This window comes from Mauremys reevesii, unplaced genomic scaffold, assembly GCF_016161935.1.
Source record: "Mauremys reevesii isolate NIE-2019 unplaced genomic scaffold, ASM1616193v1 Contig134, whole genome shotgun sequence".
Taxonomy (NCBI): Eukaryota; Metazoa; Chordata; order Testudines; family Geoemydidae; genus Mauremys; species Mauremys reevesii.
In genome coordinates, this window is record NW_024100754.1 from 30,880 (window position 1) to 149,178 (window position 118,299).

The 118,299-nt window shown below is 48.2% G+C and overlaps 2 protein-coding genes across 3 annotated transcripts; both read left to right on the top strand.

Moving 5' to 3' along the window:
- The first annotated feature begins 19,372 nt into the window (after positions 1–19,372).
- Positions 19,373–45,865, top strand: LOC120393002 (pleckstrin homology domain-containing family B member 2). 2 transcript variants are annotated; one of them, XM_039517648.1, is made up of 8 exons: positions 19,373–19,528; positions 30,758–30,805; positions 31,494–31,646; positions 33,678–33,783; positions 34,366–34,405; positions 37,915–38,004; positions 39,223–39,331; positions 41,163–45,865. In XM_039517648.1, exons 2-8 carry the CDS (start codon positions 30,769–30,771, stop codon positions 41,297–41,299), a joined length of 672 nt encoding a protein of 223 aa, XP_039373582.1. In that variant the 5' UTR covers positions 19,373–19,528; positions 30,758–30,768; the 3' UTR covers positions 41,300–45,865. The 2 variants fall into 2 exon arrangements, with proteins under 2 accessions (XP_039373582.1, XP_039373583.1); XM_039517649.1 differs by having other exon boundaries at positions 33,681–33,783.
- Positions 45,866–77,272: 31,407 nt separating this feature from the next.
- Positions 77,273–88,644, top strand: LOC120393000. Its single transcript, XM_039517646.1, has 3 exons — positions 77,273–77,619; positions 78,479–78,530; positions 79,715–88,644. The coding sequence occupies exons 1-3, from the start codon at positions 77,335–77,337 to the stop codon at positions 88,558–88,560; spliced, it is 9,183 nt and encodes a 3,060-aa protein (XP_039373580.1). The 5' UTR covers positions 77,273–77,334; the 3' UTR covers positions 88,561–88,644.
- The last annotated feature ends 29,655 nt before the right edge of the window (positions 88,645–118,299 follow it).

Here is a 118,299-nt window from a genome sequence, read left to right on the forward strand (position 1 = left end):
GGGGGCAGAACTGGGGATGGGGGAGGAGCTGGGGCAAGAGGCAAAGCTGGCCTGGAAGTGGAGAGGAAATGCGGGCAGAGCTGGGGTGGGGGCGGAGTGGAGCTACACATGGTGGCGGAACGGGGCTGGGTAGCGCTTCCTCCTTGTCCCCCATGTGAGGACTGGTCTGGGCCCCATTGTATGCCCTCCCAAATGTTCCTTTGCACCTCCCAAAGGGGGCTTGCCCCACAGTTTGGGAACCACTGAGCTAAACAGATTGAGTTCTTCAAAGTCTCTCATTGAAGCACTGACTTTTATTTTTCCTAGTGGGTGCTCCACCCCCGCTCTGCCTCGAGGCCCCATCCTCACTCTGCGTCTTCCCACCCCTGCTCCGGCCCCTCCCACAAGACCCCCACCTGCTGCTTGCTGCTCTCTGCCCTCCCCCGAGCACCTCCTGCCAGCCACCAAACAGCAGATCAGTGGCCCTGCCAAACAGCTGTGCCTGGTGGGTGCTGAGCACCTCCTATTTTTTTCCAGGAGTGCTTGAGCCCAGAAGAACCCACAGAGTCAGTGCCTATGCTCTCACTATAAGGCATTTTATCCAGCCCTCAAATCACCTGTGTGGCTTCTTTCTCTCTCCATTTTTTCAACATCCTTTTAAAAATGTGGATCCCAGAACTGTACTCCATCTCCCAGGATTAGTCTCACCAGTGCTGTGTACAGATGTAAAATAATTTCCTTAGTCCTGCTCATTATTCTGCTGTTTGCACATTGACAGATTGCATCAACCCTTTTGCCACAACATCATATTGAGAGCTCATGTTGAGTTGTTTGTCCACTATGACCCTTAAATCCTTTTCAGAGTCACGTCTTTCCAGAATATGGTGCCCCATTCTGGAGGTATGAGCTGCATCCTTCATTAGAATCATAGAACCATCGGGTTGGAAGGGACTGCAAGGGTAAACTAGTCTAACCCCCGGTAAGACGTTGGATTTGTTATGTCTAAACTATGCAAGACAAATGGCTATCCCACCGCCTTTTGAAAACATCCAGTGAAGCAACTTCCACAACCTACCTAGGTAGTTTGTTCCATTGTCCTACTGCTCTTACAGTTAGAAAGTTTTTTCTTAGATTTAATCTAAATCTGCTATGCTGTAGTTTGAACCCATTGCCTCTTGTCCTCCCGTCCGTGACAAGAGAGAACAACTTTTCTCCATCTTTTTTATGGCAGCCTTTCAAATATTGGAAGACTGCTATCATGTCCCCAGTAATCTCTTTTTCCAAACTAAACATACCCAGTGCCTGGAGCACCATGTGCCAGTGTGGACACCCTGGTCTATTGATGCGCTCTGATCAGCCTCCAGAAGTGTCCCACAATGCCTGTTCTAGCCACTCCGGTCATCACTTTGAACTCTACTGCCCTGCCCTCAGGTGACCAACCTTCACACCCATCCTTTAATTTCTCTGGGAATTTTGAAATTCCCCTTCCTGTGTGCTCAGCAAGGCGTGGAGTGCTCTCAGCGCATCTTTCCCGGTGACCATGCTTCCATGTGTCAGGTGATCCCCAGTATGGAGCAATGGTGAGGTGCTGGACCTCATCAGTGTTTGGGGGGAGGAAGCTGTCCAGTCCCAGCTGTGCTCCAGGAATAGGAATTACGATACCTACGGGCAGATATTAAAGGCCATGATGGAAAGGGGCCATGACCGGGATGCAGTGCAGTGCAGGGTTAAAGAGAAAGAGCTGCAGAATGCCTACCACAAAGTGCAGGAGGCAAACCACCATTCCAGTGCTGCGCCCATGACCTGCCGTTTCTACAAAGAACTAGACGTGATACTTGGGAGTGACCCCACCTCCACTACAAAGAGCACCATGGACATTTCAGAGGCTGTAGCACAGAAGTGGGCAAACTATGGCCGTGGGCCACATACGGCCTGCGGGACCCGCCTGCCCGGCCCCTGAGCTCCTGGCCCGGGCAGCCTCTTCTGCTGTTCTCCCTCCCCCGCAGCCTCAACTCACTCCACCGCCAGTGCAATTCTCTGGGCAGTGGGGCTGTGAGCTTCTGGGGCAGCGCAGCTGCAGAGCCCAGCCTGACCCGGTGCTCTGTGCTGCGCGGTGGGGTGGCTGGATCCAGCTGGGTGGTGCGGCTGTAATGCCGCCAGCCACTGATGCTCCAGGCAGCGCAGTAAGGGGGCAGGGAGCAGGGGCTGGATAGAGGGCCGGGAGTTCGGGTGGTGGTCTGGGGCCTGTGGTGTGTATGGGGTTGGGGCAGTCAGCGGGTGGGGAACAGGGGGGTTGAATGGAGGCAGAGGTCCCGGGGGGGCAGTCAGGAAGGAGGGGGTTGGATGGGGTGGCGGGGGAAGTCAGGGGTTCCAGGGGCGGTCAGGGGACAGGGAGAAGGGGTGGTTGGATGGGGCAGGGGTCACGAGGGGGCCATCAGGAATGAGAGGAGGGGTTGGATGGGGGTGGCAGGGGGGACGGTCAGGGGCAGGGGTTCCGGAGGCGGTCAGGAGACAGGGAGCGGGGTGTGTGTGGATGGGGCAGGAGTCCCAGGGGTCAGGGGCGGATAGCGGGTGGGGTGAGGGCCGGGCCATGACCCCTCCCTAACCAGCCCTCCATACAATTTCAGAATCCCAATGGGGTCCTCAGGCCAAAAAGTTTGCCTGCCCCTGCCGTAGCAGCACAGAGTTCAACAAAGCAGGAGGAGGAAAGCGGAAGCAAGGGTGCTGAGGAGGAGGGGAGCCCAGAGCCACAGGATGGCCCGGCATCCCTAGATGCATGCAGCCAGGAGCTGTTTTCAAGCCAGGAGGAAGGTAGCCAGTCACAGCGGACGGTGCTTGGGGAAGAACAAACAGCAGAGGAGGTGCCCGGTAAGCGGCTTTTATTTTGGGAAGGTAGTTGTTCGGCGTGGGCTCTTGGGGCAAGGAGGATTGCAGACAGAAGGGTTAGGGCTGCATGCATGCCTAGATGTGGAATAGGGCATTGATGTGCTCTCTCACATTGTGGTAATCAGCCTCAGTGATCTCTTCAAAGGTCTCATGCAGAAGCTGAGAAATCGGCTTGCACAGGTTCATTGGCAGTGCTATTGTGCTCTTTGTCCCAGTAAGGCTAACATGTCCGCACTATTGTGCCGTGAGGGCGGGGGAACCATTGCTGCACACAGGCAAGCAGCATAAGGGCCAGGGCAGAAGCCGCATTGTAGTAAAAGACCCTTCCTTGCTTCCCAGGTCACCCTCAGCAGCGAGATATCTTCCAGGATGAACTCATCCTGTGGAAAATGTGGGGACAGTGTTCAGTATAGGGGCCCCCTGCAGCTGTTGGCTCTCCCAAGGCACAGAACCAACTCTAGAGGACAGTACAGCCGTGAAACAATCAGTCCCCTTGCCCCGTGCTTACTCATCATTTTGGGGCTCGCTTTGGGACGGGCACTTTCTGCTATTGTGTACACTGTACTCGTCTTTAAGTATGGCCAAATCATTGCTCTGTCTAGTGTGAACAATGCTGCCACTGTTAAGTTGCATTTTGGCTTTACAGATGCAACCTTTAGATCCCAGCCGTCTTTGTTATCAATGGCCGAAAGACTGCAAAGAATCAGGAAGCGGCCGCGAAGAACCAAAGAGGACCAGTCATGCAGCAGCCCCTTACTGAAAATCAAAAAGGACAGGAGTGGCAGGAAACTGAAAGGAGGCTCTGCCAGCAGGATGCAGATCACCGGCACCAAAGCACAGAGTGGCTCATAAGCATTATGGAGCGCCAAGCGGACTCGAGACAGGCGCTCATAGCACTGCAGACGAAGCAGATCCGTGCCTGTTCCCCCCGCAGCCCTTGTCCCAAAACTCTTTCCCTTGTGCCCCCATGTCACCGCCAACCCACTTTCCCCAACATCCAGTTACTTATTGCCACCAGCTGCCACTAACAGCTGTAGCTTCACCACCCAGCCCTGCAAACTATGACCCTTACCCACTGCATTCAACCCCCATCACCATGCATTTTAGCCAGCCTGAAGTGTAGCACTCATTGTGCGGCACTCCAGACAGGAAGGCTGAATATGATAACGGGACATACGCAAATCTGTGATTGTCCCATTCCCCATCCCGCCCTCTTCCCTGCTCTCACACAGCACAGATGTGTCATGCCCTTTCTGTTTCCCCGGCAGTTGTGTTTCTTTTTAATTGTAATCCTTCTGCCCGTCTGAGTTGGCAGCAACATGGGCTGGGTTCAGTATTCAGGGGTTCCGTTTCAATAACACAATGCAAAACTGGCTCAAGCCCCCACCCAGTGACCTGGGACAATTACATACCACCCCAGAGGTGCCTCTAAGAGGCAATACTTCCCCTCTCGCAAGCACAGAGTCTGAGTGTAGCAAAATCCTTTTAATAAAGGAGGGAAACAATGCAGCATTATGTTGGGGAAATGCCACAAACAGGATTCATAACACAAACCATGAGCAAAAGACCCACTCCCCCAAGTAAGTTGGCAGTATCGTTTTCCCCTCAGGGTCTTAAGTCCAGCAACCCCAAAATCACCCAAAAGTCCAACAACCCAAAAGTCTCTGTTCCTGGTCAGTGCAGCCCCAGAGTTCAAAAGTTTATCTGCAGAGTTTTACCTCCCAGCCCGGGGGGTGGGGGGAAGGCACAGCAGTGTTAAGGGGCACCTTACATGGTCCGAGGCCGACTGCCCCGCCTCTCCATAGGGTTCTGCTGCAGCCTTCACCGTGACCCACTCTACCAGCCGCTCCGCTCCACCAGCCGTCCTGTGAGCTGTTCCAGCCGTTCTGTAAACTGCTCCACTCCGCCAGCCGCTCCGCTCCACCAGATGTCCCACAAGCCACTCCATTCATCCTGCAAACTGCTCTGCTCTGCCAGCTGTCCCACGAGCCGCTCCAGTCATCCCACAAACTGCTCTGCCAGCTGCTCAGCAACATATCTTCAGGCCCTCCCACAGCACTCACTGTTTTCAGCTTGTAGTAGGGGATCCTCAGTGCTGGTGCACCATTGGCCCAAAGTGAATTCAGCTCAGCAGCCTGTAACTAGACTCCTCATGGAATTAAAATTAGCTCTGATATTCCACAGTAGAGAGAGGAGGAGGTGCAATTGGTATTTCAGGCCCTCAAAGGGGGCCCATGCCATCAGGTACAAATACTTATCCCCAGCCTCTCTCAATTCACTGGGTTTTGGAACCCATGTCCCTTGTCTAGTGAGTGCTACTTAGTTGATGGCAAGTCCCTCTGTCATAAAACCGTCTAATTGTCCTTGATTCACACAATCAGGGTAACAACACTTTATTCTTCCTGCCCCAATGACAGAGAAACTGGGGATCCCACAGCAGCCAAAGTGACCATTTGGACTGCTGTGGGCTCATGCTAGGCGGGGTGAGTGTACCTATGCAAACAAGATCAGCCCCTGAAGTTCTTTCCCACAACTCACCACAATTCATCACCAGATGTCAGGGTAGAGCTCATCCTGACTCTGTTTACACAATAAATTAATTTTTTGGCTTTGAAAACATTCTTTGTTGCATTAAGTAAAAGATACCGTAGCCCAGGAAAGCAACAGGCACTGCAAGTCAGTGCATCATACGTAGCAAACACAGATACCTACTAGCACTGGAACCACAGCTCTTCACTCCCATGCAGGGCACCAAACATTACTGGTAGCTTTCAGCATCAAATTGCTCCCTCAAGGCATCCCTATCCTTACAGCCCCACGCTGGGCCCCACGCTGGGCCCTGGTCTCTGGATGTTCAAATTCAGCCTCCAGGTGTTGAACCTCCATGGTCCATGCCTGAGTGAAACTTTCACCCTTCCCTTCACAAATGTTATGGAGGGTACAACACGTGGATATAACTGTGGGGATGTTGTCATTGGCCAGGTCCAGCTTCCCATACAGATAGTGCCAGCGGCCCTTTAAATGGCTAAAAGCACACTCAACAGTCCTTCTGCACCGACTCAGCCTGTTGTTGAACTGCTCCTTGCTGCTGTCAAGGTTCCCTTTGTAGGGTTTCATGAGCCATGGCATTAAAGGGTAAGCGCGATCTCCAAGGATCACAATGGCCATTTCGACTTTCCCTACAGTGATCTTCTGGTATGTGAAGAAAGTTCCAGCTTGCAGCTTCCTGAACAGGCCTGTGTTCCGAAAGATGCATGTGTCATGCACCTTTCCGGACCAGCCTGCATTAATATCCATGAAACGCCCATGGTGATCCACAAGCGCCTGGAGAACCATAGAGAAATACCCCTTCTGATTTATGTACTTGGAGGCTAGGTGGAATATGCATCCCATCTATCACCCCTCTATAGTTAGGGAAACCCATTTGTGCAAAGCCAGCCACAGTGTCAAGCACGTTGCCCAGAGTCACGGTTTTTCTGAGCAGGATGAGATTAATGGCCCTGCAAACTTGCATCAACACGATTCCAACAGTCGATTTTCATACTCCAAACTGGTTAGCGACCGATCGGTAGCTGTCTGGAGTAGCCAGCTTCCAGATTGCAATAGCCACCCACTGGCTTCTCCACCGGCAAGGCAGCTCTCGATCTCGTGTCCTAGCACCGCAGGCTGGGGGCGAGCTCAGCACACAGTCCTATGAAAGTGCCTTTCCTCATCTGAAAGTTCTGCAGCCTCTGCTCATCATCCCAGACTTGCATGATGATGTGATCCCACCACTCAGTGCTTGTTTCCCAAGCCCAAAAGCGGCGTTCCACTGTGGTGAGCATGTCTGAATGCCACAAGCATTCTCGTGTCATATGCGTTATGCAAATTGATATCATCATTGGACTCCTCACTGTCACTTTGTAGCTTAAGGAGTAACTTGACTACAATTCGTGATGTGCTGGCGAGACCCATCAGCATATTCCTCACAAGTTCAGGATCCATTCCCACAGACCGAAAGGGAAGACAGAGTGTGCAGTACAAAAAACGTTGAAAGATGGTGCCAAATGTGGACGGAAGCACAGGGATTGCTGGGATGTAAAGTGATGCATTACGGGGCATTGGGACAGGACCAGAATGCCTCCCGCCCTGCCCCCCCTTCCCACAAGCTACAGCACCAGAATGGGAAGAGCTGCCCATAAGTGCCACAAATGTGGTCACACCACTGCGCTTGCAGATGACAGTGTGAACATACGCAGCTTTCCCTGCTGCGGTCTCTGAGGGCTGGTTTAACTCACAGTGCTCTACAGATGCAAGTGTAGCCATGGCCTTAGATACTCTGGTGATGCAGGTGGTATACGTGCCCAGAAGGGTGTACAAATGAATTGAAATGTGGGTTTCCTGAACAGAGATTCTTTACCTCTAAGTTGTTTAACCTGCTTTTGCTTTCACAGCGGTTGTCAGACTCCACTTTATAAAAGTAAAATCTGATTGAATATGGGCTGTGAATATTTTTGCCCAATGCTCTTGCCTAAGGCTCTGATTCAGCGAGGTGCTGGAGCATGTGACTAACTTTAAGCATGTGAGTAGTCCCAGTGAAGTCAATGCCTACAGTTATCGTACGATTCGTACTTTGCTGAATCAGGGCTGAAGTGGATGTTTATGGAATGGTATTCTAGCTGAGAACCAGGAGGTTCACCTTGAAATATTGAAACAGCTGGTAACAAAACCAAAGTGAAGCCACAATCATTAAAAGTTTCTGTACCCGTTTTTCTCGTTTGGATTGTTTTGAAAACAGCTTTCAGTCTTGGAACAAATTTATCAACCTGTTTACCGTAAGCAAAGGCACTTCAGCTGCTAACTGGGTTTGAGAGTTGGGCTGAATTAACCGTGTTGTGCCTTGTGTATTTAGATTATACATTCTTGGAGGCAAGGACTGTCTTGCTATGTGTATGTACAGCTACCTTGTACAATGGGCCTCTAGATGCTATTATAATAGGGCTTTTCATCTTTACTTTCTACTGGTTGGGATTATTGCCTTGCAAGTCAGGTAAAAAGCTTCAGTACTCAAAAGCCTTGATCATATAGGTAGTTATTAGTAAAAACAAACAAATCTGAACATATTGTCAGAATCAGTTCCCTATTTGAGAACTGCCTGGCTTGTGCTTGTTAATATTTGAATATATAAAGTACATACAATATAGATGTCTCTATCCTTTGGGGATTTGTCAATTACAGTTGGTATTGTCTGCAAGGTTTCTCACTGCATCCTGATAAAAAGGCTCTCTTCTAGCAGACAGTGCTGGCCCAGCTTACTAACATGTGGAAAGTATCAACAGTATTTTAAAACAAAAACTTTTCAAGTTCTAGGGTTTTTAGACAGAGATGGTAGCAAATTGCAAACACTTTCAGTCCTAAAAGATAAGCAGCTAGGATGGGTAATAGCTGCATTCTGTGGGCCTGATCCTGCTGTAACTCACCCTACTGTAAATCAAGAGTAACACTTGAAGTCAGTAGCTGGAGTACAATTGGTGCAAGTTAGAGCAGAATCTAGCCCTGTGAGAACAAATATAACATTGCTCTGCTTTTGGCCAGTGATGGCTTCAGAACTGTAAATGCAGGTAAAACTATCCAGTCATAAGGAGGGAAATGGAACTGTGTGTGGGACAAATAATCTTCTATTTGGGCTATTTGCAAATGGCCAGATTGTGTGAAACAGTCCGTGCTGTGGGGGAGGGGCATAATTTGTTCCTGGCCTGTTTCACCAGCAAACTCTAGCACCCTCTGTGTGCTAACTCAACTACTGTGGCTTGTGAGTGGGGTGGAGGGCAAAGAAAAGTGGAACTAAGGTTCTGTCCACTTGTTCCCTTCCCTCTTCACTTGCGCTTGGACATAATTTGGCAGGCAACACCCATTTACTTCCACATAGCTGCATCTAAGTCAAGGTAGTGCAAACCGGGGCCAAAGAGGGATTCTTGCCCCTGCTTATTTCCTTGCACAGGTGTGTAATCCAAGTTACAATCTAGCTCCAACTGGCTTGCAGGGCTGATGGCTCCATTAGAGAGGAACAAGTTCAGAATGTATATGTTTCAGTGTATGTTTTACACTATGTTCATTTCACATTTGTTTCTGGAAAGGAGCTCTCAGATTCCATTTTTGTTTAAAAAAAAAAATCCAAAACAGCTGGGGACAGTTTGTCTGAGCCTAACTGCCGAAAAAACAAAGCAAAACACTGGCATTTGCTAAGCTCTGCCCTTGGCCATAGCTCCTACTGCTTAATCAAAAGGACTGAAGAAGCTTCTGGGAGATGCAGATACTGGAGTTTGCTCTGATAAAAGGCAGAAGCAAAACAAAAACTCCCACTGTGATATGATGAATTTGCAACTAGCAGAATGGTTCACAGACAAAGGGCATCTTTGGAGGAGAGGTAAACAATGAAGAGGACAGGTCATAAGAACATAAGAACGGCCATACTCTGTTAGACCAAAGGTCCATCTAGCCCAGTATCCTGTCTTCCGACAGTGGCCAATGCCAGGTGCCCCAGAGGGAATGAACAGAACAGGTAATCCTCAAGTGATCGATCCCCTGTCGCCTATTCCCAGCTTCTGGCAAACAGGCTAGGGACGCCATCCTGGCTAGTAGCTATTGATGTCGATAAATTGGAGAGGGTTTGGAGAAGAGCCCAAGAATGATTAAAGGGTTAGAAAACATGCCTTACGGTTGGGACTGCAGATTTGTCACAATCAAAAATCATGATGCCATGGTAAATGTAGTAAAAGTCCTGGGTTACTACAGTACTGGGACTGCTCCTGGATTTCTGGTTAAAATATTCCAGCCTCCTCACCCTGCTAAGGGGGCCCCAACCAGCCACAGCAGCATTTTCCACCCAGCAACACCTGCACTCACCGCAGTCCGTGGCAGCTCCTGAGGCTGGGCCTGGAGCCCCACTCTGGGCATTCCAACCTAGAACGCGGGGTTGCAGGGCCACATAGGTTTGAACAGCCCCCTCCCCAGGTCTCCCCATCATGATGGGGGTGGGGGACAGATGGGCCAAACCTGAGTGGCACTATGACCTTGCACGCTAGGTCACACCACCACTCACTGAAGTTTGGCTCTGCTACTCCCCAATCATGACGGGGAGGCAGCAAACCTGGGCGACACTGCAAGGTGAGTACATGGGTGGGCTCACTCTCCAGCACCCTCCCCCCTACCCCTGGGCCTCCCCTTCACACTGGGCTGGTGACCCACCCTTTGAGAAAATCACAGACAGGAAAAAAGCCATGGCCAAACAGAAGAAACATGGTATCCTGGACTCTTTTCTCCCCCCGTGACAAACCTGCAGCCCTACTTATAGTGATAAACTCAAGGAGCTCAATCTATTTACCTTAGAGAAGAGAAGGTTGACGGGTGATTGGATCAGTCTATACACCCAAATATTTAATAATGGGCTCTTCAATGTAGCAGAGAAATGGCTGGAAGTTGAAATTAGACAAATTCAAACTGGAAAAAAGGTATAAAATTTCAGCCGTGGAACAATGGAAATTGTAACCATTGGAACAATTTACCAATAGTCATGATGGAATCTCTATCACTGGCAATTTTTAAATCAAGATTGGATGTTTTGTTCTAAAAGATCTGCTCAAGGAATTATTTTGGGGAAGTTCTATAGTCTGAGCTATCCAGGAGGTCAGATTAGACGATCCTGGTGGTGTCTTCTGGCCTTGGAATCTATGAAATATTTGGGCAAGATACTTGATATTTGGTTGGGGAGAAATATATACGGCCCAATCAAAAGCCCACTAGAGTCAACAGGAGTCCTCCATTGACTTCAGTGGGCTTTGGATTAGGACATATATATCTTTTCCCCAACCAAAGCATTAAGTATCTTGGCCAAATATTTTATAGATTCCTAAAGAAGTAAGAAGCCCAACTCCCATTGGCATTATCAAGCCAGTGCAAGCTGGGTCTCTAACTACCCTAGGTACTTGAGGAAAATCCCACACCCAGTGCTTGCTGTTCTTTACAAGACTACTTGAAACTGAAATTTCCTTCCCAATATTTTTGAGTAACCCTACAATAACAAACCAAAATGACAAGCATATATGACAGTCAGAACACAGATCAGTGGTTCATCATCATCCAAGCAGAGGCCTAGGAAGGAAGATAGACTGATGACAGGAAGTTTTACAGTGGCACAGTAGCACCACTATAGTTAAGATTACATCACAACTTCTGCTTAAGGTTGACCTTTCTAAAATCAATGTGCTTAGTCAGATTGCTTTGAAATTTGGTGTCGCAGGAGGCTGCAGGGTAGAGTTAGTCATCCAAATTTGGGTTAATCTGAAATAGGGGTTGCAGAGATATAAGCCCCCAAAAATAGCCATTCTCCAAAAAAGATTTTAAGTGGATTCTTTTGCACAGACCTAGAGATTTAATTATGGATGTGACGTGGGTCAAAATGATTTCAATCTGTTAAGTTTTACCCAAGGTCATGCATGGCACCCACTAAATATTTGGGGGACTCAAACTGAAAATATTTGTTTTCACAGTGTGCACATTCCAATGCAGAAAATGGGCTAGAGGATTTCTGTTCCCTCTATTTGATATGTTCTAAAACTTGACTCTTGAAAGTGTTCTTAAAATCTAAACAGTTACTCAGATTGCTTTAAAATTTGGTGTGCCTGGTGGGTAACAACATTAGCAATCCAGATTTGGGGACATTTGCCCAACGTGTTCCTGAGTTACAGCCTCTCCCCACCCCAACCAATTTCTTTCTGCTGCCTTACACTGTGGAACTGAGAAATACTAGTCAGGAGTGGATGAGTCATAGATGACAGACCTCACTGAGGGCTTGTCTACACTACCGGCAGGATCATCAGGCAGCGATTGATCCAGTGGGAGTTAATTTATCATGTCTAGTATAGATGCAATAAATCGACCACTGAACGCTCTCCCGTCAACTCCAGTACTCCACCAGAATGAGGTGCGCAAGCAGAGCTGACAGGAGAGCATCAGCTGTTGACTTACAGCAGTGAAGAGACCGCAGTAAGTAGAGCTAAGTACATCAACTTCAGCTATGCTATTCACGTAGCTGAAGTTGCAGATCTTAGACCCTGCACGGTAGTGTAGACAAGCCCTGAGACTGAGAGCTGTGAGCTCACCCTTAATTGACAGACTTAAAGATAAGTTAATCACAAGCCCCCACCTAAGACACAAGGAGTTTTGGACTGAGTGAATGGAGGTTGCTACAATTTGTGAATCCTGGGTGGCAATTTTATTTTGGGGGGAATGTAATCCAAGTATCTGGGGTACAAAATTAGATGTGTGAATGCTTCCTGGAGGAGAGGGGTCCTAAGAGGTGGGGGAATAGAGAGGAGTTTGGGGCTGCAATGAGGAGAGGGTGTTATGGAGAAGAGAGAATGGTTGTGGGGCTCAGATGGGGAGGCATGGAGGTTGGGGGAGTGGAGGGTGGGACCTAGGAAGGGAGATCTGAGGGTGAGTGGCAGGAGGACTGGTGGAGAATAGGGGCAGGGACAACTGATAGCCCCACAGTCTCCCCTTGCCTGTGTGTGCCCAGATCTAGGGGGCTCATGCCTCTCTCAAGGGGCCTGAGCATCCTTCTCTCTTCCCTCCTGTGAGCTGGGATACCGGAGGTCTTGCCCATCTAGGGGCATCTGAGCCCCTTTGTCTATCCTCCAATGCATGTGCCAGGATCTGGAGGCTGGCTGTGCCCACCTACAGGGGTTAGATCCCCCATCTCCCTCGTGTGCTGGGTTCTGTGGGAGGGTCTGAGGCCCATGCCCCTGTGTGAGCCAGGATCTGGGGAAGCCCTGCCCCTTCGGGCGGGAAGCTGAGAGAAGGCATACTTCATGCATATCACAGGCTCTAAAGCATTCAGGAGGGCAATGAGAACACCCACCAAGATGAACTGAGCAGTTCATAAGTCTCAGAATTATTGTTTCAGGTTGTCTCAAGACATCTCCCTGCTGTCCTACATACCACACAGTGGTGCCTTCGATCACACCCAGACTCTGTCAGTACTCCCCTCTCCTTTTACCAGGACAGCCCCCCCAGCCCTTCCAACTGGAGTGTAATCCTCACTCCTCCCCACAGGAGTCCCCCACTGCCTCTTTGCTCGGGAGCAGCCTCATGCTCCTTGGCCCTATCATGATTCCTCTGGGTCCAGCTCTGCAGCCCTGGGGATGTCAGCAGGTAAAAACTCCTCCACTGCTCCTCTGCCTTCAGCCCTTTCTGGCCCTCAGCTCCAGCTTAGAGAGAGCAGACATCTCCATCTACTGCTGCTGCCTTCTGCTCTCTGGCTTGGGGATATCAGCCAGCAACTCCTCTGGGAGCTCGTCTCCTGCCTTGTTCAGCCTTCCCCCACAAACACCTTCTGCTTTCTTCCAGGACTTCCTCAAGTTCCCCTGATCTCTGGCAGCTCTCACCTAACCCTGACTGAACCAGTCTACTCTAATTCACTAGGACATTCTCCCTGTCTCCCCTCCCACCAATGATCCTTTTCAGTTCCCAGATGCTACCCTGCCCTCGTAATTGGCTAAACTGGAGCACCTGTCCTGGCAGAGGGAGCTGGCCCTAGTTCATTTACAGGGGCCAGCTACCTTGTGATGCCTGCCAACAGATAACATTCTGCAATTAGCTTTTCTTATTATCTTACAAGCTGACATTACTAAGAGGGAAATAGCTCTGCTGGCTGTGACCTGCAGGAATGTCTGATAAGCATTTGGGCTCTCATGCCAGTTTGTTTTTAATTAACATAAAATAGTCGATGCTGGCAATGAAAGCTGGGCCTCTGGAAATGCTTCCTCTTTATCTCCTATCATCAGAGAGTTCAGTGCTATGTTGGGCAATCCTCACTGCCCGAAGGGCTGCATTGGCCTCTTGCCAGGAGCCCAAAGACTGCATTTCATTTGCATATAAATCTACATATAATTTCAGAACGAAATGTACAGGGTAATAATTTTATTTGTAGAGCAATATAAGGTGCCCAGAGTGCTCTATGAAATACAGAAGGAAAGGAAGGATAATGAGAGGAAGGATGGGTTTTGTAGTTAAAGGATGTGACTGAGCATCAGACTTCCTGGCTCTGCTACAGACTTCCTATGTGCTATTGGACAAGTCACTTAATCTCTTTGTCCCAGATTTTTAAAGGTATTTAGGCATTGTTCCACTCTGTGTTGCCAAGCCTAAGGGATTTAGATAGCTAAGTCCCATTTTGAAAAGTGACAGGCAGCTAGATTCCTAAATCCTATTGACTTTCCATAAAACTTAGGCTCCTAAATCACATTTGAAAATGTGAATTAGCCATCTAGTCACTTAGAATGCTGAGCAAAGCCGAGCACAAATACAATTCCCAGGGCCGGCTCCAGACCCCAGCGCGCCAAGCGCTGGGGCGCGTCCGCAGGAGGCGGCAGGCGGCTCGGTGGACCTCCCGCAGGCGTGCATGCGGAGGGTCCGCTGGTCCCGCGGCCGGTGGAGCATCCGCAGGCATGCCTGCGGGAGGTCCACCGGAGCCGCGGGACCAGCGGACCCTCCGCAAGCACGTCTGCAGGAGGTCCACCGGAGCCGCGGGACCGGTGACCGCCAGAGCGCCCCCCGCGGCGTGCCGCCCTGCTTGGGGCGGTGCAAATCCTAGAGCCGCCCCTGACAATTCCCCAGGTTTAAAATGGGGATAATACTCCCTTTGTCTGATCTGTTTAGAGTTTAGCTCTGCAGGGCAGAGACTATCTCTGATTTATTTATATATTGCCTAGCATGTTCCTTCTTGGGGCCTGATATTGCTACTAAAAGGAGTCTCAATGGGAAGACTGGCATTGCTGCGGTCTGACTTTACTTTTCAGCTGGCCACATACATGAGGGAATGCAAGTGACTGCTGTTATGTTTTCTTCAGTTTCACAATTAACATGGTCTATTTTGCAACTTTATGGGTCATATGCCAAAGATTTTATGCTGACTATATGTCAATTACCAAGGAAACTATAAGGAGGATCATAGAAGTTTTCCACGGGGGAATAAGAAGTCGTTTCAGGCAGTCTAGGAAGGGACTCTCTCTTATGCCTGTGTTTCAGTTTTCTGTTTTAGGATATTTTGTATACATCTTCCTTTGAGATTTTAAATACATTTGACCTTTTCCCTATTCCTAGTGGAGACCACTTTATGTAAGATTACAGTAACATTTTACAAAAAGAGGGTAGTAGAGCGTGATACCACATTTTGAAGCATGAGTTTCAATAGCATAAGAAGGATCCAGGGAGACTTTGAAAGGACCTGGGAAATTTAAACACTTAAAAGGGTAAACTGGTGGCAAAAACTTATCATGTATTGAAGACATAAACCACACTGCACTGTATAGGCAGCTGATTGGTTAGGAAATACAGGTCATGCTGTTCACCTCCAAAAGAGGTTTTTACAACTAGCAGCCCTCCTATGTAGCTTTGGATATCTGCCACTTAGACATTTAGAAATCTAATTGCTTCATGAAATTTGAACTGGAGCAGAGTGGGGTATTTTAAGCCCATCAGATCTAGCTGAACTTTGGTCTCAGCTTCTTCGGATTCAGCTGAAAATGGACGTATAAATATTTTTTCAGTTCTTTTGAAAGTTTCTAAGCTATTGATTAAAGGGTGCACCTGCTTCCATCCACAACTGAATATTAAGTTCCTGAAAATATCTTGTCAGCTGGTGAGGGTAAGAAATTTGCTTCAGATGTTGAGAGTAGAGCTTTCCATAAAGCGATAGGACTGTATGAGTTAGCTACAGAATTAACTGTACACAAATTCCCTTCACCAGCTGCATCCAAAACTCCCAGAACTACTCTCAAACAAAAGTCCTCTCTGTTCCTTTCCTGTCTGTTCTCACCATTATTCTTCCCCTCCCAACACATAGTGAAGCCCAGGATAGCCTCAGAGGTAGATTAAGATTTATTGGGGTCCTTGGCACAAAGAATATTTGGTCCCCCCATATTTCCCTTGCCATAGGGCCACACCCCCTGCTCCTGCTCTTCCCCCTGATGCCCCACCCCCTGGCCAGGCTGAAGCCAGAGCCGGGCCATAATAAGCTGTCCAGGAAGACTGGGCCTCTATGGGGAGCCCCAGACCATCCACCTGACCTGGGCAACAGGGCCCCAGGGAAAGAGGATGAGGAGGGGGCAGGGTCTTGGGGAGAAGGAGGAGGAACAGGAGGCGGGGCCACAGTTCTGGCACTGATGGCCCCCTGACTTCTCCACAGGTTCTGGTGAACCTGCAGGGGCTCCCAAATTGGCCAGGACCCATGTGTTAATCTACCATTGGACAGTTTTCACCCAAGGGGACTGTATCATAGGTTTCAGAAATAATTTCTATTTATAATTGTGATTAGATTCAGGGAGAGAAGAAGAAAAGGGGGAAGTCCAGGGGATTTCATGACAGATGAAGAAAGACTATGGCTGAGGGAAACATTGCTTCTTTATGCTCAACTCTTACAAAAGAAAAAAATATTCTTTTGCACTTTAAATAAACAGCTCTTTACAAGTGTCTGAAGTCTGCTAAAATATGCAGGATCCCTTGCTTGACCTACCACTGTGAGGATGTGTGTGCTGTTTCTTTAAATCTGTAGCTGGATGGGGCAGGAAAAGGTTCTAATGAAAAGCTCTACAGTGAAATAGAGATATAGCTTTTGGATAACGTTGTTTTCCTCATTTGAACAAGGAACTCTATTAAATGTTTCTGACTAGAAATAAGACATAGATTAACAGTGAGGATAATTAACCATTGGAGAAATTTACCGAGGGATGTGGTGAATTTGCCATTTCTTGAAGTCTTTAAATCAAGATTGGATGTCTTTCTACAAGAAATGCACTGAGTCAACCAGAATTTATGGGTTTGATGCAGGAATCATGTGTGAAATTCTGGGGCCTTTGTTGTGCAGGAGTTCAGACTAGAGAGTCACTTCTGGCCTTAAAATTCTATGAATCTATAAGACAAATCTTAGAAGAAAGTGGCTTTCTGTCATTCTTTACCATGGTCACATGATGTGGTGTCAGAAATTGTCCCATTTTTAACCATCATAAATAAGAGGGAAAGAAAATGCTAAACTCCAGGGCATTGGTCTCAGACCCTCCAAGACATACAGTTTGATAGAGCCATGAAAGGGAGTGCTTCGTTGCTTCTGAACTACAGCACAGCTTAACAGAAAGTAATGAAGTGCCTGTCAACTAACTGACGTATGGAACTGGGAACGGAGTTTAGAAAATATTTGCCTTGGCTGAGGAAGGAGATAAGAATATTTATGACATTGTTCTTGAAAAGCCTACGAGTATTTCATTCCATACAGAAATCTAATATCAGAACATCCAGGCTTTACCAAATGGAGCAGCAGCCTCCTTGCTATCTAGGTTGTGGTGGAGGTAGGCCTGCTGCACTAATGTCCCCTACGAACCCCTCTTGTCCAGGAAAGGGCTTGCTCTTTCTCTCCAGAACTGCCGGCAGGAGTGCACACTTAGCTCTGCACAGGTGAGCTGCTTTCCCACAGGGGAACCAATGGTAAGGGGGAGGCTACCTGGGAAAGGAGGGCATGACTTGAGCTGTTGGGGAGGAACCTTTAAATTGTGTTTGCCCCCATCAGCAGCTAAGGGTGCTCTCTGCTCCCCTGGCCCAGAAACTTTACTTGCTTGGTTCCAACGGCTGCCTCCCCAAAATCAGGCAGGTGGGTACACAGGAGATAAATGGGTGTGAGATCAGCTCTGCCATGAGCCTCCTACCATCTGAAGAGGAATGGGGACCACAGCGGATAGGGGAGTAGCATGCTGACTCACTGCGCTGTGCCCTGTCCCAGGCGTGTTCCCAACATAGAGGTTCTGTAGTTTAGTTTTAATGGCAGATTAACTATTAAGCAGGTGATGCCAGCCTGCTGTGACCTTCTTGAAACTCATCTACCTTTCTTTCAATCCCTGATTGCTTACTCCCACCCTCAGGCTTTCTGTTTGTAACTCTTTCTGTTTCCACTAGTTGTACTTACCAGTATACTGAAATTCCCTGGGGCAGTGCCTTGTCTAAGCTGTTGGGCAAAGTGCAGTGCACATTTCTATACTGCATCAAGAATAAGGAAACTCCTTTCTTTACTCCCATCTCTGATTTAATCCCATGTCCTGCAAACCTCATTCATCCTCTGGAAGTTGCTGAGGTTCCTTCTGTTAGTGTGAGGACAATGTATGATTGCTGTGATTTACAGTTTCAGGTCCTTAAATTGGGAGATGACTCTAGTGGGGATAGGTTCTGACCTCCCACCACCCCTGAGCTTCAACCCTGCTGCTCTGGTGGCTTATAAATAGACTTGGCAGAATGCAATTTTTATTTTTTTTATAACTTTGATCTGTAATATCAATTGTTTATTTGTAAGCTTTTTTATATATAATTTTTAATTTTCACAGTTGTGGGAAATTATGGGGGGAGGTCAGATAATTTTTTTATGATAGTAGAACTTGAGATTCAAAGAGTTCAAGCTTTAAAGCGGCTAAAACAAACAGAGAGAAGGTGGGTGAGGTAATATCTTTGTTTGGGCCACCTTTGATTGATGGAAGACAGAAGCTTTTGAGCTCCACAGACCAGGAGAAGAGCTCTGTGGGGTTTGAAAGCTTGTTTCTTTCACCAACAAAAGTTGGTCCAATTAAAAATATTACCTCACCCACCTTGTGGCTCTCCCCCATGAAATCTGTATAGTATAGGGTGAAAAGTACACAAAAGACCAGATTTCATGAGGGAGACCAGATTTCATGGTCTGTAATGTGATTTTCATGGCTGTGAATTTGGTAGGGCCTTAAGTATATGTTCAACACCTTTGTCAGGGAAGAGGCCACCACAAGTGTAACCTAAACCAAAGTATCTTGCTGAACCAGGGCATATGTATGTGCCTGGCTAGCTTTAATGAGACAACTCACATGTTTAAAAATAGGCACCTACTTGCACACTTTGGTGAATGGGGCCCAAATCCACACCCGAGATGCAGCTCAAAGTGCTCAGAGGAAGCCGGGATGGTGAGATTGAGTTACCTAGAACAGAGTTCATTGAAATGGGCAACTAAATAACGTTTTTTTTTAATGTAAAATGAACAGTATACGATAAATGAAGCAACTCCCTCTCTCTCTCCCTGTTCACTAGTGCAAGGATGGAAAAAAATAAAGCCACGCCCCACCATTCACACACTGGTTCGGAAAACTTGCAGCCACTTGCATCATGGTCTCAGGATATTAAACTGAAATCCAGGAGAATGGTAGGCTCCAAACACACCCCTGCAGTATTTCTGGTGCCTGCCTCCCGGGAAAGTGAGGGAGAAAAGTGCCCCCCCCCCCGTGCTTTTGTTTCAGTTGCGGGCAAAAGGAACCCTACAGCAGCATCCACCCAGCGCTCGCGCTCCCGACGATCCAACGGGCTGCCTGGCCCGTGGGCACGGGTGTGGTTACTAGCACGTGCACAGAAGCTGGCAGCGCCCGGGGCCTTCTGACCCCGCCCCTGGAAACTACAACTCCCAGCCGCCCCCGGAGCATGCGCAGTAGGATCAGATGAGCTCACGGATCACAGGACGGGCTGACGTCAGAGGGGCGATGATGAGCGCAGGAGCGCAGTGAGCGTCAGGAAGGAGCCCGGGGCGCCCTGCGCGGGGATTGCGCGTCAGTTCTGAGGGAAGCAGCAGGTGCGTGGGAGCGGGCCCCGGGGCGGGGGCTGGGCCAGTGCGGCGGGGGCTCTGCGGTCCTGCCTGGAGCCGGGGCCGGGGCGAGGCGGGCGCGACGAGCCGAGGTCGCTGAGACGCTGCCCGGGGGCAGGCGGTGTTTTGTAACCAGCCGCGGTTGAAGGCGCGTCTTGCGCCGCGCCGCTCCGGGCCCCCAGCTGGGCCACAGGGATCATCCCTAGCGACCCGACCCACCCGCAGCGCGGCTGGCAGGCTGCGTTCAGGTTTGCAGCTCCTGGGCGGCCGGTGCTCTGAGTGCCGGGGCTGGCCCCGGGGCAGAGCGCAGGAGAGGAAGCAGCTAGAGACCCAAGCCAGGAGACGCCAAGTGTCTGCTTGAACTAAGAGAGACAAGGCGGGGGAGGTCATAGCTTCTATTGGGCCAGCTTCTGTTGGGGAGAGACCCAAACTTTCAAGCCTCGCACAGCTCTTCTAAAGGTAGGGTGACCAGATGTACCAATTTTGTAGGGACAGTCCCAATTTTTGAGTCTTTTTCTTATATAGGCTCCTATTATCCCCCATCCCCTGTCCTGATGTTTCACATTTGCTGTCTGGTCACCCTATCTTCAGGTAGCTACCTTTGCCACACCTGAAGAGGAGCACTGTGTGGCTGGAAAGCTTGTGCCTCTGCCCAACAGAAGTTGACCCAATAAAATATATTATCTCCCCTGCCTTGTGTCGCTAATATTCTGGGACCCATGTGGCTACAACACCACTGTCTACTAAGTGCAGCCAACTCCTCCTTCCCCCAGAAGAGAGAGTTTTCCTCTCTCCCTTTAAATCTGAAAGAATCTCCCACTCCACTGAGGAAGCGTTAGGGTGGGTCTGGTAAGCAAACAGAATAGAAACTTCAATTGATGTTATGTGGCTTAACTGAAAAGAAGAGGCCTCTTGTCTCCAGCATGTTACCTATTAGGATAATATTCCTTGCCCATAATCTAAGCCCAGGTCTACACTAGCAGGGGGGTTGACCTAAAATACACAACTTCAGCTACGTGAATAGCGTAGCTGAAGTCAGTGTATCTTAGGTCGACTTACCTGGCTGTGAGGATGGCGGCGAGTCGACCGCTGCCGCTCCCCCGTCGACTCCGCTTCCACCTCTCGTGAGCTGGAGTGGAGTCGACGGGAAGCGTGATCAGAGATCAATTTTATCGCGTCTACACTAGACCTCCGATCCGGGTGAAGACTTGGCCTTAGTGTAGTGTTGTCACTGCCTTTTGGGGGAGAGAATCATGCCCTTTCTGCTGAGGTCATCCAAATAGGTCCTAGGGTCTGAGATGTCTGTAAAGTGTGGTATTGCCACCCATTAAAAAATCATGAGCCTTATTTAAAAAAAAACCAGCCTCCTGATTTTAAATTTGAGGATTTTTATTTGTTTTCTGGTTTCTGAGTCTTTCGGTTACACTTGCTTTATTTTTTCAAGCTTCTCCTCAACCATGAGGACTAGAAATTTCCCTTTTTAATGAAACCTGAGACTCTCATGCACTTTCTTGATTCCAGCACTGGGGCTTTAAGAAAATCACCAAATATTGTGAAACTTGTGATTAAACTGAGGGCATCAGGTAGAGCTGATTGAATATATTTTTCAGTTTGGTGGCCCAATGAAAACTTTTTTTTTGGTTTCAAACTGAAATTGAATTATCTGGTTTTTTTTTTCCTCACTGAAATAAAAAAAATGCAGACAATTTCATTCAGGTTTAGGTGTTTATAGCTTTGTATATAATTGGTGAGGTTAGGGAGTCCAGACATGTTTTTGGATGAATACAAAAGCGGTGCAGACTTTGAATGCTTTGTAAGCTTTATATTGTGGATAGACTGGGGAAAGCAGGGCAAGGCATAGTCCTAGTGTAGCCAGGATGGCAGAGGTATGAGTTGTTCAGTAGTGGAAAGTTATAAGCCATTTCTGGTAACAGTAGAGAAACACAGCCACGTAATACAAGCAAGAATGCATAATGGAGGGGGCGGATTGGACAGGGAAGTAACTGGGATATTATTTCTCTGAGTCATTTGCATCTGAGCTCTGACTTGTGAGTCTCTAGCAGTTTTGAATTGGATGACTTTTGCCCTTTCTAATCTTAGCCTAGATCCTGAAAGTGGCTTTGCGTGGAGCATGTTTACTTCAGCAAGCTTGAGTCTGCCAACATGTAGCCAGTTGCAGGATTGGGAAGTTTAAAAGGCAAAGTATTCCCACTTGTTTCAATGGACATAGCTGGTGTTTGAATTTGGCACTATAACTCTTATTCGGTGAGGTGGGGTAGAAGGGGGAAGGCGTGTGTGTATGGGGGGACGACGACACAAGTTTAGGGAGGAGAACGCTGCTGTTAAGCCTGAAACCCCCCACCTCAAGATAGGGTAGGGACTGGCTTGTGAACTATCCGGACTCAGTGCTAGCGTAATTCCAAAACTGTTCTTTTTGTAACTAGGTCTTTCTGGGCCTGATTTTCAGACCAGCCTCGCTCTGGTCGCCCTTCATTATATTGTTTTAATTCTCCATCCTCAGTCATTCACAGGAACACTTAACACTACTGAGATGTGTATGTATCTAATGGGTGGGAACAATTGGGTATCTGGGACCTGATCCTGCAGTTAGGTCTGAATTGGCAGACCCCTGCCCAAACTCCCACTGCGATCCAGCTGCAGAATTGGGACCATTGCCATCTTAATTCTATTAATTGTCCCTGTAATTTTTCTTTGCCCTCCCAAAAGCAGATGCAAGTAGGGAACGCAGGTTTTAAAAATCTGCTCCTGGGAATAGTACAAATCTTACAAAAAAGACTATTGGATATTCTGGATTATATTTACATTTTCTGGAAAGAAAGCTGTCATATGCAAACAGGAGGAGGAAGAATGCTGCTAATCTTCACAGTGTGGGACAGCCATAGCTCTTTTCAGTTCTGCTGCTGTTAATTCATGTCCAGTGTCTGCAGAGCACCATTGCGTTATTGCCTTTAGATTTCAGTGATTGATTCATTTATCACAGGTGTCAAGAAAACGTCCCAATTTGTTCTAAATCCTGTGTTCATGTAGTAGTTGCACTTTTATTAAGCATTAACTTAAGGCAAATACTACTCCATTATAACTGATCCTATCAAGCTAGCTTTTACAATTTTGGAAATATCTTTAAATTTACTGTTGACTGAATGCATAAATTGTATTTCTTCTCAAAACTTAATATTTCCATACAAGAGGTCCAGGGCAGAACATCTGTTTGGTTGTAGTGGTACTCCCATCTATGTGCTGACAGTAATACATTCTACCTTCCTGTGTGATTTTTATCCTTGTATACACTGGTAGTAAGTGTCATGCACTTAATTTAATTAAGTTTAGTTTATTTTAATTTACTGCAGCACATAACTTGTCATACATGAGATAACATTTTCTATTTAAACAATATTTTGCATGTAATCACCATCATCAGTTGCTGTCCAACCATTGGATTTGGTTTTTTTTCATGGTGATATATCAACAGTTTTTTGTATGATACACTTTTGGACATTCTACAGGGCTTAACTTTTTTTTTAAAAAGCAGTCCTCCACTAAACTTTATATGTAGCTTTTAATTGTTCAGAAGAAAAGGTTTCTTGGTCTCTCCTTTAAAAAAAACAAACAAAAAAAACCCAAACAGTTGATGGAAGAAACATGTCTGCGCTTTACCATGGGGAGTAACGCTATCTTATTCTAACAGTATGGGCATGTTTCTAAGGTAGCAACGACTGTCTCATTGCCTGACACTACACTTACGACGACTGAAGTCAGTGGGATTTCATGAGAGTTCACTTGTTGGAACTCCAGTTGACTTTAATAACTACTGAGGGCACTCAGTACCACACAGGATTGTCCCTTATGTGCAGATTGGTATTTCAATAGTAAATGTTTCACATGCAGGAGAAAATTGTGTCTGTGCGTGTGTTTTTTTTCTTTTTTAAAGCTTAAATACAATTAGAGCTTTTAAAGCTCTAGAAAGGAAGGGTTGTCCATGGGTAGGGTGCTAGCATGGAACTTTCTGTGAGACTTTGTGCAAGACACTTAGGTCCAAATCATTAAAGGTATTTAGGCTCCTATCTTCCATTGAAATTAGTGGAAGTTAGGAGACTGAATATTTTTAAGGATCTGGGCCTTAGTCTCTCTGTGCCTCAGTTCCCCCATCTGGAAAATGGGAATAATAGCACTGCCGTACCTCATGGGTGTCATGAGGGTGTACATTAAAGATCATCAGGTGCACAGATGCTACAGTAATTGGGGTATTTTTTAGAACTATTTTAGGTAGGAGGAAGGAAGTTGTTGGTTCTTCCTCTTTTTAGAAAATGAAGTGATTAGCATGACCAGATAAGCTATAGAACTCTATGCAGCAATAAAGTGTAAATATGGAGAGCATCTAGTAGCACTTGATCTTGTGTTTTCTGAGTGCTGTAAACTACGGTCACCTCTAGATCAGAGGTTCTCAAACTGTGGTCTGCGAGCTCCATTCAGGTGGTCAGCGGATAGTTTCCTCTAAGGTGCGCACCTGGGCAACCACACACAAGAGAGTAGAGGACCACCCACCTAATTAGTGGCTTGGGTTCACTAATTACGTGCCTGGACCTGGAGAAGACGCACATGTAAGGTGAGGTGGTGGCCTTGGGAGGGGAATAAGGAGGGGAGGGAGTAGTTGGGTGAGAAGAGGGAGGGTGGGGGGAATTTGGGATGTGCAGGGCTGCGGCGGCCAGAGAAAGAGGTGTCTTTCTCCAGCTCCAGGGCTCCGGCTGCCAGGGAGAGATGGCCCTCCTTCCCAGCCTCAGCTCTGTGGCGGCTGTGGTGGGGGAGAGACCTTCCCCCCGCCCCCCCTTCCCTGCCCCAGTTTGGAGGCTGCTGCGGCAGGGTGGGAGAGGGCATATCCATCACATTAGAAAGGTAAGACTACAGATATTAAAATATGAGTTGTGCTTTTATTTGTAGAACAAAAAAGTAATTTTTTTATATAGTGTTTTTATCCAAAGAGTTTTACAATAGTTAGCTAACGGTACAAACAACATTTTGAAAGATCGCTAAGTGGTCCACTGAGACCCTCAGCAATTTTCAAGTGCTCCGTGGGGGGGGGGGGAAAGGTTGAGAACCACTGATCTCAATTTCATGTTAACGTGATCAGTTACAATTTGTCACTTTAAATGGGGGAGGGGGAGAATATATAAAGAGACCCACTAATACAAAACACATCCAAAGGGTAATAAAATAGAAGGGCTCTAACATATATGCCAACAACTGCTAATTTTCCAGTATTAGGAATTAGCTGGGAAAGAGTTTCTGTGTACAATGCTAGCAGTTGATATCTTGCTGGAAAAGAGGTGCATTTGTGATGCTGATGGCATAGCTAACGTGTATTGGGACATATTGATACTGTTGTTACAATTGTGAGAATTTAAGCTGTGATCCTGCAAAGTCTTAAGTGCATGATTGATTATCTTCACATACACTTAGTCCAGTTGAAAGCAGTGCATAAAAAACAGCAATTGTAAAAGTGTATGAAGGTTTGGAGCCTTGGTGTGTAATTCAAGTATGTTTTCTGGCATTAAGCTAGCATTAAAGCAGGATATGAGCTGGTTTAAGGCAGGTTATGATCTTACAAAGGGTTCTAATCAATGAACTAGCAAGATGGCTTAAATGCGAGCTGTAATTAAAAGCGTTATTTTTAAATACACATCATAGTTTAATGCCTGTCTAGAAGCTGATCTCACCATCCCAAACTTCCAGAATTTTGACTGTCTACAGTGGGAGCAGTTTTCTTTATTAATAGTCCTGGGAATACAATAATTAGACTGGGCTATCATTTGCCAGCAGTTTGCCTTTCTCCATAGTCTTTGATCATGTTGTAATACGGTAATTAGCCACTTGATGTTAAAGAATACAAAACTGCAGTTAATAAGACACATTTCAGAATATCTCTATACACCCCTAGCAGAGCTACTAAGAAATACAAGAGTATGTTCAAGCACCTCTTGTAATGCAGTGCGTCATACTTTTTTTTCCCCTCGTTTTAAAAACTGGGCTCTCACCTAGGAGGAATTTCGCCAACTGTCTGTCATATGTAGCAGTGTTTCTCAACCTTTTTGATACCAGGGTCCCTCTTGCTGACTTCCTAAATTGTGTCAGGGAGATCTCAGGGACTGGCAACGGTCCACACACCGGTCCTTCAGAAACACTGATGTATATAGTAAAACCTTAAATGACTCCAATTTGTCTTATGTTGTAACCCAGCCTGATCGTGTGATGTTCCTTTATGCATGTTTAATGTCTGAAACTGCTCTAGTATGTTCTGTTGGCTTTCCTGCCTGGATAACAGAATATCTGGAATCCTGCAGGTAAGCTGTGCCAGCCTCCTGTAGACCGAATTGTGACAGGCATGGAGCTGCTCTGTAATAATTATGAATATTCTGCATTGACTTGGTTATTGGACATTTACTGAATGATTATATTGATTTAGTGATTTAAGGGGGCTGTATGGAAAAACCAAGCAGGAAGGGAAAGAATGGCTCAAGATAAGCTACTTCTCAGGAGACACTCGAGAGTTAAGGCACAATGCCCAGATAGGAAAAGGCCTGCACACACTAGAGATAAAAAAGGGTTCTGGACAGTTTAAAAGAGGACACTCTCTCAAGGGGGCAGAAGTTCTTTGAGGGAACCAGGGACACAGAGATAGGAGTGTCTGAAGTGAGGCCTGCTTAGGTTACCAACTGGGGGTGGTAAGCCTTTAGGTAAGAGATGCAGTGGTGGTGTAGCTGTGTCACTCTGAGGATATTGGAGAGACAAGGTGGGTGAGCTGATATCTTTTATTGGACCAGCGTGTGTTGGTGAGAGAGACAAGCTTTCAAGTTTACATAGAGCTCTTCTTCAGGTAAGAGACATTCTTGTAGACTTGGTTGGTTTAAAATTCTTTTTCTATAAATGCTTTTTTCTGCTGTTAGAATAAACAGTTTAAGAAGGGTTTCTGGTCACTGTATATGCTTGTGGTCACAGACTGCTGAAGAGATCAAGGTGGGTGCAGTAGCAGTTGCTCAAACTCAGTTGGACCTGCTGCTAGGATCAGAACAGTTGATACACAGGATACTGTAGCCTGGGGCCTGGTCTGAGAGTGGCAGAGTTACACCTGGGGATAAGTAAAGGCATGAGGCCTGACACTTGAGGATGTGCACTTAGAGATCAGAAAAGGGGCAGAGGAGCAGATTTCATGCTTATGGGGCTAAGAATATTTTAGAATCTTGTTGTAAGAACTGGGTAGTAAAGCATTACCTAAGTGCTCACTAGGACTTCCATTTTAAACCTTTTTTTTGGTATATGTGGTAAGGCTTATAATTTTATATTATTAATGGATCTGAGCTAAAACTGAAGAAAGAGTCTCTGCTTGAGAGAACTTTTCCCTTCTAAATTCAGAGAGTACGGGGAAGGGCAGCTGATACTGGAGCTATTTTTGCACTTTTTTTTGCATCTGTAATTACAAATTATAATGACAGGACTTTGGTAGCAGTTCCAATTTCCCCGCCTCTAAAAGGGGATAGTTACCATAATTTACAAGGGTATTGAGTCTCCTTTGTAAAGCTCTTTTAGATCCTCAGCTGGAAAGGGGTAGAGAACAGCAAACTTGTTGAAGTATGCCAAATCAGTGAGACCTTTAATGGACATTTTTTGTGTACTTTTGTAACAAGCAAATGTTGAGTAGTAGGTTCAAAGGGGTCTGAATCTCTTTTAAACTCCTGTCTTTCATAGTCTTACTTTACAAGTTTAAAAAATTGCACCTGAAGGATTGACCTTGTTGCAAGTTAAAAAACAACACTTTTGTTCTAGCTGCTCTGTCTGAATCACAGCCAGGTGAGTAAAACCCAACCCTTTAAAAATAAATAAGTCAAAACATCTGTGTGTTATAAAACAAAATCCCCCCTCCCTACACTTCCTTTTGAGGTTTGTTCAATTTATCATGCATCCAAATCCAGAATGTAGCAGCCCAGCAGCTGAGTATAATGTGCGATAGAACTTGGCTTAGTGTAGTGTCCTTTATGTGCAGTATCAAGCATTTTATAGTGTCACTTGAAAGCTAAAGAGAAATAAGAACTTTTTCATTTTAAATAGGTGCAAGTTCAGGAACAACAGTGCCTCTGGGAGGGAGATGGAGACAGTTTTGATATGGGACAACACAGGTCATAAAGGAGAACTCTTCCCCTTCCCATTAACATTACACTATGTCCTTTCTGTCCTGGTGAGCTTTTCTGTAGGGTGGATAGCTGGGGCAGGCATTCAGCAAGGACTGAAAGAAGGGCATGGCTGGAAGTTCTGACTGGATGGGGAAGTTAGGGTGGTGATGTAGCGTATGAGTTTTGAGAAGTAGAATAGAGGAAGTTCATAGAGTGGCATGAAAACCAGGGGAACAGTTACGAAATTGATTCGTGTTGGGGAATGAAGACATCATTCTCAGTCACCTGCTGACTCTCACCTCTCCTAGTGGCAAGTAGCAGTTTTAGTTGGGAATGTGTTGCTTTTGTCAGTTCAAGTGAAACTCAGAACTGGTCTTTAATATCGAGAACATAAGAATGGCCATACTGGGTCAGACTAGTAGTCCATCTAGCCCAGAATCCTGTCTCCAGAAAGTGGCTGGTGCTAGATGCTTCAGAGGGAATGAACAGAACAGGACAACTATCAAGTGATCCTTCCCCCTCTCATCCACTCCCAGCTTGTGGCAGTCAGAGGCTTAGGGACACCCAGAGCATGGGGTTGTGTCTCTGGTCATCTTGACTAATAACCATTGGTAGAGGTATCCTCTATGAATTTATCTAATTCTTAATTGAAACCAGTTATTCTTCTGGCCTTCACAACATCCCCTGGCAACAAGTTCTACAGGTCGACACTCCATTGTGTGAAGAAATACAGTAACTCCTCACTTTAAGTCATCCCAGCTAACATTGTTTTGTTGCTGATCAATTAGGGAACATGCTCATTTAAAGTTGTGCAATGCTCCACTCTTACGTTGTTTGGCTGCCTGCTTTCTCCACAGCTGGCAGCCTCCCTATGCCCCCCTCCCCAGCGCCTCCTGCCTGCCAGCAGGCCCTGCGGATCAGCGCATTTCCCCCTTCTCCCCCATCTCCTGCCCGTGGCAATCAGCTGGCTTGCGGCGTTTTGGGGGCAGGAGGGAGGGGGGAGGAGCGAGGACTTGGCGCGCAGGCTCCCCCTCCCTCCCCGGCCTCCCGAATGCTGCAAGCCAGCTGATTGCCCCGGGCAGGAGGGAGGAGCGAGGACTTGGCATGCGCCTCCCCCACCCCCATTCCCTGCCATCTGCCCACGGCAATCAGCTGGCTTGCGGCATTTAGAGGGGAGGGAAGGGAGGGGAGAGGAGCGAGGATGCAGTGTGGGAAGTAAAGTGGGAGGAGGTGGCGGGGAAGGGAAGAGGCAGGTCAAGGATGGGGGCTTGGGGGAGTGGGTGGGCTGAGGGTGGAGCCCTCCCTGGTGCTTGCAGAGTAGGGGAAGCTGCTGCTGCTGCGCAATGTGCTTCTCCTAGCCTACAGCACCTTCAGCCTCCTTGCCTGCCTCATCTCCAGTGCCAGTGGGCTGTGCCTGTGTAGGGTAAGGCGGGGGCACCTCCCAACTATAGTACAGTACCTGTATTAAATTGCTTGTTTAAAATGTATATAATGCCTTTTGTCTGGCAAAAATTTTTTTTCCCTGGAACCTAACCCCCCTATTTACGTTAATTCTTATGGGGAAATTGGATTCGCTTAACACTGTTTCACTTAAAGTCGCATTTTTCAGGAATATAAATACAACATTAAGTGAGGATTTACTGTACTTCCTTTTTTTGTTTTAAACCTGCTGTCTGTTAATCTCATTGGGCGATCCTTGTGTTATATGAAAGGATAAATAACGCTTCTTTATTCACTTTCTCCACAAAATTCATGGTTTTGTAGGCCTCTAACAGATCCACCCTCAGTCTCTTTTCTAAGATGAACAGTCCCAGTTTTTTAATCTTTCCTCGTATGGAAACTGTTCCAGAACCTTAATATCTTTAGTCGCCTTTCTCTATGCTTTTTCCAATTTGAATGTATTTCTTTTTTGAGATGGGGCAACCAGAACTTCTCGCAATATTCAAGGTTTGGGTGTACTGTGGCTTTATGGGTGTACAGTGGCAATATATTTTGTATCTTATTCTCTTTCCCTTTCCTAATAGTTCCTAGCATTGTTTTAACTTTTTTGACTGTTGCTGCACATTGAGCGGATGTGAGAGACCTATCCATGATGTGTCCAAGATCTTTCTTGAGTAATAACAGCTAACGTAGACCATCATTTTGTGTGTGTAGCTGGAATTACGTTTTTCAATTAGCATTATTTTGCACTTATTGAATTTCGTCTGCCTTTCTCTTGCCCAGTCTCCCAGTTTTGTGAGACCCCTTTGTAATTCTTCAGAGTCAGCTGTGGACTTAACTATCTTGAGTTATTTCTTATTGTCTGCAAACTTTGCTACCTGACTATTTACCCCTTTTCCCATATCATTTATAAATATATTGAAAAGCACTGGTCCCAGTACAGATCTTTGGGGAGTCCCACTGTTTACTTCTGTCCACTGTGAAAACTGACCATTTATTCCTACCCTTTGTTTTCTATCTGTTAACCAGTTACTGGTCTGTGCAAGGATTTTCCCTCCTATCCCATGACCGCTTACTTATCCGATCACTCGTATACACATACTTGTTGAGCCCCTCAAAGAAATCTAATAGATTATGAGGCATGATTTCCCAGCCATGTGGACTCTTCTCCAACATATTGTGTTCATCTGTATGTCTGATAACATGACTTAGTAAAGAACAGAAATAGGTCACTACTAGTGAAAGTACCTCCTAACATCATAGGATGTTTTTCATTGCATTCACTAATAGTGTAAAAGTTTGTGGAATATTAACTGATCTTTACTGGGTATCTTCGCAGCTGCCAAAAGATGATCTGGAGAGTCTTCCTGTAACCCTTGCAGATCACTCTTAAATGGGTCAGACTATCCCAGCCATGTAGTTTTTCAACGGGCATGCATTTGAGGAAGGAGACACTCTCGTGCACACATCAGCTAGATGCACCAAGGTGTTACAGCTAGCCAGGATGCCTACAGATTCCTCTCCCTGATTGATTGTTGCAATGTATTGAAAATTATGGTTGTCTTTTTTTCCCTTTTTTCTTCTTTTCTCACCCTAGAGTAAACGGAGATGGCATTTGTGAAGAGTGGATGGCTGCTTCGGCAAAGTGAGTGATGGGCTTTTTACCTATTTTCCCCAACAGACAGTTTGGCTGTGTGTATCGGTTTCTCTTATAGACCATCAGTGGGGGAAAATATATTTCTCTGTGTCCCATTTAAACAGTTCTACAAGGATGTTCTCAAGGATATTGGACCAAAAGAAATGGTCTGTTTTGATAGCATCACCATCTGACCTTTTGGATTACAATAATGGGAACATAGGCATTTCTATAGCGGAGCACGCCTGGTTTGGTAGTCGTCTTCTGTAAGTAATGCTTTGTGGAAAAAAATAAAAACCTAACCAAATGGATTATTATAAGTGGAGCTTGGAAAATTTACTGGACAACTACCAGCCTTTGCTTATTCACTTGGTCCCATGTAGTACTTGGTCACTAGCATGCTAGAATCCTGAAGCATTAAGTTGTTAGCTTAAAAAAACAACCTTGCAATTATAACACTAATCGTTAAATAAGAAATAACACATAAGGCCTAGCTATCATGTGCATTATTTGTTGTACACTGTTTGTCCCTTTGTTTTGAAGTTGAGCTTTCCTGATGCACAATGAATTAGCAATTAGCTGTTGGACCCTCAGAATACCTTGTTCCAAGGGTCAAATTGGAAAGCTGCTTTGGCCATATTAGACGCGAGCTTTTTCCAGTCAATGCCCCCAGAAGTGACTTTCTCCATTCTTTTAGGCACTATTTTACGTCGTTGGAAGAAGAATTGGTTTGACCTATGGTCTGATGGCCATTTGCTATTCTATGACGATCAGCAGCGGCATGACATAGAGGATAAAGTCCACATGCGAGTGCACTGCATCAACATCAGAGTGGGAAATGAATGCCGAGGTAGAACATGTGCTTTTTGATTTTTAAAATTTCTTTCCTGATTCCATACCTGTAAACGAATAAAGGGAATGGCTTCTCACGGCATTGTATCATGTGGTAGATCATCTTGACATTTGCCACAATTCACGTATAAAACACTACTCGAGTGATGATGAACTTGTGGTATATGACACTGATTCTGCTGGCGTATACTCTAAGTAAAGGGCTGCACTATAGCAGAAGCAGCAAAGAATCCTGTGGCACCTTATAGACTAACAGACGTTTTGGAGCATGAGCTTTCGTGGGTGAATACCCACTTCGTCGGATGCATCTGACTAAGTGGGTATTCACCCATGAAAGCTCATGCTCCAATATGTCTGTTAGTCTATAAGGTGCCACAGGATTCTTTGCTGCTTTTACAGATCCAGACTAACACGGCTACCCCTCTGATACTTGACTATAGCAGAAGTGAATTGGGGATATGGATAGCAGACTGCTGATGCACCTGATGTCATGCGCTTCTGATGGACATTGTGGAGTTGGCACTGTCCAGAGGCTTGGGAGGAGAAAAGAGAAGTAGAGGGATGGCCCCATCCAAGTACTAGCAAGCTCATTTCTAGCACCCCCCACTTTTTTTGAGACTTGTTCACTTGATACTTGATTGACCAGAAGGACACCAGCGGTAGAGTGTATTTATTTGGTAAAGAAACACCCTTTCAGTTGGCACAATCCAGCAAGAAATACACACACAGCAGTGACAGGTAATGTTCAGGCTGGTGCTCTCCACGGTGTCCTGGGGAGGCTGCAGCTCCTTTTGTTCTGCATTCTGTCCTGCCATTGTGTTCAATGTGCAGCCAGCACACAGGGAACAAGGCTGGCCTTTGCTTATGCAGAGCCCTGTGCATGGGGTCTTATCCAGCTGTCTCCTTGCCTGTAAATGGGATTATAGCGCCCTGACTAGTGATTTGGAATGTGGACTCCTGGCTGACTCAGCTCCTTTGTGGCTGTATTAGGCAATACAGGGCTAAGACCTCCAGTTGAGAAGGATCAGGTTGATTAGCAATCCACTCCCATGAATATGTTTCCCCAGATTTTAGCATGACCTTCCCTGGTAGGCAGCAAGGCTGGCATGTCTTTCTTGTTGAGGAGAGGATATACTCACTGAACTAGTGTGCTCTTAGCACATCATTACTCTCTAACACTGGTGTTCTGCTTGGTCTAGTAACAGGTAAGTGATTCTTCATCATTGCAGCTTTTTAAATTCAAGATGTGTGTTTGTTTTAAAACTGGTTGAGGCTTCAAGTTGCAAATGGCTTCATGGTCTGAAAAACTGTTGCATCTCTCCTAAAGCACAAAATTGCTGGAGTCTCCTGAGCTGATGCCATATGTGCAGGCAGCTTCTGATTTCAGGTAGGAGAGAGCTTGAAGAAGTTTAATCTGTGTTTGCCTGTATTTTATTTCTTTTACCCACTTGGACAAGATGGATTTGTGCATGCAGTTTTGTCTCTAACAGAACCTTTAGCCTAACATTTTATATACAGTAACAACGAAATCCAAGCTGGTAGGCCGGAGTCCTTCCCTAAGAGGCTTTCGACTGACAGCCAGTCTAAGCTGTAGTAACTGTCTCCTGTCCTGATGGAGCCCCTACCCTAGGGATATGTCTACACTGTGATTGGCCTGGGTTAGCTGACTCGGGCTTGCAGGGCTCAGGCTGTGGAGCTATAAAATTGTGGTCTAGACATTTGGGCTTGGGCTCTGAGACCCCATGAGAGGGATCCCGGGTGCCAGCCTGGGCCCAAATGTCTACATCACAATTTTTTAGCCCCACAGTCCAAGTCAGTTGACCCAGGCCACCCGCAGCTATGCTGTTGGTCTTTTATCGCAGTGTATGTGTGCCGTAGGAGACCAAAACCTGTATAACTCAAGCTCATTGCTTTATTCAAACCTGACCAGAAGGACTGAGACAATGAGAATTAATTAGAATCTTCAAGAAGTTAAAGATTTTGTTTTCCAAAATATTAAATGGAAATCTTTTGCTTTCTTTTTCTGGAGTAGATTTCCAGCCCCCAGAGGGGAAGCCAAGAGACTGTTTGCTGCAGATTGTTTGTCGGGATGGGAAAACAATCAACCTCTGTGCAGAGAGTGCAGATGACTGCTTGTGAGTTTCCAAAGAATGTTGTTTAATATGCTGTACTTAGCTCTTTGTAGCCCAAGAATGGGCCCCAAATATTCTGGAATTCCTCAAGGTAGCTGCATACTGGCGAATGCTGAGAGGAAGAATGTTCCTTTGATATGGGCTCTTGTCCACCTTCTTTTTAGGTTACACCTTGGCACAAGGGATAGTGGGGACACATCTGTGTCCTTCCCTCCCTCCACTCCAAATTGTTATTTTAGTAGTGATGCCCCGTCCTCCGTGTGGCTGCAGGTCTCCTGCGTCTTAATGCCTGGCTCTTTGTTGTCCTTCTTTGTATTCAAACAACAAGGAGCCCCAAAACAGCACACGTTACTCCTGCCATAGCTTATGGACTGTACAGAGGAATTAATACCTCCTTCCTGCAATCCCTCTGTGCATATGTCCTACCTTAACTTTAGGCTACCTTCACCCACAGCAACTTTGAAATACATTTTCCACCATATCACTTGGCTCCTGCTGTACATTTTAATGGCAAACTATATTTTGTTCAGAACCTTACAAGAAATGTGGAGTATCTCTTTATCCATTAAATAATGTTTCTTGCAGGGCATGGAAAATTGCTCTCCAGGATGCTAGAACAAATGCAGTAAGTACTGTGAATGTTTCCATAGTGATGGAGTAGGGAGGGACTGTGTGTGAGTGGCAGTCAGTGGCCTAGCAATTTTCCTTCACACTGTCTTCAAGAACCCATTTGAATTATTGTGCTTTATCCCACGTTGCCTGGGCCAGAAAGGAGTATATGAGCATCATGGATCTGGTGCCCACAACTTTGGTAGAAGGAGGTTTTGTGTCCGTGCATACTAGATAAAGGCAAAGAGTGATCTTTTGGAGTGCCGCAGCTACTGTGCTGTAAGGCTCATTGAAGGAGGAGTCTCAGAAAGCATTGTTATGGGGAAAAGGCTGATCTGTAGACAAAGAATGAGCATCGATCGGGACTGTGGGCACTCATGAATTCTTTTGTAGTTGAAAAAGATACACTCTGGCTGTCTCAAGCTCTCGCTACCTATTGGGATCAGGTCCATCTAGATGTGGGTAGTCCACAGGGAAGCCAGATGATGGTGGGGTGTGTGTATGTGTAGAGAAGCCTCTAGCTGAAATGAGTGGCATCCACATTTATGTAGATATTACACAGTTGCTAGACTCACTTGTAGAAGATGCAAAATCTGCCTTTGCAAGCTGCTTTATGTAGTTCTGTGGAACTCATACTGTATAGAACTAACTTCAGAAACTTGGGCTTCAGCAAAAATGGTTCATGCATGTATTCAAACTGGATAACTGCATGCTGAAATGCATAGTTTGTGTTTTGCAGTTAACATTGTATGTGTCTTTTGAGTCAAATGTTCTATCTCGTATCTAAATACTGCCACCGTAAACTTCCTGGAAAACGGAATAAAAACCCTTTGTTGGTACCTTAAGCTTCGTTCTAATGAAAAATGGCTTATTCACTCCCTCATCTGTAAATACAGATCTTTGCTCAGTTGTAAACCCTTGCATCTTGTGGCATTTGCTCTGCTGGAAGGCCTAGCCATCCTACTTCTGCCATTGACTCACTTTTTTTTGCCTTTCTTTGAGGCTGGCTCATAGAGCACTTTCTGGCAATAGCTTTCCCCAAATTGGAAAAGAGCAATATAAAGGGGATATGTGCACTGCAGCTGGGAGGTGCGATTCCCAGCATTAGTAGGCAGACCTGGGCTATCTCAGCTCAAGCTAGCACACTAAAAATAACAATGTGGACATTACTGCACAGGTGGTGGCATGGGCTAGCCACCCGAGGACAGACTTGAGGGGCTGGGTGGGCTTGTAATGGGGTGGTGAGCCTAAGCTGCTGCTAATTTGGCAACATCCGTGTTGCTGTTTTTAGCATCCTTGTTCAAGCTGAGCTGGTACAAGTTTTGTCTATCCCTGCGTTAAGCACACATTTCAGCTGCAAGGTAGATATATCCTTAGATACCAGGTCTCTGAAATACTGCAATTCCATTGGGAAATACTGACCCCTGCATCCAAAGGCTTATTTCATAGTCCTGGCACCCACGTTGCCACAATAGCTGCTACATCCTATCATGTCACACAATTTGTATTTTTGGATACCTAAAATAATATTTGTAGTGTGGCAGACGTGCTATTTTCTTGTACCAAGTAACTGGTTTACAGTGCAGAATGCCACATTATGCTGCATCGTGGTGTTAAACAGAGGGCAAAGGAATGAACCTGTGAAAACCAGAGAGGGTGCAGAACTCCTGTTTTACCCTTGAATCAGTGTCATTGCACATAGAATTCAAAAATATAGGGAGTTTTGTAAACATTCAGTAACCTCGATGCTGAAGCTAACTGGTAGCCATCAGCGTTGCAAATTATGCCCTAACTAACGTCTTGGGCTATGTCTACCCTTATGGTGGTATGTGGAGTACATACACTGCACGCTCCCCTAGCATGGGTATAAATAGCAGTGTAGATGCTGAGGCACTACTTTGGCAAGTAAAGACATGACAGAACCTTGAGTTATGTTCCTGTGTGGCTCTCTACATGCCCAAGCAGTGCCTCCCATATCCACACTGCTATTTTTAGCAATGTAGTAGTGTCCCACTGCTGGAGCCTTTCTGCACTGCAGTGAAAGACTTGAGCAGGGGGATAAGACTCCTGCAGCTCCCTGCTGCTAGAGCCTTTCACTGCTAATGGTAGCTACGCACTGCAGTGTGGACACAGCCAGTTTGCACTGCAGTGTGATGCTACATATATACTACAAACTGCCATGAGTGTAGATGAGGCCTTAGAGAGTGACCTTCAGATGCTATTTATTGTTAAGCCTCTAGGATAAGATTTCAAATAAAAAAGAAGTTGAAGTATTCAAAGTCCATCTGCAGGCATCTCAGTGATCATACTTTCAAAAGTGCTGAGTATCCAGCAGCACCCACTGACTTCAGTAGGGATGGCTGGGTGCTTCCCAATTCTGACAGTTGGGTCACTTAGGCTCTGATCCTGCAAACTCTCACATACCTGAGTAGTCCCATGAGTTCAATGGAAGTCCTTGTGTGTATAAATCTACTTGTGTGTGTTTGTTTGCAGGGAGGAAGGGAGAGAATATTTTTATTATGGGAGCATTACAGATATCAAGCTAGCCTTTTTCTTATGGAAAACCTCTGGTTGAATAGGAGCAGCATTGTGCATTGCCGCAACAAGGGGAAAACACCCAAGGCCATTCTGAAACATAAACAAACCACTGGAAATCTGCAGTGGTTATTGTGAGAGTTACTTCCCCGCCCCTCCTCACTGCCTTTAGAAGGGACACAGATTCAGCAGAGGGTGCTTCTAAAAATAGCTGCAGTGTAATGTTTTAAATTGTGTGTGTTTCTACAAACAGCTGAAGGAAGGGGACTTTTAAATATAGATCTGCTATTTTCTGGTCCTTGTCTTATTTGTAGGCAAAGTACGTGGGTTGCTGAGACGCTTAAGTCACTGGTATGAAATGTTTGGGTGCAGCTGTGATCTTTACCTTTGATCCTTATAGGCTAACATCTGTACTCAGTTGCTCTGTATAATTCCGTTGAGCTCAGTGGAATTACTCCAGAGCAACTGAAAGCAGAATATATGAACTTGTATGAGAAGAATACTCCTTCCCCACCTACAAATTAATCAATTTAACCTGAACAAGAAAACAATAACCTATCAGTTGAAAACATTAAGGTAAGGGGTATAAAATGAGTTAGAGGGAAAAAAATAGTTGATTCAAGCAGCTGATCTGCATTGCTGGCTCCTACCTGGCCATCTGGCTGAAGCTTTGCTCCCCTATTCAGTCTCCTGCTGCGGCATTATGTGATGCACTCTCACCTCTTTCTTCCTGCTGTGGATCACCCCATGAAGTTATATAGAAAACCTTACAAGCTTGGTGTCTGTACTGTGTGCTACTGTAATAAAGCTCCTCATTTAAAGCATAGGCATGGTGTAGTGATAGTGACACTTGTCAGTAATAAATATACTCAGGAATTCTAGGAACACTTCAGTTTACTATTGGGTTACTTGTATGTTTAGTCCATATTTTAGTCTGTTCTCTTGTATGTAAAGAAGTGAATAACTGCTGTCTACTTTGTTAATGTTTAGGGCTATGTTGGTTCTGAAGTGATGTACGATCAGACTGCAATTTCCTCAGCTCCTCCCCCATACACAGCGTACGCTACCCCATCACCTGAGGTAGGGGTGTAATAAGTAAGCATAAAATAAGTGTGAAAGACTGTATTGAACACTCCGACTCTGTACCTTGGAAATGCTATTGGTTTGACTTAAACATAGTTTATTTTTAAATGGAAAAAGCTCAAGATTTTAAAAATGAGTAGTGGTTTAGGGTGCCCAGCTTGAGGCACCTTTAAAGGGTCTTGACTTCTGAGTGGTTGCTCAGCACTTCTGAAAATCAGACCCCTTTAAGGTGTCTCGATTGGGCAGAGAAAAATGGAGGCACGCCAAAATCACTAGTCACTTTTGCAAATCTTGGCCATACGTCCTTAATTTGGGGTTTTCACCCTTAATACAAGGAGATGCAATAATTTTTTGGAAGGTTTTGACAATATATCTGCACTTTCAGGATAAAAATTCTATTTTATAAATGACGCTGACATTTGTAAAACAGCTAGGGACTTTGTGTCCGGGATTTCATAGTAACTCAGATAACTATAGTTCCCAAACGTGTGTGTGTGTGTGTGTATATGTATATGTATGTATGTGTGTGTGTATATAATATATTAAAAAAAAAACAACCTAGATGTAGATTCTGTTTTCCTGGGGGTTAGGATGGGGCAGCAATTGGACCAAAATATTTGCTGATCTCAGTATGTTCTGACTTATACTACACAATATTATTTAAATACTGGTCCTTTTCTGTGTTCCTGATTGGGCTTTGGAACAGAACAACCAGTCTCTTGTTTATAAATAGTTTTGATTGTGAACAGCAGTCACAGTGAGCAATATGCTTCATTCCTGTAGATTAGTGAAAAGACTGCTGCTGAAGAGGTGTGGCCATAGGGCGTTTATCATGAGGGATCAGGGATGTTAACATGACATTACTGGTCCTATCTTGTCAACTGCTGAATGGCTGTGCTTTTCTAGCATATCACAAGACAGGATTATATAGAAGCCATGGCCAGCCACACTCATGTGTAGTAAGTGACAGCATTATTATAGTTCTACAATGGCTAAACTTGGTAGTGCAAGAACTGAAGATGTTAACTTGCAAAATACTGTGGTTAACTATATGGGAATGTCTCCCACGCCCATTTCACAGCACAGTGCTGCCTTCCACATAGTAGATTTTGATTATCCCTAAACTGCACCAGCAATGGGGTGGGAGAGCTAAGCACTTTAAACAAATCCAAAAGATGCGAAACATCTTCTAATAGATACATTTAATTTCCCCAGGTTTATGGCTACGAGCAGTACAATGGTGCATATCCCCCTCCTGGTCCTCAAGTCATCTATGCCTCTAATGGACAAGCCTATGCTGTTCCTTATCAGTATCCATACCAAGGTAATGAATACTAACTCCTTCCTCCGGCTTGGGTCATACGCTTTCTAAACAAGACTAAAGTTACTGTGAAGTGATATCTTTCCTATTGAATATTGCCATCACTCTTGATGCTGAATGTAGCGGTAGGTGGTTTTTAGAAGGAACCCCTCTGTTGTTTGCCCTAACCACTGGACTAACCTTTCCCTTTTGAGAGGAAGGAGGTAATTATCACTAGACAGAGTCAGGAAGTGAAGAATTCTGTGTTCAGTTGAAGCCATTCTGGGGATTTAGCAAGAGACTGTACTGACTCAAGATGGAAATTGTCCAACAGATTTGGCTTAACACATCTATGTGCCCAGAACAGTCTATGGGAACATAATTTTCCCCTTCAACTTCAGTGGGTTTCTTACCAAGCCCTTAAAGACCACAAGCAGTCAGGACCTTAGTTCTAAGTCACTCAACCACCCCCTCTTGCACATAGTGCCCTCTGGCACCGTGCTTGGCCCTTGGTTTAGTACAGACTCAGAGAAGGTCTCGCTTAGTGAATTGCTCTGAGCACTTCCTGCTGCATCTAGGTTTTCCCTAGAGAGTTCTTCTTCCAAGTGCCAACCTACAGGAAGACTGAGGAGTTGCAGGGGCTGCGGGGGTGACTTCTAAGTAACTGGAGACTTTATCCAATGCAGAGATGTGTTGGCTTTGGATATAGTAATAGACCTTTGCTCTTATATATGGCACTTGATCTGAAGATCTCAAAATACAAACATACACGAATTAAGCCCACAACACTCTCTTTTTTTGAGGTTGGGAATTTTATCTCCATCTTGAATATTGAGAAACTGAGGCACAGAGATTAAGTAACTCATTCAAGGCCATACAAGGAATGTGTGGCAGATCCAGGAATAGAACCTACGTCTCTGGTTGCCTAGCCCTATGGCAGAGGCGGGCAAACTTTTTGGCCTGAGGGCCACATAGGGTTTTGGAAATTGTATGGAGAGCCAGTTAGGAGAAGCTGTGCCTCCCCAAACAGCCAGGCATGGCCCGGCCTGGCCCCCATCCGACACCCCTCTTCTCCCCCCCCCGTTTCTCACCCCCTGACGCCTCCCCCCCAGACTCTGCCCATCCACCCCCCTGCTCCCTGTCCCCTGACTGCCCTCAGCGCCCCCTGCTCCCGTTCAACCCCTGTTCCCTGACTGCACCGACCCCTATCCACACCCCCAGCCCCTAACCACCACCCCGAACTCCCTCTATCCAACCCCCCCGTCCCCTTACTGCGCTGCCTGGAGCACCAGTGGCTGGCAGTGCTACAGCTGTGCTGTCCGGCTGGAGCCAGCCACGCCACTGTACAGCACAGAGCACCGGGTCAGGCTGGGCTCTGCAGCTGCGCTGCCCCAGGAGCTCACAGCCCTGCCACCCAGAGCATTGCGTGGACGGGAGAGCGAGCGAGCTGAGGCTGCGGGGGAAGGGGAGCAGCGGGGGAGGGGCTGGGGGCTAGCCTCCCAGGCCAGGAGCTCAGGGGCCGGGTAGGAGGGTCCCACGGGCTGAATGTGGCCCGCGGGCCATAGTTTGCCCACCTCTGCCCTCTGGGCTAGCCATAGGATATACTTCTCTCGTTCTGTGATGTTGGGGAAAGCTGCTGTCTGTACTCTGTCCTAGCAGGATCAAGAATTGGCATCAGCACCCAGCTCCGAGGGGAGTTGATTTTTACCGTACCCACTGCGAGAAAAGATATTGTTACAGTGTTCAAGTATATGGGGTGGGAGAGAGTGGGTGAATGCCTAGGCTTTTCAAGCCTGCATCTAAATCAAAACATATTACAAACTCTCTTCCTAACCAAACTGTTACTACTTTCTAGGACCTTATGGCCAGCCCCCTGCAAATCATGTCATCATTCGAGAACGTTACCGTGACAATGATGGAGACCTTGCACTGGGCATGCTCGCTGGAGCAGCGACTGGAATGGCCCTGGGATCACTGTTCTGGGTCTTCTAGATTCCCTGGGATCTTTTGTCTTTGTAGCTCCAAAAAACCTTTATTTATTCTTCCTGTGCAATAATATATTTTGCAAAGTACTGTTTACTGTAAAGGTTTTTAATAAGACAAATGCAGGAATACCTTTTTTAGTAGTGACACCTTAATTATAATTAACCCACTTTTACCTATCCCAAGGCGAAGGTTTAAAGGCACCATTTAATTGAAATATGGTTAAAGATGCACTTCAGAATTTCAAGAGAGCTTTTTTTATGAAGTTTGGCTATCTGACTGACATTTATATTCTGCTCATTGATCAGTGATCAGCGTTAGTACCAATGTACTATTATAAGCAAAGGGTTAAGGGCTGTCATTTGTCACCAGTCTTAAGAACACACTGTTAACCATTTGTTCTGGAGTCTTTATGTTATTTCTAAGCCTTGAATGGTCTAGCAGCTGGACTAACTAACGCTAGCATGTTACAGTGCAGTAGCAGCCAAGTGTATCAAAGTCAGGTATTCAGGGAATTTATGCTGTTGATGTCACAAAACACTCCTGAAGACAGACAGACACATGCAGGATTCTGTTAATTGTCCCCCTAGGGCAATCTCCACTTTTCAGTAGCTGGCACTGAATTTTCGTAAACTAATGTGTAAATGTGGAGGGTTATTACAATACATAGGCAGTGGAGTTAGCATACCCACTTCCCAAACCCATTTTACAAGACAAAATCCTCACCAAGGAGATCGGTACGGTGAGGAAATGCTCCTTAATTCCTTCTCTGTTATAAGAAATTTGAGTGATTTCAGTACTTGTAAAGCGAGAGAAACATCTGTTACCAATACAAGCCTTTTCTTAACCTAGTCCGCAAGACTCTAAGCAGTTGGGTCTCAGACTTTAATAGCAGGGTAATGATATAGGATGGGGAGATTCTGGGATCTGAGCAGAGGTTATTTCCCCATGCCCAGTCACAAATACATTGGTAGGGAAGGGGCTGTTGTGTGCAAGGTCCTGCACCTGTGCTCGGCTCTTGTCACTGCTCTTTGTACCATGTCCAGAGAAGACCGCTGATCACATTCATCCTTGCAGTGCTGGACCTGGCAGTACCCCTAGGTGTGTGTTAAAAGGGTAAGCTGGAGTTGGTTTGAGGAGGGGACCATGGATGAATAGGAAAAGGAGGAGCAGACAGAAAACAGATTGAGAGAAAAGGAAAATGGGAAAGAAACTCTAGTGGACCTTGTATGCAGGCTATGCCATGTTTTATGGTACGGGCCAGTGTGTCACAGATCCGCTTTCCCTGTCGGTTACTTTACCATCCCATCAGTTCCCCATAGCAAGGTCTTGCCTGGTGGTGGGTATATGGATGCTGTGATGTCTGGGGAGGTTGTGTGTATATAAAACCCAATCTCTGACAGTGACCATTAGCTCACCATTAAAGGAATTCTCTTCCTGTCACACTTCCCATTTAAGAAACACCCCAAGGAGCTGTTCCCTTCTTTGATTGGTTCACTACTGCTGAGTGGTTTCTCATTCCTGACCAGTTGCAGAGTCTTGTTTTATAATACAAACTGAGCTGTACTGGGCATGGTGGAGGAACCAATGAGCAGACATGTACATGCTTTCTTATTGGGGGAAAAGGTGTAGGGTGCCTAAGCTTTGATCTTTGTAGAAAGTTGTCTTATTTTTATACTTCTGCTATTTTTGAGCTTCCTATAACGATGCTGTCTTAATATTTTGAGCCGTTTGCCTCTTTAAGCTTTCAGTTGGAAGTTGATTAAAATCCTCAAGGTGTGGAAGCCAGAGTATGTGAGGGAAGATGAAAGTAGATGGGATCTAGCAGCCATATTAGTTTTGATGAGAAGGAATAAACTTGTCTTAACCTAAAGCTGTATAGTCTGTCTGGGTTATGCTGTACAACCAATATGGGACTCTTCAACACTTGGGGAAGTTTGGTTAACAGCCAGTGAGAGAGCAAAATTTTTGGGACTGTGTTGGGGTCAGCTGTCATAAATGGACACATTTTAAAATCCACTGAAAATAAATGTTCTAATGAGAGTGATATTACCTTGGACATATTGCTAATTATGGACCTGAACCAAAGCCTACTGGAATCAATGTCCTTCGGTGAACTTCAGGGGGCTTTGGAGCAGACTGTATTTTACTAATTCTACTTCTGTGCATGTAATGGCTCCTAGTGAACTCAGCAGGCACTGCACATGTTCATCCAAGAAAGTGTGTTTATAAGAACACGTGTTGTGCAGAAACAACACCTGGCATTTCAAAAGAGGAATAAGCCTATTAAAAAGAATACATTTCCCATAAGGGAAACTGGCCCATGCACTAATCCAAAATATTTGAAATGAATCACTGAATCCTCTCTGAGCCCAGTCCTGCAGTGTGATCAGTATCTTGATGTTCATGACAGATGAGGGTGCTAAGCTGTTCCCAGGTAAATGAATATTTGTTAATATTCCAAGACTTGATGTTACCATGGAACTGGTTGTATCACCGTAGTACAGAACCCTATTTGGAGCTCTCCAATCTGACTAGCTGTATAGAACACCCATAGATCATCTATTCCTATGCTATTTTGTGTGTAACATGAAGAAAATAAAAACAGCTACATATAACTCCAACTTTTATGTGTGTGGTTTGTTAGATTGTAATGGTGGTGAAAGCAAAGCACACAATAGATCAATCTAGTAACTTAGCAGTTACTTCTACATTTTTGCAGGGACTGTTGACCGCAGCATGGGAGTTCTGTGTCTTGTGTTGAAAGCACAAAATTGTATCTAAGTCCCTGATTGTAGCAATAAAACCCATAAGGAAAAGGAACTCCTGCTGTTAGAATTTTCATGTGTACAGTTTAGTTAAAGTTTAAACTGTTTTTTTTAAGACACTGATTTCTTTCATTATGAACTTTCAAATAAAAAAGCAAGATGCTCAAACTAAAAAACCCAGACATTACAGAGTAATACTTTAAAAAGGAAAATCCTTAAAGAAAAGCTGAAGGGTCCAATTGGCTTCTGTTATGGTAGACTGCTTTCAAACAAAATCTTGGCAGCTGCTTGTACTAATTAATCTAATAGCATTTGTTTATAGCTGTTAAGCACACATATTGAACTATATTGCAGCATATAATCAAGATATTGGTTCCTTTGGTGCTGGGAATCAGAACTTTACAGGCGTCCTGTTTATGATGGAAGATCCAGACAAAGTAACATTGAGCAGTTAAGCAGAGATGTGATGCTTCAGATAGAGAAGGCTTTGGTGGATAGCCACCTCAACTTCCTCACAGTTAATAATGAGATGGACCATATATAGCAGCTCATAAATCCACTTCCCTGAAACACTGGCTTGCATCTAATTCCTCAGGATTAAAGTAACAGCTTTATTGTATTGTCTGAGTGGCTACATGGTAATGGGCCTTTCCTCCACCACCACCAACTCAGATGTGCTGAGCAGCTGCAGTTTCCATGGTCCCTAACGGAAACTGCAGGAGCTTGGCACCCATGAAAGTCTGCTCATTAACGAGCAACTTTGCTTTGTTTCAGAAAAGCTTAATAGGACAGCAGCAGTGATGATGATGATCTAGTTTGGCTTTGAATTTTCAAAGCTGTCTGAAAACTTGGTCCTAAACAGACACTTCCTTCTGAATCGTGGTAAATCACTTAAGCACATGCCGTGGTGAACCAGGGTGTGATATTAGATCTATGTAGATCTATTGGAGCTATACAGGTGCTACCATTCCATTGACTTTTTTCAGAGTAAGATACTACACTAGGGTGGCAGAATTGGGTCCATAGTGACTAATGTATGTTCAGCTTAAACTAAAACATTCGCAGAGACCTTGAGCCTATGTTGTCAAATGAGACGTGATTTCTTTGTTTTGGTTTTTGGAGCTGTGCCCAACTTGAGAAACATAAGAGGCCTGATTTTGAGGGAAAATGGATATTTGCCACTTTAAGATATCTCAAGTGGGGCTCCCAAAATCACTATTGAAAATTTAGACTATAGGCATTTTGTTATATTTTAAAAAAAAAAAAAGTTCTGAAAGCCAGTGTGTCAGTGAGCTGCTAGAGGTGTATGTGCCTGAGAGCTGGGGATTAGAATTATTATGGGAAGCGCAATAGCATTGTCTGGTTTGTTTTCTTTTTTGGGAAGAGGCCATTTCCTTTGTTGTGGAGTGTATTCTAACCAGCACCTAGCAGGATCTGGCTTCCAAAACCATGGCACAGAACGGTCAGCTTTTTGTTGGGTCTTCACTTCTAGCACCACCTAGCAAAGTTCAACAAGGAAGCAAAAAGGAAATTTGACCAATATGTTTCTCAGGCACGTGTCTGGTTTGCCCCCTCCCCTCTAAAAAATGTAGAGCACATGATATGGATGATACAGAAACGACACATAAGACAATATATAGATAATATAGGCTAGCATCAACATAAATTTTCATTCTAAGGTGCTTTAGTGTTCTTACCCGATGCTCTGTATCTACTGTTGTCCTTTCCCTTATATCCCGTTCTCTCACTATGCAGTTCTAAATTTATAGTGAAAATTCTTATCAATAAAATGCTTATTAAACTGCAAGCTCATCTTTGTTTTGCTTTTTTTCTCTTTAATAAGTCTCTTGTTCCAGTAGCTTGTAAGTAGGTGTACACTTACAGACGTGTCCAGCTTGTACAAAACCATGTTTCACTTTACAGGGAGGTCCATGGTGGGAATACTGGAATTCTCTGCATATACAAACTTTGCAGAGCAATTATCAGTGATGTTTTGCTTTGTTCTGCAGAAAAAAGAACTGCAGCCTGTGAGGTTAGCCTTCGATTCACCTTTGTTTTGATTTGTATACTTCAGGCTGAAAGCATCAGTCTCTAGTCTCAGTTACATCTGATTCTAGTCTCAGTTACATCTAGAGCAACTCCTATGAAATGAGTGAAGTAACTCTGCATGTACATAAGGATACCTGAGGCTGGAGTCGGGTGCAAATAATCACATTTCCTTATTCCCTGAATTTTTTTTTAACAGAGTTGAATGCATCAGCTCACTACTCTTTTATTTGATCTATGTGGTACTTGTCCGGATTTCCATTTTCATGCAATTTTGTCAAATCTCAACTGTATACATGTTAAGATTTAGAAATAAATGGTCTATGGAATCTGTGCTGTTGTGTGTTACTCCTAGCCTAAATGCAACTGCGCCCAGGAAGGTACTTTATTATTTATAAATATTTACTTTACTTAGAATCTTGCTAATTAGCACAGCCAATATTTTTTATACAACACCCATGATCTCTCCCTCTCAACAAGACATTTAATAGCAGAGTGACTGGAATATACTATCTTGAATTTACCAGTAAACTGGGAATTAAAATTAATTTTTTTTCATAAAGAATCAGTGAATTTTGCAAAACACTAACCTTGCTTTCTGTGTGGGTGTTTTACTTTATAATTCTCAACACTCAGCAGTTTGGGTCTCTGCTGGTCATTCACGTAAATGAGCCAGATTGTGCTATATTAAAAATCAGGAAAATGAGAGAAATCCTTCCCAAACAGTTAATGTATGTTTTTTTTATGCATCTAATGGAGTCCAAAGTAGTTGCTTCAGGATCCAGTCCTCAAGAAACCATCTACATGTGTTTGATCCCACATGCTTTGGAGCTAGGTTCATTTAGCCAGTAATAGGCTTCCTCGTAGATACTGCACTTGCTGGAGTGTGTGCTGCATAGGGGTGGGCAGGGCAGGATGTTAGGAGATGCACCCATACACCCCTGTGTGCCAGAGAGGCCAGCTCTGCACCACTGTGGAAGGGCAGGGCCCTTTCTACAACCTGGGCAGCAGAACAGATCTAGCCTCCACAACACTTGTCTTTGCTGAGCCCCTCTGTTCAGGCTTGGCAAGGAAACAGACTTTGCCTCATCTACGGAATCTTTATATTGCATCCTATGCCTATATACAAACTCTACTAATCACAGCCACAGTGCATGAGTTTGGCCATATGTCCACTTACGTCTTCTGTTCCTTTCTTCTTTGGTGAATTTGTTGCCGGCACACAGTGCCCAAAGATGGCAACGGTTGGGTCTGTTGCCCAGTGTGCTTCGCAACCAATAGAACACACCAGCGTGAAGAAGTAAATGAACTTTATTTATGATCACAAATAGACGCCTGGAGCCAAGCAGGACTCAAATCAAGCGCGCCAAACAAACAGCTTACCTAACTATTTATACTAGAACCAAAACTGTTACATGTTACAACATTATCTGTCACTCACACTGTCCCCGCCCAAGGCTAAGTCTGCCTAGTAACCATCCAGTTTCCCACCCAGGGCCAAGTTTGCCTAGTAACAGTAGGAGTAGCTCCACCCAACAAGGGCAACTTGGGGTCAAACATGGAGTCTGGAGGAGAGCTGGTACACTGTGGCTCGGAGCAAGAGGGCTTCATCGGCTCTCATGGCCTTCCATCCTCTCGAGTTACCTGCTATATGCCAAGTGCGTCCCCAACAAATTCATCACCCTGGACAGAAGTCAGAACTCCTGGGCAGTTCTGTCCTTCCTTCATCCTCCTCAAACTGTAACTGAAGCACAGTCTGTGCCTCCAGGGAGAGCAGAAGAGGAAGCTGTTTCCCCTTTCAGTCTTCTCCCTTTTCCTCCAGCTTGGCCTTCGTCTGGAAGGGGAAGAAGATCTTAATGAAAATGGTCTGGGGTCACCCCTTGCCCACTGCTGGATTTCCCAGCTCCTATCAGCAGTTGCAGTGTCTCCAATATCAAAATCCAATTGTGCCAGCCCCCATTTACAGTGCCTTCCACTGCTATGTAGCTTCCATCTGCTGTTTCAGAGCAGGGACATGCCTCGGCAGTGTGAACGAATCCTGCATCCCCTCACACTGCTCAGCACATGCAGCGATCTGACCCCTGGTGGAAGAGGGATGTCAGGCAGGATTTAGGGAGGGGTGCGCTGCCCTGGTTGCATAGAAGTGCAGAGGTGGGGCAGAAACAGGTTGGTGGATATGCCATTACATAGACCCTACGGTCACCAATACCCCATAGACAGTGACACAGGAGACAAACATTTCCCCAGTTACCAAGAAGATTTTAGCCCTTATACCTGTGTGGCTCTCCTGGTGTTCATTCAGAAATAGGAATGGCAGAAATCACATTTGGACAACAGTCTTACAAAGCACTTATTTAAAAGTTAAGCATGTAAGTATTTTCATTATGTGCTTATTGCTTAGTCTTTGCAGGATCAGAGCCTTAGATTGTGAGCTTTTTGGGGCAGTGCTATATAAATGATAAGGCTCTGTCTTCAAGCTGATGCTCCATATTCTGGTTCATATCCTCTCTTGTGAAGAGGGACCAATGTTTTATTCACTATAGCATCTGTCCCAGTGTATCTGAGCACTGTGCTTGAAACCGTAACTGGAGCTAAACCCAATGGCCCACAGGGAAGTAGCATCTCTGCTAATGGGAACTCCCTTGTTTGCTATCTCACTCTGTTGCAACATCTTGTTTGCTCGGGTTCTGCCTAAATAGCATTTGCAAAGGCCTGTTGCTGAAGAACAGGTGGAGTTGAGGGAAACACAGATACGACCCGTAACCATTCACCTGGCAGGCTAGTTCAGCTACAAGTAATAGGCTCTGTAAATGCCCAACTGTTAGCTGCCTTTAAAAAGCCTTTCTTCTGGCGTTATATGGATTTCTGTGTTGCCAGCTGAAGATTTCATTACACGTTTTGGGTGATTGGTGTTTCTCCATAAAGCCCTGGCTCTTGGAGGCATGTAACTACCTGAGAATCTCACCTTTCCTTTTTTAGAAAGTAACTTTCTAGCTCTCCTCGTTATGAAAATGCTTAAAGGCACCAAGACCAGAGAGCAAATAAAAACAATGATTTTTAAGCAATAATGTGTTTGAGACCTGACTTGTGATTTTTGAGTGCTTGGGATTGGCAATATGGGGCTTAGTATGAACATGACAGATGTAATGTTTGAGTCTGGGCTATAGTATGTTCTGTATGTAGTGTTCTTAGGCCTCGGATACTAAAGCCAAATCTATCTGCAAAATCTCAATAAACTTTGTGCTACTTTCCAGATATAAACTTGATAATGCTCAAGAGCAGATGGTCAAAATTATCAAGAGTGGGTGCCCATAGCTAGACTCCTAAATCCATATGTACACACTGAGTGCCTGCAGCTCCCACAGACTTCAGTTGTATCAGTGGGTGTTCAGCACTGGAAAATCAGGCTACTATTAATTATGTGTTTGGACATGGACTTTGGGCACAGAGGACATTTGTGATGCCAATGGTGCCCTCTGGGGCCCCATTGTAGCACAAATCCATTTGGCTCCATTGCAGCTCTTAATTCTGTTCTCACTGTGGCTTTTCAACATACTTTAAATTACCTTCTGTATGTAATAGTGTAACCTGTATTTTTCCTGGTCTAAAATGGTGCGCTCTCCAACCTAATTGGTCTCGTTCTCCTTGTTACTGGGTAGACCCCTGTGAATGCTAAAACAAAAGTTATTTATATTACAGTAATGCTTTCAGGCTCCAACTGAGGTCAAGGCTGCATTGTGCTAGGTCAGAGGTGAGCAAACTATGGCCCGTGGGCCCCTCCTGCCCGGCCCCTGAGCTCCTGGCCTGGGAGGCTAGCCCCCGGCCCCTCCCCTGCTGCTCCCCCTCCCCCATGGCCTCAGCTCGCCCTGCCGCTGGTGCAATGCTCAGAACAGGGGAGGTTGGATGGGGCAAGGGTCACGAGGGGGCTGTTTGGGTGAGAAGCGGGGCGGGGGGTCCATAGGGGGCGAGGCCAGGCCACAGCCTCCCCTAACTGGCCCTCCATACAATTTCCAAAACCCAATGTGGCCCTCAGGCCAAAAAGTTTGCCTGCCCCTGTGCTAGGTTGTGTCCCATACACAGGGTAAGATTTTCAAAAGCAAATAAATGGCCATAGTGCCGAGCTTTCATAAAAGGCAGTGAGTTAGGTGGTTAACATCTATGCCTTTGAAAATCTCCAGGACCTCTGTCCAGGAACTCACGCTCCAAATAGACAGGACAGGCAGGTGATACACTATTATCCCCATTTTACAGATAGGCAACTGAGGCACAGAAACATTAAGTGACTTACCTGAGGAGGGTCACATGAAGTCTATTAAAAGAACTATATTTATGTGCTCCCTTCTCTGTCTCATAAGAATGGCCCTACTGGGTCAGATCAAAGGTCCATCTAGCCCAGTATCCTGTCTTCTGACGGGCCAGTACCAGGTGCCCCAAAGAGAATGAACAGAATAGGTAACCATCAAGTGATCGATCCCCTGTTGCTCATTCCCAGCTTCTGGTAAACAGAGGCTAGGGACACCATCCCTGCCCATCCTGGCTAATAGCCATTGATGGACCTAGCCTCCATGAATTTATCTGGTTCTTTTTGGAACCCTGTTTTGGTCTTGGCCTTCACAACATCCTAAGGCAAGGAGTTCCACAGGTGGACGGTGCATTGTGTGAATAAATACTTCCTTTTATTTGTTTTAAGCCTGCTGCCTATTAATTTCATTTGGTGACCCCTAGTTCTTGTGTTATGAGAAGTAGTAAACAACACCTCCTATCTACTTCCTCTACACCAGTCATGATTTTATAGACCTCAATCATATCTTCCCTTAGCTGTCTCTTTTCCAAGCTGAAAAGTCCAAGTCTTATTCATCTCTCCTCATACGGAAGCCATTCTGTACCCCTAATCATTTTTGTTGCCCTTTTCTGAACCTTTTCCAATTCCAATATATCTTTTCTGAGATGGAGCCAGAGGTGAAAGTAAGCCGTCCCAGTACGGTGTACCGGCATGGATCGGCTTCCCTTGGCAGCAATTTAAAGGGCCCAGGGCGCCTGCCGCAGCTACCACCCCGGGCCCTTTAAATCATCCCCAGAGCCCTGGGGTAGTGGTGGCGGGGCTCCAGTGGCTATTTAAAGGATCCGGGGCTGTGGCAGCTGCTACAGCCCTGGCCCTTAAAATAGCCGCCGGACACCCGCCGCCTCCCCAGGGCTCCTGCAGCAGGGCTCCGGGGACGATTTAAAGGGGCTGGGGCTCTGGTAGCTGCTACCTCCCCGGGCCCTTTGAATCATCCCCAGAGCCTGCCGGAGCCCTGGGGTAGCAGCGGTGGGGCTCTGGTGGCGATTTAAAGGGCCAGGGGCTTGGCCACCGCCACTACAGCCCCGGGCCCTTTAACTTGCCGCCGGAGCACAGCTGCCACGAACCCAGAGCTCTGGGGATGATTTAAAGGGACCAGGGTGGTAGCAGCAGCCGGAGCCCCAGGCCCTTTAAATCACCGCCCGAGCCCCTGGCTGCCGCTGCTACCCCGGGGCTCTGGCAGTGCGACTCGGGTGGAGATTTAAAGGGCTCAGTGCTCCCACTGCTGCTACCCTCTGGGACCTTTTAAATTGCCACCAGAACCCCGCTGCTGGAGCCCTGGGGTAGCGGTGGCGGGGCTCTGGCAGTGATTTAAAGGGCCAGGGGCTCCCGGCTGCCACTACTGCAGCAGAGCCCTGAGCCCTTTAAAGCTCTGCCAGAGGCCAGGCACCCCTCTGATGGTGATTTAAAGGGCCCGGGGCTCCCAGCTGCTGCTACCACAGCCCCAGCCCCGGGCCCTATAACCCTGATTTAAAGCGCTGGGTATTTAAAGGCCCTGCCTCTTCCAGTTGAGGTTCTGCCCCCTCCTAAGGACTCCGGAGTACCAGTAAATCCTTTAAGTTACTTTCACTCCTGGATGGAGCAACCACATCTGCACGCAGTATTCAAGATGTGGGCATACCATGGATTTGTATAGAGGCAACATGATATTTTCTGTCCTATTATCTATCCCTTTCTTAATTATTCCTAGCATTCTGTTCACTTTTCTCACTGTCACTGCACATTGAGTGGATGTTTTCAGAGAACTATCCATGACTCCAAGCTCTCTTTCTTGAGTTGTAACAGCTAATTTAGACCCCATCATTTTACATGTATAGTTGGGATTATGCTTTCCAATGTGCATTTCTTTGCATTTATCAACATTAAATTTCATCTGCCATTTTGTTGCCCAGTCACCAGTTTTGAGAGATCCTTTTGTAGCTCTTCACAGTCTGCCTGGGTCTTAACTATATTTAGTAATTTTGTATCATCTGTAAATTTTTCCATCTCACACCTCTCTGTCCCATGCAGGACACAGGGCCTTCACCCCTGCCTTCCATCTTTGCTGCAGTCTTAGCTTCTTCCCATGTCATTTTGATAGCTTTCAATTCTGCTTCTGTTTTGCATTTCCACTGTATCCTTGGGCTACCTCATCACCTCTTGTCCTGAGAGTTCCAGTCTAATGCCTGTCTTATGTTATCTGGGTCTTTCCTCTATGTATGTCTTAGCCCTCTCCGTTTTGATGGGCTGCATTGTTTAAATCTGATTAATACGAATATTTTATATTACTAATAATATTTATAATATATTACTAATAATAACTAATAATGTCTCTGGGGCATGTCAGACTGCTAGGCATTCTCCACAAAATAGCTATCATATGAGTTTTAACCAGATACCTCTTCAAGCCCACATCTTTCTGTAGCAGCCATTTATAAACTGTTGATTTCACAAAGTAAGGCTGGTGTGGAAGTGAGCAATCCCTTTCCTTAAGAAGAGTCCTGTGTCTTCTGAACTGAGCCACTAGATGGTGGAAAAACACAAGCAATGCATATAGATCACAGGAAGTGTATTTTCTTCAGTGTGTGTTTCCTGGACTGTAATGTCTGATTAAAGCGCTTGTGTTGGTTAAGTTATTTAGTCCAAATAAAGAGGAAAAGCCCTCGCAAAGCAAAACTGATATGAGCAGAACAAGCACTCAAATTTCTTTTCTTTCGGTGGCTGCTCTTCAAGATGAAGGCAATATAAGACAATTTAATTTTCGAGTGGCTTTCATATAACATCTGTTCCAAAATGCTTTATAGAGTTAGATAATGCAGTTAGAAATCTAAAATAACAACGAAAGCAGCAGGAGAGAGTAATGGAGAGCATGGGCAATCAGAAGAGATGTTTTCAAGTCAAATGGAAGGTCAACAAGGTGGAGAGATACAGTCAGGAGCTGCAGAACTGAAGATTGCTGTACCAAGAGTAGCTGGATTGTGTGAAGGAACACAGGAAGCTAATGACAAGTGGAGGGAAGATGACATTATCTTCTGGCTAAGGTGCTGGACTGGGTCTCCATTGTTGGCTCTGCTGCAGGATTCTGGTGTGACCATGGACAAGTCACTCCATGCCTCAGTTCTCTGTCTGTGAAATGGGACTAACCTGACTTTTCTGTGTCTTCATCTGTTTAGAATTTAAACCTTTTGGAGCAGGCTTTACATTGGCTTTTCCTGAATGTTTAGTTCTTAGCTGTACAATCTTTTTGGTACGGTATAGCCTAGGATACTTTAAAAAAAGAAAAAATATGGAAAAAAGTTTAACATACCCATAAAAAGAAGCTTCATTTTTTAGGTTTTCAGAGATCTGCTGGCTTGCAAAAACTGCTAATAATTCATGTAAAATCCAGCAGCTGGGACACTTTGGCTGGGTAGCAGTGGACCACTCTGCCCCATGTCAGGATATGTGCAGAAGGGAGCCCATCTCATTCTCACCTTCCAAGGTCCTTAGGAAAGTGTATCTATCCTGCAAAGATTAGGAGACGTGTAGAGATGCACCACAATAGAGCTCACTCTTGGAAACCTTGCAGAATATACTGCTGCCCCCTACATCCCCTCTGCACCATCCAAGATGGAGTCTTGCCTAACCCCCGTGCATATTAGTGTTATATTTTTAGTCCCTAGTGAATTTAGTTGCAAAGCTCTTTGGGGCAGGGATTATCTTTTTGTTCTGTGTTTACATGGTACCTAGCACACTGGGATCCTGTCTCTAATGGGGGCTTTGAAGTGCTACAGCACTACCAATGGGCCTATGTAGTGCAGCCTTCCTTACCTGCAGACTTTTCAAGCTTAGCAAGAAAATGCTTTCTAAGGGTATGTCTACACTACCTGCTAGATCAATCACTACCCACCGATCCATCAGGGATCGATTTATCGCGTCTAGTGTAGAGGCAATAAAATTGATCCCCAATCACTCTGCCGTCGACTCCGGAACTCCACTGTGGCGAAAGGCGGAAGCAGAGTTGACAGGGGAGCGGCAGCAGTCGACTCGCCACTGTCCTCATGGCCAAATAAATTGACTTAAGATACGCCGACTTCAGCTACGCTATTCACGTAGCTGAAGTTGCGTATCTTAGGTCGACACCCCTCCCCGCCCCAGTGTAGACCTAATCTATTGCTCATCACAGCCAGTTTTCACTGGAACACTCGGAAGACATCTCTGCAGTACAGGACTAGCTGCATGCTACATTTCAAATCCCTAGCTGCTTCAGCTGTAGAGTGGTTCACAATAAAGGTCACAAGAATGTTTTATAATAGGGGTAGGTGTAGTTATTCCCACTCTCCTTGTATTCCACAACTGGACGGATGTTTTTTGATCTTTGAAAAGTCTAACCTTTGGGCCAATACCAAACCTAGGACATCTGAGCCCAAAAATGAGCTCTGAGTGGCTGGAAACAGGGTTAGGAAAGAAAGCTTGGGGCAGCCTGAACAGTAGTGCTAGTTGCTGTGTCTGCTACAGTAATGAAATCCGTGCAGACAATAGGCTTAGCAGTTTCCCAAATAGTCCATTAACTAGAAAGGATGGGCTGAAGTTCTCTGTCCTGGGACTGTAGAGTTCTAGCTTCAATTCCCAATTCTGCCACAGACTTCATGTGTAAGCTTGGGCAAGTCACTTCACTTCCCTGTCCCTCAGGTCCCCCATTTGTTCAACAGGGTTGATGATAATACTCCCTTTCTCTGTCTTGTCTATTTAGACTGTAAGCTTGTCGGGGCAGGGACTGTCTGACTATGTGTTTGTGCAGCACTTAGCACAGTGGGGCCCTGATCTTGGCTGAAGCTTCCAGGTGTGTCTACAATTACAAATAACAGTAAATTGGGTGTAATTGAGAAGTAGCCTGGGGTTTGGAATGTTGGGTTTGTGGCTCCATGGGCTCGTTGGTTTGTGCGCTCCAGGGGAGTGTCATGTGGGAACAATAATTTGTGTGTGTCAACACCCCCTTTTCAAATTATTGTTCCCAAATAATGACACTCCCCTGGAGCGCACAAACCAACCAGCCCACGGAGCCACAAACCCAACATTCCAAACCCCAGGCTACTTCTCAATAACGACACTCCCCTCCATGTTTTAAATACATTTTAACTGTGCTGATTTTTAGATGGAAGATGTTCAGATGTTCATGGTCCAAATTCATAGCAGGTATTTCTCCTGGCGGATCTGACCATCAGGACCTGTATCTGTTTTTTCAAACCAGTGCACACAGCAGCAGATGGAGACTTGAGACCGTCGTTCCTATCAGACCATGCATGATAAGGCAGGGACTCTCAAGGCATGGATTTAATGTCTGGAGCCTATGTCCTCAGAGATCTTGTTTTAAATATCTTCCATGTTGCATCTATTGGGTAAGAGAGAGGGGAGACTATTGGGGGCTATTTGCCCTTCTATCTACTCAGAAAAAAATTAAAGGCGAATCAGTTTAATGTCTTTGAGTGACATTCATCATAGTGCCGAGGGTTCAATAATGCCCTGAGCTGGCCCTCTGCACAAGGGTGAATTTCACCCACCACAAATTGGGTCAGGAGAATTAGTCTGAGAACTAAAAAAAAAAAAAAGTAAGACTCCTGCACCTAACCCAAGACTTTTTGCTCATTTCTGGAAACAAATCTGAGCTCAAGGTTCTAAATTGTTTGGTTAACTGTCCCTCCCCATCTTTCTCTTTCATTTCTATAGACCTCTCTAGTGGCTAGAAGCAGAACAACTACAATTTCATAAGAGAGACTCTTGTTGTTTGTCCAAGCTTTGAAATGCCAGGATATCGGGATGCAAATGTGATATTTTGGGAACAAATCCTGAACTCTGTACTTTGCCCCCCAAAAGTTGTCCCTTTAAATCTTTAAAACGGGATACTGTGCCTAGAGCAGGTAAGAACAATATTGTTCCCACAACATGTCTGTGCTGTTCCCCTAAAGACAGCTGAGCTTCTCGGCAAAGGTGCTGAAATGTCCCAGCGCCTGGTTTGCTTTTTTTTCAACTTTTCTTTTAAGATCATCCTCAAAGGCCACAGCAAATGAAAAAGTCCTGACAGGTTAAGAAAGCAAAAGCATATGCTGAAAGGACAAAACAATCCCCAAATAAATCAATAGCTATATTTCTGACTGTTTTAAAACCAATTGCTTTAGGTGCCACTATTGTGAATCGCTTCTTGTTCCGATCAATACCCCCTGGCAGCTGTACAGCTATTCAGATAAGCTATCAGTAGAACTAATTGTTGTTGAAACCGGGCCCGTTTGATCCATAAGGCGGGGGTGGTTTTGTTTTTCTTACGCTAGTGGCATAGAATGGCTTCAATTAAATTTGACTTGTGCCCAGGCTTTGCCAGCTCATTTCAAGTGTGTGCCCCCAATTTAATGGAACAAAACTTTGTTGAGTCTTCACACTGTACATGAGAGAGCTGGAAATACTTCCGTTGTTCAGAATTGCTCACAATGTTGGCCTCAATGCAGCAAAGCATTTAAACATGCGCGTAACCATAAGCATATAAAGTAGTTCCACTGACGTCAGTGGGGCTGCTCATGTGCTTAACTTTAAGCAAGAACCAGGTTTGCTGGAATTGGCTGAACACAGCACAAAAAAGAGCACAGGGCAGATTGTCAGCTGGTATACATCAGCATAGCTCTAATGAAGTCATATGCCAACTTACCTCCTGGGTTTATTGTATCTTATCACTCTCTTAAATTTCCATTTTAACTAAAGGACATTCCTACGCAGTACACAATGAAGTCTGCTTTGCTTTTCAGACCGAAGTATTACCATATGCTTCAGACATGGCCACAATCTAGTATTGTGCAGAGGCATCAATATACTCTTCCATGCATGGAAGCATTTACAGATGTTGTCGCCATTTGTACTGTATGTTAGTGCTGCATGGGGAAAGTGAGGCTCAGAGAGCAGAATTTGGATCTTTGTTTGAAACAGACAGGAGTTATACGATGGGAGAGGAGATCTAGGTGTTGAAATTTAAACAAAGCCACAGAGTTAAGGCGACACAGGGCTATTGCAGAGAATGATAGCCTATCCCTGAACCCGCCTGTGAGGGTGAGATTACACAGACCGAGCCATACTCACCGCTGGCATAAGCGATGCAATTTAGTCAAGACCTAGTTGCAAATATGTGCAGCTATTTGGTTTGCCAAAACCAGCCAATGGTATTAAAACCAGGGCAGGCTGAATATTTTCCATAGAGGAAACAACGAGGAGTTCTTGTGGCACCTTAGAGAATAACAAATTTATTTGGGCCTAAGCTTTCGTGGGCTAGAACCCACTTCATCAGATGCACGGAGTGGAAAATAGAGTAGCAGGTGTATATATATAGATATAGTACATGAAAAGATGGGAGTTGCCTTACCAAGTGGGGGTCAGTCTAATGAGACAGTTCAATTAACAGTAGGATACCAAGGGAGGAAAAATCACTTTTGCAGTGGTAATGAGGGTGGCCCATTTCAAACAGTTGACAAGAAGGTGTGAGTGACAGTAGGGGGAAACTAGTATGGTAAAATTAGGTTTTGTAATGACCCATCCACTCCCAGTCTTTAGTCAGGCCTAATTTGATGGTGTCCAGTTTGCAAATTAATTCCAGTTCTGCAGTTTCACGTTGGAGTCTGTTTTTGAAGTTTTTTTTGTTGAAGAATTGCCACTTTTAAGTCTGTTATTGAGTGACCAGGGAGGCTGAAGTGTTCTCCTACTGGCTTTTGAATGTTGTAATTCCTGGTGTCAGATTTGTGTCCATTTATTCTGTCTGGTTTGGCCAATGTACATGGCAGAGGGGCATTGCTGGCACATGATGGCATATATCATATTGGTAGATGTGCAGGTGAACGAGCCCCTGATGGTGTGGCTGGTGTGGTTAGGTCCTATGACGGTGTCCCTTGAATAGATATGTGGACAGAGGTGGCACCGGGGTTTGTTGCAGGGTTTGGTTCCTGGGATGAGGCACTCAAAGTAGAACTCATGAGGCATTGCAGACATATTTCCAAATGGAAATTGCCAGTTTCCTGCTGAAAATTCTCAGAAGAAAACTGGGTTTTTAATTTTATTACCAAATGTCAAATTTTTCTGTAGAAAACAACTGGTGAAAACAGGTGTTTTGTTTTTTTTCTCCATCAAAATTTTCTGCAGGAAAATCCCCATTTTCCAATCATCTCTAATTAAAACACTATTGATGAAGTTCAGTGTGTTTTGAAGATGACTGTCCACTGACTGCTCCTCTTTCTTGTACCCTGGCAGTCTTTGTGCCTGATAGTTTAAGGGGTTCATTTTAAAAACAGGCTGAAGAGTCTTACTGTGCTACTACATGAGGTGTTAGATGAGGGGGATGTGGGGAAAGAGTTTTCTGTGTGTTGCATCACCTATTGTGTCATGTCTTATATGTAGATTAGCTCTTCAGAGCAGAGACATCTCTTTGTACAGTGGTTAGCAGAGTAGGGCTCTGATCCACAAGTGGGATCCTTAGGTGAAACAATAATACAGATAAATAAAAATGGTGAATGATTTTGTGAAATGTTTTCTGTGAATAATTAATTTTGAAAGTTTGACCAGCTCCACTGAAATAAGTTCCATGAAATGATCATAATGGTCCCTGCTGGCCTCAGAATCTGAAAGCTCTTTGTTCTATTACTATTCATTAGGCTTCATTCAGCCTTGGTGTATCTGACTCAAGCAAATCTGCTGCCACCTGCAAGTGCATTCTGTTGCTCCCATAGCTGCAAGGCCTAAGATTCAGTGTGTGACCATCTCACACCTGCCCCAAACTCCTACCATAAGCCAGCTGGTGAGTTCACTTCTAAGACAAGAGAGTGCAAAATGGGAAGGAGTGCAGAATGGGGAGTAGCCTACTATGACCCCCAGCCAGGAGTATGATAGAGGTGGAGATCACAGCTCTCGTTACCACAGAGCATTGTCAGGATGAGTTAGCTCATTTTCTGCACCATGTGACAATGAAGCATGAACAGTAAAAGCAAGATTAGCATGAATGAGATTACATGGCAGCACTGTCTGAACTGGTTATTACAAGAGGGGTGAACATGTCCCACTCTGATTTTTTTTTGATAGTCCCAAAAAGCTAATTAATCATATCTGAAATGCTGGCTCACAAACTTTGTCCTTACATCTCTTCTCTGGCTGTGAATTTTCAGCAAATCCATTGAATAAGGGTAGTATTTTTTCTACCATATACTATCTCTGGAGTTATGGCTTAGTGTGAAGATTTGAATTTTTTCCCCCTATCTCTCTTCAAATTCAGATAGCTTGGGTTACTACTGCAGTATTTTTTGTACCTGGGAATAGAATTGCAGTTCCAGTACAAAGGGTTTTTTTACACTGTAGGTAGCTCTCCTCTTTAAGGGTTGTCTTTCTGCCTTTCATGATAGTTCCAAACAAATTGCCTACTTTCATGATTTGCTCTTGCTTTTGACATCAGGTAGGTCTTATAACAATGTCATGTGAATAATACTAAGCCATTTCACTTGCTACAGAAATGGGTGCATGTATGCCACCAGTGTTTGCAAAACTGCAATTACATCAACAATTAAAACTGAGAAAGGAAAGGCTTTACATTAAATAGTACCAATTACAGAGTAAGTACCATGATGCTAAGAAAAGTAAATGTTCTAGTTTATATGTTATATAACTAGCAATGAGAAAACTCCTGTACTGTTTGTAGATGTTTGACTTTATTGTTTCAGAAACAGTCTGCAGCTGTGCTACCTGTGATCTCATAAAATAAGTAGAGTCAGGCTTGGTAGATATTTGGATGGAGACATCCATGGAATGGCATTCCTAAGACATGTTGGTATTTATTTAGTAGATAGCTCCTTACTGCTGTGTTTCAGTCAAACCCATTCCTTGTCAGTGTGATAGGGGTGCACTGTGTTGTTGGAGGTGAGATCCTTCAGAAAAGACACAACATTTAGATATAGATCATTCATGGTTGTTGAAAATTCCACAACTTTCTTTCAGGAGTAGGATTTCTCTACTGGAATCTTGGAATTACATTCCGTCTACTTAAATTCTATTGTCATTTTTAACTGCCTCCCACCACCTGTCCCTAAAACCGTATTGTTTAATTATTCTGGTGCCTTTATAAGCCAGTGATAAGTTCACTTCTCACGTGCCATTGGACAAATCATGTAACCTTTCTCTGCCTCAATGTCACCCCATCTATAAAATGAGGATAATATTTCCCTCCTTTAAGCAATCCTATGAGGAAAAACTCATTAAAGTCTGGGAGTTGCTAAGATCCTCTAGTGATGAACACCACAGAAAAGAATTGCTAGCTGCAACATTGATGTCTTGTTCCAGAGGTAGCTGCATTTTGTTGATGGTTGATCTGAAATGTGTATATAGTTTATAATTCTGTGGAGTGCTTTGCTGCTTGCAAAAGGTGCTCTATCAGTAAATAATTATGACATTTGTAAATGCTACAGTGTTACAGTCTGAACACAAAGCAGCAATTTGTTACACAGGGGCTGTAGCGGAGTCTTGCTATGTGCAATAAATGGAAATAAATGGATGCTTGAGAGACTTGATCCACTCTGGCCGGATTTTAGGCAGAAGTATTAGTTCAGCACAGAATATAATGGTCTCCACATTGTACAATTTCTCTCTTTCTGATTGTGTGCCCTGTTGGTCTGCTATCAAACCTCATAGTTCAGGGTTTAAGATAATCTCTAGCAGGGGGCAAGGTGAGACCTTCAAGGAGCAGATCATCCCACATCTTCCTGCTGTGGGGTTCCTTATGTCTGTCTGGGAGGCATCTGCTGCTAGTCCCTGTTGGACACAGGATAAGCTGGACCACAGGTCTGATCTGGTATGGAAATTCCTATGGCTCTATAACTTTGAGAGAGAGAGAGAGATCTACAGGTCTCCCCCAGAGTTTCCTTCATCCCCTGACTGCTGCCCTCATTCTCCAACTCCTATCCCTTCTTGGCTCTGATTTCCTTACCAGAAGCTCCTCAAAAGCTTGTGTAGAAGGTAGGTTTAGATGGTGACCTGTAGGGCATGGAGTTGCTCTGCCATCTGGTCAGGCTGCAGGTATGTGGAGGGGATGCTCCAGCTGCATTTCCCAGCTCCAGTCCACACTACTGCATTGGGAAGGGAGCACATCAGCTGTCCATCTCCCAGCTGCCCCTCAGCACCTTCCACAAATCCTTGGGTGTCTCTGGCCAGTCAAAGACAGTGGTAGGGAAAGGGATGGAGCAGCATTTTTATTTACATTTTCAGCCACCGCAGGACATCAGCAGCCAGAAACCGTTATATTTGCATGTGTCCTTGACATCCCGTACAGTACGTTCAAAACTGATGCTATAGTATACCAGCAGATATATTTGGAGAATATGGATCTAAATCACACTGGTCTACTTGATCCTGGTCAGGTTTCACAGGCGTCATTCCCATTTTAAAGATAGCAGAGGCAAGATGACAGCAATGGGTTTGGGTGGTCCAACCTTTCCAGTGCAGCAGGATGAATGCTAGTTTTGGGCACTTTTGCAGGGCACATACAGAAATACAGATGTGTGCTCTACGTACAGTGTGTGCAAAGACGCCATTTTGTAGAGCTGGTCTGCTGCAGGGGAGAGCAGGGCCGGATCCGGGCACCAGCATTCCAAGCTGGTGCTTGAGGCGGCAATCTTCAAGGGGTGGCAGTCCCTGTTGTTTTGTCCCCAGCAGCGCGCCGAATTGCCGCCGCTGACGGCGGGGGCAGTCCATGTGCCCTTAGGGCAGCACGTGCGTTTCCGCAGTGAGGGCAATTCGACAGCAGCTTCTATATTTAGCTGTCCGTGGCGGCTTCAGCTAAACATAGAAGCTGCTGCCGAATTGCCGCTGTTGCGGAAACACACCTGCTGCCCTAAGGGTACACGGACTGCCCCCGCCGTCTGCGGCAGCAATTCGGTGCGCTGCTTGGGGAGGCGAAAACTGTAGAGCCAGTCCTAGGGGAGAGGCAGATGTGTTCAGGGGCTGGACAGAATAGTTCCGCGGGCTGAATCTGGCCCATAGGCTGCCAGTTGGACCACCATACCAGCTCTGCTACCATGCAGAGTTTCCTTAGTCAATCACTGTCCATGACTTTTGGGTATGATAGTTTGAATTATTTCTTATGATGTGTATTTGAGGCAGTAGGATGGTTCAAGGAGAAGGAAAACAAAACGTTACATGTGATATTGGTTGTATGCAGAGGTTTGTAATATGCCTGAGCAGATGCCAGCAAATATATGTAACTGATGTCAACCAGCTTTTTGTCAATTCGTGTGCAACCAATTAAAATTACAAACGATATAGGAGATAATCAAGAACTCTGGCACATCATCTGCAACTGCTTATGTTCTTGTTCTTAGTAAGAAGTAGCAAAGCTTCAGAACATTGCGGGGTGTTGTCTTTTAATTCCTAGTGCAAATCTGACCCAGGGTGATGTGACGGAAAGCCCCCCTGTACTTACCCCTACACACTCTTACAATAGTCTTTGTACAAAATGTGCCTTGTAACATATCATTTGAAAACTCATAACTTGCTGGTCAATAATACCATGGTGAAATGTACATAGCAACATTGTGTAAAATTATGCATTGGTGGCACATGTTCAAACCCACATAGCCCCAATTAGGCACAAGTGGTAAAACAGGTCTTAAACAAAGGAATGTGTGTTCACTGCAGTTGATATATATGTTGTGAACAGGATCCTCAGACAGTGAAAGGGTCAAGACAGGAGAAAATAAAACTCTGCATTTCAGCAAACAGGTGAGAAGAAACAGCATGGAACCTCTTTCACTACTAGACACCATGTCACTTTCTTTACTGTTCGAATAAACCGCTTTTAGGGGTAACGTTCAGGAAAATGCATCTCAAAGAGGGTCTGAACTCTAAAAGTGAGGGGCAAAAACACCCTAGCATCTCTCTCCCTATCCATCTCTCTTTTTTCACTAAGAAGACAAAAGAAACAGCTGTTGGACTTTGGGAGCAGATCCTGGCCTGAGAGTTTGGTCAGCAATGTTACTGAATGAAACATAAGAGACGTCACCTTGAACCAAGTCTAATTTGTTGAGTTTAGAATGTGTTTTATCTTTTTCTTGTAACCATTTCTGACTTTAATGCCTCATTACTTGTAGTCACTTAAAATTTCTCTTTGTAAGTAAATAAACTTGTTCTATTCTTTAATTAAAATGAATCCAGTGTTGTGAATTGTTTTGGTATCTCCATTTGAGGCAGCAGACTGCTGTATGTTGAATCCCGTAGAGGACAATGGACCTAATATATCTGGACTGTCCAGGAGAGAGCTGGACAGTGCTGAATACATGTTTTTGGAGGAAGACTTGTAATGTATAGGGGTCACCCTACAAGTAGGAACCAAGGCTGCTTGAAGCCAGAGTGTGGCTGGTGTTTGCTGACAGGCTGCTGGGGTCAGAGCTGCTGGACCAGGGCTGTGGCTATAAACAGATACTCAGGGTGTGACCTGCATGCTTTTTGTGCAGAGACCAGGGTGGGAGCTACAGCAGCACAGCACTGTGAGGCACCCCAGTCTTCGGAGGCAAGTGGTGACAGCCCCTCACAGGTCTGGATTGCACCCCGGAATGTTATAGGTGGAAGCCACTAAGTATCCTAAGCATTTGAGGGCTGTCATACTGTCTGCCTGAGATGAACTAGTGGCCTCAGCCTAAATCCTAGCAGACAAGTGTCCACATCAGAAAAATCATCACCATAATATGCACTAGCTGGTCCCATTGTCAGGAGAGGCTAAAGATTGAGTTGCTCTTTCACTCATAGAGGGGGCTCCTCCAAGGTAATGTTCCATTGATGGGGCCACGTAAGGTAGCCTGGTTCGGTCCAGTGAATGAACATAGAACGTGTCTCCCTGACTCTCCCTCTGGAACCCATACGTGTGTCCGGCACTTTGCCGATGGCTGCTAAGGCTGTCGGGGTGCTCAGGCTAGCTGCACGGCTGTCCCCTCTCTGGGTCTCCCTGCATGCGCCCCCCGGAGTGATGACCCTTGAGCTTTCACCTCTCTCAGCATGGAATCACATGACTCTCCCTCTTATACTAGGACCTTGGTTGCAGATCCCTGTGTACTAACCAAGATTACCCCAGCAGGCCCAATTACCTGTAGGTCTGCTCTTGGGGAGCTGTGTCCAATGGTCTACACGGAACGGCCGTAGGGCCTTTCCAAAACAAGGTACTGCTTATTCTTAGCAGCGGGAATGCCGCAGTGCACAAGAGAACAATGTTTTTTAACTAATAAAGCCGTCTATCTCCCTAGAGCTTACTATCCCTCCCGACGATAGACAGGGAGGCCAAGCTTCTTCATACTTCCTGTGCCGAGCTTTTCTCTGCCTCAGCCTGTTCCCCCAAACAGCCCCTGACAACTGACCCCCTTCTCCTTATAGATAGAGGCTTTTTCACCATTTTGTGTTCTTTTAATCTTAGGGCTGGTCTAGACGACAAAGTTAGGTCAGCTTAACTGTGTCACTCCGAGCTGTGAAAGATTGCACAGGGTGGGAAATGTAATTAAGCCAAGCTAAGCCCCCGTGTAGACAGTACTACATCAATGGAAGAATTCTTCTGTTGACCTACCTACCGTCACTGTAGTAAGTGTCTACGCGTTTCTAGTGTAGACATAATCTTAGGCCTGGTCTACACTAGAGAATTAGGTCAGTCTTACTGTGTTGGTCAGGGGTGTGAAAAATCCACACACTGCTGAGTAGCGTTGTTAAGCTGACCTAAGTCCCTGTGTAGACAGTGCTAGCTACTGCCTCTCAGATTATGTACATGTAGGTAGTGTCTACACTAAAGTGCTACAGCAGTGCTGCTGTAGTGTTTTAAGTGTAGACAAGTCTTTAGACTCCTAGCCCAGGCAAAATAAGCCCTTTAACTTCACTGGATCCAAAGCACACAGGCTGTTCCCAACTAATATCCCACTCTTTCTTCTCTAACGACCCTGAAGTGTTTTACCTAGAGGTGTCTTATCTCTTGTCATTGTTTTATTTCCTGCTTGTTTTTCCTAACAGCCTGTAGCGGGATGGTCACCTTGCTCAGGTCCAGAGGGGTTAAAAACAGCCCTGGGAGGGGGCTGTGGCTGGAGAAAACAGCTTTTAGGCTGGACTGATTTGGGGGAAATGGTTGCAGCTGGGGTCACGCTCCAAACAGACTCAGCTGGCCCTATAAAGGCAGAGAAGCCAGGGGCAGACAGAGAGTCTCCCTCTGCTTGTTGAGGGAGAAGGGCCTGGCTGCTTAGAAGCTGGGAAAGGTACCTAGAGTGGAGCCAGGCTGGGGAAAGGCTAGAGGAGCTGGGGAGCTCTAGCCTGGAGAACCCCCAGGCTGCAGGCCTTGATAAAGGCCAGGACAGGTACTGGGGATACAGAAGGGTAACCTGGTGTAGGCAAAGGGCGCCTCTCTTCGTCAGAGGATGGAGATGGATGGCAGGAGAGAGATCACTTGATCATTGCCTGTTAGGTTCACTCCCTCTGGGGCACCTGGCATTGGCCACTGTCGGTAGACAGATACTGGGCTAGATGGACCTTTGGTCTGACCCGGTAGGGCCTTTCTTATGTTCTTATGTAATGGTGTAGGTAATCCACCTCTCCAAGAGGTGGTAGCTAAGTGGATTGAAAAATTCTTCCGCTGACCCCATGCCAACTATATAGGGGTTAGGTTGATATAGCTACAACTCTCAGGTGTGTGGATTTTTTTGCTTTTGCAAAAAAAAAAGCAAATGTAATTTTTGGATGCAATAACAGAGGCATAGCATGCAAGTCAAAGGAGGTGATAGTGCCGCTGCACTGGGAGCTGGTTCGGCCTCAGCTGGAGAACTGTGTCTAATTTGGTCACCAGTGTATAGGAAGGACGTAGAGAAACTGGAAATGACCAGAGGCAAGCGACAAACTTGATGAAAGGGAGAGAATTCAAGCCATATGAATGAAGGCTAAAGGAAGTGGGTATGTTTAGTTTGGGAAAGAGGAGACTGAAGGGGACATGGCAGCAGTCTTCCAGGATTTCAACAATTTCCACCCCACCACCAACCTCAGCCTGGACCAGTCCACACAAGAGATCCACTTCCTGGACACTACAGTGCAAATAAGCGATGGTCACATAAACACCACCCTATACCGGAAACCTGCTGACTGCTATACTTACCTACATGCCTCCAGCTTACATCCAGGACACACCACACAATCCATTGTCTACAGCTAAGCCCTAAGATACAACCGCATTTGCTCTAATCCCTCAGACAGAGATAAACACCTATAGGATCTCTATTAAACATTCTTAAAACTACAATACCCACCTGGGGAAGTGAAGAAACAGATTGACAGAGCCAGAAAGGTATCCAGAAGTCACCTACTACGCAATGGGCCCAACAAAGAAAGTAACACAACACCACTAGCTGTCACCTACAGCCCCCAACTAAAACCTTTTCAGCGCATCATCAACCAATGCTGGATCTTCAACCAATGCTGAAGGACGATCCCTCACTCTCACATACCTTGGGGGAAAGACCAGTCCTCGCTTACAGACAGCCTCCAAACCTGAATCAAATACTCACCAGCAATTACACACCACACAACAAAAACACTAACTCAGGAAACAATCCCTGCAAAAAAAAAACCCATTGCCAACTCTGTCCACATATCTATTCAAGGGACACCATCATAGGACCTAACCGCATCAGCCACACCATTAGGGGCTCGTTCACCTACACATCTACCAATGTGATATATGCCATCATGTGCCAGCAATGCCTCTCTGCCATGTACACTGGCCAAACTGGACAGTCTCTATGCAAAAGAATAAATGGACAAAAATCAGACATCAAGAATTGTAACATTCAAAAACCAGTAGGAGAACACTTCAATCTCTCTGGACACTCAATGGCAGACTTAAAACTGGCAATTTTTTAACAAAAAAAATTAAAACAGACTCCAACGAGAAACTGCAGAACTGGAATTAATTTGCAAACTGGACGCCATCAAATTAGGCATGAATAATGACTGGGAGTGGATGGGTTACTACAAAAAATATTTTTTCCCACTGCTGATACTCACACCTTCTTGTCAACTGTTGGAAATGGGCCACCTTGATTGCATTGGCCTCGTTAGCACTACAAAAGTCCTCGGCCTGGTATTCAACCCTTCTTGTCAACTGCTGAGAATACGTCACATCCACCTTAATTGAATTGGCTCGTTACTACTGACCCCACACTTGTAAGGTAACTCCCATCTTTTCATGTGCTATTCTGCTTACTGTATTTTTCGCTCTATGCATCTGATGAAGTGGGTTTTAGTTTATGCCCAAATACATTTGTTCATCTCTAAGGCACCACAACGACTCCTCATTGTTTTTGCTGATACAGACTAACACAGCTACCGCTCTGAAATAAAAAAAAGATGGAGAAAAGTTGTTCACTCTTGCCACATAGGGCAGGACAAGAGGCACTGGGTGCAAACTACAGCATAGCAGACAGGGGCGGCTCTATGTATTTTGGCGGTGTACCTGGGAGGTTCCATGGTCCCTGCCGCCGAATTACCCCCAAAGCCGCGGGACCGGCAGACCTCCCGCAGGCATGCCACTGAAGGCTGCCTGATTGCTGCCCTCACGGCGACCGTCAGGCCACCCACCTCGTGGCTTGCTGCACCAGGCACGCGCTTGGAGTGCTGGTGCCTGGAGCTGCCCCTGATAGCAGATTTAGATTAAATCTCAGGATAAACTGCCTAAATGTAGGAACAGGAAGCCAATGGAACAGACGCCTCGGGAAATCATGGAGGCTCCTTTACTGCAGGTTTTCTAAAGGAGGCTGGACAGTCATCTGTCCTAGATGGCTTAGACACAACAAATCCCGCATCTTGGCAGAGGTTAGATTAGCTGACCCTTGCAGTTCCTTTTCACCCTGTGGCTGTAGGATTCTATGATGTAAAATGCCAGTGTAGACCAGACCTTAGTCAAACACAAAGGATTCATTAATGGATTGGCCATTGTAGGTGGTGCTGGTGGCACCACTGTTGGTTAAGGCTGTCTGACACCTTCAATTAGGAGACGTCATTTTCAGTTGCTTATAAATTTGCCAAACTTTAAGCATTTGGACTGAAATTTCACACAGAATATCAGGGTTAGAAGGGACCTCAGGAGGTTGTCTAGTCCAACACGCTGCTCAAAAGCAGGACCAATCCCCAGACGCCTAAATGGCCCCCTTCAATGATTGAACTCACCACCCTGGGTTTGGCAGGCCAATGCTTAAATCACTGAGCTATCCCTCCCCCAAAGCCATACAACACAGCACCACCGGGCATTGAACCAAGGATCTCCTGTGTACCCAGCTGGTGCTTTAGCCAGCTAAGCCATGGTACCTGCTTTAAGAAAGTGTTTGCAACACATACCAGGTGTCTGCTTCTGGCTGAATTGTTTTTTTGAGTTTCCAGCATAACATTTGAGCCGACTTCTCAAATGAAGGTAGGAGAAAAGATGTGTTGCCCATGCCGAAACATTCTTAGCTGACTTTTATCTCCATGGAGCTGCTTGGGCTCCTCACTGGAACAATTCTAACAGCTACCGCTCCCCCGTTAAGAACCAGAGCCCTGAAATGGAAGAGGATGACAAGGTGAAAGTGTCTCTGCATTAACACACAGCTGGCTCCTGAGGTCTTTACACAGTTCTTACTCCAATGGCAGTTTTGCCTCAGTGGGGCTTGAGTAAACAGTAGGCCATGGCCTCAGAATTTGGCCTTGCATTCTACATCTACTAACCATTTCATCCTGAAGAATCTACTGTGGCACTGACATGCAGCCACCTTGGGGCTGGAGGCCATCAGCCCAGGAGGGTACAGCAAAGAGGGACATTTTAACCCATGATACTGAAGCAAACTCATCCACTGTGGCAAGGGCCCTTGGATGTTTAATGGCTGTGCAGAGCGGAAAGGACCACAGACCTATTCTGTGTCCCATCACGTCCACGTTGCACTGGGTTTGTCGAGCAGGTGATCTCCTCAGCAAGAAGTGGGTACCTGTGAATTCTGAGACAGACACGCCTTCCTGGGAATCCCCTCAGGTAGCCGTGTCCCACACCTCTCTCACTCCAGCATCTGCAGCAGTATCCCATACCAAAAGCTGACACAGTGATGTGCACCATTTCTAATATAGCTCTGTGCAATTCCAGGGAGGTTCACTCAGCCTCTAGCAGGTAAGCAAGCATTTGAATGTAAACAGGCTGGAGAGAAGCCTGTCTAGGCTTCTGTGTTCTTTATCCAGCTTTGGGAGTAAACAGTAATTAAGGGACCTTCCCAAAGGGAGATAAGAACTCTTGGGCTCTGTGCTGAGTCAGAGAGGAATTGGCTGCTCTGTGCATTTGTGTATATTTAAAATTGTAGTTGATTAGTAGGAAAACAAATGATAATGTTTAAAACTCCCTGTAAAGTCCCAGGTGGGATGGGTAGATAGTAGACAGACAGATCTATAGAAAGATGCCTGAGGGGAGACAGATGCATTTTCTGCAGGCACACGGTGCTGTTACTAAGGGATCAGAGTAATTCTCACCAGTAATTATCATCATACTGTGCAGAACCATTCACTAAAGAATGTTCAAAACACCTAGTAAAGGAAAGTCATTATGACCATGCCACATTAAACAGATAGGTAAACTGAGGCACAGGGAGATGTTATTTGGCCGAGGTCACACAGAGATTGAGTGGCAGGATGATAGACAGAACCCAGGCATCCTGACTTCCCTACCATAACCACGATCTCTCCGTCACACAAAGAGGGAAATGGACTCCTGCTCTGGCAGGGGCTGTTCATTGCGTGGGATGCAGAGGTTAGGCTGGAAGAGGAAGCCTGTGCCTTCACCATACACGTTTTAGAACTAGCTGGAGCTCTCCACTCCTGTGAGGTGTGAACTCCGGGACTCCACTTCCGCTCCCACTCAGAAACCTACCAACTCATCACAGTCACTAGGGTGGCTTCGGGGGAACAGACTTAGAAAAAGCAACACCAACAGAATACTCCTGTGAATAGAGTACAGTTGGGGTCCTGCCTGGGGACAGAGGCCTCACCCCAAAGCTGCCAGGGAACAAGAGTGTGGGGGAGCTATAAGCAGGATAGAGACTGGATTAGTGTTTGCATTGGATTTGTTCTCTGCCTCTTGCTTCACTTTCTCCCAGTGTCTCCTAAGTGGAATTGAAATCTAATGTTCCAGGCTGAGTCAGACTTTCCAGGACTGCAGCAGCTGGAGAGCACTTGGATTCCCACAGCTGGACTCCCTGCCTGCTCATCTGGCTAATCGGGGTATTTCTCCAGTGCGGAGCACCAGGGTTTTAAGCACTGAAATGAGACTGAATGAATTCTCCTGACAAGGGCAACAGGGACGCCGTGTTCACCAGCATTCAAGTTACTAACGCTCTGTACCTGCCAAGCATGGTTTGACCTTCGTCTGTAGCTAAGGCAAAGGGAGGGGGAGGCCCTGATTTGGCTGGATTAGTGTGTTGATTATTTTTTATCATTATTTGTGTTGTGGAAGAATCCAGAGGCCCCGCTCCAGTTCAGGGCCCCTTGTGCTGGGCCCTTCACAAACACTGAAGGAGAAACAGACCCTGCCCGAAGAGGCTTATAAGTCACATTAAGACAAGACACAGCTACTGTGTGCAGCAAACCAGAATGTGGGTAGGTTGGAGATGGGGGAGGAACAGCACTAAGAATGGGTGGTTCCACAGGCTGCTGGGTTGGTGTGAGACAGCTGAAATGCACAGCCCTGCCCTGGCTCCATAACGATGCTGGCTGTGGTGGGACCCAACTGAGAGTGCCAATTCTGTAGAGGGCAAGCATAGGAGTTTATTACACACAGCGCTGGCGGAGTGTCACCTTGCTTATTAGGCTCAGAGACACTGCCAATCAATTGATTACAATAGAATATATAGATTTTCCATGGGCGGGGGGAAATGACAGGGTAGGCAGTTCCACACCCCGGGATAGGTTTTGCAGCAAGACAAGATAGCACATTAGCCAGTGGTTAAAAGGTTACATAATGTCTCCGCCCATGGTCTCAAGTTAGCAAGTTAACATTTAATTAATACTTTGATAAAATGTTATTAATATAAAATAACCCAGGGGTTCTCAAACTGGGGGTCAGGACCCCTCAGGGGGTCACGAGGTTATTACTGGGGGTTGCGAGCTGTCAGCCTCCACCTCAAACCCTGCTCTGCCTCCAGCATTTATAATAGTGTTAAATATATAAAAAAGTGTTTTTAATTTATAAGGGGGGGCCACATGCAGAGGTTTGCTATGTGAAAGGGGACACCAGTACAAAAGTGTGAGAACCACTGAATTAACTCCTCTGGAGACTTGGGGAATGCAGGGGAGGAGGGTCTCCCTTGGTAGGGTTGGGAAGGAGGTAGGTGGTGTCGGATATTGCTCTTCTCATGTGATCCCTCCCCCATGGAAAAGATAAGAGCTTGGCTCTTTGTGTTAAATAGCTGTCTGCAAGCTCAAACTGCTGAATGAGCTTTAGGGTAGGGAAGGCTGTGCCTTCCCAAACAGCCTGGCCCTGCCCCCTATCTGACCCCATCTACTTCCTGCCCCCCAACTGCCCCCTCAGAATCCCCACCCCATCCTGCACCTTGTCCCCGCACCACCTCCCCCAGACCCCCCACCCACCCCCCCACCCCCCCACCGCCCACCAACCCCCCCCGTTCCCTGTCCCCTGACTGCCCAGACCCCTATTAGCCCCCACCAAGTCCTGACAGACCCCAGAATGCCCACAATCCAACCCCTGTTCCCATCCCCTGACTGCCTCCCAGAACCTCTGCCCCTACCTGTCCCCTGACTGTCCCCGGGACTCCTGCCCCTTATCCAACCCCGGCCCCGGCCCCTGCCATGCTGCTTACCCCCACCTCCCCTCTCCCGGGGCTCAGCGCACCACGCCCAGGAGCGGCCCTGGACAGCGCTGAGGCGGCGTGGCTCCAGTGGGACATGAGCTCGCAGCCCCGCCCCTTACCACGCAGCTCCGAGTGGGGAGGAGCACAGGCCCCACCCCCTTACCACACAGCTCCGAGTGGGGAGGAGCTCAGGCCCCACCCGAGCCACGCCGCTTTAGCTCTGTCCAGGGCCGCTTGTGGGTTACCCTCGCCTCTCCTCTCTCTCAGAGCCTCACCGCACTGCATCCAGAAGCTACCCTGGCCCCTGGACAGTGCTGCCATGGCATGGCTCCGGCGGGACCGGAGCTCGCAGCCCCGCCCCCTTACCATGTGGCTCTGAGCAGGGAGGAGCTCAGGTCTGCTCCCTGATAAAATCCTGCAGGCTCCATTGTTGTTCCACCTGTAAGGTCAGGAAGGCCTGCTTCTCGGTCTGTTGGGACAACTGGAGATTGACCAAGGTCTGCTTCATCTCCTCCTGCTGCTTCACCAGCCATTTTAGGGTCTCTTCCATCTCCAGGGTCACCAACCACAGTCACTGGCATCAAATCCTGAATGAGTCCCCACATGTAACACCAGTCTAGGTACCAAAAACACCCAGAGACCAACCGAGGTGCAGCACCCGTGTCCTTTTATTGTTTGTGTCTGTTCCCACCACCTATTATTTACAAGTATTTACAGAGACCAACACTCTGGGAGACTATTAGCCTCCCAACCATCAGGGATCTAGACCCCAGGCCCCACACCCCTCCCTTTCTTGTCTCTCCCCTCCCTTCCTGTCTCTTAGCCAGCTTTATAGGGCAGGCTGGCTACCCAGACCTGCAGGTGGAGCCACTCTGGTAATTAGAGCATGGCCCCTCAGCCAGCCCAACTAATCCTTTTTCCTCTTGAACAGGGCTAACGGGCCTGGCTTGTCTTTCCTAGCCAACACCCTGTTATAGGTGCCACAAGTACTCCTGTTCTAATCATTCTTGTTGTTATGAGGTTGTTAAATTATTTCCATGCAGCTTGCAGGGACCGAATGGCTGGGCAGCAGTTCTGCAGAAAAGGACCTAGGGGTTACGGTGGACGAAAAGCTGAATATGAGTCAACAGTGTGCCCTTGTTGCCAAGAAGGCTAATGGCATTTTGGGTTGTATAAGTAGGGGCATTTCCAGCAGATCGAGGGACGTGATCATTCCCCTCTATTCAGCACTGGTGAGGCCTCATTTGGAGTACTGTGTCCAGTTTTGGGCCCCATACTACAAGAAGGATGTGGATAAATTGGAGAGAGTCCAGCGGAGGGCAACAAAAATGATTAGGGGGCTGGAGCACATGACTTATGAGGAGAGGCTGAGGGAACTGAGATTGTTTAGCCTGCAGAAGAGAAGAATGAGGGGGGATTTGATAGCTGCTTTCAACTACCTGAAAGGGGGTTCCAAAGAGGATGGATCTAGACTGTTCTCAGTGGTAGCAGATGACAGAACAAGGAGTAATGGTCTCAAGTTGCAGAGGGGGAGGTTTAGGTTGGACATTAGGAAAAACTTTTTCACTAGTAGGGTGATGAAGAACTGGAATGGGTTACCTAGGGAGGTGGTGGAATCTCCTTCCTTAGAGGTTTTTAAGGTCAGGCTTGACAAAGCCCTGGCTGGGATGATTTAGTTGGGTTTGGTCCTGCTTTGAGCAGGGGGTTGGACTAGATGACCTCCTGAGGTCCCTTCCAACTCTGAGATTCTATGATTCTATGATTGCAGGCACTTCACTCTTGTTACTCTTCCTTTTAATGTCTGTTAGCAAGCTACCTCGTTCTACGTAGTTCCCTTTCAGAAGTTAAACGTTACCGTGGTGAGCTTTGTTGGTATTTCCCTCCCTACAAGGATGTTAAATTTAATTACATTATAGTCACTATTACCAAGTGCTGTAGATATATTCACCTCTTGGACCAGACCGTGTGCTCCACTTAGGACTAAATCAAGAATTTCCTATCGCCTGGTGGATTCCAAGACTAGCTGCTCTAGGAAGCAGTCATTAGTGGTGCCTAGAAATTTTCTGTCTGCATCCTGTCCTGAGGTGACATGTATCCAATCAATACAGGGATAGTTGCAATCTCCTATTAGTATTGGGATTTTTTGTTATTGTAACCTCTCTAATGTCCCTGAGCATTTCACAGTCACTGTCACCATCCTGGTCAGCTGGTCAGTAATATATTCCTACTGCTATAGTCTTATCCAAGCATGGAATTTCTATCCATAGTCTATGGTTCAGTTTGATTCCTTTAAGATTTTTACTATATTTAACTGTCTCTTTCTTTCACACACAGTGCCACTCCCCCACCAGCATGACCTACACGGTCATTCCTCTACATTTTTTGCCCTGGTATTCCCCTGTCCCATTCATTATCATCAGTCCATCACGTTTCCGTGAGGCCTGTTATATCAATGTCCTCATTTAATACCAAACATTCAAGTTCACCCATTTTAGTATTTAGACTTCTAGCATTTGTACACAAGCACTTAGAGACTTCGTCGATATTTAGATGTCTGCCTTCATAGGATGTAATTGAATGGGACTTTCTTTTATCTGTTTCTCTTCAGTCCCTACCTGCACTTATCACTGTCTGTCCTTGTCTCTTGTCTAGGATATAGAGTATCCCCTTCAATAAATCCTTGCCTAAGAGATTTACCCAGGCTGTTGGTGGATTCTCCATCACTTGGCAATTTTTGAATCACGATTGGCTGTTTTTCTAAAAGCTCTGCTCTAGGAACTATTGTGGGGCTGGTCTCTGGCCTGTGCTGTACAGAGAGTCAAACTAGATGATCACGATGGACTTGGACTTGGAATCCATGAATCATTCTCCTTAGGTCCCCTTAAGTGAAGCCCATGGGTGCCCCAGTTCTCACTGGACAGTACTAGAGAACAGACCCCCGTGTGGCTGTATCTTCCCTGCCCTGTCTTGATATCCCAAGGAAGCTGGTGCATTTTTTCCAGTCCAACACCCCATCCCTACCCCCCCCCCCACCCCATACATACACACTGGGCTCACTACAGCTAAGCAACTGAAGCTCTTCGAGTTCCACTGAAGTCAAGGCACTTTGCTGAAGTGAGGACCTCAGTAAATAACCAGCTGGCTGTAACCTTGGTCCTTCTTTATCCATCTCCTATGCACCACTGTTTGCCCCTGCCCCCTGCCATGTGCCAGGCTGGAAATTACATTGCCAGCCCATTGGCACAAGGACCGGGGTCTAAATCTTAGTTGCTTAGACACCCTTTGAAGATATAGGCCCATGTCATTACATCTGAGCCTGGCACACTTCTCCCTGAGGCCCTGCCCCCACCCCACCCCTTCTCCCCAAGCCCCTGCCCCCACGTAATCCCTTCTCCCCGTGGCCCTGTCCCCACACCACCCTAAGCCCCAAGTACCTGCCCCCATCCCGCCCCTTTTCACCGAGGCCCTGCTCCCACCCTGCCCCTTTTCCTGAGGCCCTGCCCCACCCCGCCCCTTCTCCCTGAGCCCCTGCCCCCATGCCACCCCATCTCCCCATTCCTGCCCCCACTTAACCCCTTATTCTCAAGGCCCTGCCCCATCCCGCTTCATCTCCCCATTCCCTTGCCCCCATGCAGCCCCTTCTCCCGGAGGCTGTGCCTTCATCCTGTCCCTTCTCCCCGAACTCCCCACCCCACATTGCTCCTTCTCCCCAAGGCCCTGTCCCCACCCCACCCCTATGGGGGCCTGCATGTACCTTAAAAAATAGCCTCGGTTTAATGATGTCCCGACATGCAGGTCTAGTACCCAGAAAAAGTAGACGGGTGTGACCTAAACCTGACGAGAAATGTTACGCTGAGTTTTATATTGCCTGCTCCGACCAGAGTACAGCATACTGCCAAAGACAACGGCAACGCCTGGCAGGTTGTGTCAGGCAGACTTGTAGCCCATGAAGGGGTACCTGTGTGCACTGTCTGCCTGTACACTACACAACGTAGGCTGTGCATCAGCAGATGTGTCGTCAAGCGACCTGGGTCTAGGCTCTGCTACTGACTTGCTGTGTTGTCTTGGCCCAGTCAGCAAATTCAGCAAAAATATTTCTTTTGAAAATTTGGACCAGGTTTAATAATAATACAGGAATGGCTGTCGCTCTAATTCCCAGATTTATCAAAAATAAAACTCCACAACTCAGTTTACTTTTATTTATTTAAACTCTACATGAAAAATAAGAGGGTTATCAAAAGGTCACAAATGCGTTGCAAACAGAACAGTTTGTACTATATAATTTCAGTGTTATGACCCTCCAGAGTGCAAAAATCTTGAGTCAGGTCCTATAAAAATCGAGAGATTGGTTCCAAAACCATGATTAAAAAAAATAATAAATTTGGATTCTGTTTATTCACCTTCTGGGTTTTCAATCTTTAGGATGCACTTGAGTCACATTTTTTCTTTTCTGAACAACCATGAATGCCAGAAACTTACTTATTGTTGTCATGGAAGCTGAGAGTCTCATATAATCACGTGACTCCAGCAGTTGAGGCTTTGCATCAAATGTAGCGAATCTCCTGATAAAATGCAAGCATGGGCAATGTTGTGTGAATGTGTACAGTAAATGGAGATATCCTTAGTCATACTGAGCAGAGAATTGCTTATCAGATTTTCTTCTGAAAATTCTCCTCTCCCTGTCTCTGAATTGAACAGTGTCAGGGTGGAAGATGGTGGCACATAAGAACGGCCATATTGGGTCAGACCAAAGGTCCATCTAGCTCAGTATCACGTCTTCTGACATTGGCCGGTGGATGTTGACAGACAGACACCCGGTCTGGGGACCAGTCCCATCCAGAGCCTCACAGCACCTGCCTGATTCACTGTGGTGTTACTCCAATTTAATGCCATTCTCCAAGGGGTTATGCTGGTGAATGCCATTCCAGAAGGATACAGTCTCTAAGGTACAGTCTCTAAGTACCTACATGGGGTGCTGGGGAGGGGCTGCAGGGAGCCAGGGTCTTGCCCACCTCTGATGCCTGCAGTCCCTTTGTGATGTCAGGACCCGCCTGGTCCTGGCCCTTTATGATGCGTCACTGGAACAAACAGCCCCTCAGGCGAGATCCAGCCACAGCAGTAGCAGGGAGTGTAGTGTCTCCACCGCCCGTGCGCGTCCAGACCGTCCTCCCCAGCATGTTTGATGCGGGAGTGGGGATCATGCAGAGTTGGTTCTGTGCCTGCTTTGACAGCTCCTGGGTGTTGTACACCTGCGTCCTTCTGGTCCTGGTCATCTGGGTGGCCATCGTGACTCAGCACAGCTTCTCCTGGAGAAGCAGGATGGTAGGAGGACCCTCCCCCACCCCTTCCACCCCCAAGCCGTCCTGCGCTCTCAGCAGAGCTTGCCTGGACACAGCCTCATGGAAGGGAGGGTGGGTGGGTGGGAGCGCCCGAGGCCCCCTGTTCTGACCAGGCCCCGTTGGGCTGGTGGGGCACATCCACAGAGAGAGACAGGGCCACAGACAGAGCTCGTGGCTCCATTCATTGGTTGTTCCTTACTGCCCCGACCACCAGCTAGTGCTAGAAATGCCAGGGCTCTCCCTCGTGGTCCCAGGGTTCCTGGCACCCCTGGCACTAAGCCGGCTCTGGCCAGTTATTTCCCTCCGCTGGGGGAAGCTGACCAACCAACCCTCCCAGCTCCCTCTCAAAGCCACAAGCTTTCCTGGGTCCCTGGCCTCCCAGCCAGCCAGGGAGAGGGCAGGCAAGAGGTGGGGGGAGAAAGGGGGAATCCAGGACAGATCTTTGGGTTTGGTCAGTTGGGGATCCTGCCTTGGGTTCCAGATCAGTTGGGGAGCTGGGCTCGCAGGTGGGAACCATGGGAGACGGGGAGAGAAGAGGAAGCCAGAGCACATTGCGAAGCCCAAGGGCCTGGTCCCTATTCGACTCATAACACTGGGGGCAGAAATCACCCACTCTGGTGTGGCGATGCCCCAATGTCGGAGGGTGGGGGACCCAGGATTGTTCCAATGACACTTGGATGGGGAGCCCGGGGCATGGCCGAAGGAGCCTGAAGTTCTCCAGCTGCAGGAGGTGGAAGGAAGCGTGGGCACCCCTGGCACCGGGCTGGGCTGGGCGGGAGGCTGGCACTGCACGGCCTCAGTCTGGATACCACGTAACTCTGCTGCTTCCTTGGCTCCCGCAGGCTCTTCTGGTCAGCAGGCTCCGGTGGAGGGGGATGGAGGACGAGGGAGAAGGTAAGGCCCTGCCTCACATTCCCTGACGGCTCCCTGGCTCAGAATCCCAGGGCTTCTCCCAAGCCCTCCACCCTGGCCCAGGGGTCCCACACGAGGCCCCTCAGACTTGGCCTGCCCCTGGGGATAGGAGCAGGAGCCAAGGTGCTGACTGGAGCCGGGATAAGCTGACATGCTGCTAACGAACCATCGTCTGGGGGCTTTGCAGCGATGGAGGCAAACACCCGATTGTCTGTCCCCTCTGGCAGGTTGTCCCCATGTCCTCCAGGGCTTTGCGCAGGCTAATGGTGAGCATCGGGGGGGGAGCTACCTGCCCTTCCCAGAACAGGGAAGCTTTGCCAGCAGGAGGCACTGCCCACTGCCCAGCAGATCTTGTCTTTATTTCACCCCGTCTGCTCTGTCTTGGATAGGGGTGTAGCCCCCTGGCACTCCGTTGCTGTGCATCGTACCAGGGCTTGCAAGGCCAAGGCTGCTAGGTGCCACCAGCCCCTGACATTTGCCAGAGAGATTTCCTGGGATCCCGCACACTGGCGAGACCCATTTCTGCAGGATGGGGCACCAACTGGGTTATTTGCACCAGGACCATGTGCCATCCGGGTTTCTGGTACTGGGATAGCACACCGGCCAGATTCACAGCCCTGGCACGATGCCCGGGCCAGGTTCACGGTGCTGGGACTTCACCGTGGCCAGGTTCACAGCACTGGCAGTGTTTGAGAGGGGGCCCGGTGTGGTGCTGGCGGAGTGTTTCATCGGGCTCCAGGCTCTCACAAGCTCAGCAAGCCTGGTTCTGGAGCAGCAGCGCAGAGTGGCCTGGGGCCAGGGCACTGGAATGAGGGGGCCGGGGGGCCATGCCCACTGACTTTTGACTGGCTGTAAGGGCGAGCAACAGGATGCAGGGCGTGCAGAGAAGAAAGAGCAAGTGGGGGGCAGGCTCTTGGAGGGAAGCAGTGGCGGAGGAGCGGGGCTTGGTGTGGGGGCGAGGCCTTGGGAGGAATGGGTCACAGGCGGGCGGGGTGCTGGGAGAAGGAGTGGCATGGGGCAGGGCCTCGGGGTTAGGAGCAGTGCAGGAATGGGGATTCGGGGTTGGGGTGGTACAGGTGGGTGGGGTTACTGTTTTGGTGCCCGTGGCCCCCGGTATGTTCAGGCCCCATCTCTCCTCAGAAGCCCTCTCTGCTGTTCTGTTTTAGGTGCAAAGAAGCAGCGGGTGAAACAGCCGCGTGACCGGCTGTGCCGGCACCCCCCACGCTGCGCTCGCCGAGCTGCCAGGCGCCGCTCCATCCGTCAGCTGCTGTGTGACAACTCAGACTGTGCCCTGTGCAATGAGGCGGCCCGGCAAGCCGAGTGGCTGGTGTACGCCGACAGGGCCAGCGCATGGGTCCCTGCCGGGCCAGGGTCACCTCCTGCTCCCGCCTCCCGCTCCAAAGGGAGAAACCTGCTGGGTAGATCCATGTGGAGAGGCCTGGATGTGCTGCAGTGGTGCCACTCTAGGACATGTATAGGCGACCAGGTCCTCCCACCCGTGCAGGGCTCCTTCCCACCCAGCAAGTCCCGCTCCCCTCCTGAGCACCAGGCAGGCAGCCGGAAAACGGAGCGCCACCCGCCGAGGGAGGATGAGGAGGGGCTGCCCCACCCACAGCAAGTCAAAGGCTCCTCCACGGAGCAGGACAAATGTCTCTTCTGCTCCTCTCTCTGGGATGAGACTCTCCTTCGCGGGCAAGAGCAGGCCCAGAGCTCCTCTTCTCTACAGCATGAGCCGCTCCTACTCGCTTGGGAGCTGAGAACTGGATCGAGCCAGCACGAGCCATTTCTTCCCAGGCATGAGGAGTACCCCAGCCCCGCTCCTGCCCAGCACGAGCCCTTCCCTCCAAGCCAAGCGGAACGTGGCTGGGTCGGGAGTTTTCTGCACAGAGGCAGAGCAAGGAGCCCCCAGGCCGCTCCCCAGAGGCAGGCGCATCGCCCCGATTGGGTGCCGTTTCTGGCCAAGTCCCCAGGCGGGACCAGGATGTCAGGGCGGGAGGCCAAACGGCAGCGAGACCGAGACAGCACAGCACCCAGGGCCACGGAGGAAGCTCTGATGTCTCTGCCTGGGAGACCCCTGGTGCAGGTCAGCCCTGGAGCCCTGCGTGTGGCCGGCAGGCTCGAATTGGCCGAAGCTGAGACCCCCTTCCTCCAACGCGACGTCAGGGCAAGTCTCGAGCGGCACATCCAGGTGAAGAGGCTGCAGCACACCCTGGGGCTGCCCCGCACCCTGCAGAGCGCTTTGAAGATCTTCATGCCCCCAGCACCGAAACCCATCGCACGCAAACCCTCGTGGGCAGGCAGGGTGGTGACGATGCCACAGGCCCTGCCCTTCCTGAGCGTCGGCTCCAGGACAGAGCTGGAGCAGCATCTGCAAAGGATGGTGCATCTGAAGAGATGGGGGCTGCCCAGGAGGATCCAGGAGTCCTTGAGGCTGCTGATGCCAGCCACACCTCCACACCCCCGGCTCGGCCCCCTGCCATCTGGGAAATGGGCTCCAAGGGGGCCAGGCCCAGTGACAAGGGCAGCCCAGACGCCCGGCCTCAGAGCTAGAGCCCCAGCCCAGGCCTCCCAGGGCCCAGCCAGAGCGTCCAAATCCACGCCCGGCTCGCACTGCTGCAGAGACACTCGGGAGCTGCAAGGGCACATTGCCAGGAAAGGCTTGGAAATCAGACTAGGCGCGCTGCCTGCCGTGCTGAGGAGCTCTCAGAAAATGGCTGCCCTGGGGCGCCGAGACCTGCTCCTGCCTAAACTGATCCCCCCAGGCTGCAAGCCCCCCCTGGCCCGCCACCGGCTCTGCCCCCTGCTCAGCTGCAAGGCGGGCAGCGTGGAGCTCAACATGAGGCACAAGCACATCCAGTACCTCTGGGCTCTCCCCACCCTGTACGCAGAGTCCCTGGCCAAGATGGTGCCCTGCCCGCCCGTGCCACCTGCCCCCCTGCTGCCCCTGGGTGTGGCCATCGAGTTCTGCCCCCTGGAGACTCCCTTCATGGCCCCCGAGGGCCAGGAGCTGCTGGAGAGGCATGTCCTGAGGAAGCGGCTGCAGCATGAATGGGGCCTGCCGGGCCTGGTGCGGCGATCGCTGAGGTGTTTCATGCCACCCCCGCCCACGCACCCCAGGCCCAAGAGGAGCGACCGGCCGGCAGCCATGGAGCTCCATGTCAGCAGTGGGGCCCCTCCCATCCCTCTGGCCACCAAGAGGGAGCTGGAAGCCCACATCCGGTGGAGGGTGGCCGAGAGGAGGTGGGGGCTCCCCAGGAGGGTGCAGGAATCCCTGCGGGGCTTCATGCCTCCCACAACCGCAGCTCCGGGGACACATCCAGACACGCAAGGCAGAAGGGCCAGCCGGCCGCTGAGGGGGCTGTCAGCGAGAAGGGCTCCAAGAGAATCACCCTCCAGGGTGGCACCCGTGGGCCCCACAGTGGTGGCTGTCTCCTTAGCCGGGCCCCTGGGAACTGCATGGCGCCAGCAGCTCAGCCGGGACACGTGCCACCAGCTGCTGGAGAGACATGTGACCAGGAAAAACATAGAGATCCGTCTGGGCCTAATCCCCCGCAGGGCCCAACACTCACAGGAAGCCGCCCGCCGGGTGGGAAAGCTCCCCTTGCCCCGGCTGATTCAGCCGGGCCAGAGATCCCTGGAGCTGCGGCCCCGGGAGCTGCTCTTCCTGGAGCAGGCAGCCTCGGATCACCTGGAGCTCAACCTTCTCCACAAGCACCTGAGCTTCAGGTGGGGGCTGCCCACGCTCTACCGACAGTCCCTGGCCAAGCTGTTCCACGCAGGCCCCTTGCCCGCCCCGCCGCCCGCCAGCTCCCGCACAGCTGGGACCGAGTTCACGGAGCAGGAGCTGCCCTTCCTCCCACCGGGAGCCCGGGAGGAGCTGGAGCAGCACATCAGGAAGAAGAGGCTGCAGCACGAGTGGGGGCTGCCTCTGATCATCCAGAAATCCATGCGGGGCCTGATGGTGGCTCCCCCCTGCCCTGGCCAGCCCAAGGCCCCTCCGCCAGCTGACGGGGACGTGGCCGTTCTCCAGCCCGAGCTGTCCTTCCTCAGTGAGGGCAGCAGACGAGAGCTGGAGCTCAGCCTCCGCAAGAGACTCATGCACCGGCGCTGGGGGCTTCCCAGGAGGATCCAGGAGTCAGTGTGGCTGCTCCAGCCTGCCTCAGCCCCTGCGGAGTTCAGGCCTCGCAGCTGTACAGAAAAGGATGCAGAGAGGCCTTTCCTGCTGCCCTGGCACAAGAGCACCGTGCACCTGGAGCAGGGTATGGGGAAAGCCAGGAGAGTGGTCGCTGCTCCCCACCCGCGGCTCAGCCTGGGACGTGATGCTCAGGAGCGGCTGCAGATCCACGTGGCAAAGAAATGTCTGGAGACCCGGCTGGGGGCCGTCCCTGCTGCAGTGAGACACTCTTGGCAAAGGCTGCATCTCGTGTCCCGGCTGCCCCTCCCCAAGCTGAGCCCTGCTGGGGACAGGGCCCCGAAAGCCAGGAACCCCTTGCTGCCCTTCATGCACCCGGAGGACGTCTGCCACCTCGAGTTGAATGTGCAGCACAAACATCTCACGGCCCTGTGGGGCCTGGGCACTCTTTACTCCCAGTCCCTCAGCAGGATGGTCCCCAGGGCGCCCCCTGGGCCGGTTCCACTCCGTGAGGCTGAAGTCGAGTTCTGGGCGCGGGAGGCTCTGTTCCTGGGCCCGGAGGCCAGAGAGGCCCTGGAGCTGCATGTCAGGAAGAAGAGGCTGCAGCATGAGTGGGGGCTGCCTCTCATCGTCCAGAAATCCATGCGGGGCCTGATGGCGGCTGCCCCACGCCCTGGCCAGCCCAAGGCCCCTCCTCCAGCCAACAGGGACGTGGCCGTTCTCCAGCCCGAGCTGTCCTTCCTCAGTGAGGGCAGCAGACGAGAGCTGGAGCTCAGCCTCCGCAAGAGACTCATGCACCGGCGCTGGGGGCTGCCCAGGAGGATCCAGGAGTCGGTGCGGCTGCTCCAGCCTGCCTCAGCGCACGCGGAGCTTAGGCCCCACGGACCCACGGAAAGGGATGCAGAGGGGCCTTTCCTGCTGCCCTGGCACAAGAGCACCGTGCACCTGGAGCGTGGCGTGGGGAAAGCCAGGAGAGTGGTCGCTGCTCCCCACCCGCGGCTGAGCCTGGGACGTGATGCTCAGGAGCGGCTGCAGATCCACGTGGCAAAGAAATGTCTGGAGACCCGGCTGGGGGCCGTCCCTGCTGCAGTGAGATGCTCTTGGCAAAGGCTGCATCTCGTGTCCCGGCTGCCCCTCCCCAAGCTGATCCGTGCTGGGGACAGGGCCCCAAAAGCCAGGAGTCCCCTGCTGCCCTTTGTGCACCCAGAGGGCATCTGCAACCTAGAGCTGAATGTGCAGCACAAACATCTCACGGCCCTGTGGGGCCTGGGCACTCTCTACTCCCAGTCCCTCAGCAGGATGGTTCCCAGGGCGCCCCCTGGGCCGGTTCCACTCCGTGAGGCTGAAGTCGAGTTCTGGGCACGGGAGGCTCTGTTCCTGGGCCTGGAGGCCAGAGAGGCCCTGGAGCTGCACGTCAGGAAGAAGAGGCTGCAGCACGAATGGGGCTTCCCTGCACTCATCGAACGGTTGCTCAGAGCCTTTGTGCCGGCGCCCCCGCTGCTGGGGCCGACCACAGCCCGCCAATGCGCCGAGCTGCACGTCCTCGTCTTGGGGCAAGAGCCTTCGCTCATGGACGGGGACACGAGAGGCCGCCTGGAGCGTCACCTCCGGAAGATGACGCTGCAGCGGAGGTGGGGCCTTCCCCGGAGGATCCAGGAGTCCTTGCGGCTGTTTGCTGCTTTTGCCCCGCCGGCTGGCCCGCAGCTTCCTGGGGCCGGTGGAGAAAAGGGCGTTGGGCAAAGTCGGCTGGGGCCCAGCCAGCCAGACATCCCCACAGGGAGCTGCTTGGCAGGAGACAGCAGAACTCATGGCCTTGCTGCTGAGCGGAGGGATGAGCTCCAGGGGCACCTCGCGAGGAAGTGCCTAGAGATCAGGCTGGGGGTGAGGCCGGCCCTGGTGAAGAGATCCCAGAGAGTGGCCAGGGAGGGGGAGAGGATACACCTCCCCAGGCTGATCTGCGCAGGCCAGAAGCCCCCCAAGCCCAGGGCCGGTTCCCTGCTCTGCCTGCCTCCCACAGCTATGAATACACTAGACATGAACGTGAGACACAAGCAGCTGGTGCATTTCTGGGGGCTGCCCACGCTGCAGGAGGCGTCCCTGCGGAGGATGATGCCGAAGGCTCCAGCTGTGCTGCTGGGGAGCACAGCAGGGAGGGCCTGGATGCAGATGGGCCTGGCTGGACGCATGGGGGCTGAGGAGCTGGAGAGGAACGGCTACAAGGAGCCGCCTCTGGTCACGGGGCCGCCTCTGGTCACAGCCAAGGCCAGGGACCGTCTAGAGAGCCACATCCTGAGAAAGAAGCTCCAGCACGAGTGGGGCTTACCGCGTGTTGTGCTGAGATCCCTGGGCGCGTTCACACCCCCACCGCCTGGGAGGGGCCCCCCGAGGCAGGCCCAGGCCCCAGCCAGCGAGAGCGTCGCCATGGGCAGCCTGCTCTTCCTGCACACAGAAACCAGGGAGCGCCTGGAGTCACATGTGAGGAAACTGGCCCTGGAGCGGAGATGGGGCCTGCCCAAGAGGATCCTGGAGTCCTTAAGGATGTTCCTGCCACCTGCCCCACCAGGAGCAGAGCCCAGAGGCCAAACCCAGCCCCTGCTCCATCTCTTCCCTACACTCCCCCAAGGTCCTACAGCCCTCTCCACGGGGCAATCGGAAGAGCTCCAGCCAGGCCCCAGGGAGCCCCTCACCCACCGGTCCCAGCACTGGCTTGAAATGGGGGTAAAGGAGGGCGAAGCCAGCTGCCCTGAGGCAGTGTCCCAACACACCCTGGGGAGCAGCAGCAGGAGAAGCCAGGAGACCTCCCAGAAGAGCAGTGGGGAAGGGCCCCCCAGCTCCCCACGCCACTTCCCAGAGGACAAGGCAGAGCTGAAATCCACCCTGGACTTTCCCAGGAAGAAGGTGCTGGGAATTTCCCACAGGGCCCAGGAGTCCCAGAGACAGGCCTTGTGCCCGGTGGCCCATGAGTCTTACCCACAGCAGAGACAGCAGAGCTCTGAGGAAAATCCTGGGCAGTGGAGGACCCACGATGGCGAAGGAGCTCCGCAGATGGCGGGGACCGGCAGGCGCTCCCGGAGCTCGTCTGTGGAGACAGCTGTTTGGAATGAGAAGAGGATCTTGCAGGAGCTGGAATCCAGCTTCAGGAGAATAGCCCGGAGCTGCAGCCGCCATGGCCCAGGGGGGAAGCAGCCTCTGTCTCTGGAAATTGTGGGCCACCTGGAAATGGGCCATTGCACATGCTTGGACTGCCCATGCTGCAAGCTAGAGGGGTGGGACGGCGCTCACTCTCCAGGGGCCAGCTCTTCTGGGTGGCAGACACAGCGTATCCATGCAAGGGGGTCAGCAACTCTCCTAGGAGATGCGGCAGCTCCAAGCCCTATGCATGCTGAGCCCGGATGGCAGGGGCAGGGCACTCCCAGCATGGCAAAAGATGAACCGCCTGCCTCCTCTCCGTCATCTCCGGAGGGCAGCGAGTCCAGGGTCTCTGACTGGTCTGAGGGAGAAAGCTCTTGCACAGCCTCTCGCCCAGCGCCCAAGGGGCCCACACTGGCACGGGTGCATCTTGCTTCTCCGCGGGCCGCAGCACACCGGCTGGACATCCACCTGGCGCAGAAGGCCCTGGGCTCCTTCATCCTGCCACCCTGCGTCATACGCTCCCAGGCCATCTATGCCGACATGGCAGCTGAGCGGCTGAGAGCCGCTGCCCAGGAACACAGGCGGGAAATGAATATCCGGCTGCAGCGCAGGAGGGGCCGGAAAAGCCAGCTGGGAGGGCCCCGTCAGGAAGCCCTGGGAGAAAGAGCCCGCCCCGCGGGCACCGGAGAGCCGGGATTCCCGACAGCTGGCTCCTTGGGCCAGAGACTGATCAGAGAGTTCCAGAGCCAGGCAAACCAGTACCTGTGTGAGACGTGCCACAGCCTCTTCACCGCTGGTGAGGAGGGACTCAGCCCCCCGCCCTGTCCTGCTGAGGGGGCTGGGAAGTCAGACATGGCGAGGGCTCAGCTAGAGACTCACGTGCGCCCGAGGGACAAGGAGACGTCAGATGATGCCTGCAGAGGGGAGCAAGGTGCATCCTACAAGCGGTCTCAGGATCTGGGCCATGCAGCTGGCGCCCCCCCGTATGAAGGTCCCACTGGCGCTGAGGATGGAGAGGAAGTGGGGGGCCAGATGTGGGCCCCACCAGCACATCATCCTCAGCCTGTAACCAGAGACAATGCGGGAGACAAAGTTTCGACCGCAGCCTCCAATGAGCTTGTGGGCTCCCTGTCCAGCAGCCGGTGGCCAGCCAGTCCCTCGGAGCAGCGCCCACGGTCTGCAGAGGGGCTGTCCCAGTTCAGCACCGAGGGCGAGTGGGAGATGGTCGGGGACTGGGACAGCGAGGCCGTGGCAGCCTGGGATGCAGAAGGAGAAGGCAGCCTGGGGTGGAAGGAGAGGAGGGACACCAAGGGGCGACGTGGCATGAGAGAGATGCCGGCGGAGGGGACAGGCCCCAGGGCTGGAACCAACATGAGGCAGACAGAGGCCCTGGTGCTGACTGAGGCACCGCCTGGGGTTGAACAGCCACCCCGTGCACCTCCAGGGAGAGGGGCTGAGTCACTGTCCATCCCCTGCAAGGGGAAGGGCTCCACCTTCAGGGGAATCATGCTGGGCTTCCTCAAACGTGTCACCTCCAGGGCATTGGTGGAGAAGAGAGGGCAGGTCAACAGGTCAATGGCTGCACCACACGGAGCCCCGCCGCCCCCTCAGAAACTCGCCCCATCCCCCAAGAGCGTGACCTTCAACGCCAACGTCCACGTGCGGGCAGAGGTCAGGAGATGCCAGCTGTATTCCAGCACGGAAGAGATGGACGGTGCTGGGAGAAAGGAGCCAGCTGCAGCTGCTCGGACCAGGGGGCTGCCAGGGAATGGGGCTCCCCAGGGATCTGGGGCAGCCTCCCCTGATGCCAGGCGAGGAGACAGTGTGACCAAGGGAGAAGAACCTTCTCCAGAGGAAACAGGGCCCTCAGCAGAGTATGGTGGATACCAAGAGCTGGTGACCCTGAGAGTGACCGAATGCAGGGAGGGGAAGGTGCACGACCCCAGTGGGATGCCGGCTGCGTCAGCGGGACCTTCCGCCCCGTGGCCACCACCCCCAGCCTGCCGCGCTGCCAGGGACACCAGAACAACCGTCAGTCACAAGGGAGAAGGAGGCAAAGGAGTCTCACAGTCTGGCTCAGCATCCCTGGGCTCCAATCAGCCGTTTCTCATGGAGTCCTCCAGAACAAAGCCCAGAGAGCAGAGGGGTCGGGGACTCAGCCCTTCTCGCCCACGGGGCCACTCCAGGAGCTGGGTGGAAGGCCCGCGGTGCAGCGGCAGGGCCAGAGGACCGGACAGCGAGGGGATCCAGGCCCGCAGCAGAGAGTGGAGATCCGGCAGCAGAGGGAGGCCTACCAGTAGAAGAACAAGGTCCAGAAGCAGAGAAGGGGAATCCCTGGTGGGAGAGGAAGTCCAGAATCGGCAGGGCACACGCAGGAGGCCAGGCAAGGCCAGGTCACACGGGGTGGCCACACCAGCCAATGGCGTGGGAGGAAATGCCATCGAGGACACATCCGGGACAGTCGGAGTGTCTAATCTGGAGTGCCGTGGGCACCGGGCCAGGCTGGAAACTGAGCTTCCGCAGCCAGGGTCATGTCCTGGCAAGAGTGCAGGCCAGGTGTGCTGGTTCCACCAGCATCGTGCTCACGCCCACCTTCGCTACGTACACGACAGAACGCCAGCGCTGCGTGGAGAGAACCTGTGTGCCCTGCAGGAGAGGATGCAGGCCCGGCGGAGGAAGCTGTCCCCATCACTCGACAGCGCCGCCTCTGAAGAGGAGAGCTGCCTCTGGGCCTTGGACGAAAGTTAGGGTTGGGTCTTGCAGGTGGCTAATAAACCTCTATTTTGTGTGCAATCCGCAGGAGTGATCTGGGGCCCGACACAGCAGCAGAGGGGAGGGCAGGGTCTAGTGGCTGGCACTACTGTTGCCAGGTGTCCAGTTTTTGACAGGAAGGCCTGGTTGAAAAGGGATCCTGGCGGCTCCAGTCAGCACTGCTCACCAGGCCATTAAAAGTCTACTTGGCAGCACAATGGGGCTAAGGTAGGTTTCCTGCCTTCCGTGGCTTCACACGGCACCCAGAAGTAACGGTATGTCCCCCTTCCAGTTCCTACGCATAGAGGCAGCCAGGAGGCTCTGCACGCTGCCCCCACCCCAAGCGCCAGCTTCACAGCTCCCATTGGCCGTGGTTCCCAGCCAATGGGAGCTGCGGGGGCGGCGTCTGCAGACAGGGCAGCATGCAGAGCCCCCTGGCCGTGCCTCTGGGTAGGAATCAGAGGGAGAACATGCCACTGCTTTCGGGAGCTGTCTGAAGTAAGTGCTGCCTAGATCCTTCACCCTGTGCCCCTCCTGCTCCCCAACCCCTGTCCCAGCCCTGACCCCCTCCCACTCGCCAAACTCCTCATCCCCATCCTCATCCCAAAGCCTGCACTCCCAGCTGAAGTCCTCACCCCCCCGCACCTCAACCCACTGCCTCACCCTGAATTCCTCATTTCTGGCCCCACCCCAGAGCCGGCACTCCCAGCCAGAGCCCTCACCCCCTCCCGCACCACAACCTCCAGAGCCAGCCCAGTGAAATGAGCAAGTGAGCGAGGGTGGGGAGAGTGAGCGACGGAGGGAGGGGGGATGGAGTGAGAGGGGGCTGGGCCTCAGAGAAGGTCAGGGTCAGGACAAGGGTGTTCAGATTTGTGAAAGTAGAACGTTGGCAACCCCACCTGTGCAGTGCCTGGCACAACAGGGCCTGATCCCAGCTGGGGCAGCGCCTGTCTCTCTCGCTGTGTCTGGGCAGCGCCTGGCACAACAGGGCCCTGATCCCAGCTGGGGCAGGGCCTGTCTCTCACATGTGTCTGGGCAGCACCCGGCACAACAGGGCCCTGATTCTAGCTGGGGCAGCGCCTGTCTCTCACACTGTGTCTGGGCAGCGCCTGGCACAAGGGAGCTCTGATCTCAACTGCAGCTGTGAGATAATTAATGATAATGAGCAGAAGCTGAGATATAATTAGCATCCTTCTAACTGCATTCAGGCCCGTCAGCCCCATCCTGGAGCAGGGTGCCCTGTGCTGGGCAGACATGGCATACAAGTCATCTCCTGCCCCACAGAGCAATCAGGCTCAGGCCCCAATCCTGTGGTGAGCTGTGGGCACAGCTATGTCCCTACATGCTGCGCCTCGCAGGAGTGGGGCTAACCTGGGACAAGACGGGACAGGTGGGTGCGGGGCTGCCCGGCCGGCCGTGGGTGTGCAGAGGAGCTGGGTGTGATTGGGAGATGGCCTCAGCTGTATTGTTAACAGAGGGGAACAAGGCTCACAAGGTAGGAGGGGAACAAGGCTCATAAGGTAGGAGCCCCCTTAGGAAGGAATCAAGCATGGGGGACCCAGTGGCGGGGCACAGGCCTGACACTCAAGAGGCCTGGGTTCAATTCCTGCTTCAGACAGGTCCATCCTGGATGATCCTGAGCAAGTCCCTGTGGCTGGACCCACAAAGTCTCTGGGGTAGAGCGATGCAGCATGGCGCTGTCAGTCACTTCGATCCCTGGGCTCCACGAAGCGGAGCTCGGCGCCTGGGCTCCCTGCACAGTGACTGGGAGAGGTGGGCGCCTGGAAAGGGGACCCACAAAGCCAGCACACCAGGCGCGGAGCCACATATGCCAGCAAGGTGCTAACGCCCCCCCGCCCCACTGGAGCCAGTCTCTAGGAAAGTATCAGAGAGGTAGCCGTGTTAGTCTGGATCTGTAAAAGCAGCAAAGAATCCTGTGGCACCTTATAGACTAACACGTTTTGGAGCATGAGCTTTTGTGGGTGAATACCCACTGCGTCGGTTGCATGTAGTGGAAATCTCCAGGGGCAGGTACATATATGCAAGCAAGAAGCAGGCTACAGATAACGAGGTTAGTTCAATCAGGGAGGATGAGGCCCTCTTCTAGCAGCTGAAGTGTGAAAACACCTCATCAGGGATCTACAACCCATCCTGGACAATGATCCCACACTTTCACAGGCTTTGGGTGGCAGGCCAGTCCTTGCCCACAGACAACCTGCCAACCTGAAGCATATTCTCACTAGTAACTGCACACCGCACCATAATAACTAACTCAGGAACCAATCCATGCAACAAACCTCGATGCCAACTCTGCCCACATATCTACACCAGCGACACCATCACAGGACCTAACCAGATCAGCCACAGCATCACTGGTTCATTCACCTGCATGTCCACCAATGTAATATACGCCATCATATGCCAGCAATGCCCCTCTGCCACGTACATCAGCCAAACTGGACAGTCTCTACGGAAAAGGATAAATGGACACAAATCAGATATTAGGAATGGCAATATACAAAAACCTGTAGGAGAACACTTCAACCTCCCTGGCCACACAATAGCAGATCTTAAGGTGGCCATCCTGCAGCAAAAAAACTTCAGGACCAGACTCCAAAGAGAAACTGCTGAGCTTCAGTTTATCTGCAAATTTGACACCATCAGCTCAGCATTACACGAAGACTGTGAATGGCTTGCCAACTACAGAACCAGTTTCTCCTCCCTTGGTTTTCATACCTCAACTGCTAGAAGAGGGCCTCATCCTCCCTGATTGAACTAACCTCGTTATCTGTAGCCTGCTTCTTGCTTGCATATATATACCTGCCCCTGGAGATTTCCACTACATGCATCCGACGAAGTGGGTATTCACCCACGAAAGCTCATGCTCCAAAACGTCTGTTATTTTATAAGGTGCCACAGGACTCTTTGCTGCTTTTACAGTCTCTAGGAAACAGATACATTCATGGAGGTTAAGTCCATTCATGGCTATTAGCCAGGATGGGTAAGGAATTGTGTCCCTAGTCTCTGTTTGTCAGAGGGTGGAGATGGATGGCAGGAGAGAGATCACTTGATCATTGTCTGTTAAGTTCAGTCCCTCTGGGGCACTTGACATCGGTCACTGACAGGTTAAAATCCATGTGCATTTTATACAACAACCTGGTATATGGATTGTGCCAGCTCTTTTCCAGACCCAAAGTCCAGAGTTTGGTCAGGAGACCAGAGGCCTAGCAAACAGTGATTAGCTAAGAGAAAGCTGGGGTAAACAAGATAACATGCCTTTGCTAAGGTATGCTTGGTCTGTAGAAATGCCAGATGTTGAAGCAACAATAATTATGTTTCATCCAATGTTTCAGATTGAACAAAGGATCCTTGTTCCTATTGTGTCAGTCTCTTCTGTAGGGAACGTTCTTCCCACAGATGCAGCCGTGAGTTTATGAAAAGTTGGCACATGTCAGTATAAGATATGGCATCCTTCCACCTCCCTTCCCAGGGACCAGTGCCTGCCTTAAGACATAAAGCGGACAATCTTTATTGCCATATACTTTCACTGTTTCTTTGCTTTAACCCCTAGGAATGTACCTGTTGGACAAGTCCATTCCTATGGACCCCAAATCAGAATTCCCCAAGGCTGGGGATTTTCCACCTCTAAGGCAAACCAAACCAGCCAGCCAGAGATGACTTTGGTTTTACCCCACTGGTTAACCATAAATCACACAAGCAATTCCCTCAGACACTCCAGTTTCCCAGTATCACCACCAGCGCCACTTGTAATGGGGACAAATGGTTATGAAAACCAACACCCCAGTAAAACAAAAAAAGTTTATCCTGATGCCAAAGGACCAAGCCCCGGACCCAGGTCACTGTACAAATCAGATCTTACCCACAAATCACGCTGTTGCCAAGCCTTTAGAATCTAAAATCTAAAGGTTTATTCATAAAAGGAAAAAGATAGAGATGAGAGTTAGAATTGGTTAAATGGAATCAATTACGTACAGCAATGGCAAAGTTCTTGGTTCAGGCTTGCAGCAGTGATGGAATAAACTGCAGGTTGAAATCAAGTCTCTGGAACATCCCCAGCTGGGATGGGTCTTTCAGTCCTTTGTTTAGAGCTTCAGTTTGTAGCAAAGTCCCGCCAGAGGTCAAAAGCAGGATTGAAGACAAGATGGAAGAGCTGCAACAGCTTTTTATAGTCTCTTGCCATGTGGTCTCTGCTTTCTTTGTCCCAAAGACAAGCTCTCCAGCACATGGTATGAAAAACCTTAGAGTTCTCTCCATAGGAAGGTCCCTGCATAACTTGCTGAGTCATAAGGCGCATCTACCTTCTCTCAATGGGTCAGTTGTTAGCTGATGGTCCTTAATGGGCCATCAAGCAGGCTAGGCAGAGCTGACACCAACTTGTCTGGGGTGTCACCAAGAAGCATAGCACAAGTTTGAACTACAGACAGTATAGAGCCAATATTTATAACTTTAAATACAAAAATGATACATGCACACAGACAGCATAATTATAACCAGCAAACCATAACCTTGTCTTAGAAACCATTTTCACCTACTTTATACAAGACTTGGTGCCACTACAGGACTTTGCTTGCAACTATGATTTATATGGTTCCAGTTAACGTCAATAATGTCACAGACTGTTAGAAGTATGTCCCGGGCGTTCAAGAGCAGAGCACATGTTCGGGGGAACTAGATTGGGGCTAGTGAGAATAGGCCTTTGGGTGACGGATGCAGCAGACACACAGCTGGGAGCGGGTGGCTCTCCGTTACCTTTTGTAACTCTGCTTTAGTTCTAATCACACCTCCCTTCTTTGAGTGCAGACTGTGGCTCCTTTTCATGAATTCCCAAGACAACCCCTGGTACCGGAGGGGAGACCAGAGGAGAAGGCAGAGATAACAGGGCTGTGGGGAACAACAAAGGATCCATTCTGGAGATGGAACAACTGAAACCCCCAAGGAGTTGAAATTCTTGGGTAGTTCAGCAGACTCCGGGAAGAGATTTAGGCAGAGTTTTGAGATATATCTATGCAAGCAGCTGGGTTTGGTGAGAAAGGAGACCAGAAGACAATAGCAATCCTTTTAAACATGTCAGGACTTGATCAGGGGGTGGCTTTATTAGCATGGAACTTGGGCTTTATCTACACTAACCTTTTTGTCAATAAAACTATTCTCTGTCAGGGTTATGAAAAAAAACACACCCCTGACCGACAAAAGTTTCACCAACAACAGCGCCGGTGTGGACAGCCCCACATTGGCAGGAGATGCTCTCCAGCCGACACAGCTCCTGCCGCAAAGTAGGGGTGGTTTAATTATGATGGTGGGGAGCTCTATCCTGTCAGCGTAGAGTGGCTACACAGCAGACCTTGCAGGGTGCAGCAGCAGCAGTACATTTGTGCTGCTGTGAGGTGTGTAGTGTAGACATAGCCCCAGTGGGGCAGAGGGAGCAGGTTATTACACACTTTACAGAAATGTGAAGCGCCTTGTGTAGCGCAAAAGAGCAAAACATTTGAAAGGTGAAAGTTTCACCTTAGAAGAGAAAACGAAGGTGAATCCTTTGATGAATTCTTAACTGAGCTGGAGCTAATGAGCCCAACCTGCAACAATGCTCAGGCCGGTGGGGTGAGCGCAGGAGTTCAGCCCAAATTCAGTGCACCTGGAATGATAGATACAAAGCAGCAGACACACAACGGGTTGGTTCGTGCCCTGAAGGACGCTGGGAGTGTTATGAAGAGAGACGTAGGGATACACAACGAATGACAGGGAGTCTGGTCCATTTCCTACCAGTAACATTGAGTAGCAGGTATCGTTGAACTTTGAATTTCCTGTGTTCCTTTCAACCTGCCCAGACCCAAAATGGCACCCAGGGTGTGACAAGGACCCAGACAGAGGCTCACACAAATATTGTCCTTGCAGGGGACTCCAGATAAATGTGTAGATTATATGGCCAGGAGGGACCCTGCTCTGACCTCTTGGATTGCACAGGCCATAGGACTGCCCTAGATTAATTCCTGTTTGAACTAGAGCAGATATTTGAGAAAAAAACATTTCATCTTGATTGAAACGTGGCCAGTGATGGAGACACACCACAATACTTGCTAAATTGTTTCAATGGTCAATTATCCTCAGTGTTGAAAAATTCCACTTTGTCTCTCATTTCAATTTGTCTAGGTTCAATGCCCAGCCACTGACTCTTGTTAGACCTTTATCTTCTAGTTTTAAAAGCCCACTTTATCAAATGTCTGTTTCCATTTATAAGTGCTGATTGCATTCTATCATGTCACTCCATAACCATTTCCTCATGAAGAGGCTGAGTTCACTGAGGTCCTGGGGCAGAGTTGCACTGCCCTCCTCCCTTCCCCCCACCCCGAGAAAGTTCTGTCTCCTGCACTGACAAGATTTACCCCTGCTGTCGAGAGTCCCATTGTGCCAGAGAAGTGCAGTTGCTTGAACTTAGGGTCTGTCAGTCCCAAGGCCTTTGGGTACATTGAAGGTAAGGAGCAAGAGCTTGAACTTGACATTCTCTGGGAAACCAGTGTGGAGCGTAGAGAACAGGTCTGATGTGCTCGCAGTAATCTGTGCTGCTGAGGAGACTCTGCAGCCTTTGGTACCAATTGGAGTTTCGTAAGCACTGAAGATATCCTGCCCAGGTGTATTCCATTCTATAGTCTTGACAGGAGTGACTAAGGTCTATGTAACTAAAGCCAGCTCATCATCCACCAGGGTGGGACGGAGTCTCCCAGTCAACCAAAGATGGTAGAAAGCACAGCTCACAGATGCTGCTATCAGATAGCTCAGCGTCAGCACGGCATTCAAGAGCCCTCTAGACTATGGACTGAATTGTCCAGGTGTGGGTGTGAACCTTCAGCCAAAGAAGGCTGCATTGTAGCTGCCAACTCTTCAAAATATTTAGTTCTGTGCATGAGCATCACCTCTGTCTTTAGCCAGCTGTTCCATCCAAGAACAAGGCCATCTTGGCAATAGTGGTGTGGTCAAGTGGGAAGGAGAGGGAGGAGCTCGGTGCCACCTGCACATTGCTGGTGTTTGAGTCCATGTTGTGGGAGAAGTTCTGATAGAGGTTGCATGGAGATGCTGAAAACCCCCATAGAGAGAATTGATCCTTGTGGGAATCAACCAGGGATGGGTCTAGTGCTGGAGGTGCAGTTTTCCATCCTCACTAATTGGGTGCATCCCTCCAAGAAGGATTCAGACCATTTTAGTGAATCCCTCTGGACTCCTCCTGCCCCTCAGGTGTGACAGCAGTATCTCATTGTTAACAGTGTCAAACAGTGCAAAGAGGTACAAGAGGATCAGCATGGATGTGTGAACCCCTGTCCACTAGAGCAAGTTGCATAGGACAGCTCAAAAAGAACAGGAGTACTTGTGGCTCCTTAGAGACTAACAAATTTATTTGAGCATAAGACTAACATGGCTGCTACTCTAAATAGGACAGGTCAGCAATTTGTCATGAGGGATATAAGAACATATATAACATGAGAACAGCCCTACTGTCAGACCAAAGGTCCATCTAGCCCAGTATTCTCTCTTCCGACAGTGGCCAATGCCAGGTGCCCCAGAGGGAATGAACAGAACAGGGAATCCACAAATGATGCATCCCCTGTGGCCCAGTCCCAGATTCTGGCAAACAGAGGCTAGGGACACCATCCCTGCTCATCCTGGCTAATAGCCATTGATGGAGTTCCACGGGTTGACTGTGTGTTGTGTGAAGAAATACTTCCTTTTGTTTGTTTTAAACCTGCTGCCTATTAATTTAATTGGGTGACCCCTAATTCTTGTGTTATGTGACAGAGTAAATAACACTTCCTTATTTACTTTTTCCACACCAGTCATGACTTTATAGCTCTCTAACATTTTCCACCTTAATCATAGCTTTTTCCATCTGAAAAGTCTGTGTCTTTTAATCTCGCCTCACCCAGAACCTACTCCATACCCGTCATTATTTTTGTTGCCCTTTTTTGAACCTTTTCCAATTCCATATTTTATTTTATTTTAGATGGGGTGACCACATCTGCACGCAGTATTCAATATGTGGGTGTACAATGGATTTATATAGAGGCAATATGTTATTTCCTGACTTCTTATCTATCCATTTCTTAATGATTCACAACATTCTGTTAGCTTTTTTGACTGCTGCTGCACATTGCGTGGATGTTTTCAGAGAACTATCCACGATGACTCCAAGATCTCTTTTTTGAGTGGTAACCAGACCCCAACATTTTATATGTATAGTTGGGATTGTTTTCTAATGTGCATTAAATTGCATTTATCAACACTGAATTTCATCTGCCATTTTGTTGCCCAGTCACCCAGTTTCATGAGATCTCTTTGTAACTCTTTGCAGTCTGGTTTGGACTTAACGATGTTGTGTAGTTTTGTATCATCTGCAGATTTTGCCACCTAACTCTCTACTCCTTTTTCCAGATCATGTATGAATATGTTGAATAGGAGTGATCCTAGTACAGATCCCCGGGGGGGTGTCATAAACAGATAGTTAAGGGTTAATGCCTCTTTTACCTGTAAAGGGTTAAGAAGTTCACCTAGCCTAGCTGACACCTGACCAGAGAAATGGAGTGGAAAAGATCAAGGATTCAGCCTCTTATCAGAGTAATGAGTAAGAAGGAAGGAAATAAATAGGTTTATGTTTATTTTCTTTTGTAACTTGTCTTGGCATTAGGGGAATAATCAAAATTGGGTATTCTTGTGTGTACTAAGGTTTTTGCCCAGGGGAACATCCTGTGTTTGAATGTGTTGTCTGTGAGATCAGCTTGTATGCTGTCTGCCAGAGCTTTTTCTTTTACCTTTCTTTTCTTTAATTAAAAACCTTCTTTTTAAGAACCTGATTGATTTTTTCCCTGTTTTTTAGATCTAAGGGGATTGGATCTGGACTCACCAGGGATTGGTGGGGGGAAAAAGGGAGAGGGAATGAGTAATTCTTCCTTGTTTTAAGATCCAAGGGGTTTGGATCAGTGTTCACCAGGAAATTGGTGGAGGAGTCTTTCAAGGCTACCCAGGAAGGGCAAGGTTTTTTGGGGGGAAGACAGTTTTCCAGCTATCAGAGGGGTAGCCGTGTTAGTCTGGATCTGTAAAAGCAGCAAAGAATCCTGTGGCACCTTATAGACTAACAGACGTTTTGCAGCATGAGCTTTCGTGGGTGAATACCCACTTCGTCGGATGCAAGTAATGGAAATTTTCAGGGGCAGGTATATATATGCAAGCAAGAAGCAAGCTAGAGATAATGAGGTTAGTTCAATCAGGGAGGATGAGGCCCTCTTCTAGCCAGGGGCGCCAAGCAGCGCGTGGGCGCGTGGGCGGCATTTCCTGGCAGGCGGCATTTGACTCTGGCGGACCTTCGCAGTCATTCCTGCGGGACCGCAGGCATGACTGCGTGGGGAGAGGCTCTGGTCGGCTCGGACGGGCTCCCAAAGGCATGCCTGCGGATGCTTCACGCACTTCTGGCGGAATTTCTAGAGCCGCCCCTGCTTCTAGCAGTTGAGGTGTGAAAACCAAGGGAGGAGAAACTGGTTCTGTAGTTGGCAAGCCATTCACAGTCTTTGTTTAATCCTGAGCTGATGGTGTCAAATTTGCAGATGAGCTGAAGCTCAGCAGTTTCTCTTTGAAGTCTGGTCCTGAAGTTTTTTTGCTGCAGGATGGCCATCTTAAGATCTGCTATTGTGTGGCCAGGGAGGTTGAAGTGTTCTCCTACAGGTTTTTGTATATTGCCATTCCTAATATCTGATTTGTGTCCATTTATCCTTTTCCGTTGAGACTGTCCAGTTTGGCCGATGTACATAGCAGAGGGGCATTGCTGGCATATGATGGCGTATATTACATTGGTGGACGTGCAGGTGAATGAACCAGGGATGGTGTGGCTGATCTGGTTAGGTCCTGTGATGGTGTCGCTGGTGTAGATATGTGGGCAGAGTTGGCATCGAGGTTTGTTGCATGGATTGGTTCCTGGGTTAGAGTTACTATGGTGCGGTGTGCAGTTACTGGTGAGAATATGCTTCAGGTTGGCAGATTGTCTGTGGGCGAGAACTGGCCTGCCACCCAAGGCCTGTGAAAGTGTGGGATCATTGTCCAGGATGGGTTGTAGATCCCTGATGATGCGTTGGAGGGTTTTAGCTGGGGACTGTATGTGATGGCCAGTGGAGTCCTGTTGGTTTCTTTCTTGGGTTTGTCTTGCAGTAGGAGGCTTCTGGGTACATGTCTGGCTCTGTCGATCTGTTTCCTTATTTCCTCGTGCGGGTACTGTAGTTTTGAGAATGATTGGTGGAGATTTTGTAGGTGTTGGTCTCTGTCTGCAGGGTTAGAGCAGATGCGGTTGTACCTCAGTGCTTGGCTGTAGACAATGGATCTTGTGGTGTGCCCGGGATGGAAGCTGGAGGCAAGAAGGTAGGCATAGCGGTCGGTAGGTTTTCGGTATAGGGTGGTGTTAATATGACCATCACTTATTTGCACCGTGGTGTCTAGGAAGTGGACCACCTGTGTAGATTGGTCCAGGCTGAGGTTGATGGTGGGGTGGAAGCTGTTGAAATCATGGTGGAATTCTTCCAGAGTCTCCTTCCCAGGGGTCCAGATGATGAAGATGTCATCAATGTTGCGTAGGTAGAGAAGGGGCATGAGCGTTGTTCCAGGTCGGCCATAAAAATATTGGCATATTGTGGGGCCATGTGGGTGCCCATAGCGGTGCCACTGATCTGGAGATATATATTGTCATCAAATCTGAAATAGTTGTGTGTGAGGATAAAGGCACAGAGCTCAGCAACCAGTTGTGCTGTGGCATCATCAGGGATACTGTTCCTGACAGCTTGTATTCCATCTGTGTGTGGGATGTTTGTGTAGAGAGCCTCTACATCCATGGTGGCTAGGATGGTGTTTTCTGGAAGGTCACCAATGCAGTGTAGTTTCCTCAGGAAATCAGTGGTGTCACGGAGATAGCTGGGAGTGTTGGTGGCATAGGGTCTGAGTAGAGAGTCACATATCTAGACAGTCCTTCAGTGAGAGTGCCAATGCCTGAGATGATGGGGCGTCCAGGATTTCCGGGTTTGTGGATCTTGGGTAGTAGATAGAATAACCCTGGTCGGGGCTCTAAGGGTATGTTGATTTGTTCCGGTGTTAGTGTAGGGAGTATCCTGAGTAGATGGTGCAGTTTCTTAGTGTATTCCTCAGTGGGATCTGAGGGAAGTGGCCTGTAGAATTTGGTATTGGAGAGTTGTCTGGTGGCCTCCTTTTGGTAGTCAGACCAGTTCATGATGACTACAGCACCTCCTTTATCAGCCTCTTTGATTATAATGTCAGGATGGTTTCTGAGGCTGTGGATGGCATTGTGTTCTGCACGACTTAGGTTATGAGGCAAGCGATGTTGTTTTTCCACAATTTCTGCCTGTGCACGTCAGCGGAAGCATTCAATGTATAGGTCCAGACTGTCATTTCGACCCTCAGGAGGAGTCCATGTGAAGTTCTTCTTCTTGTGCTGTTGGTGGGAGGGTAACTGTGTATCAGTGCGCTGTTCAGTGTTGTCCTGAAAGTATTCTTTGAGTCGGAGACGGCGAAAGTAGGCTTCCAGATCGCCGCAGAACTGTATCATGTTTGTGGCGGTGGCAGGGCAGAAAGAGAGTCCCCGAGATAGGACAGACTTTTCTTCTGGGCTCAATGACGTCACTGACTCCTGCTCCTTTTGCAGAGCAACTGGCCTTGTCCAGGTTTCTCAGCTCAGTGTCACCTTCCTTATTTTGCACCTTTGTTCAGCCCTGCTTCCATTCCCATTTGTTGTCCTCCCCCCATTCGATTGGTTCCTGGGTCCTGTGCCCCTCCCATGTCACAGTGGGCCCTTTCTAAGCCAAATTTTCACATATGGTATAGGATTCCACTGAGTAGAAGGAGGTCATGCATGTGAAATGAATAGCAAGTCCTCTATGTGACGAAAGGTAAGCGCAGTCCATTTCACTCTAATGATATTCATCACACTGAATATTCTTTCGCAGTCAGCGTTGCTTGCAGCAAGTGTGTCTACTGGAAGGGTGAGTTGAAGCCTTCCAGGAACATTTTTTCCTTCAGAAGCATAGAATCCACAAATCCCAAGTGTTTCCTGTTGATTTGTTCCCAACATTTCCTCGTCCTGTTCTCCACAGTAAGGATTCTCTTGCCATTTTTCAGGATTCAAAACTGACACATTGTTAATTAAGTTCTTATAATCAGAAGCCCTTTCTTCATGTGCACTTCAATCAGCATTGTTTGAGGCAATTGTGAATAGTTTTGTCCTCATGTTGTCAACAACTGCTTGGATGAATTGAGATGAGTTGATTCTGGGGCTTTTTCCAGCACTGTTTAGTTTTGTTTTTGAACATCATGGGTTGTTCAGCCTTCTGGGCTTGTTCAGAGTGAACTCCTGGGTCTGTTTTTAGACTTTGGTTCTCTTGATGTATATTTTCATTAGGTTGTCTGCTTTGGGAATGGTCATTTCTCATTCTTGTAACAGAACTGAAGACTTGTCCCAGCATTAAAGAAAAGGTTCTGAGAAAATGTACAGAGCATAGCTTTGCGTGCTGTGCTTGAAATTTAGCATGTTCACTTACAACTCTTGACCAGTCTTGTGAGGCCTCCTCAAAGTGTTTTGCCAAAGCAGAGTATGTGTGCCAGATTGCACTGCCTGTTCTGCATGTTGGCACCACACACCTGACATTGAACACTTATACAATGTACTTCAAAACACTGGCAAATGCATTCGCATGAGCTCTCAGTTCACGAGATTTTTTTTGGTGATTGACTGTAAAACAAATACAATACAACCAAAAAAGCCTTAAAGTCATTTGTTCCTCCGATGGCTTCTGATGTTCCTCTGATGACTTCATCAACAGCAAGTGCCAGTCTCTGGTTGAGGCAATGCCATAATATCATGGTAGGAAAGTCCATTTGCAGAAGTTTTCCAACACCGGCTTTGACTCCTAACGTCACATTAGGATCCTTGCCCTGTGCTGTTCCTGTTTCCAGTAAGAGCTGTAGGGGTGGTGCCTTCAGGCAAGGCGTCATCGTCGTGCAAAGACCTCCCGCCACTCCCTTCTCCCCCAGGGGCCACACTCTGTAGGGAAGGCCCATGTCTGCGCTCCTTCCAGCCAGGGCAGCAAAGGGCCAGCAGGACAGGCTGGGAGCCCCACCGGGAGTCATCAGGAGCCCAGCTGGGAACACATGCCTCCATTTTCAACATCCCCAGCTGGCCCCTTTCTTACTGGTATGGCATATCATGGCACACCAGCCTACTTTCACCTCTGGATTTTTCACACTGTTGCTCCAAGAGACTTTCTCTGAGATACTGTCCTGTCTGCCAACCCTGGCCAGTGCCAGGTGCCCCAGAGAGTGAACAGAACAAGGAATCAGCAAGTGATCCATCCCCTGGCAAATGGAGGCTAGGGACACAATCCCTGCCCATCCTTGTTAATAGTGTTAATAGCACTTGTAATTGCACATCAAAGCACTTAGAGCAAAATGTCTCGATAGCCAGCTCACTTCATTTAGAGGTTTAAAGGATAGTTTCATTTTCTGTGACATTTGCCATTTCCTGAAATTATCCTCTTTGGACTGAGGATCTGCAGAAGACTGTATAAATGGTCTAAGTGTCTCTATTGTCTCTATTGTCTTTGTTCCACGCATCAACTAACCCCAGATCTTCCCGATGGGCCACACAGTGTTCTATTGAATGTGGTATGCACTGCTTGAATTGTGTGGCAAGAACATTGTTTTCCTCTAGCATGACAGAAACACCATCTGAAGTGAACATCACCATTTTATTATGTCCAGATTATTCAGAATGTAGAAATCTTTGATAGCAGCTCTATAGCTTGTGCATTACAAGCAGATAATTTAATAATTCCACCAAACACCCTTATGCACTGCAGATACTGCATCTCTGAATTTAAAGTAAATTATAAGCATCTTGTTACAGAAATATCTGTTTTCATCAGTACTAAGTGTATGATTGCAGAAATCACGTCAGAGATTTGCCTGTCTTCCTAATACTTTTGCGTTAAAGCATAGTTTTGCTATGCTGACTGGTACATACAGCTACTTTTGCCATGTGATTATTTATATTTTATGCGGGATTCATGGATATGTTAATTTGTACTGCAAGCAGAACATTGTCTATGAGAACTTTATTTCTTCTGGCTTTGAGCGTTGTCTTCCTATCAGTTCCAGTCTCTTCTGTTTGTCATTAGTGGTTTCTAATAGAATACTTACCAAATCAAATCCCAGTGAGTGAGAATTTATGCTTCTAAGAATATGTACAGCAGATTCATGACTTTGCTTGATAAATGCTCTTCATGTAGTCCATCTTCCATCCATCTTTGCATTTCTTGCATTTAGAAGTCACTGGATGGTCAGCTTGAACAAAAATTTTGCAGATCAAGCCCACATCTGCACTATGCCGGAATAAAAGGTAATAATTGGAGATATACCAATCTCCTAGAAGTGGAAGGACCTTGAAGGTCATCAAGTCCAGCTCCTGCCTTCACTAGCAGGACCAATTTTTGCCCTGATCCCTAAGTGGCCCCCTCAAGGATTGAACTCATAACCCTAGGTTTAGCAGGCCAATCATGAAACCACTGAGCTATCCTTCCCTGTGGTTGTAAAAAATCTTCCATCTAGACTGCTGAGATTTCATTTTGACTATTTCATCCAGCCACACTCCTTTGAACGTGAGGCAGCATTTCTTCTTAGGATTTTCCCCTTTGTTGGTTGGTGCTGTTTGCCTTCATTTACACATGGCTGTTAAGCGTATGTTTTTGTTAATAAATAGAATCTCCACAAAAGCATAATTAAAATCAATAATAATTTTTAAAATGCTACATTCAGTTCTGATATTATACACAATTACTGTAGTCAAGACTTTTCCAATATTGTTTGTTTATACGTTTGATGTGAGAGAAGCAACTCAGAACGTTAATCGTTAAATTGAGCCACACCATCATTACATTGAACCAAAAACCCTATAAGGTTATTGCATATATGTACTTTTATCAGCAAAATACATATTGTGACGAAGTGGGACTGGTTTTAATGTTCCCTCTGAATATTGTGCGGGGGGGGGGGGGGGGCGCAGCTCTGGCCCCCCCACTGTTGCCTGGCAACTAATGGCCAGGCCCTTCCCCCTGCAAGGGGATGCTAAAGGTGTGGGAGAACAAAGAGATCAGGTGACCTCCTGGCCCGGGAAAGAGACAAAGGCCAGAGAGGAGGGGCTGGAGGGGGTTTTGGTAGTCATTTGGAAGCTGGCTGGAAGATGGAGGGGAGCCCCGAGGAGGCTCGGGCCTCTCAGCGGGGCGGTGGCCTCCCTGGGGCCCCAGATGGACCTCACTAAGGGGGGTCTTGCTGTCTGTACTGGCAAGACCTGTTTTGGACTGTGTTCCTGTCATCTAAATAAACCTCTGTTTTACTGGCTGGCTGAGAGTCACGTCTGACTGCGAAGTGGGGGTGCAGGTCCCTCTTGCTTCCCCAGGACCCCGCCTGGGCGGACTCGCTGTGGGAAGCACATGGAGGGCACATGCTGAATGCTACGTGTGAGCTTCCTGCCTAAAGATAGTCAGCTCCAAGGAGAGGAGACTCCCCAAAGTCTGACTGGCTTTGTGGGAGCAGTTCCAGAGCATTGCCGGGGACTCTGTGACACATATATATTACAAGTATAAATTTTATCAATCTTACTGAAAATTGGGTGAAAATCAAGAGCTTATCAACCGCACGCCATACGCAGCTGCCCCACGGCCACGTGTGCTTCTCTGTTCCGGTGTCCCAGCATGAAGTTAGATGTCACCACCAATCCAGTGACTACGGAGTGAAATTCAAATGATTAATTTTTTTTTCCTGTCAGAAACACAATGAAGCCCTGACATTCTGACAAAAGTTTCTTTGACAAGTCACCATGGCTGAGGATGTGCGCAGCTGTAATAATCAGGTGTGTGGCGCTTGATGGACTGTTGTGCAGGTGGCAGCTTCGAGGGAGCATTGACCCCATCCTGGTGGCCATGATCCTGTTTAGCAGCCCTTAGGTAATATGGCTTGGACCTGTGTTTGATTGCGGAACGCTGTGTGTGGATCGCTCTCTGATACAAATCCCTGAAGTCTTCAAATGTACCTGCTGTGAAGACTTTGTTGTGTGACATGGCCTGGAAATGTTGCTACTGTCTGCTTTGGCTTCACATTTTCAGAGGCTTTTTGTATCAAGTTGAGCAGTGTCAATATGGGAATCTGTGCAGCCCAAAATTTCTGGTGCGGGGATTGTCTGGGCCATTTCAAATCCCAGAACGGTGGGCAAAGCCCTCCAGGTGCTAACGGCCTGGGACTGGGAATCTACTATTTGGGGCAAAACAGGGAAAATGGGAACAGGAGTGTGAGTGAGAGGTTTAAACTCAGGAGCAAGATGGGGCCATTCCTGGATCGTGCCAGCTGCACCAGAAATGGCATCCAGGGATGCTGCCCAGAGGAACGTTGCCCAGGCGTGTAAGTCAGCTAAGGAACAGAAACAGACCCCCTATAGGTGCAGGGAATCTCCTTGTGCAGTATCATCTTTCTACATCGATTGATGGCTCTTTTGGCCAGTGCCATGGACAGTCTGAAGTCTCATGACTTCATGGTGTTACCTTGTTGGTAAGGGTGGGGTTCTGCCCTGAGGTGCTCTGGTTAAGAGACTAGGAGACCTGCTCCATGAAACACACATTATTTACTGAGTGATACTGTAGCATATATACACAACAGTAAAAACCTGTTCTATATGGTTTACCTTAATCCTAGCTCTGTTCTTGCTACCGGGGGCCCTCCAGATCACAAGGCTGGGGTCCATTGCTTGCTGTCCTTCCGTAGCTGAGGAATAAACCAACTCTTCTCTCTGTCCTGCCCTCTACGCTCTGAGGCAAACAACCCCCTGCGCACGTACAAACTTCAAACTAAACCTGTCTCTAGGCAAACTTTTCTCATTTTCCCACCAATAAACAAGGGTGGCCACCTACTAATCATGTGGTTGGGTCTTTGGCCAGGAAGGGGTGCACTGCAGCCAGGCCTGCACTTGGCCCCTCCCTCTGGAATTTCTCTGGGCTGGATCCCACACACTTGTGCAATAGGGCAAAGTTTTTCTTACTGCTGCCTTGAAGAGGCAGTTTTATCTCTTACAAGCGTTGCAGGAACATCTTTCAATGGGATGCTCTGGACCCCTTTGGACACTGCACTTTCTGTTCCCAACAGGTCAGCCGGATGGACCCCCCCCAGGAGACCTGACCCCCAGGTTTCCCTTAAAACCTGTTCCATAGGAGGGGGGTCTGGCATTTTAAATGCAGACTTTTCACCCTCCTCCGGGGAAAGTCCCACCCTACAAAAGGTGGGCAGACTCTCTGCCCTCCCCCCTCACCTTCCATCTGGGCTTCCCTCTCTGGGCTCCCCTCTGGGTCAGACACTCCTGTGTCCCCTGAAGGGGAAGGTGACCCTGGTCCATCTGTGCCTTCACAGCTACCAGCTATGGCAGACTCTTCACTGGCCAGCAAAATCCTCCCCTCTTTTTACTCAGGTTGGGTTTGCTTCCAGGCTACAGAGATCTTGGGGTCTGTTTCCACCGCAGGGGTCACCAGGACCATGTACCAGAAACACAGATACAGGTGAGCAACCGTTTTCGTGTTCTCTCCGCAGGTACTAGTGCAGAGAGTGGAGTGGATGATACATCTGAGGGAACAGAGCAGAAGGAGACTCCACTGATTGGAAGGAGGAGGAGGGTGGTAGTGGTCAGGGACTCTCTCCTCAGGGGGACTGAGTCATCTATCTGCCGCCCTGACCGGGAAAACCGAGAGGTGTGCTGCTTGCCAGGGGCTAGGATTCACGATGTGTGGAGAGACTGCCGAGACTCATCAAGCCCTCGGATCACTACCCCTTCCTGCTTCTCACGTGGGCACCAATGATACTGCCAAGAATGACCTTGGCGTATCACTGCAGACTACGTGGCTCTTGGAAGAAGGATAAAGGAGTTTGAGCGCAAGTGGTGTTCTCGTCTATCCTCCTGTGGCAGGAAAAGGCCAGGGTAGACCGTCGAATCGTGGAAATCAACGAATAGCTCGCAGATGGTGTCGGAGAGAAGGGTTTGGATTCTTTGACAATGGGATGGTCTTCCAAGAAGAAGGATTGCTAGGCAGAGGCGGGCTCCACCTCACGAAGAGAGGAAGAGCATCTTTGCAAGCAGGCTGGCTAACCTAGTGAGGAGGGCTTTAAACTAGGTTCACCGGGGAAGGAGACCAAAGCCCGAGGTAAGTGGGGAAGTGGGATACCGGGAGGAAGCACAAGCAGGAGACTGCAAGAGGAGGACTCCTGTCTCAGACCAAGAAAGCGGGACAATCAGTGAGTTATCTTAAGTGCCTATACACAAATGCAAGAAGCCTGGGGAACAAGCAGGGAGAACTAGAAGTCCTGGCACAGTCAGGGAATTATGATGTAATTGGAATAACAGAGACTTGGTGGGATAACTCACATGATTGGAGTACTGTCATGGATGGATATAAACTGTTCAGGAAGGATAGGCAGGGCAGAAAAGGTGGGGAGTTGCGTTGTATGTAAGAGAGCAGTATGACTGCTCAGAGCTCGATATGAAACTGCAGAAAAACCTGAGAGTCTCTGGATTAAATTTAGAAGTATGAACAACAAGGGTAATGTCGTGGTGGGAGTCTGCTACAGACCACCAGACCAGGGGGATGAGGTGGACGAGGCTTTCTTCCAGCAACTAACAGAAGTTGCTAGATCACAGGCCCTGGTTCTCATGGGTGACTTTAATCACCCGATATCTGCTGGGAGAGCAATACAGCGGTGCACAGACAATCCAGGAAGTTTCTGGAAAGTGTAGAGGACAATTTCCTGGTGCAAGTGCTGGAGGAACCAACTAGGGAAAAGCTCTTCTTGACCTGCTGCTCACAAACAGGGAAGAAATAGTAGAGGAAGCAATAGTGGATGGGAACCTGGGAGGCAGTGACCATGAGATGGTCGAGTTCAGGATCTGACACAAGGAAAAAAGGAAAGCAGTAGAACAGAGACCTGGACTTCAGAAAAGCAGACTTTGACTCCCTCAGGGAACTGATGGGCAAGGTCCCCTGGGAGAATAACATGATGGGGAAAGGAGTCGAGGAAAGCTGGCTGTATTTTAAAGAAACCTTATTGAGGTTGCAGGAACAAACCAGCCCGATGTGTAGGAAGAAAAGTAAATATGGCAGGCGACCAGCTTGGCTTAACAGTGAAATCCTTGCTCATCTTAAACACAAAAGAACAGCTTACAAGAAGTGGAAGATTGGACAAATAACCAGGGAGGAGTATAAAAGTATTGCTCAGGCATGCAGGTGTGAAATTAGGAAGGCCAAATCACACTTGGAGTTGCAGCTAGCTGGAGATGTTAGGAGTAACAAGAAGGGTTTCTTTAGGTATGTTAGCAACAGGAAGAAAGTCAAGAAAAGTGTGGGCCCCTTGCTGAATGAGGAGGAACCTAGTGACGGAGGATGTGGAGAAAGCTAGTGTACTCAATGCTTTTTGCCTCTGTCTTCACAGGCAAGGTCAGCTCCCAGACAGCTGCACTCTGCAGCACAGTATGGGGAGGAGGTGACCAGCTCTCTGTGGAGAAAAGTAGTTCGGGACTATTTAGGAAAGCTGGGCGAGCACAAGTCCATGGGGCGGATGCGCTGCATCCGAGGTGCTAAAGGAGTTGGCGATGAGATTGCAGAGCCATTGGCCATTATCTTTGAAAAATCATGGTGATCGGGGAGGTCGGACGACTGGAAAAAGCTAATGTAGTGCCCATCTTTAAAAAGGGAAGAAGGAAGATCCAGGGAACTACAGGCCAGTCAGTCTCACCTCAGTCCCTGGAAAAATCATGGAACAGGTCCTCAAGGAATCAATCCTGATCCACTTAAAGGAGGAAAGTGATCAGGAACAGTCAGCATGGATTCACCAAGGGCAAGTCATGCCTGACTAACCTAATTGCCTTCTATGATGAGATAACTGGCTCTGTGGATGAGGGAAAGCAGTGGATGTGCTATTTCTGGACTTTAGCAAAGCTTTTGATACAGTCTCCACAGTATTCTTGCCAGCAAGTTAAAGAAGTCTGGGCTGGATGAATGGGCGGTAAGGTGGATAGAAAATTGGCTAGATGGTGGGCTCAACGGGTAGTGATCACTGGTTCCAAGTCTAGTTGGCAGCCGGTAACAAGTGGAGTGCCCCAAGGGTCGGTGCTGGGGCTGGTTTTATTCAATATCTTCATTAACGATCTGGAGGATGGTGTGGACTGCACCCTTAGCAAGTTTGCAGATGACACTAAACTGGGAGGAGTGGTTGATACGCTGGAGGGTAGGGATAGGATACAGAGGGACCTAGACAAATTAGAGGATTGGGCCAAAAGAAATATGATGAGGTTCAACAAGGACAAGTGCAGAGTCCTGCACTTAGGACAGAAGAATCCCATGCACTGCTACAGGACTAGGGACCGAATGGCTGGGCAGCAGTTCTGCAGAAAAGGACCTAGGGGTTACGGTGGACAAAAAGCTGAATATGAGTCAACAGTGTGCCCTTGTTGCCAAGAAGGCTAATGGCATTTTGGGTTGTATAAGTAGGGGCATTTCCAGCAGATCGAGGATGTGATCATTCCCCTCTACTCAGCACTGGTGAGGCCTCATTTGGAGTACTGTGTCCAGTTTTGGGCCCACACTACAAGAAGGATGTGGATAAATTGGAGGCGTCCAGCGGAGGGCAACAAAAATGATTAGGGGCTGGAGCACATGACTTATGAGGAGAGGCTGAGGAACTGGGATTGTTTAGTCTGCAGAAGAGAAGAATGAGGGATTTGATAGCTGCTTTCAACTACCTGAAAGGGGTTCCAAGAGGATGTATCTAGACTGCTCTCAGTGGTAGAAGATGACAGAACAAGGAGTAATGGTCTCAAGTTGCAGAGGGGGAGGTTTAGGTTGGACATTAGGAAAAACTTTTTCACTAGTAGGGTGGTGAAGAACTGAAATGGGTTACCTAGGGAGGTAGTGGAATCTCCTTCCTTAGAGGTTTGTAAGGTCAGGCTTGACAAAGCCCTGGCTGGGATGATTTAGTTGGGTTTGGTCCTGCTTTGAGCAGGGGTTGGACTAGATGACCTCCTGATGTCCCTTCCAACCTGAGATTCTATGATTCTATGACCCCAACATCCACCTTTGGGATACGCCTCTGTGCACCCCAGGACAGGCCCTGCCCCTGCTGATCTGCGACTTCCTGGCAGTCAGCAGCCGGGTAACCTCTTTGCTACAAGGTGGTATGGAAACTTGGCAGACTGTTTGTAACACCATCCATGATGAAAAACTGCTACTTCATATCCAATCTATCTAGTATTTTAGGCTTAGTTTGTGGGTTTTGTTATTTGCTAGGTAATCTGCTTTGACCTGTTTACAATCACTTTTAATTGCTTAAAATCCATCTTTTTGTAGTTACACTTATTTTTCCGTTTATCGAAATCAGTGCACCTTTGCGTGTCTGGAGAAAATCTTGGCTCGATTAACACAGATGTCCTTCCCACATCAAGGGGAGCTCTATTAGTGAGCTCATTGTACAGATCCGTGCAGAGCCAGACAGTATAAAGGTGGGTTTATACTCCAGTGTGGGTTATGAGCCTCAGGAGCTGGGAAATTGGCTGATGTCCACGGTTTGCTCTTGGGTAGCTCAGTTTGGGTGAGTTGTCACCCTCTGCTGTTATGGTGGGTGATAACAGGGCCTGGAGAGGCTGAATCACCAGCAAAGCAGTGTGAACAAGGTGTCTCAGAGTGTGGGGGAGTCAGGGCCATGCACCCCTCTTCCTGGGATTCACAGTGACTCTCAGCCAGCAAGTAAGATGGAAGGTTTATTGGACAATAGGAACTCAGTCTACAGCAGAGCTTCTGGGCACAGCCAGGACCCCTCAATCAAGTCCTTCTGGGGTTCAGGAGCTTAGACCCCAGCTTGGGGTTCCTGCATTGTACCACCCAGCCCAAACTGAAACTAAAAATCCCTCAGCAGCTCTCTTCGCCTCCCCTCTGCTCCTCCTCCCGTTGTTCAGTCTCCCAGGCAGAAGGTGTGATTTCTCCCAACCCCACTTCTGGCTCAGGTTACAGCTCAGTAGATTTACTCTCATCCCCAATGTAACCTCCCTGCAACATTCCCAGGTCAAATCTGCCCTGCTTCCTGCTCCATCACACAAGGGCCAGCCCACTTGCGTGGTTAGAGGGCACAGCTATTGGCAAAGCTCCCAGATTGCTCCCAGAAGTCACATCCCTAACACTCATACTCTCTGGAGTGCAAATTAGCCCCACAGGCGTCTGTGATGCAAGCATGGGAGGGACTGTAGTCCGAAGAAAGATCCAGACATAGCAGTTGTTTCATTCCTTTACCACTGTGTTCTCACCCCAGCAGTGCACACCTACCTAAAATAAAATAAAAATGGCCCCTGGGCAACAGATTTGGGAATCTCAATGAATTCCAGGTGTTTCTGGACTTTGGAGTGGTGAAGGAATCAGAGTGAGCAGAGAAGTCCCATTGTATTAGTTCTGACAGAGGTTAGCACAACCCATTTCTTCATGGATTTCAGAAAGATCAACACAGTAGCAAAGAGTAGATGAACACTGGGAGCTGACAGATGTATATTCAATTTTAGATCTCACAAACTGACACTGGCAAATACCTTTTGAGCTAGAATCCTAGGAGAAGAAAGCCTTTTCCAGGCCCTTGGCTTGCATCAATTCAGAACATATGTCACAGTATGGCAGTGACTTTTCAGAGGCTACACACAGAAAACAAAGCCATCGTCAATTGCTAGGCTGAACAGTGTGTGAGATTCAGTTTGCCTTGAAAATCTGAGCTCCTGTTATCTGAAAATCATTTCCTCACTCCCTGGGGAGGCTCTTGGGATGAATTTTTTCAGGGTCTATTTTCTGCTCTTCACAGAGCTCAGGGAATTCTCTGGGAGCCCTGGCCAACCGGAGAGTCCTCAGGGACTGACAGGTGAGTCATAAAGGTCGTTGGCTGGTATGCTGAGTCTCAGACATTCGAGATTCATATGTCGATTCTCAGTGCTCTGCCTTCCTGTCGCTGTAAGGAGATTTCCACCCTCTGCTGAGCAGGATTTTGGTGAGTTGCTTGTTTCTGTGTTAAAGTTAGTATTCAGGGCTCAGTCAGAGACAAGGAACTGATCTTAAAAACAAGAATTTGTCTAAATGATTTCTAGTACGTACATAGTTCCAATTTATCAGGTAAACCCCTTGGTCTTTCTGACAATACTAAACAGTTCAAGTCGCCGTGCTGGTGATTTTCTGCCCCAAAGGTTCTTGACTTGAGACAGTTAGAAGTAAACAGGAAGGGTTCCAAGGTTCACTAGCTACCTTTTTGGGGTGTCTGTTTTTCCTTTGGTTCACTCAAGTTTTCCAATTCAGCGACTCCACTGCCCTGTTCGGAAGTGCAGCCAAAGCCTCTCAGTGGGTATCTGTGTTACCAGAGGTTCACAACAAGAATGGCTGAAGAGAGACACAGCAAGTGGGGGTCAGGAGGAGAGCTGTGGGTGGGTGAGGGTCTCGTGGAGCAGGTGAGTGGCAGGTGGGGGTGAGAGTGTCTTGTGGTGGGCGGATAAGGAGGCAGCGGCAGGTGAGTGGCAGGCAGGGGATCTGGCAGTGAGCTGGAGGGTGAGGAGGCAAGCAGCAGGCGGGAGCTGGCAGTGGGCTAGGGGTGGGGAGGTAAGCAGGAAGGTGAGGAGGCGAGCAGCAGGTGGGGAGGATCTTGTGGCAGGCAGTGAGAGGCAAGCAGCAGGCGGAGGAGGGTCTTAGGGCAGACAGGTGAGAGATGAGCAGCAGGCAGAGAGGATCTGGTGGCAGGCCATAGGTGAGGAGGCAAGTGGCAGGTGAGGAGGGATCTTGTGGCAGGCAGTGAGGAGGCAAGCGGCAGGCGGAGGAGGGTCTTGGGGCAGACAGGTGAGGAGATGAGTGGCAGGCAGTGGGGATCTGGTGGCTGGCCAGGGAGGAGGTGGCGAGTGGCAGGTGGGGAGGGTCTTGTGGTGGGCAGGTAAGGAGGTAAGGAGGCATGCAGTAGGCGGGTTGGGGACGTGTCTTGTGGTGGGTTCGTGAAGAAACAAGTGGCAGGCGGGGATCTGGTGGTGGGCCAGGGGATGAGGAGGTGGCGGCAGGCAGGGAGGCTCTAGCGGTGGGCTGGGGAGAGGAGACGAGTGGCAGGTGGTGGGAGATGGCGGCAGGCCGGGGCTGAGCAGGTGAGTGGCAGGCGACAGGGATCTGGCTGTGGGCCGGGGCGGGGTGGGTGAGGAGGCAAGCGGCAGGCAGGGGTGTGCCTTGTGGTGGGCGGGTGAGGAGGCGGCGGCAGACGGGTGACCAGCTGGTGAGGGGATCTGGTGGCAGGCTGGGGTGTGTGTGAAGAGGCAAGCAGCAGGTGGCAGGGTCCTGTGGCTGGCAGTTGAGGAGGCAAGCAGCAGGCCAGTGGCAGGCAGGGGCGATCAGCGGTGGGCCGGGAGGCGAGGAGGCAAGTGGCAGGCAGGGGGGAGTTTCTCACAGCAGGCAGGTGGGCAGGCAGGAGGGATCTGGGAACAGGCCGGGGGGTGAGGAGGCAAGCGGTAGATGGGGGAAGGTGTCTTCTGGGTGAGCAGGCTGCATCGGGGCGGGGATCTGGTCACGGGAGGGGGTCTTGCGGCAGGCAGGGGATGAGGAGGGGCTGGGTGGAGGGTCTTGTGGCAGGATGCAGTGGCGGGGCCAGAGGCGGGGCCGGGATTGAGTGTAGGTGGGTCATGGACAGAAAAGGTTGGACAGGGAGCTAGGTTCCCTTCTGGGAAGCTTTAACTACTGCCCATGGTTGCTAGCTAGACATGATAGTGGTGACAGATGACAGAACAAGAAGCAATGGTCTCAAGTTGCAAGGGAGGAGGTCTAGGTTGGATATTAGGGAAAAACTTTTTCACTAGGAGGGTGGTGAAGCACTGGAATGGGTTACCTCGGGAGGTGGTGGAATCTCCATCTGCATCCTTAGAGGTTTTTAAGGCCCGGCTTGACAAAGCTTGACAAAGCAGCGGGTTGGACTAGATGAACTCCCGAGGTCTCTTCCAACCCTAATATTCTATGATTCTATGATGAGTTGACCCCCTCAACGTAACAGGTTATAAATTTGAAACAGCTTCATAACTATATTTAAAACAGCACTTATTATTAGTTGCAAATGCAGAACTGAAAAAAAGAAAAGAAAAAAGGCTTATCGTGCGTGGCACGCATGTCTACCGCTCAGAAGTGTTTCCCATAGACTTCAGTCATAGCTAGTGCTCTCCCGTTTTCTCTTTTTATAATAAAAAATACATACCTAGCTAGCTAGCTGGCATTAACAAAGGGTGATGAACCCGAGCCATCTAAAAAGAAACCGAAAACCTACAACTTCCATTCGGAATAGGAAAGTGAATTTCTATTTGCAACAGTGAAAGATAAGTGTGTATGTCTTCTCTGTCACACAAGTATATCGATAAGTAAAACAGGGAATTTAGAAAGACACCACAAAACAATGCATAGCAAATTCAAGGACAGTTTCCCCTTCAATAGCGCACTCCATACAAAGAAAGTTAATGAATTGAAGGTCATTTTGAAAGCTCAACAGTCATTTTTTACTAAACCATCAGCAAAATTGAAGGTCTCTACTGAAGCATCGTTACATGTTTGCCATCTGCTGGCAAAACACAAGCAATCGTTTACAGATGGAGGAGTATTTAAAGAGGCGATGACTGTGTCAGTATATTTATGCCTGCATCTGTAATTTTCACTCCATGCATTTGAAGAAGTGGGATTTTTACCCACAAAAGCTTATGCCCAAATAAATCTGTTAGTCTTTAAGGTGCCACTGGACTCCTCGTTGTTTTTACTTGATGAAGTGGATTCTGCTTATGGTGAGCTGCTCCCCCACATTGATGTGCCTTGGTTAAGCAAGGGGAAAGTCCTGCAAAGATTTTTGGATCTAATGCCAAAAATCATCACTTATCTAAAATCAAGGAACAGAAGTGTGCAATGAGCTATCAGACAATGCATGGCTGCTAGACTTCAGGTTCCTCCTTACTGACATAACGTCTAAATTGAATGAGCTGAACAGCAAACTGCTGGGAAAGGACAGAGACTTATCACATATGATCAATACAGTGAATGCATTCAAATTGAAACTGGGTCTGTGGTGAGACAGGTTCAGTCACAGAGACCCCCTTGGGACTGTCACCTGACATGCTTAGATTACCTCTGAGTCCATTTTCCCTGCCAGCTTGGGACTCCAGAGCCCTGTCTTGTTGAGCCAGACATGCTAGCCTGCAACACAGACCCAGGGTCTTGGCCATGCCCCCAAACCTGCAGACTAAACTGAAAACAGCTCAGCAGGTTTACCTGTCTTCAGCACCCACACACCCAGCGGGATCCAGACCCCAAATAAATCCGTTTTACTCTGTATAAAGTTTATACAGGGTAAACCCCGCCCTCCATAACACTGATAGAGATATGCACAGATGTTTGCTCCCCCAAGTATTAATCACGTACTCTGGGTTTGTTAATAAACAAAAGTGATTTTATTAATTATAAAAAGTAGGATTTAAGTCATTTCAAGTAACAGACAGAACAAAGTAAGTCACCAAGCAAAATAAAGCAAAGCCACGCAAGTCTAAGCCTAGTACATTAAGAAACTGATTACAGGTAATATCTCACCCTCAGAGATGTTCCAATAAGCTTTTCTCACAGACTAGACTCCTTCCTAGTCTGGGCCCAATCCTTTCCCCTGGTACAGTCTATGTTAGTTCCAGCAGACATCTTAGGTGGAAAGCAGGGTTTTTCTCATGACTGGAACCCTCTTTGTTCTGTTCCACCCCCTTTTATAGCTTTGGCACAAGGCAGGAATCTTTTCTCTCCCTGGGTGACCCCCTTCTTCTAAATGGAAAAGAACCAGATTTAAGATGGATTCCAGTACCTGGTGACATGATCACATGTCCTGTGAGACCCCAGACTCCATCTTTTCTGGGCAGGCCCACAAGTACACAGGAAGTACACAGGAACAGAGCCATTTACAACCAATTGTCCTTGTCAATGGGAGCTATCAAGATTCTAAACCACCATTAATAGCCCACATCAGGGTCCCCAACACGGTGCCCGCAGGCGCCATGGCGCCTGCGAGGCATCTGTGCGCCAGCGTTCTGGCCAGCGGGAGAGCACGGCGAAATGCGCGGTGGCATTTTGGCAGGGGCGCTCTCGATGGCGGCGCTTATGCCCGACAAGTGATGTCATCGAGAGCATCGCTCGGCGTCATCGGGCGTCACCGCTGAAATTCAGCAGCATTTGGTGGGTGCTCCACGCGCAGTGGTCCTTCGACTGGTGCCCGCCAGCCAAAGGTTGGGAACCACTGGCCCACATGTTGCGTAATTATAATAGGACCTCAGAGTTATACTTCATATTTCTAGCTTCAGAAACAAGAATGATATATACATACAAATAGGAGGAATATATTCAGTAGGTTATAATCTTTGTTATGATACCTTACAAGAGACCTTTTCCATAAACCATATTCCAGTTACATCATATTTACACTCACAAGCATATTTCCATAAAACATATGGAGTGTAATGTCACATGTAGTCCTCCCAGTCAAAGGATAAAATGCTGCAGCACTTCGAGTCTGGAGAAAATACTAGAAAAATTTAAGACAGAGTTTCTTGCTGGGAGTTGCTTTTGCTGATAAGTAGAAATGATGAGTTCTTTGTTGTTACTAGGGAAATTGTTAGCTCATTAGGGGTTACTATGAGTTGTGGGCTTTGTTTTGAGCAACCTATAAAGATTAGTTAAGTGTGTGCAATTTGGAGATAGTTGGGAGAAGTTCGAAAGGATTTCTACAAGCTAGAAGACTGACCTCTAACTCCCGGCGGCTAGGAGAAAGGCTGGAACCCTGATGCTGAGCATTTGACACCATCTCAGACTTTGGGTAAGTGTATGCAGGGGGTTCTAGATTATTGCTATTTTAGATGTGTGCTGTAGACTCAATAAAAATAAGGATTTTGAGGTGAAAGCATTCATGCTTACCAATCATTCATCAGACAGAGGAGCCATGTCCCTACTGATTTATGTCCTGACAGCGCCTGGAAAACACAGACTAGTTACCAAAGTTTCCAATTCAGAAAACCCCAGGTAACAACTGCAGAGGTGTTAATTGCCCACTTCATCTTGAATGGTCTCTTGCCATACATGTTAACTCCTTATGCTTAACAATGTGTTACATCTTGTATTTAGCTGTGACACACTGATTACCTTTCAGACCTGAAGTAGACAGAGCTCTGTGTAGCTCAAGTTTGTGTCTTTCACCAACAGAGTTGGCCCAATAAAAACTATTACCTCACCCACCTTGTCTCTCTCATAACCTGGTACCACCATGGCTACAACAACACTTCAAAGTGCCAGGCATTCTGGGACCCTTAAGACATTCCTATTAAACAAAACCTGTTTCCTCAGAAAGCACACACAACCCCTCTGGGTTGTGATGCATATAGCAGACCTCAGAATTGCCCTAAAGACAGTTTTGAACATTAAACTGAACTGGAGAATGGGCAGGAATTCTCTTGGGAAACAGGCTCCTGAGCTGCTGTCTATCCCAACCTAGGCCAGAGATTTAGATCTCTGAAATGGCTTGGTTCCACTTTTTGTTGAAATTATAAGATGCAGAGGACTGGGATTTAGGACTTCTGGGATCTATCCCCAAATCAGATTCACTGTGTGCCTCGGACAACTCATTTACCCGCTGTGCCAGCTTTGCCACTGGTAAACTGCAGACAATACTGACCTACTTCACAAGGGGTTGGGAGAATTAGTGTTTGTAAAGCAAGATAGAAGTGCTAAGTATTATTAATGTCTCCTGAGTTCTCTGCTTTTGGAAACAATGGGCATTTCTTCCCTTAATGTTTTAAACAGTTGCTGGTGGAGGAGCTTAGACTGCAGATTCCTGGCTTGTGGCTTCCTGTAAATCACAAAGCTGGACTCTACCCAAGACTCCCTCTTGAATGTTTCAGCAGGAAGTCTGGATGAAGAAAGCTCTGTTCTCAGTTATGTGGCCCAGTGAACTACTTTATGAGCTGGTCGGTTTCAAGGTCCCAACCAGACCTGCAAGGGATTCTGTCCAAGTCTCAAGAACAGGGTCTCAGGCACGTCCTTCCAAACTGGATTTCACTGACTATAAACTTTGCGTCTCCTATGTTGAGGATGTATGTGACTCCGCAGTACTGCCTGTGGGTCAGTTGACCAGCCTCAGAAAAGGAGGCTTGAGAGCCCAATTTATTACCCCTGCAAACTACATAAACACTTAGGGCTTGTCTGTACACAGAATTTAAACTGGTTTAAACTTATTCCAGTTTAGTTAAACCAATACTTAGATCAGTGTAGCTTGAAGCACAAACCTAACAATCTTAACGGTTTTGAACCAATAGATTGCCCACACACAAAAGTTGCAGTGGTTTAACTAACTCGGAATAAAATCACACCTTATCGATACAATGGTGTGCAGGCCAACACTTACTACTGCTTGTAGCCATGAATCAAAACAACATGGATGGGGCCTGAGTACTTTAGAGGACCCCATGCTGTCCCAACTTGGGTCCTGGTGAAGTGGGTATGGAAGTAAGCATCACGGTTGAAAGCAGAATACATCTGGGAGGATGAATAAGTA

Excerpts from the sequence above, each read along its gene's own strand:
- LOC120393002 (XM_039517648.1), top strand. The coding sequence starts at position 30,769 with ATGGCATTTGTGAAGAGTGGATGGCTGCTTCGGCAAA. Across the intron at positions 34,406-37,914 it reads AGGATGCTAGAACAAATGCA|GGCTATGTTGGTTCTGAAGT; the intron begins GTAAGTACTGTG and ends GTTAATGTTTAG. Across the intron at positions 39,332-41,162 it reads TTATCAGTATCCATACCAAG|GACCTTATGGCCAGCCCCCT; the intron begins GTAATGAATACT and ends ACTACTTTCTAG.
- LOC120393000 (XM_039517646.1), top strand. The coding sequence starts at position 77,335 with ATGTCAGGACCCGCCTGGTCCTGGCCCTTTATGATGCGTCACTGGAAC. Across the intron at positions 77,620-78,478 it reads TCTCCTGGAGAAGCAGGATG|GCTCTTCTGGTCAGCAGGCT; the intron begins GTAGGAGGACCC and ends TGGCTCCCGCAG. Across the intron at positions 78,531-79,714 it reads GATGGAGGACGAGGGAGAAG|GTGCAAAGAAGCAGCGGGTG; the intron begins GTAAGGCCCTGC and ends GTTCTGTTTTAG.